The 144,179-nt window shown below is 36.4% G+C and overlaps 10 protein-coding genes and 1 pseudogene across 22 annotated transcripts in view; 5 read left to right on the forward strand and 6 right to left on the reverse strand.

Annotated features, from left to right (window-relative positions):
* The first annotated feature begins 10,202 nt into the window (after positions 1-10,202).
* Positions 10,203-12,259, forward strand: LOC119073745 (histone-lysine N-methyltransferase SMYD3). Its single transcript, XM_037179407.1, has 6 exons — positions 10,203-10,646; positions 10,730-10,971; positions 11,051-11,178; positions 11,249-11,425; positions 11,489-11,780; positions 11,854-12,259. The coding sequence occupies exons 1-6, from the start codon at positions 10,534-10,536 to the stop codon at positions 12,219-12,221; spliced, it is 1,320 nt and encodes a 439-aa protein (XP_037035302.1). The 5' UTR covers positions 10,203-10,533; the 3' UTR covers positions 12,222-12,259.
* A 370-nt stretch (positions 12,260-12,629) lies between these two features.
* Positions 12,630-14,771, reverse strand: LOC119073732 (spermine oxidase-like). 2 transcript variants are annotated; one of them, XM_037179380.1, is made up of 4 exons: positions 14,304-14,770; positions 13,665-14,247; positions 13,543-13,604; positions 12,630-13,479 (listed from the first exon to the last, which is right to left on the reverse strand). In XM_037179380.1, exons 1-4 carry the CDS (start codon positions 14,337-14,339, stop codon positions 12,676-12,678), a joined length of 1,485 nt encoding a protein of 494 aa, XP_037035275.1. In that variant the 5' UTR covers positions 14,340-14,770; the 3' UTR covers positions 12,630-12,675. The 2 variants fall into 2 exon arrangements, with proteins under 2 accessions (XP_037035275.1, XP_037035264.1); XM_037179369.1 differs by having other exon boundaries at positions 12,630-13,604; positions 14,304-14,771.
* A 1,825-nt stretch (positions 14,772-16,596) lies between these two features.
* Positions 16,597-18,573, reverse strand: LOC119073737 (spermine oxidase-like). The gene is made up of 4 exons (XM_037179395.1): positions 18,405-18,573; positions 17,757-18,348; positions 17,634-17,695; positions 16,597-17,566 (listed from the first exon to the last, which is right to left on the reverse strand). Exons 1-4 carry the CDS (start codon positions 18,438-18,440, stop codon positions 16,757-16,759), a joined length of 1,500 nt encoding a protein of 499 aa, XP_037035290.1. The 5' UTR covers positions 18,441-18,573; the 3' UTR covers positions 16,597-16,756.
* Positions 18,574-20,483: 1,910 nt separating this feature from the next.
* Positions 20,484-36,249, forward strand: LOC119073755 (bifunctional 3'-phosphoadenosine 5'-phosphosulfate synthase). 3 transcript variants are annotated; one of them, XM_037179417.1, is made up of 10 exons: positions 20,484-20,751; positions 32,911-33,155; positions 33,221-33,620; positions 33,680-33,847; positions 33,930-34,032; positions 34,093-34,229; positions 34,300-34,505; positions 34,572-34,840; positions 34,907-35,119; positions 35,941-36,124. In XM_037179417.1, the coding sequence occupies exons 1-10, from the start codon at positions 20,716-20,718 to the stop codon at positions 36,042-36,044; spliced, it is 1,881 nt and encodes a 626-aa protein (XP_037035312.1). In that variant the 5' UTR covers positions 20,484-20,715; the 3' UTR covers positions 36,045-36,124. The 3 variants fall into 3 exon arrangements, with proteins under 3 accessions (XP_037035312.1, XP_037035329.1, XP_037035322.1); XM_037179434.1 differs by lacking the exon at positions 20,484-20,751 and adding an exon at positions 29,005-29,248 and having other exon boundaries at positions 35,941-36,249; XM_037179427.1 differs by lacking the exon at positions 20,484-20,751 and adding an exon at positions 32,741-32,843.
* Positions 36,250-39,130: 2,881 nt separating this feature from the next.
* On the reverse strand, positions 39,131-40,887 carry LOC119073773 (NAD-dependent protein deacetylase Sirt6). Its single transcript, XM_037179444.1, has 5 exons — positions 40,705-40,887; positions 40,462-40,589; positions 40,105-40,397; positions 39,902-40,025; positions 39,131-39,836 (listed from the first exon to the last, which is right to left on the reverse strand). The coding sequence occupies exons 1-5, from the start codon at positions 40,768-40,770 to the stop codon at positions 39,401-39,403; spliced, it is 1,047 nt and encodes a 348-aa protein (XP_037035339.1). The 5' UTR covers positions 40,771-40,887; the 3' UTR covers positions 39,131-39,400.
* A 6,723-nt stretch (positions 40,888-47,610) lies between these two features.
* Positions 47,611-48,874, forward strand: LOC119073779 (zinc metalloproteinase nas-4-like). The gene is made up of 5 exons (XM_037179458.1): positions 47,611-47,979; positions 48,036-48,114; positions 48,172-48,294; positions 48,350-48,486; positions 48,735-48,874. The coding sequence occupies exons 1-5, from the start codon at positions 47,692-47,694 to the stop codon at positions 48,819-48,821; spliced, it is 714 nt and encodes a 237-aa protein (XP_037035353.1). The 5' UTR covers positions 47,611-47,691; the 3' UTR covers positions 48,822-48,874.
* Positions 48,875-71,117: 22,243 nt separating this feature from the next.
* Positions 71,118-81,465, forward strand: LOC119073785. 2 transcript variants are annotated; one of them, XM_037179473.1, is made up of 6 exons: positions 71,118-71,661; positions 73,324-73,477; positions 78,388-78,523; positions 78,579-78,657; positions 80,251-80,475; positions 80,544-81,465. In XM_037179473.1, the coding sequence occupies exons 1-6, from the start codon at positions 71,347-71,349 to the stop codon at positions 81,300-81,302; spliced, it is 1,668 nt and encodes a 555-aa protein (XP_037035368.1). In that variant the 5' UTR covers positions 71,118-71,346; the 3' UTR covers positions 81,303-81,465. The 2 variants fall into 2 exon arrangements, with proteins under 2 accessions (XP_037035368.1, XP_037035379.1); XM_037179484.1 differs by having other exon boundaries at positions 71,118-71,664; positions 73,327-73,477; positions 80,544-81,459.
* A 2,700-nt stretch (positions 81,466-84,165) lies between these two features.
* Positions 84,166-97,470, reverse strand: LOC119073786 (protein tramtrack, alpha isoform). Its single transcript, XM_037179500.1, has 4 exons — positions 95,675-97,470; positions 86,367-86,684; positions 85,572-86,305; positions 84,166-85,051 (listed from the first exon to the last, which is right to left on the reverse strand). Exons 1-4 carry the CDS (start codon positions 95,753-95,755, stop codon positions 84,691-84,693), a joined length of 1,494 nt encoding a protein of 497 aa, XP_037035395.1. The 5' UTR covers positions 95,756-97,470; the 3' UTR covers positions 84,166-84,690.
* Positions 89,071-90,585, forward strand: LOC119073787 (N-glycosylase/DNA lyase-like). Its single transcript, XM_037179515.1, is given in 5 exon segments — positions 89,071-89,910; positions 89,975-90,038; positions 90,041-90,117; positions 90,184-90,378; positions 90,441-90,585. Coding segments are annotated over 5 exon segments (570 nt in total). The 5' UTR covers positions 89,071-89,724; the 3' UTR covers positions 90,489-90,585.
* Positions 97,471-98,776: 1,306 nt separating the features above from the next.
* LOC119073794 lies at positions 98,777-100,100 on the reverse strand (annotated as a pseudogene).
* Positions 100,101-104,341: 4,241 nt separating this feature from the next.
* Positions 104,342-144,179, reverse strand: part of LOC119073799 (high affinity cGMP-specific 3',5'-cyclic phosphodiesterase 9A) — an 84,838-nt gene continuing 45,000 nt past the window's right edge. For all 9 annotated transcript variants that reach the window (XM_037179607.1, XM_037179571.1, XM_037179590.1 and 6 more), the window contains 8 exons: positions 112,879-113,618; positions 107,660-107,985; positions 107,447-107,598; positions 107,267-107,374; positions 106,683-106,809; positions 106,324-106,619; positions 106,015-106,261; positions 104,342-105,944 (listed from right to left, as the gene is read on the reverse strand). In XM_037179607.1, coding sequence (XP_037035502.1) covers positions 105,096-105,944; positions 106,015-106,261; positions 106,324-106,619; positions 106,683-106,809; positions 107,267-107,374; positions 107,447-107,598; positions 107,660-107,985; positions 112,879-113,164 — 2,391 coding nt within the window. In that variant the 5' untranslated portion in view covers positions 113,165-113,618 and the 3' untranslated portion in view covers positions 104,342-105,095. The remainder of the gene's footprint in view (positions 105,945-106,014; positions 106,262-106,323; positions 106,620-106,682; positions 106,810-107,266; positions 107,375-107,446; positions 107,599-107,659; positions 107,986-112,878; positions 113,619-144,179) is intronic.

Consider the following 144,179-nt stretch of genomic DNA (forward strand, 5'->3'; position numbering starts at 1 on the left):
ATTTATATTGAACGCACTCATTATTTCTGTCAAAAGAATATGAAAATGGGTGTGTTAGAATCCGTTTTTTAAATCGTTATTTCCTACGAGGTGACATTAGACCATACCTAGGTGGTTTATATTAATTGCACGCGTCACAAGTTTACCATTCGTATTTAGAAGACCAACGTTGTGGTACCACCGACTTCCATTACCTGTTCCAGGCTTGTAGTAACAAACATTTGCGACACCGGAAATCAATGAAAGTTTAGAACAGGTATGGTCGATCGGCGAATTCTTCGTAAACGCACTCATATTTTATGTCAAAATAATATGAAAATGAGTGCGTTTAAGTCCGAAAATCAATCAATTTTTATGTCCTCCGGGCGGACAATAGACCATACCTGGTTTACACTTTCATTGCCGGAAATGACATTCCGTGAGCTCAATTCGACTGAACAAGACGTTACGCCTGGTGGTTGACGACTGGTTAATATGTCCCAACTTGAACCATACAAATCAAGACCGTCTCCATAGTTGGAGTTATTGATGACAATGTCCAAATTTCCATTTCCACAATCTACATATAGTACATGACCGCACAATTCGGGCCTAAATTTCAGATTGTACAATTCATTTATATCGCCTAGCGCCACAGGATACCGAACATTGTATGCTACTTTCGGAAGAGCACACGCTCCAGGTTCATGGGCACCATGACGAGTCGTTCTGACTTGACCATAGCACGAAGATGCCATCACCACAACCAATAAAATGAACAACATTTCACTAAATCAAAACGAATGTTTCCTCGAACTCTACACAAATTTCACTGACAGCAAAACGGTTGTGAAACACATCTTTTATACAGTGCTATGATCTTTAAACGTTACCACCCGGGTCAGAGAAGTCAGATAAAGGAACTTGCAAAACGTATTTGCCTATTCACTCACTTTTCCATTAATCTCAACGGTTTTTCCGTTACTGTTGCTCCTGATTTTTCGTAAACATTTTCGTTGAGCGATATTTTTAGTCAACGGACCAAGCTCACAAAATCATACAACAACGTATAGCCTAAGTGACATAGATTCAAACTAACAGAGGTAACTATCCTCTTCCTTCGCACTCTAATTTCACGTAAAGTGAAAATAACTATCAGTTCAGTCATATAAGCCAAAACTCTTAACACTTAAATCAACGTTCTCTTATCAGTTTATTGGTGCTCTGCAAATTTTTTTGCAAATTTTAATTAATTCACCATGGAAACACCGAAATCGAAATATATTGAGAGAATCAGGTATCCATTGACTGAACTATGATGATCATCGATTACGTCATTGAATTATTTAAAAATGTTATTAGTCTGGTTTAGTCTTTGTCGCAAGATTGAGGTAACCGTGTGTATCGGTAAATTGTTCAAACTCAAGCGAATTTCGTGGATGAAAATGAAGCTTCACCAGATAGCCATCATAGCAATATTGGCACTATGTAACCGTGGAATCAACATACATGGATACAAAATTGAATCAGTTACCTGTGGCAGGCGTTTAGTGAAACATGAAGCACTGATTGTTGATGGATTAGCATCGCAACAAGGATTCTGGCCATGGAATGCAATCATTTATCATTTCGGAGATAATTTGAATAAGAACTTCAAATGCGGTGGTACTTTACTGAATTCGAATGCAATTTTAACGGCAGCACATTGTGTTTACGAAAGAAGTCAACCAATAATACCGTCCAGAGTGGTAATTGAATTGGGAACAAATAATTTGATAAATTCTGGACCATACAGACAAGATTTTCAAGTACAATTGTGACAAAGATTTAATTTGGAATGTAAATCTTAAAGAAAAATTGTTTTCCGATTCAATAGGCCTACCAAATAATTCCACATCCAAATTACAACATCTCCAGTTTAGGACACGACATCGCTATCATTTTACTTGGCACCCAGGTCACTTTCAGTGACTTCGTTCAACCAATCTGTTTATGGAACGCAAACAAAACCGATTTATCCGAAGTTGTAGACAAGTCAGGTACGGTAGTTGGTTTTGGAGTAATGAAAACCGATCAAATCTCGACCATTCTTCAACAAGCCGTTATGCCAGTGGTTAATGTTACGACCTGTCTCATGAGTGACAGGGATTTCTACGGGAAATTTCTCTCGGACTTTACATTTTGTGCCGGTTCTCGGAATGGTACGCTTCATAGTTCATACGAAAATATTTTTCTAACATTTTGAATATGTAGGAACAACTGCATGTAACGGGGATAGCGGCGGATCTTTAGTATTCGAAGATGAAGGCTTTTTCCGGATACGAGGAATCGTATCGTTAACGCAGGTCAGAACCGGAGAACTTCGCAAATTGTGTAAGGTGGACGAATACGTCATTTTCACTGATGTTGCAAAATATTTACCGTGGATTGATGAGAACGTACCTGAGCTGCCGCTACCACCTATGACATCAAAAGGTTAGAATCGTTGCAGACTTGAGAAAATGGCAGCCCGCCGTTGCTTATGACTTAAATTCTCCCTTGCAATTAATTTAAGTTAAATAATTTTAAGGTGACAATGCCGAAACAGATGGTCCAACAACCCCAACAGAGAACATAACACTTTACTTAAACAACCTGATACAAAATTTACATCCGAACACTGGAAATCGATTCGATTTACCGTTCATTAACGAGACGTATTGGCAGCATTTAACGCATATCGATGTCAGGTTGTTCAACTATGTCCTGGAGTCAATGGTTTTGTAGTGGTACATGGAACGCAACTGATGAAACATTCTTCATAGACTACGTGAAGCAGGCAAAACAATCCTTGGGCGAAACTTTGACAGACTTTAAGGAATACGAATCAATTTCTAACTTTAGGAAATTAGGGGAGGATTTACTTCCAGTAGTAACGTACGAAGAATTTATCCCACCAGGTTCGCAAAGGACGCAACAACCAGGTTCGCGACGGAAGCGAATGCTCAAGCTCGTAAACGGACAATTTATTGCACCGACGAAGACGGAGGAGACGGTATCAGGAGATTTCGATGTCGCTTTTCTTTCCTTTTTGCAGAAATGCTTTGAATTCATGAATCGCGACCATAGAGACATTGCGCATAGCTGCGATTTGGTTTTTTCCTTTAGACAAATTAGAAATTCAATATTTGATCTAAACGACGAGAAATTGATAGTTTTTCTGTCCGAATTCTCGTCCAATATTTTCACATTCGCAAGTTACCTGTCGCTAAATTTCCCGGACAGATCTTCCGTTTCATCGGGTAGTAGGGAATCCGTTTCTGCACAAATAAAGAGCGTATTCAACTACATGATCCAATCTATGAACGAAATTAAAATGAGCTTTTGCGACGCTTTCCCTGGTGTTACCTTTGATGCACTAAAATATGATATTAATCTTCTTTTGGTCCGCAACAAGTATAAAAACATTTACAAATAGTACTGATTCTGATTTTTGTCTATTAAAAAGTGAATTTTTGTTTTTGTATTCTCTGTCTTAATGAAATGATGCAAATAAAAACCTCAATTGAGCCATGATATCTGGAGATTTTCAAAATTATCCACGAACTTAATTCTATGATTGACATTTCAAGGCGACCCCAAAGAACATAAAAACATTAGATTGAAACAATTTCCAAAATACCTGTTGTCCGATATTTTGTTTATACATCCCAACACTAAAGACACATTTAATTCATGTCCCCATTGAATTAACACATTAAATCTTAAAATACCCAAAATACAATAATGTTCAAAACATTTTAGGGGGAGGTTACTGCGTCACAGCCTCCGCTACCGCTGCGGCTATGATATGCAACCACATAAGGATTCTCCTTACTCAGGCAATCGAATTCGACGTGTCACAAATGTAAGAGGGAACCTATGAGATTATCGTACTTCGTACGGGTCTAAAGAGATCACAAACATCCGATGATAAAGTCGAGAATACCCTGAAATTTTCCGAATATTAAGTGTCGTTGCATGTTAAGTACAGATACCACCAGGTATATACCGTGTCATGGTAAAATCTCAAATTTTAAAGCACCGAAAATATGCATTCGAAGTTATTGCGACACTTTTATTAAAAATCAAAATTTATAAAATTAAAATAAATTAGAAGTCAAAGCTGTAATAACCTACACTCCTTTCAAATAGACGATTAACATTTTGCAATAGAGTGTGGATTTGAGCACTATTTCTCAGTTCCTGTCACTGATTGACGCTGTCCCCAAGTCGGTCTCCTGTCACTTCATTAAAACAATATTTTCATAGAAAATTTGATAGAAAAATCAATTTATTAACAAATGGTTGCTTTTTTCAAATTTTGGAGCTCATAAGACCGACTCGCCGACAGTGCCATCGCTGTTTTTTGCGGTGGTGACGATAACAAATACCACACTCTATTAAATTTTATGTTTCTGCAGGATTCCCCTGACCGATCATAACTCATTATTGTCTTCATTTTCATTTATTGTCTCCGCACAGGAGGTTACGAATAAAACTACAAATTGCTACAAATAATTATTGATTTAACGAATATCGACGTCAGGTTGTTCAACTATGTCCTAACAACAATCTGGAGTCAATGGTTTTGTAGTGGTACATGGATAGCAACTGATGAAATTTACTTCATAGACTACGTGACTGAACGTCCACTCTTATTTCTACCCTAGACGCTATATTTTTGGTAGTCCGGGGCGCTAATAGCACCCTCGCTCGGTGGTATGTCGAACGTTGAAACCGTATTTCTCACTGTACAACAGAGGTTACTACACGATCCGGCAACAGACCAATTTGCCACTATCTAAGGTTAAGGATCGGAAAGTAGAAAAATAAAAAAATAAAAATGAATATTTATGTCTTCTCCAATAGATACTGGACAACGCGGATTAGATATTGAATGATTCTTAACTGTTTTTTGAACACCAACATATAAAACTCTCTAAAATTTTGCGTCAATAAACGCTACTTGTATGAAAATGGGTGAGTATCTAAGAGTTGTACTCGATCTGCACTGAGTATGCGGTGTGTGTACAACTCCACGTACTAAGCAAACATATGTGTTATTATACCTCTGCCTACGGATCAAACAATTTTAGTTACTGACTTACTTATGCTGTACATCCGGTTCTAAATGTATTTTGTACATTTTTAAACATTTTCATATTTTTAGTGACTAAAACGGAATTGATACGGAATTGATAATATTACTGTGATATAACTTACAATATTACGTTGGTTCGGAAAAAGAGTGTTTAAGATCAAAGTGCAAAATTTAGTCTTCTAACTTTGGAGTTGCTCTAGTCTCTAGTCTTATTTCGATCTTTTTTCTACTTTTAATCCGCAATAAACCTTAAATAAATCAATAAAATAAATAGTGCTGATCTGATCTTTAGAATGAATTCTTTGTCGATGAGAAAGCAAACTATTTTTTGTGTTCCTTATCTTTCCTTCTCTCACATAAATTTAAGATTTCAAAATTCTTTTGATATTGAATGAAAACAAAATAGTTTCGCGAATTTGGTTTACATTTAGTTGATTCAGAAAAAAACAAACAAAAAACTTGTCTTTGAATGTCGTCCGATTATTATAAATAATGAAAACCTATCAAGTAGCCGTGATTAAATCGATGATATTTACAATCGCTAAAACGAACTGGTGTGCATACGTTATTTTGCACACCAGTTCGGTTTAGCGATTGTAGTTCAGTCATATAAGCCAAAACTCTTAACACTTAAATCAACGTTCTCTTATCAGTTTATTGGTGCTCTGCAAATTTTTTTGCAAATTTTAATTAATTCACCATGGAAACACCGAAATCGAAATATATTGAGAGAATCAGGTATCCATTGACTGAACTATGATGATCATCGATTACGTCATTGAATTATTTAAAAATGTTATTAGTCTGGTTTAGTCTTTGTCGCAAGATTGAGGTAACCGTGTGTATCGGTAAATTGTTCAAACTCAAGTGAATTTCGTGGATGAAAATGAAGCTTCACCAGATAGCCATCATAGCAATATTGGCACTATGTAACCGTGGAATCAACATACATGGATACAAAATTGAATCAGTTACCTGTGGCAGGCGTTTAGTGAAACATGAAGCACTGATTGTTGATGGATTAGCATCGCAACAAGGATTCTGGCCATGGAATGCAATCATTTATCATTTCGGAGATAATTTGAATAAGAAATTCAAATGCGGTGGTACTTTACTGAATTCAAATGCAATTTTAACGGCAGCCCATTGTGTTTACGAAAGTAGTCAAACAATAATACCGTCCAGAGTGGTAATTGAATTGGGAACAAATAATTTGATAAATTCTGGACCATACAGACAAGATTTTCAAGTACAATTGTGACAAAGAATTAATTTGGAATGTAAATCTTAAAGAAAAATTGTTTTCCGATTCAATAGGCCTACCAAATAATTCCACATCCAAATTACAACATCTCCAGTTTAAGACACGACATCGCTATCATTTTACTTGGCACCCAGGTCACTTTCAGTGATTTCGTTCAACCAATCTGTTTATGGAACGCAAACAAAACCGATTTATCCGAAGTTGTAGACAAGTCAGGTACGGTAGTTGGTTTTGGAGTAACGAAAACCGATCAAATCTCGACCATTCTTCAACAAGCCGTTATGCCAGTGGTTAATGTTACGACCTGTCTCATGAGTGACAGGGATTTCTACGGGAAATTTCTCTCGGACTTTACATTTTGTGCCGGGTCTCGGAATGGTACGCTTCATAGTTCATACGAAAATATTTTTCATACATTTTGAATATGTAGGAACAACTGCATGTAACGGGGATAGCGGCGGATCTTTAGTATTCGAAGATGAAGGCTTTTTCCGGATACGAGGAATCGTATCGTTAACGCAGGTCAGAACCGGAGAACATCGCGAATTGTGTAAGGTGGACGAATACGTCGTTTTCACTGATGTTGCAAAATATTTACCGTGGATTGATGAGAACGTACCTGAGCTGCCGCTACCACCTATGACATCAAAAGGTTGTAATCGTCGCATACTTGAGAAAATGGCAGCCCGCCGTTGCTTATGACATAAATTCTCCCTTACAATTAATTTAAGTTAAATAATTTTAAGGTGACAATGCCGAAACAGATGGCCCAACAACCCCAACAGAGAACATAACACTTTACTTTAACAACCTGATACAAAATTTACATCCGAACACTGGAAATCGATTCGATTTACCGTTCATTAACGAGACGTATTGGCAGCATTTAACGCATATCGATGTCAGGTTGTTCAACTATGTCCTAGCAACAATCTGGAGTCAATGGTTTTGTAGTGGTACATGGAACGCAACTGATGAAACATTCTTCATAGACTACGTGAAGCAGGCAAAACAATCCTTGGACGAAACTTTGACAGACTTTAAGGAATACGAATTCATTTCGAACTTTAGGAATTTAAGTGAGGATTTACTTCCAAAAGCAACGTACCAAGAATTCCCGCCAGGCTCGGGAGAGAAGCGAATGGTCATAAACGGACAATTTGTTGTACCGATGGCGACGGTATCAGGAGATTTCGATGTCGCGTTTTTTTCCTTTTTGCAGAAATGCTTTGATTTCATGAATCTTGGTCATAGAGACATTGCCCATAGCTGCGATTTGGTTTTTTCCTTTAGACAAATTAGAAATTCAATATTTGATCTAAACGACGAGAAATTGATAGTTTTTCTGTCCGAATTCTCATCCAATGTTTTCACATTCGCAAGTTACCTGTCGCTAAATTTCCCGGACAGATCTTCCGTTTCATCGGGTAGTAGGGAATCCGTTTCTGCACAAATAAAGAGCGTATTCAACTACATGATCCAATCTATGAACGAAATTAAAATGAGCTTTTGCGACGCTTTCCCTGGTGTTACCTTTGATGCACTAAAATATGATATTAATCTTCTTTTGGTCCGCAACAAGTATAAAAACATTTACAAATAGTACTGATTCTGATTTTTGTCTATGAAAAAGTGAATTTTTGTTTTTGTATTCTCTGTCTTAATGAAATGATGCAAATAAAAACTTCAATTGAATTCCATGTAATTTTCTTAAACGAAATTGGGAGAAGCAGAAGTTGACATTAGTTGTGAATTCTTCCATAAAACATAGTGAGGACCTGTACGAGTAAAGTTAGTTGTTCATATAATTTTTTTTGCTGATTTGGCATCTCTAGGTAACCACAAAAGAATTTAGAAAATTAAAATACAGAAAAATAAAACACAAAAAGTTTTACTGTATTCATTTCGTCAATCTGATACCATCGATATTGAAATATTTTGGAAAAATCAGTAGAAATATTATTCTGTAACTATATGAGCTTAATGAAATCTATTCGGTTGTTCCTTATTTGACCAAATTGACCAAAAACCATGGTTGTCGATAGTTTTTGACGAGATCTTTTCCACAAACCCTAATTTGAACAGTTTGAATCAATTTCTGCATTGGAAAAATAGCCCAAAATTAAGTTTTTTCTCGAATTTTTCACAGCTTTGGCAAAAAAAATCTTTAAAAACGAAACAATTCGATAGATTTTGATGATACCTTTCCAACAAACCCGGTTTTATAAATATTGGACGAGTTTTACATTATAAATATCTAAGAGTAATTATACCTAGAGAGGAAATTTCGAACAAAATTACGTATAATATGTGGTCCCAACATGAAATACGAAATGTTTATTGGTATGTGTGTCTGCCCTCTTATTTAAGAGGCCAAATTGAACTATCAAACGCGAAAAAACTTCAGCGTATACATGTATTGGTGTAAAATTATACGAAATGTGTATCTTATACAAACTGATGTTGGGACCACATTTCGTCGTACATATTTCCTCACTAGGTATAATTACTCTAAGATAAATATAGTAAAAGTAGCGCTAAATTTAGCACTTTAGCAATTTCGTAAATGTCTTACTGTCATAACCAAGGCTGTATACTTTGGGGAGGTCACGCAGATACAGATACGCGGGTTACACACCACAGTTAATGATAAAATGGCCGATTTCATACAAAAATTCACCTACTCTGATGATTTTCGTCGTCTTGATGATGTGGTGAATTTTTTTACATGTAAAATCATCAGTAGTGGTGTGTTCCCGCGTATCTAATAAAATGGCGGTCTGCGTGACCTCTGCGTGACCTCCTCAAAGTATACAGCCTTGGTCATAACTTCTTTCAGAACCTTGAATTTTTGGTTATGGTTCTATGGATGGCACTTTGACATTTCACGTAACCTTAGAATTTCTCTTTCTCGAGAGTTACGTTTCCCAAGAAAGACATATAGCTGTATCTAGTAGGCGCGGTCGAATGCTACTACTACCGCTACTAGCAAATTTTTTGTTTTTAATATTTCGCCACCCGAAGTTATTCCAGACTCCAGCCTCCAGACCATTTATCATTTTCATTATGCGGTACTCATCAACGTAACTCCATTTAATTTTTCGTCAAGTAGTTCTTAACCTCAATTAATTGACGTTTACTGGTTTTTATATGCTACCTGCGTTGAAAACTGTACTTTTCATATTTCAAGCACAACTTTCAACGTATTCAGCGTGTAATATATATTACACCCTTGTCATGAAGAAGTGGAGGCTTGCCGAGACTTATAGTGACAAGTGTGTATACTCTATTTTATTACTTAAGCGAAATCGAGACATCAACATAGAACTGAAGTGTAATTTTTGAATTATGGGTCTGTTCCAAGGCCATACAAATTGTCAAATTTCATCCATAGACAACATAACCTAAACAATTTCTCATGAAAAATGAGCTGCCGAAATTAGCGCGAAGCAGCTTCAATACGTAAAATTTTTTGAAAGATGTCACTAAAAGTATACGGCGTCTCAAATTTTTTGCAAAAAACAAGGGTTATGTCGTCTGTGGATGAAATCGTCGTGGTTCGGGTTGTCAAAGTTCGCATTTACAGTTATTTGGAACAAACCTATTCTTCTAGTTCTTTTCATCTTTTATTCCTGTTTCAAATACTATTACATGAAAATCGTTCGTTCGATTCATTCGATATGTCTGACAGCTGGGATCGTGTCTGACGTTTACAAGGTCATGAAAATGATGCAGTCTGAAAATGGTTCACGCTCCGCAGAATCGACCACCCCTAATATCTACCTCGACATTTTCTTCTGAATCACCCTATGAAATTTTTCATCTTGACATTTTGTTTTTTTGTTTTTCGTGTTTCTTTGGTTTCCTCCAACATTTACGACGTAAACAAAAACAATCGTTTCACCGCAACTTATTTTCTTTATTCTAATTTTATATAGTTTGCAGACTTGTACTGCACATCACTCAGCGATGTAAATAACAAATTCTTTTCACTTTTCGTTGAGAGTCTATAAATAAATGTCAAAAGTTATTTCGGTGGTGGTTGTAAATATAGGTTTGCAGTGTGTGAAATATCGGTGTTATGATCGGTGATATAACTTTGATTGATCTTTTGCCGTGAAATTGTTTGTTGATATCAAACAGTAATTAACAAAAAAAAAGTGAAACGATGGACAAAACAGCTCCTATTCGAAAAGGGACGTGTATTTTAACAGAAAAACCATTTGTGTTCGCTCTCAAATCAAGATATCGACAAGAGCGGTGCGATTTCTGTTTTGCCGAGTGAGTGATTTATTTATCTAATTTATAACTGCGTACTAATCCAGATACGAAACATAAAATTTTCTGAAATCGATTTTTTTCAGAGGCAAAGTACTTAAGTGTTCTAACTGTTCCTACGTCTACTACTGCAATCGACTTTGCCAGCAAGAAGCCTGGCCCGTTCACAAAACAGAATGTTCTCATTTGCGTACAATTGCACCTCGAACACTGCCGGATGCGGCACGAATCTTATCGCGTATAATTCTTAAGCTGAATAATGGGGGCGAATACGAGAAGGGCTATTACACGGGCAAGTGCTACAGAAGATTCTCAGATCTTATGACACGTAAGTGAAATATCTTGTCGAATGAATGTACAGAGTTGGTATGATGGGACCAGTGAACGAATTTCCAATGAAATTTTAGATTTCGACGAACTAAAGCTTGATGAAAAGCGATTGGAGCACATCGAGTGTCTCACATCTGTTTTAACTCAACTGCTAGGACAGAAATTGCTTCCGTCTCCGACTGAATTGATTCACATTTATGGAAAAGTACGTACATATCATGCTCCCATGAATGTCGTCGCAAATCTGTTGCAAAAACCAAATCTTTTCTCTGCAGATGCTGGTCAATGCTTTTAACATTTTAGACCAAGAAATGAACTCGATTGGTACCGGCATTTACCTGGGCGTTTCGATAACCGACCACAATTGCACACCGAATGCGGTTGCCACATTTGATGGGACAACGATTTTCATTCGACTTATCGAAGACATTCCACGCTTGGATTGGTCGAAAGTAATTAAAATGCCCCGTATGTCCCGTGCGAATTCGATGTATTGAGCGCAATTTTACTTTCAGATCTTCATATCCTATGTGGACATGCTCAGTACTCCCGACGATCGTCGCACGGAGTTACAGAAAAATTATTTTTTCCTTTGTGATTGTATGCGGTGCCTCGATCCGATTGAGGCGACTGAATCGAATGCAGCTGCTTGTCCTAACAGTAAATGCAACGAATATTTGGATCTGCGTCGTTTGATCGATGCCTGTCCAAAATGTAATTTACCAATAACGAACGAGTATGCTGAACGGTTCCACGAAGTGGTCGAATTTACAAAAATGCATCTGGATAAGATGAAGGACATAGCATGTAAGTCAGTCCTGATATGGGCGTTCAATTTGACAAAAATTTATTCTGACAAATCCGTTCCACACCACACCAGATTTGGATATTTGTAAAGTACTGCTGAAACAGCAGCACAACGTGTTACATCCGTTTAATGTGTGGCACTTGAAGACACTGGAAAGTGCGTTCGAAAGTGCAATTAATGTTGGTAAATGGGACGAAGCAATTGAATACGGTAACGAACTTCTGCCGGGATTCACAAAATATTCCGGCAAACTGAATCCGTTGGTGGGATTGATCCACATGAAGATGGGCAAGATTTTGTTGCATCGAGATCAGCGGAAAGAGGCTCTGCATAATTTGAACAAAGCTAGTGACATCATCAAAATAAGTCATGGGAAAGAGCATCCTTTATATCAGCAACACCTTATTCCGCTGTTAATTGACGCAGCAAGCAGTCAGTAGTGAACCATTGCATTGCATATACGAAAGTTTAGTTGAAAAAATGTTTTTTTTTTTGAACAAACTTGATTTTTGTGGAAGGAAAGTTTGGGCTCGATGGACACTCGACACCGTTGTGAATTTAAAGTTGGTTAGCAACACTTGGAGCACATAATAGCAGGAACTATTTTTGGAAAACCGTTTTAATTCTACAGGGCTTGTGGGTTCTTGTAATAACAAAATGCAATTCGGGTCGGGGTCGCATCGGGTTTCAATGTCATCGGGCTTTGGGCTATCAGGTTTTGGGTTATCGAATTTCAAAAAATTTATTCAGACTGGGTTCTGGGTTCGGGTCGGGTTTCGAAAATCCTCGACCCGCTCAACTCTATACGACGATTGGAACAGGTACATGACATGATAGCTCAGTAATTCTGCGAAATATTTCTACTTTTATTGCATATTACAATTGCCGTGCAAGCTACGGAATCGATTTGTAATAATCAGATATTTCGTTAGCAGCTCGCCAACCCGACATAACTGCACCATGTACGTAGCCCGAATGGTCTTTTTCAGTTGCTTCACCAGCAATCAATACGACTGGTTTGTTGGACGAACTGTAGAGCGTCTCGGCTAAATCTGTACCTAAAGCGACATTATGTGCTTGCGTGTCCATCGATCCGAACGAATATGTACCGAAGAAATATTTGTTCGACTGCCAACGATTTCGACGCATGTTTATCGGACGCGGTATGGGTCGACCTAGAAACTTCTGCAACAACCACACAGAATCATCGATCAACTGCTCGTCACTAATTGTTTCAAATTGTCTAATGTGCTTTCCGGCTAATAGTCCACCTAATAAATTCGGTTGCGCGTCTTCTTTGATTACGCCAAATATATCGGTCACCCATTCTCTTTCCGTTCCGATGAGTTTGTCTTTGTCCTCTTGCTTCCATAAAAATGTGTAAGTTGTCCAATTGCCATCGTCCTTCGGCCAAAATGGTTCTTGGAATTCTAAGAAGAACTTTCCCAACGTACCGTATCCGGTGTGCTCTATGGCATTGATTTTCTTCTCGGGTAACTGTGGAGTAAAAAGTGTGCGATGATGCTTCTTGAGGAATCCCAGCGATACTGTGACAATCACGTGATCAGCTCGATACTCTGAACCGTCCGCACAATCAACGACCACTTCATTTGAAGTCCAATTGATATTCGTCACTTCTTTGTTAAATTGGATTTTTTCGTCTACAGGCAATGTCTTGGATGGATCTGGTCGTTTTTTCTGAGAATGAAGCAAAAAAAAATGCTCAGAACTCGGTTGCTTGAATGGAATGACTAACATTACCATTAAGAAGTCAAAAACAATTTTGGAACCATGTTCCTTCCATGTTAGTTGTTGATTCCCGCCTAAGAAATTATTTTTTTTAGTAAAAAATCCTAACTTTAGTCTTGCTCATCTATTATCACCTGCTCCGTTCTCATCCCCACTAAGTAGAGACGAGATATCAAACCAGCTTTCCGAAGAATACAGTGAATTCATCTGTCTTTGACTTAAATCCTTAATCTGCTCTACTAGCTCCTCATCAATATCTCCCAATTCCTTAACCCGATTCGGAAAATTGATGTCGAAAAATTCACCAAGCGATCCGTTGAACTTGGCCATGTTTTCGTAATCGCTTGTAATTGTTTCCGACAAATCCATCAGTTTGACATATTTGCTCAGATCAACTAGTTGTCCATCCGAAGTGTAGGCATGAGTCGTGTTGCTACCAATGCCAATATCACCAAACTCAAAATGATCCTTCACCAATTCGTAGACAACATTACCCTGTTCGCCTTGACACCATTGTGCACCTAGATCGACGAAACCTTTACCGAATGGAATGCTGTGCACTCTTCCACCGATACGATCTAGGGCCTCCAGTACAACAACGTTGTTGTAACCATTTTCAAGCAGCTTGGCTGCGGCAGAAATTCCCGAAGCACCAGCACCAACTATAATAAATTTGGTCGACTTATCGTCGCCGACAACTAGATAGCTGTTTAATATCTGAAAGGAAATTGATTTCTTACACAAATTTGCCTACGAATTTATTCGGAACTCACAGCAAACAGCAGAGTGATCGTAATTAACGGACACATTTCGGTGAACTGATTCAAATTTGAATTTATTTTTGATAATAGGAGGTTTCTGTTGGCAAAACGAAGAACGGTAAGGTGAAAGATCAATGCAGATTAAAAATATTTAAAATCGCTAATAAAACTGTGTGGATGATGTAATAGTTAGAGGTTGAGTAACAGATTTAGCGCAACCAAAAAAAAAGATCTCTCAAAACAAACTGAAAATTTTCCCAATTAGTTAGGCTAGATCGCTTTTAGTTAGCCGACAACAAATCATTTAATTTTGAGTACAAAAAATTGATTGCCCGACTTCGTCTCTCGAACAGGTATGGCAGACTATTTCAATAAATTCATCTATTCATCAGAAGGTCAACAACAAGCCTTGACATTGACCGTGTAATTAGCGACATGGTGTGCGCGTATATACATGATGTTTTCAACACAATGACGAAAACTAAAACTTTCGTTGGTATTTTTGAGAAAAAATTTAATGCAACTCGATGATAATTGATTTTGATATGCAGAGCTGGGTGCGAATAGCATTCACAATAATTGTGAGGCTATTCACACTTTTGTGTGAGTGGCATTTAAAATAATAGTCAGACTATTTGCAACCGGGTGCAAATACCCAATTCGTTGTTTTAATTCAAAGAAGAGCTTGATGAGGTACGGTAATAAGATTCCGACAAAACCATTTTAAATAAAATTCCTCCGATCACAGTTGTTGGTGCAACGAACTTTGCATCGGCGATGCAGATACTGAATGGCCAAACGACAAACGTGAAATTTGCAATCAAATACTGTTCTATTGGAACAAAAATTCTGCTGAATGATATTGAAGACTACAACAAACTTAAATCTCAGTTGAAATCAGCAAATGTGGAATTCTTTTCTCACGACTTGAGAATGGAAAAATATGACAAATTCGTCCTGTCTGGCATCGCTAAATTGGATACAGATGAAATCGCTGAATCACTCAAGACCTACCAGCTTGAAGTGGTGGATATCAGAGAGATCACACTGAAAAACAAACGTTTTGATGATGAAGGTGTCTACATCGTCTCATTTGCACATGGCAGCGTAAAACTGCCGAGCTTGAACAAAACGAGAATCAATTACACCATTCCGAAGTGGCGAATATACCAAGCATCTAAAAATAAAGTGACCCAGTGCAGACGTTGCCAGCTTTATGGACACGGAATGCAAAACTGTAATCTAAAACCGAAATGCTTAAACTGCGGGCTTGACCATTACCCAAATCAGTGCAACAGCCCAGTACAAAAATGCGCCAACTGCAAAGGGGATCATCTAGCAACTGACCTCAACTGCCCCAAACGTCAAGAGTTTTTGGAAATGAGAAAAAGATTGGCCTCCTCCAACAAGAAACCATCAACAAATAAGCCACCACCCGAGCAAAGAAAAGCCAACAGTAATTTCCAAAAGCCTATGAGATTCTACACAACGCAATCCCAACCAACATCTTCAAGTACCGACAAGCCGTACACAACAACTTGGTCCAGTTTGTTCAAACAGAACACAGCCCCAACCGTCCAACCATCTCCCAGCAACGACAAATTCAAGCCGGAAGAAATTGGTCCAATCATGTCAGAGCTACTAGCCGGTCTAAGGCACTGCCAAAATAAAGAGCAACAATTAATCGTTATGTTCGAAATTGCCACCTTTTTTCTTACTGAAATTTCTCGAGGTACACAAAATGTACATGGTCGGGTGGTGTATCATTTTAAAGGTAATTTTATGTGCTTTTGAGCCAAATAGAGACTGATGTGGTTTGGATGCATCTATGATGAAATATGGACACTTAAATATTTCAACTTCTTTTTCATCGCATATGTATCCAAACCACATAAAACTCTATTTGGCTCAAAAGCTCATAAAATTACCTTTCAAATGATACCCCACACGACCATGTACATTTTGTGTACCTCGAGAAATTTCAGTAAGAACAGTGTACGTCTTCGGTTAAAAACTTTATCTGCACATATTTCAGTGTGGATGAATTTTAAACCCAACAAGACCCTATTCGGCTCAATAGTACATGTGATTACCTTTCTAATGACACCCCACACGACCCTGTACGACTCGTGTAACTGGAGCAATTTTTGTAAGAAAATTGCAACTTTTCGGTTTTTGCACACCTTTGACCAGCCACACAAACTTCGAAGAATTTTTTTGAAAGTGGTTTTGGCTTCTAGGGTCGAAGTCCTTTCTAGGCACATATAAAAAATTCCAATAGAAAATGCGTCCGATTTCGGTAGGCTGTTTTTCAAAAGAATCCCTCTTTTTATTTCAACGTAATATTACCAGATCAGCAACATAACAATTAGAAATCTCAAACAAATCTCGAACAGGAGCTGGCGATAGTTCGAAAATTAGACAGATTACTTTTACTCTGATTGTATACCTTTAATAGACTATCATCAGTGTTGCTGAACGGATTTGTAATAATCTAAAATTTCGTTAGCAGCTCGCCAACCGGATGCGACTGCTCCATGGACATAGCCTGAATTAACTTCTTCGGTTGCTTCACCAGCAATCAACACAGCTGGTTTGTTGGACGAACTGTAGAGCGTCTCGGCCAAATCTTTACCAAAAGTTACATTATGTGTTTCCGTATCCATCGATGCATAGGAATATGTTCCGAAGAAATATTTGTTCGACAGCCAACGATTTCGGCGCATATTTATCGGACGCGGGATGGTTGGCCCCAGAAACGTCTGCATCAACCACACACAATCATCGATTAACTGTTCGTCGCTGATTTCTTCAAATTGTTTTATGTGCTTGCCAGCTATGAGTCCGCCTAATAGATTAGGCTGTGCATCTTCTCTGATCAAAGAATTTATTTCTGTCACCCATTCTCTTTCGGTGCCGATGAGTTTGTCTTTGTCCTCTTGCTTCCATAAAAATGTGTATGCCGACCAGTTGTCAAAGTCCGTAGGCCAGAATGGTTCTTGGAATTCCAAGAAGAACTTTCCCAACGTACCGTATCCGGTGTGCTCTGTGGCATTGATTTTCTTCTCGGGTAATTGTGGAGTGAAAAGTGTGCGATGATGCTTCTTAAGGAATCCCAGCGATACTGTGACAATCACGTGATCAGCTCGGTACTCTGAACCGTCCGCACAACCGACGACCACTTCATTTAAAGTCCAATTGATATTTGTCACTTCTTTGTTAAATTGGATTTTTTCGTCAATAGGTAAGGATTTGGATGGATCTGGCCGTTTTTTCTACAAAGATTAAAAAAAAAACAAATTGTTTGAGACTCTGCCTTCCAGCAAAAAGGTATGGCCTTACAGTTAAGAAGTCAAATGCAGTTATGTAGCCATGTTCCTTCCACGTAAGTTGTTGATTTCCCGCTGAAAAATTAAATTTTTTCAGAAAATCACCTCAACTTAGTCTGATGCTCGCGTCAATTACTTGCATCATCTTGAAATGCATTAAGTTGAGAAGAAAGATCGTACCAGCTATCGCTTGCATACAGTGAATTCACTCTTTTCTCAATCAAATCTACAATCTGATCTGACAGCTCCTGATCCACATCTTCGAATTCCTTATCCTGAATGCGGATGCGGTAATTGGTTTCGAAAAATTCACCAAGCGATCCATTGAATATTTTCATGTTTTCGAAATCAAATGCAATTGTTTCAGACAAATCAATTAGTTTGGCGAACTTTTTTTGTTCAACTAATTTTCCGTCCGAAACATAGCAATGCATATTGTCGTTCCTGATGGCATTATCACCAAATTCAAAATGTTCATTTACCAATTCATACACAACGTTTCCCTGTTGTCCTGAACACCATTGTGCACCTAAATCTATGAAACCTTTCCCGAATGGAATGCTGTGAACTCTTCCACCGATACGATCTAGCGCTTCTAGTATAACAACGTCATTGTAACCATTTTCAAGCAGTCTGGCAGCGGCAGAAATTCCCGAAGCACCAGCTCCAACTATAATAAATTTGGGAGACTTATCGCCCGCTTTTACGACTAATAGGCCGCTTGTAATCTAAAAATCGACTTCTTTAAACATGAATTTCCAAATATAATTCGTTCTAATCTTACAATAAACAGCAAAGTGATCGGAGTCAGCGAACACATTTCAATAAACCTAGACTAAGTCGATTGCGAAAGTGATTCGAATTTAAGTTGATTGCGGAATGTTATGTAAAATTTGCATTGCAAATATTTAGAAATTTAGGGTGAGAGGTCAACGCTGATTAAAAACATTCGTTCAAAAGTTTGTGTCAATAATGTGTAGTTTAGAAGCCACGACAGAGTAAAGTTAACCAGGCAGGAGCGCTTGTTTGACTAGGGACCTGAATAATCTAGTAGCCCTTGATATTTTGCGAATAAAATTTTTCAATTTATGTCAATGTTCATTTGAGTTCATTTTCATCCCATGTATTAGGTCCCTTATTTGACGTTTCGAAAATGAACCGCTCCTGCCTGGTTTATTTTACTCTGCCGTGTTAGAAGCTGATTTACAGTACTCGCTGTTAATATGAGAGCCTTAAATACAAGAAAAATTGTAAACTTTTTAGTCTACTGCTGAACCATCTGCAACAAATCTGGATATTCTTCAAATTTGCTTCATTACAAACAACTTGGTATCCATACGATCTATCACACACACGACTAAATCGGGGTTAGAACCAAGCGAATGTACATGCAAATTGACCGATTTCATCACTTCGCACCGAGGGGAACACTACTCCGGAAAGTCATGGTACATGGCCCAGAAAAGTAACTATATAAATACACGTAAAGTCAAGTTCATTGGCACCAGCTTCACTCTCAGCTTCATACAAAGTCATGGTACAACGTTTTTCAAAGTAGTTTTCCCATCGCTTCACAGAAAATGAAAAATCCTTCGATACTTTGTTAGTAGTTTACTCCCAGTATAGGGAAACCCGCACTAGCCCACGTGGTTTTTCATAGCTTAATACGTAAATTTCTATACATTTCTAGTACATTTACACTATTGTCAGCAATCTATATGTGAACTAACTTCACTGCTATGACATTTCATGGATATTTACCATATTTACCATAAAATTGAGGGCAAAGAATGAAGTACTAAAAAATTGTAGCGCCTCTACAGGCCAATCGACTTTTCCTATCATAGGAGAGAAGAACTTCTTTAAGTTTTTATTTTTAGTCATTATATTATCAAAGCAGAACATGGGGTCACCGTGCTTCGATCGGAGCTATGGCTTCTTTTGAAGATCCAATGAAGCCCCATATAAGAACAACTTTTAAGGATATTATGATAGAACAAATAAATTACAATTTTTTTCTGTTGTTTTTGGATACAGTATCGACATATTATACATTTCTTGTTTCTCGAACTTCTCTCATTTCTCCATAACGAGTATATGGAGAATGAGAGAAGTAAGCAAAATAAGAAATGTATAATATGTCGATATTTTTGAATGTTAAAAACTGTATTATAATGGTCGAGCAATATCATACCTTTACTGATATCAGTCAAAAGACCTTCAAAAGAAAATATGACGTCCCTGTACATACTTCGAAAATAATGGATATCATTCACGGTGAAGTATTCTTTGCCTGACCGTAAACATTTTATCAAGAAAAGATGTTATAAAGAAAGTTTTACCAAACAAAATTTGCATCAAAATGAACCTAGTCATGCACGTCCTAAGTGGCTGTAGTGAGCTCATCCAACTGCTCCAGCTTGAAACAGCGGATACGCTCACATATTTCTCCAGGCGATTCTTTATTAAAGTAGGGAGCAAACCAAAATAATTGTCTCGCGCAACTTTCACACACATCACTGTTCGACAAAAACAATGAGTTAGGAAAATCTTGCAAACTTTTTTGAATTTGCCGGCATCGCAGTACAATAGTGCCACCTAACTTTCAATAGATAATGTTGGAAGTAACGTTTACCGGAATTACTAAGCTAAAATATCGAATCAAAATGATTTTTCAAATGAAATTAATGAATTAAATTTCGTTCGATGCGTTCTCGTTTATACCCTCCTCATCATTTTAAGTGTTTAATCAAAACGTTGGATTCAATTTTAAAATAAGAAAAATAGATCAGAGATGGATTCCGCTCGATTTTCTGTTGGAGACGGATTCTCATACGCAATTTGTCAAATTATTTTTTTGTTGTTTTTGCGTTCGATTAGCGGATGGATATGTGACGTTGACAGTCGGTATTTGTGATTAAAATTTGCAATATGTTTTCGTGATAAGAGAGCCGAACAAATTTAATGTTATAAATTCGATTGTACGGGCGACATAGTGTTACGGTTGCGGGTCGGTGGATTACGTGTGATCAGCCATAAAACAATCGCATCTTAAGATTTATTTTCCAAAAAATTTGTGTTTTCATTGAGGAAAAATGGATGATCAACAGAGTTCTAAGAAGCAAAGAAAGGTGAGTCTGAACTTTACATTACTGCTTGTGGAAGTGTTATGGTATCGTAACATAATCGAGTAGTTAGAATAGGTGTCAATTGATAAGTGGAATAACATACACTGGTGGGTTATATAAAAATCGCTTGAATGAGGTAAATGACAAGATAAAATAAGTTTCGTTTTATTATTTAAAAGAAGTCTTTAACGTTAATAGCTACGCTTTCAGATCGTAATTTCTGTTAAGAAAGAATGAAAACGACATAAAATCATAATAAAGTGCATTCCCAAGAGATAAGTTGGGAAGGAGAGTAGAAATAAAGACACGACACTTCTCTATCTATGTTACAAAATTTACAAATAAGCCAGAACTGATATTTGATATTTTAAAGAGTTCTGTCCTTAGCATCTTTAAAAATCATGATGTTTCGCATATGTTATCTTACTTATGGAAACATTTCGATTATTCAGAAACTGATGGGATAAATTCGAAAACAACGTTCCCATTTGAATGCGACTAACTGAGACACAACTTTATCAGTTACAATTTTCTAGTAATCATTTTTTTAGTAATCTTTGAGGTTCACTAGTATGTAAAAATGTTAAAATATTTTGGGTATTTTAGTGTGTCTTCGTGTCTTGTGATAACACTATAACTTCAGTAATTCACGACGGATTTCAAAAAACAGCTAGTAATTTGTTGTTGACAACGACAACAAAAAATGAGCTTTATTTGCTGATGTCAAAACGACCTTGTTCGTTAAAAAAGCTTGTAGATTTAGAACCTAGTTAGAAGGGTTATAATACTGCAATACGCTTTACATTTATGGACTGGACTGGTTAACTGAAGATTATAAGCAAATCCTACCATTTGAGAGTCACTTCTCTCCATTGCCAAACAAAAACTGAAACCACTGCTTAGAAAAACAACTTATTGAAACATAAGACCCACTGACTACTGAATCTGAATCTAGTGGATCTGAAATATTTCCAAAATAATCTTTAAAATGCTTTAAAGTGAGCCCTGACTAAATTCATCAACAAGCGAGTTAAAAATTTCACCTGGAGAGGGTAGATTCGACAATAGCTGTAGTAGCCTGACACAATAAATAGGTCTGTTCCATCCAACCGACCGACAATCATCCACAGAAGCAAACATAACCACAACTAAAACAAATTATTTCGTTAAAACTTCAAGGTTAGGTTAGGCAAGGTTCTGAGAGAACATGTTAAGACACTTTCGAGTTGATCACGAAGGCGGTGGGATCAAAACTTTCCTGTAGCGCCAACTAGGTTTGGAAATTTTTATATGACGATTTCAAGTTACCATAAACAAATTTTGTTTTCAAGTTGACTTCTCAAACAATATACTCGTCTGAATTGTCAAGATTTGTGTTTCACCCACCTTCGTAAGTGTCTTAACCTGTTCTTTCAAAACATTGAGGTTAGGTTTTGTTGGCTAACGATTGACATTTTCATCTTCAAGGATGTTTGTAAGGCGAGTCACGTTAAGAAATGTCATTCCCGTTGAAAAATGCATATAAACAAAGGCTCTTACCAGGCAAAAGTACAAAAAAAATTATCTGTCAAAAACGGTCCCTAACATCCGCCGTTTTCAAAATACAGTGTTTAAGAAGAGCGATTTTTGACCACTTTGTTTAAACTGGTCTCGGTGTCACACGTCAAAATGAGAGAAATCACATACAAATTTAAACTGGGCTCAACTCTCAGTTTCTTTTTTCATTGATGAATATATGACAGCTGACCCCGAGACCAACTAAATTTAACTGGTTTTCGATCTCCTTAAACACTGTATTCGCCACACAAAATGTAAACAAACGGCGGCTATTAGGACAGATAAAAGATGTTGAACTTTTGCCTTTCATACAAATGAATGAATGAACGAAACTTAAGTGAGGTTACCTCTGAAAGTACCGTAATTTGAAGATGATCTATACAGCTTTACGACAATGTTACCCGCTGTCCCTGGGTAAATTTCAAAGATTTTCTTGTGCTTGAAGAATTCAAAGAAACTTCAAACATAATTAGCCTTACTGTCGAACAGCAGTGTTAACTAACATTACAATTACATTGAACTTATTGCTTTATTGAAAATCTGCTTTTCCTCGTTCATGCTCTTCTTTGTGGCTTTGCTCCATTAAAAAAACAACATTCCCATTGTTTGAACGATTGATGTATTTATAAAAGGCGAATATTACTTAAAGCGTTTTTTTAGTTGAAATTATTGAAATAGTTAAACAAACAGATATCTAGCCGTAATTTCAATAAACAGGTGAAAAATTTAAATAAATTCTACAGAGTCTTACTAGATATAACGAAAAACAAAGCAAAAAATCAGAAATTTCATAGGTTCTACGATTGGAAGAGCACAGATCTTTATTTAAGTAAAACAAATACTTAACTAGCCGCATAAATTGAACAGGTAAAATTGTTTACTGAATTCAACAGATTGTGTAATTTATTAAAGTTTTCAATTGACCGAAATTGATTTCTTCGCACAGAGAAACGAAAATCTGAACATTGCCCCGGTATTGTGTGTTGAGACGCTTTTATCGAATAACGTCGTCGTGTCATTGACACTGGTGAACAAGAAATGTAAATTGCTTAGTAGTACGCAATACACAGTTATTAATTATTATTTATTTTTTTGTTATAAAACTAGTTCTGTCAATTAGTCGGAGAGTGTGTGTACATACACTTTAGTGAAATCGTAAACATGGTGTCATTAGGTTCATTGACACAAAAGAATAATCTTAAATATACGTCAATCTAACGCTACCCAGGCGAGTACACTCTCGACAGTAAAGTACAAAAATTTCCAGAAATAAGAAATGATTGTGCTCACTACAGTAAATAAGTTATTCGTTTGTTTCCGTGCTGAATTTACCTGTGATCAATATTAAAGCTCAGAATGCTCCTTGGGTCTAAGCCTTTTATTAGGTCATACCTAGATACTTCCTTCTGTTATTAATGAAGACTGCACACTCACAAAGAAAGTGTTCTGCAGTTTCAATGTGATGACAGATCACAGCTAGGAACAAGTCGTTTTCCGACTATAGTTAGATAGATAGATAGATAGAATAAGTGGGTGGCTTTTACGCCTGCACCTAAGCCTCAGATGGGCCTGTTGTGCGTACCCACGGTCGTTTATATTCTTTTAGTCTTGTTTAGAAATTTGAGGATGTTTGATGGAGCGATACTCCATATCGAGGTGTACTTGGTTACGTATGAACCTAGATACTGTGATCGAGCCATAATGTATGCTGGGCATTCGCAAAGAAAGTGTTCTGTGCTTTCGATTTCACCACACTTTTCGCAGTGTGGATCGTCTGCCACCCCAATTGTGTGGAGATGTTTCTTTAGAGAATTGTGACCTGTAAGTATGCCGGCAAGTCTTCTGAGGTTATTCCGATCGAGTGACAGGCAGTATTTCGAATTTTTGTTGTTTATTCTGATCGATATTTTTGCCTGTCTGGCAAAGTCTAGGGTATTCCAATAATTATTGAATTCTTTGGTTTTACTGTTCAGAATGAGCCGATTAAGTGTTGAGAATGATAAGGCCATTGCTGGCTCAGGTCCTATGAAAGGTGTACTAGAAGCTAATCTTGCTAGTTCATCTGCTTTTTCGTTACCAGCGACATTCGTGTGCCCTGGAACCCAAATAAGTGACACTTGGTGTTTTCTAGATAGTTTTTCTAGAGTATCGCGACATTCAAGGACTATTCCGACTATAGTTAGATTTTTGTTAGATCCAGAATGGCCCATCATAGTTTAATATTAGCGGAAACGAATCATAAATTTGACCAGGCCATTCTTTAAATCAACTTGCACAAAGAAGCAGGTGATCATGTTGTTTACTAAATTTTTTTTCTTTTGACCAAAAATAGAGGTTATATCAAGGCTTCTGTGTGAAATTAATTAGTCTCAACGCAAACAACACATGCTATACGCAAAGAGTGTATTGTTTGTACTAAGGCTGTTTAGATGAAATTTTCCCAACATTACATATCTTAATAAGTAAAAGATGTGAAAAAATGTCGCCAAAAAATGTGTTGGTGCGAGTGCTTTGACTTCCATCCACTCCTACTCAGCTTCTCTCGATTCATTGACGACTGTTCGTCTCCACGTGGTTTTTGGTTCCTCTCTTACAGGTTCCCTGTGGATTCCAGTCTAGCGCAGTTCGTGCAATATTTCCAACAGGTCGCCTTATCGTATGGCCGATCCAATTACACTTTCGACGTTTGATCATTGGCTTCATTTCTTCGCATTTGGTGAGGTTCCACAACTCGGCGCTTGAAATTCTTTCAGGCCAGCGTATTCTCAGTATCCGTCTGAGGCATCGATTGATGACGAAGACTTGGATTTTGTTTTCGATTGACGATGTCATTTTCCAAGTTTCGCAACCGTACAGCAACACTGAGAGGCAATTCGATTTGAAAAACTTCAGTTTCAAGTTCCTAGTTAGTTGTGACGAGTTCCAAATGTTGTTGAGAGAAATGAATGCTTGGCGCGCTTTTCGTATTCGGCTTTGGAAGTCGGTATCAGCCATGACTAGATGATTGAACAAATTTAATATGGCGAATGTGAAGTTTGAATGTTTTCAAGTAAATTGATGTATTTTGTCTGTTTCAGTTGTCCTGTGCACAAAACGGTGTTTGTACCTCGACAGGATAGTGATTTTTTCTGTCTAGAACTAATTTTTTAACGCCTTCGCCTCTGTCTGGAATCAAATACGCTAAAAAATACTTTTAATCGCCCGTGGTACGAATAATATTTTCCATATTCGACTTTTCGGGTCATAGGTATGAAAAATACTTTTATGTACAGGGGTGAGATCGCCATTATTACAAACGTCACTTTTACGTCCTAGGGCGTAAATAATATTGGAAAATACATTTACACACTACGGTACATAACGGTTGTTTATGACATTGAGTGTCGTTATTACACTACACATCTAGAGCCTAATAAAGTACTTTGGACCGAGATTCATACAACGATTTATGTAACCGGACTTAAAGCGACACGTGAACTGATTAACTCATCCTTCTTGGATATCGTTAAAACAACTTGCAATTGACATTATAAAATTAAATGTAGAGAAAATACTACGTCCACATTTTCGTTGCACAATGACCTTAAAAAAAGCCACATGCCGCAGAAACATTATCATCTTACCGTTTCTTCTCCGATTAATTTTACGAAAGTAATATGCATAAGTAAACACTTCTTAATGCGAAAAAGTCAATATAACGAAGAAAGTTAAGGTCGGTTTTTGTTTATTTGATTGATGGCAGCAATTTTAATGCAATGCGTGTTGATTCTCTGATTTCTTTCCGCAAGTGTCTCAACGGCTTATTAATATTTATAATTACAAAAATCTTTTTTTCACAACTCTGCTCTGATAAGGAAAATACATTTTATTGCTTCCGTTGGATGTTATACCTTCCGATGTTACTTTTCACATTTAGTGCAATTAACTAGTTTCTCTTACTATTGTAACAAAAAGAATCTTCCAGTAGGGAAGATCTGGACAACACTAACGCACTTCAGTGTATCAAACAAATTTTGGCACTATTACAAAAACTTTTCATACAAAATAGTACTCCATTTGGCAGCTGTCACTCGAAGCACTTTTGATTGAAGTGCGTTGACCTCACACAAAAGCCCGAATACGTTTATGGCAATTCAATAGCTCCACACGGTTCCCCTCAACCGAAATAAAGTTTTATTTTTGGGTACCCAAAAAATGAGTCTTGATATGGATGAAGTGACCCCTAAGGACTATAAAACAGGTTTCCTTCACTCCAGGTCTGCTGATCTCCCCATAGTAAAATTTTCAAAATTCGTTTTTTGGAGGCATCTATGGTAGGTTTTCAATCTTTTTTAGCTTATATTAAGATCCCTGAGCTCAGAAACAGCTCAGTGAGTCCGTCAATGAATTTTATGGAAGAGACTTTTTTTTTCAAATAATTCATTCATAGCCGCAACACTAATTTTTTTAAATTTTGTCGATTCCGTTCTGTGACTCATAAATCGACTGCAAACGATTGACTAACATCTACAAACAAGTACGGAATGTGGCTTAAACTAATCTACAGATGTCTAAACTTAAATACAAAGAAAGAAAATTCGCCAAAAAAAATGTTTTGTGGTCGTTGCAGTATGTCAAACTTCGCCGATGCTGATTTTTCTTACTTTGCCATACTTTGCTATGGATGTCATGTTTGGCACCACAGAGTTAAAATCAAAGCAGTGAAAGATGAACTAGAGCACGTTCAACGGATGGCTCTATTGGGAATTACCGGAGCGATGAAGACTACTCCAACGAAAGCTTTAGAAGTGATGTTGTCTGTGTTACCAATAGATTTATTTATTGAACGTGAAGCGCTGACAACGTCCCTGAGACTGAAAAACGGAAACTGCTGGCATGAAGCAGCAACAGGTCATGCCAACATATTAAACGAAAAATCGGAAGCAATTCCAGAGCTAATGATGAGCACTGACCAATGTGCACCACAATATTTCTTTGATAAGAATTTCCAAGTTACTATCCCAAGTAGAGAAGAATGGGAAAGCAATGTCAGTCTATTTGATCCTAGTGACGTGACTGTTTTTACAGATGGATCTAAGACTGCCGTCGGAACTGGTGCTGGAATATTTTCTAATAATCCCTCCACACATAAATCCTGCTCCTTGGGCAGGTACTCATCAATAACTCAAGCCGAGACATACGGCATAATAGACGCTTGTGCTGATCTGTATGAGGCGCAGTATCAAGGTAGAAATGTGAACATATGCACAGACAGTCAAGCTTGTTTGAAAGCTTTACAGTCTCACTGCTTATCTTCTAAGCTCATGATAGAATGTGCACAGAGAGTGAAAAGAGTGGGATACTCTAACAATGTTAACCTTGTGTGGGTACCAGGACACCAGGGCGTGGATGGGAATGAAGAGGCAGACGCACTCGCTCGTAAGGGTAGTGCCATGCCACTTATAGGACCAGAACCGGCCTTCGGTTTACCATACAGAATACAAAGGACGATAATTAGAGAGACATACTCTAAAAATCATGAAAACAGATGGAAGAGCCTTCACAACTGTAGACAAACAAAGATTTTCATAAATGGACCGTCCATGAAAAGGACTAAGTATTTCCTAAATTGCTCTAAAACAGCTTTAAGGAAACTGATTGGTACAATCTCGGGACACTGCAAATTGCAAAAGCACATGCACACTATGGGTTTGGCGACATCGACGACCTGCAGGAAATGCGATGAAAAACCAGAAACTCCCGCACATCTGTTGATGGAATGTCCTACACTAGCGTGGCATCGACTCAAACATTTTGGAACAGCATTTCCGGACCAGGACCTAATAAGTAAACTTAGTATAGTTGTGATACATTCGTTTTCCAAAAAATTTATTGACGCGTTGATCGATAGTTAGAAAAAGAAAAAAATTTTTTATTGTTCAAATTTCAATTTAATATTCAGCGAAACTTGTTTTCTGCATAAAAATAATTTTGGTTATAAAAAGGGCCCACCCATGCGGCCTAATTATGTCTAAGTTGTATTATACAAACTGTAATATTACTTGGAACCAATAAACATAATCTAATCTAATCTATTATTATTTTAGCTTGTCTAATTACTCCACTCGCCTTCGGCTCTTTCCTCAAAACTATGCCATCTACTACTACTCATAGAAACAGTGGAAGCTAAGTCTGTAATTTTCTACTGTTTACGTTAGCTTTATTGCTGTAAATAACGATGAGGCTTTGTTCGCAGATACATAAGTTGTGTATGTATAGACATAGACATGCATCTCAAATGGCAACGATGTTCATTCCACTCCGATATACCTTGCATATACCCGAAATTCTCATACCAATTTCTGCCGTTAGTGTTAGGAGGCGCCGATGGAATGCTGTTACACTTATGTATACATACAAAAATAAATAGCAACATTCGCAAAGATCCATTCTAATCGCCATCAAAGAATGTATAATACAATGTCGATGTAGGTAATTTGTTTATTGGCAATTAATAACTATGTTAAGTGTGTATATCTACCGCTCTCAAGCACCGATATCAGATAAATATATGCGCAAATATTTACAGAGATCCGAGTATATAATGTACGTACACAAACTATCTCCGAACAACAAAAATGTACACTTTCCTTTCGAATATTAAAATTAATTTTTTTTTTACATTTCGATCAGTTCAACAGTCTAAATTTAACATTCAATCCGGCAAGAAAGAAAGTAATTGTGCTATCCGATCATTACAATTTATCGTTGCACCGCACCGTGTTTTAACAGTGGAACATAAATTAAATTTGTTCAGTTTTGTGACAAAAAAAACAAAATGCTGTGCAAAAAACGAAGAAAAGTTAATTCAAACAATAACGATTTGTTGTCGAATGAAAATTATAAATTCGTTGAACGGAATTATTGTTTAAATCACAAAAATTGTCTTGGAACGGATCCTGAGGTATTGTTGCAATTACCAATTTGAATGTAAATGTTCAACTGCTAAATGTTCACAGATTTTTTGTGGGTGACGAGTGATCAATTTATTGTAACTGATTCATGAACATTAACTCTAGGGTTGGATTAATAGGGTAGTGGGTTTGAGTAAAGAAACAGTAATTTTACGCGGTAGCGGTCTTTTCACAATTCAGATCTGACCGTTTTCCTCACTAGTGTTAAAAAATCGCTTGTCGTTTATTTCTTACGTCGTTTAGGAAAAATGTTGTTCCTTATTCTAAAAGGTTTTTTTTAGCGAATTAAGTTGCAGCATTAGCCTTCGGCTCGAGCTGGAAACTTCTCATTCATTAAAAAAAATATTTTAGGGTGCGTTAGGAAAATAACTAAATCAACATGGAACTAGTCTGTTTCCACTTTATCCTGCGTAAAAATTGTTAATTGTTTTTCAAGCATAATTTGTGGACAATGACTAACACTGCAGTCACACAACTCAAAAGTCAACAGAGCATGCAAGCGAATGAACTGATTTTGATTCGAATGTATTTTCACACGGATTTTAATATTCTTGTGTATGTTCATGGACAATCAATTGGGGACATCCACAAATGATGTCCACAATTCAGCTTTACCGAAATCCACAATTTACCGAAATCATGAATAATCCTGGTAACCACCAATAATAATAATCCACCCACCAATCGATTCAGAAGATGGAACGGGTTCGATAGTTCAAGTTTACTCTTTGTTTCGTAATTCGAAATCACTATAACTTCAATATTAACTACGGTTCGCGGCAGAAACGAGCCACTCAAATGAGTGTCAATTTTTAGATGCTAAGTTAGTGTGATAGTGGACATCTAATTTGAACCAAAAATTTGGCACAACTGGAATATGAATCCACTTCACCTTTATTGTGCTCCAACCAATATGTTAGATAGATCAATCAAAGGTGCCTAAGTAGAACATTGTAACAATGCATGCGACTAAGAATTTAAACAATTTAAGTAAGTAATATCGCCTATAGTTAGTAGTTCTCAGAAGTTACAAGCGTCCCTGAGATTCAGGGACTATTTTAGGGAAAACCTTTTTTCCGATTTTCCTCATTTTCCCTAATTTTCCTGATTTTCCCAATTTTTCCTTATTTTCCTGAATTTTTCCGATTTTCCTTATTTTTCCCGATTTTACGTTAATTCTAAATTACACTTCAAAACTCTCTTCCAGATTTAATGGGTAAATAAAATAAATGGTTTTGATAGTGGTGGACGATTTCCTGAAAGTATTTGTTGTCATCTCAAAGTGGATTGAAACCAACGAGTCCTTTTTTCTCTCCAATGAAGAAAATACCTTGTAGTGAATAGCGAACTAGACCTCCATCTCGATATTTCACGTTATCTAAATACTAATGTAAGTCTCTTAGACTTCTTCAAGTAATAATAAATAAAATTCTATCTGAAATCACATAATGAGTACTGATGAAACGATTTTGTTAGTAAAGAAAGACCAAGAACCTCGGTGCTTGATAAGCCGCGAAAATTAAACGTATGTCTGAGGTGCTCTGTCGCAAGGAGTACTGGGGAAAAGTCATTTTTTATATGAACTTTTTGTACAGTAGTGCGACCAAAGTAGTGCGTAAGAGATTACAACACAGAGTTAACGGTACGTACACACGTACTCTCACTCACAGATATTTATCAAAAAATTCATTGTTTGATTATCTTGTTTAATTCTGAGCACACAGAATTATAACTATATCAGGTGAATAGTTTATGACTTTCAAACAAAACATTTCATTTATGACGTGAACAATTTATGGGATTCAAACAAATATCTCATCGGTATAATATCGGAAGGCCTCAGCGTCTATTTAAGTCTCATTGAGTGAGAAGTCATGCCTTCTTGATGTGAGTTAAAGCACACAACACATTCAAAGGTACATACATAAATGCATCAGAATTTGGAGACATTTTGACGTCTGACATACGAATATTAATGCTAGGAACCCTGCTATGGTCTCACTATTGTTTTTTGATTGTTAACTACTTAAGATATTTTGTTACACTCATAACTTGAAGAAAATGTTACTGTTTCATCCACATCGTACCCTTGCGTTTAATGTAAATGTCCTTCGAGCAGGGCCGAACTGGTTGCCTGACAACCAATCGGTCGATTTTTGAAGCGGCAGTCAAAACAATTTTGTCGGCCCGAGCTGCTCATGGCCTGTCCGGGCTTGCAGTAGCATGCAACACACACTCTATACATCACGTTTCATTTTGACATTACCAAGCTCCGTAGTTTTCGAGACATGTACGTATACGAGCCCTTGAGCGAGCATTAGAGCATGTCGAGTATAAGCTACGTGATGAGGTATTTTATCGCAGAAGACAAACGTTGTAATATCAAGTAATATAATTTTGCTTAATATCTCTCTAGATGAAATGTGTTTACCAATACACACACCCCGCGCGATATAGTAATTTTCAACTCGTTCAGTCTGATACAGTAATCATAATTAATTAATTCCAGAAGATATCTATTCGTATTAGCATGCATTTGATTACCGTGCACTTGCAAATCATTTGCAAATGTCATCGAACTTGTGTTGGAAAATTCGATTGGCCTATATTCTATCATACAGTTGTAAATTGTTCTCTAAATCGACCGTAAACTAAGCGATGTATTCTTATCTATATTTATACTAACCATACAGAGATATTAATAGATAACATAAGAGAGAACATACGACAATGTTATGTCGTAGATGATAATTGATTGTGACTGACCTTAACAATTTCGATAAAAATGGAAAACTTTACTGTGAGGGATTGTTTGGGAAACGGTCCACCAAAATCGGACGCATTTTCCAGTGGACTTTTTTATAGGTACCTAGAAAGGTATGGGGCCACAGAAACCAAAACCACTTTCAAAAAAAAATCCTCGACGCTGTGTAGCTTATGTTGCACCGAGGAATTTTTTTGGAAGTAGTTTTGGGCCAAAACTTTTGGCTTCTAGGGAGCATACCTTTTTTGTCACATATCAAAAAGTCCACTGGAAAATGCATCCTATTTCTGTAGACTGTTTTTTCAAAAGAATCCCTCTATGTGATGGTTTACTTACATCGATTCCACTAATCGAATTGCTCAAAACAGTTTACATTCACAGTGTTTGGAGAAGTTAATTGAGGTAAAGAGATGTGACTTTGGTTTAGACTAACCACCAACATGACTAACGTTCTGATTATCCCGTTTTCAAAGTATCCGTAACCCAATGTCTTAGGATTCCATTTAAAACGAAAATGTTTGCCCTGCTTAATCCATACAAAAAAAAAATTGTCACACACTTAGCGGATGAGTAAACTTTTTATCTCAATTTTTGTACGGACTCCAAAACTATACGTGATTCATAAAATGTTGTAGATGGGTCAGTGACGCTTCACTGTTTTACAACGAGATAAGAATGTTCAATAAATAATCAACTTTATGATACTTTTGGGTCGATTAGTATTGTGTTAGCATTTCAACGCAACGGTTGTGCCAGCGTTCAGTTTATCATTTAAACATTTTCACGTGCACGTAAACATGAACTCAATTGACAGAAATTTCGTATGTCTGCCAGTTTAATGTTGTCGCAGTACCACAGAATATTTAGTGATGCTCTGTCTATTCGCAGTGTCTTCAAGTAGCTACAAATGTAACCGAACAGAAGCATCATATCACACGCGAAATTCGTGGTCAAAATTTAGGATTATGTCGTGGTTTTCGTGGTTGTACGGTATGGTTGACTGGGCTCAGTGGAGCTGGAAAAACGTCGATTGCATTTGCATTGGAGGCCTTCTTAGTGTCCCGAGGAATACCAGCCTATGGTCTAGACGGTGACAATATACGAACGGGTTTGAACAGAAATCTGGGATTTAGGTATGGCTCTCGTAGTCTTTTCCTTCCGTTGACTAGTTGAATAACGAAAAGCTTTTTGTTTGCAGTCAAGCCGATCGTGAAGAGAATATCCGTCGCGTGGCCGAAGTTGCAAAATTATTTGCAGACAGCGGCGTTGTAGCGATTTGTAGTTTCGTTTCACCGTTTGCCGACGACCGTGACATAGCCAGAAAGATCCATAAAGATTCCGATCTGCGATTCTACGAAGTGTATGTGAACACCCCGTTGTCGGTGTGTGAATCTCGTGACGTTAAGGGCCTGTACAAAAAAGCGAGAGAAGGCTCCATTCAAGGTTTCACTGGCGTGACACAGGCCTACGAAGCACCGGAAACGCCGGATTTAATCGTCACGACAGAAGGTGTGTCAATTGAAGTGTCTTGTAGCCAAGTTATCGATTTGTTGGAATCGGAAGAGATTATTCCGAAACAAATTCGAGACGATGAAGTGGTAAGGTGTTCATCTGAAATCGCTACCAGTGTCATGGCTAAATCGGTAATTTTAACCAGATTCCAGAACTTTTTGTGTCGCCGGCTCGGAAGTTGGCAGCTTTGAATGAGTCCAAGTCATTACCACATTTAGACATTACCACCGTTGAGATGCAATGGCTGCAGGTGTTGGCTGAAGGATGGTCCTATCCACTTAAGGGATTTATGAGGGAAAACGAATATTTACAAGTAAAGTGTTGATTGAGAACGTCCCACCAAGTGAAAATGTATTGACGCGACTTTTCGGTTTTCTTTTCTCTCATCCACTCAGACTTTACATTTCAATTGCATTTCGTACGATGACAAGACCAGTTTTAATCAGTCCGTTCCAATTGTGTTATCGTTGACGGGAGACGATAAAAAACGATTAGATGGTAAGTGGATTGGTGTGCGATTCCCCTAAAATTCTCGAAATTACATCAATTGTTTTACAGGCACCTCAGCCATCACACTAAAATATAATGGACAAGCCGTAGCTATTCTACGAAAGCCGGAATTCTATTATCAACGCAAGGAAGAGCGTTGCTCGCGACAATTTGGAACCAATAACGGCGATCATCCCTACGTCAAGGTACGGAAAGCTCAGACCAACGTGACGACTCCCTTATGCATTCTTCATATTTCTTGTTTTGCCCATTTAGATGATCCATGAATCCGGTGAATACTTGGCTGGCGGTGATTTAGAAGTTTTCGACAGAGTATTATGGAACGATGGACTGGACGAATATCGGCTCACACCCAACGAATTACGCGAAAAGTACAAACAATTAAATTGCGATGCCATTTTTGCCTTTCAGCTTCGCAATCCTATTCATAACGGTCATGCGCTACTCATGATGGATTGCAGGTAGAATTTTATGCTTTGCGCCTCCACTTCCGACTAACTCGTGATCTATTCTATCGTCCTTACCAGGAGACAGATACTTGAACGTGGTTTCAAAAATCCCGTTCTACTACTACATCCTCTTGGAGGTTGGACGAAGGACGACGATGTACCGCTGCCCGTTCGAATAGCACAACATCAAGCCGTATTAGATTCGGGTAAACTGAACCGTGAAAACACAATCCTGGCAATTTTCCCATCACCGATGATGTATGCCGGTCCCACGGAAGTGCAATGGCACGCCAAATCACGAATGAATGCCGGTGCATCGTTTTACATTGTCGGTCGTGATCCAGCTGGTTAGAAAACGGAACATTATAGTCACAATCCGATGTGTATCACTCAATCTTCGGTTGTCCTTTCAGGTATGAAACATCCCGACGAGAACATGTACCCCGATAAAGATTTATTTGACGCCACACATGGACAGCGTGTGTTGAAAATGGCGCCCGGATTGGATAAGTTGGAAATCATACCATTCCGTGTTGCTGCCTATGACAAGACCGTATCGGCAATGGCATTCTTTGATCCGAGTCGAAAGGCCGATTTCGAATTCATATCCGGATCGATGATGCGAGGTTAGTGATGACATAATTGCGATTGGATTGCGATATTGGAAAAATGTGTTTCCTTTACTAGGGAGGGAAAATGGACTTTTCGTCCCTAGGGACTCACGATGAGTAAAAGTACCTCGAGATAAAGCCCTCGGACACTTTCACTCATCTGGATACGAAAAATCAAATTCCTTCCCATATACAGTAATATACTATTTTTACACGCGTAATGATACAAGAGCACACCGATTATCACGCCGAAAGTTATTCGCAACAATCGTTTTCTGGGAGTACTTGCAAACAGTCCAAGACGCGAAACAGAGCTTTTTCTCGATAGCGACCTGCTTGGCGTTGATCTATAGTATGGATTCCATACGAATGCGGAGCCAGCCTCTTTCTCTTTGTTGTTTTCTTTTGTTTGTGTATTTGTATCATGATGCGCGTAAAATTTTGTATTTCACATGGAGCGAATCATTCAGTTTCAGTGTGCGTGACAACTTGCATAGCAAGAGAATTACTGTTACATGCTACATGCTTCGAAAACCGTACTTTTCATGTTTTAAGCACTACCTTCGACGCCATCAGTATGTCAAATCTATTACTTTACTCGGTATAAAAATGAATCGTCTCGTTTTCGTGTGTTTATTTATTGACCTCGGCTACGCGTTGGATCAAAAATCTCTACTTTTCATCCTTTTGTCCCTAGTGATGTGAAACGCTATTACTTACATACGTATAGGCGTTTGCCTTTAGTATAATTCTCTTTGTGTATGAATTCACCCTTATTCAAGTCTTTCATGTGTATTCGCTTCATGTGATCTAATTATCAATTTTTGTTTGTTTAGGATTAGCACGAGACGGAAAACTTCCGCCGGATGGTTTTATGGAACCAAAAGCATGGGCCATTTTGGCTGAATATTATCGCAATTTAAAGGATTCTAAATCTTAAGAATGGGCACAACTAATTACTTCCAACAAAGAAAAACCGTATAAATGCTACAGCGATCACTGTTTTTATTTTTTTATTATTATACAAAAAATGTTCTATATTTTTTCTGTTCTCTTTTTTAAAAGTTATTTATTTTCTGTTTATATTCTGTAATCGATGCATCGAGCGTATTATGTTTCAATAAATGTTCCAAGATTTTAATCAACACATCTCAGTTTGCATAATCGAACAGCGAGGGAAAAGGCCAGTGGACTTGATTTGCCATAGAAGAAGTAAGTTATGCAACATACAGTCCTTAAGAGTCAATTTGACAAAACTTCGAACAAGTTGTATGAAACAGAAATACAAGCAATCGGCGATTTTTGGAGGGTATGCAGTAATTGAATCAGTGGACTCTCCTGAGGCATTCGCAACAAAAAAAATCCTCGAAGTAATTATGTTTTCACGCCAGAAATCATGAAAAAATGGTCTGCACTAGGGTGACCAAAATAGTTTTTGTTGCTCTGCTGGTTTAAGTACAGTCTTTACACGCTTCATGATACGAAAACAGACGAAATCACGCGCCGAAAGTTATCGGAAACCATAGTTTATCTCCTGCAAGCTGATATTTCATTTCATTACGCGTTTCTGCATATAAACACAAACACATACATAACCACAGCTTATACGATTGGATAATTCACACATAACCCACCTAGGGTAAATTTACTTTCCATCTACATATTTGAAAAAAAAAAAAAAAATCGCCGAACGGCGGAAGCGAACACGGGACCAGCAGCATATCAACCAAACATGCTGACCACTACGCCAACAAGTCACATAACGCGATGCAATTGGTGTCGTTAGTGGTTCGTTAGTCACTTCTACATCGATCAAATAATCAGAGTAGTCGGAATGATGTGATTTGAACGAAATGTTGAGGTGGATAGTATATGTGTGTGAGTAAGTAAATAAAGGATTCTCTGAGGTACATGTCGCTGGCACCGCCACCATTTAGGGCTGTGTCGAGTTATGGCTCATTTTAAAGGGCTCGTTTAGGGCTGACGAATAAAACCGGTCCCGAGTTTAGGGCTGTCGATTTACGTGAGTTATACCGTTTTGAAGTTTTCAAGCATGTCATTTAAGTGTTTTGTCATAAACTGAATAGGTTTTTGACTTTCCACTCAATCTATGATTTGGGGCTAGTTTAGGGCTGACGATTGAAACCGGTCCCGAGTTTAGGGCTGCTCAAATACCATAGTTATTCAACTTTTTCTCGAAAAAACATGTCATATTGGCAGTTTTGGATGTTATTCATAGTGTTCCTAGTTGAAAGTATATATTAACGTTTGGGGCTAGTTTAGGGAATTGAAGCCAATCCTGAGTTTTGTGCTGCTATCCCGCCAATGATATTCAGCTTTCTCTAAACACAAACATGTCATATTAGCTCTTTCAACGATATTCAAAAAGCGTCTGACTAAAATTATAGTCTATCGTTTAGGGCTCATTTAGGGCTGATGATTGAAACCGGTCCAGAGTTTGGAGCCACTCAGTGACCAAAGTTATCCGATGATTAAGAAAAAAAGCATGTCATAATGGGCGTTTTGTTGATATACAATGTGTTTCTTAATTATATCATAGCTTCACGTTTAGGGCTCATTTAGGGCTGACAATTGAATCCGACCTCAAGTCTAGGGATGTTGAACGAGCAAAGTTATTCGAGTTATCACCCATCAACTGTTCCATTGTAAATTTTCAAGATATCTGATGATCAGATTTCAAGTCTATGACGTGAATCCATCGTTGTCTCTGAGGTATTTTTCAACATTATTTCAAGAGCAACTACGGTATTTATTTTATTTGAACAGTTTCTCCTCTCGAAAACTAAGACCAAAGGCAGTGCTATTCTCTAGTCTTAAGTGCATTTTAGCATTGTTAGAAAAATCATACTCAATAAGAGATTCAATAACTTTATCTGATTTGTAGCGATAAACAAGCCTCTACCCCTATCGCTTAATGCAACATTTTTATGGATCTTTTAATATGAGAGTATTACTTTCAGAGTAAACCACCTCTCTTAGTTTTTGATGGATTGCTAACCTAAATATATGACTGGTTCCAAATTTTAGGAATAAACTAGCTCAAAATTTTTGATCAGTTGAAAATTAAAAATATTCTTCAGATATGCTAGAGCCCTCACAGTCCCTCTATCCTTTATCTCTACGGCTAGATTAGAACACAATACTACCAAGTCGTAACTTATTAGATATGGAATAACTTCATCCGCTAAGCGACACAAATTCGTTCTGTAGTTCCAGAAATACTAGAACAATCATAACTTAGTTTATGTCAAAGTTTTAAGAGTCAGATTCTCCAGTACACTCCAAGTTGAATAAATTAGAAGAATAATTTATGTTAACAATAAATGTGCTGCCCAATTAAGTTAGGTTGCTTTACTACACAGCATATCGATCGATCAAAAGATATTATAATTACTGATAATATGTTGATGTTGAATTTAGAATTTTAGTTTGAAATTAATTATAAATGTGATTATGTATGTGGATTGTTGCACTTAAAATTTCTTCAATGTCATTGACTTTAATTTAGATTTGTTTAGCCTAAAATGGTCGAAAAATTTTAAAACGCTCTCGCCAAATGTTCCTCTTCTTCCTCTACTTACGAAAATATTAAAGTAATGGTCTAAAAGGTATCGGGTAATTTGGCACACGAAGCAAAAAAAATGACATTTCTAAAATCAATTTGACAATATACTAATTCACAGGACTCTCAATGATGGACGCTGCCGGCAAGTCTGTCACTTCACAGGAAATGGACAATGTGATCAAAAAAATTTTAGTAAATGATTTTGATTTGTTTTTTAAGTTTGGAGTTCTAAAGACAGATTCGTAGGCCGCGCCATCGTTAATATTTGCTGTAATGATGAGAACAATTTCCTCAATCTATAGATTAAAGTTAGCTCGCATTACGTAGGTGGAAGTACGGGCTTTCAGATATCAATGCATTGCGTATGTGCCAACTTGTAACAATGAAAAAAATCCTGGTGGCGACTCGTTTGACTCTATTCTTCTAATAAAAACCAGTTGTTTCATTCAGAGATTAGTTTTTCACGTTTATTTACTGTAAATTCATAGAATATTTCAAACTCTAAAATTATAGTTCCTTAACAGTGTGCAACCCCTATTTTCTCCCATCAAATAATGAAATTGCCAAACGTGAGACCCATTTACACACTCAATAATTTCTTTCTTCAGAATTTTCCACAATCAAACCAGTCAATCGCAACCGAAACTCGTTAAAAAGAAAGTCAAAGGAAAAAGTTTCGGTTTTCAGTTGCATAATGCCATCAGCCTATCTTACTCCTTCTGCCCCTTCTTCTGTTGCTCCTGTTCTAATTTCAATTTTTTCAGTTCTTCCTTTTTCATGTCCATCATGTCCCAGCTGTACGTGAACGCTTTTCGTTTCTTCGTGCCCTTCACCTTAGCACTGTAGACCTTTTCCAGTTCTTTGACCCGGTCTTGCTGAATTGTCCAGTCGACGTCGATATCCGCTTTTTTCGTCGGATCCTCGTCCACCGAATAGGCCGGAATCTCAACGCCCAAATGTTTCATGACATTTTCCATTACCACATCCACATAGGACGAAATAACTAGGTCGGCTTTCTTGTCATGTTTGGTGGGCTGCAAATTGCATATGACCAGTTTGCCACCGAATTTCTTATTCTTTAGGCAAAGGCTGCCACTCGGATTGATTTGTAACGTGGAACCGAGACAAATGTTCAGATCGGCCAAACTATTGGTCAATAATGTTCGGGTTGAGTGACCGAAGTTTCGGTGGAAAATTCATATTCAACTCACCAAGAATGATTATAGGCTAAGTCCATATCCTTGTCCGGCAGATCGTGTTCCCAATCCAAAATATTGTCTATCAAAGCACCGCCACGGCAAGCCCGTTGTTTCCCTCTACCTTTACATACACCACCTGAAATTGAGTTCGACAAACAAAGATTTTGATCAGTCTTCGACTGGTCGAGCAAAACGTTTTAATTTTTTTAAATTACCAGTCGGTTTCTGACCCACTGTCGGAGCGGGCGTTGATCTCACATACTGAGTTCGGCATTTGTTACAATTTTCCACGAAAATATTTCCATGCAATTCTGATAGATGCTCTCTACCTAGCCCCGATTTCAAGTGCAAGCCGTCAATGTTCTGGCTAATGATATACTTGACATGACCAGCATCGATCAATGCTTTCAATGCCATATGAGTCTTCGTGGGAATTGCGTCTTCGAAAGCAATATTAATAGAAGGCTTTTCGCCCTTCTCCTCAAGAGTCCACACGCCGTTCGGCCCTCTAATCGAAATTTCATGTTAACGAAGGCAATTCGCCAGAATTTCGATTTTGCTGAAAAACTTACCGAAAATCGGGAATACCAGCCGAAGTTGAAATGCCGGCTCCCGTGTGAATAACCACATGTTTGCTCGACTTTATCATATCGGCCAAAGTGGCACACTTTTCATTGACCACTTCTTCATCGTCAAATTTCTGTGATGGAAAAAAGGCATGAGCAAACAAAAGCAATAAATTACAGCAATAATTAATGGCCGGTCCGCCATTCGAAGTCTGACATTGCTAAACCATTATAGTGAAAATTATTTACCTCAGCGACACCGAGTACACCTTTGTTCAGATAAGGTGATAAGCCATCAGCATAATTACAGGACATGGTTGTGCCGAAATTCCAATCGGTTAAATTGGTGCAAACGTATACAAATTACTAACTATCGTTCCGACGAGATAAAATGCAGTCGAGCCAATAGTAAATAAAACAACACTAGCGACGAATATGCACTCGGTGTTAGAAAATGGAACTAAATTGACTGATAAAATGTGTCATCAATGATCAATGTGTCATAGCGACGATAATGCAGTGTCAATGGAAAGAGCGCTATTAAATTTAAAAAATAATAATTGCATTCCATGAATTGTTGGAATTAATTTCAACTAAGAACGTTTACTGAAATAAGAGTACGTCCATCAGTTGATTCATTTTGAACGCATTTACTCAGAAATAATTTATGCCAAAGTTCACTTACTGAACCTTGATTGCTTTCGCGATGACATAAGGCCATATATAGTGAAAGTAAATAAACACTGAAGGAAAACAAGCGGGACCCTACTTTGAGGTGAATTTTTGATGTATTTATTGTCCCAGAAAATTGGGTAATTTCCGTGATCCGCTGATCATTTGCATTATCTTTCATTGCATTCCTAATCATTCTTCATTCGACCGTTCGAGTGAACAGACGTATTTTTATTTTGCTCTTAATAAAAATATAAACAGTTCAAACAGAAATTAAAAAAAAATTAAATTCAGTAATGATTTCTTACTAATGAATGACTAATCAAGTCATCAACACTTCATTAATTACATATATTTCATTGTGATTCACGTGTAATATGAGTAAGAGTGACAACCTATTTAATTATGACTAACCAAGTCATTGACATTTCCTTGTACTACGTTGCATACTTGTGATTCAATTGTAATACGAGTAAAAGTGACAATTTAGTGAAAAAAGAAACATTTAAAATAAAAACAATCAATTATCTGTATAGAATAAAGAAATGATTCATATTAACTGCGCAATAAATAGTGTTCATATGCAACATAGTTTAGTGTCAATAACATTGTGAATCATAAATAATTAAATTAAAATGTTTGGCTCATCGCCAAAAAATGAACCCAGTGTTAAAATTAAGCAATCAGAATATGATCTGCTAATACAAAACAATAATTTAGCTCAAAAACTTTGTGCTGAAAATGACGAGCTAAAGAAAAAGATAGCTGAGCTAGAAAATTCACTACAAAAAGCTATAACGGATCATTTAAAATCTGGAGATGACGGAAAACAAATCGTCTATACCACAGATGAAAGTGATTTGGAAAAAGAAATTGATCCATTTAAAACTCAATCAGTTAAAAGAAGACGCAAAAACAACAACCAAAAAAATTCATCCACCAAAGAAAAATCACCGAAATTAACGGAATCAAACCAGAAAAATCCGCCATTGCCGCCACCTTTTAATGTAAGCAATGTAACCGATTTTAACAAATTCAGCAAAAAAATTTTGGAAATGGCTACAACAGCACAGTTCAAATCAGTCGCCAGCAATGACGTAAAAGTCACTCTGCAAAACGAAGAAGACTACAGGAAAGTCAAAAAATTCATTGAGAATCAAAGTTCCGAAGAAAGTGAATTCAAAGGTATTGAATATTATACATACCAGTTAAAAAGTGAAAAAAGCTTTCGTGCAGTCATTAGAGGATTACATCCATCGTGTGATGTAAAAGAAATAACAGATGATTTAATTGAGTTAGGCCACGAGCCTACTAAAATCACAAACATAGTTAAAAAAACCAAAGGCAAAGACGGAACTACAGAGGAAAAAAAATTTCCTCTATTCCTAATTGAATTGAAACAAAAAGAAAACAATAAAGAGATTTTTGCTGTTAAAAACATTCTACACTGTAAGATAACAGTAGAACCTCCCAAACAAATAAAATCCATCCCTCAGTGCATAAACTGCCAGCAACTAGGACATACAAAAAATTTTTGTACGAGAAATCCAGTTTGCGTCAAATGTGCCGGAAAACATGCTACAAGCGCCTGTACGAAGAGACCAAACGTAACTCCGAAATGTGCCCTTTGCCAAAATGAAGGACACACAGCAAATTATAAAGGTTGCCCAACATATCAGAAAAAAATCAAAAATCAAAACCAAACCAAGTCGGTAGTAAACCGGCTCAGTGAAAAAAACTTAGAAGTTACAACAAAATACAAGGAAGTCAAAAAAGGACTAACTTTCGCGCAAGTCACAAAAAATTTGGAAAATAAAGAAAATAAAATATCAAACAAAATTGAAAACTCTGAAACGAACGAGCCGTCAAACGCAGATATACTGTCATTGCTCACACAACTAAAAACCAATATTGACCTAAGTATTGGACTTTTGTCAAACCGATTGGCAAAGTTGGAAAACAAACCGACTGCCCAAAAAACTAAAGTCAACAAAAACAAAAAATGATAAGCAAGTTCCTGCGCATCATGAACTGGAACGCAAATGGGCTCAACGCTAGGGCTCAAGAGTTGGAAATTTTCCTACGAATAAACAACATAGATATTGCTTTTATATCTGAAACACATTTCACCGAAAAAAGTCACATAACAATAAAAGGTTTTGAAGTCCACTGGACAAATCATCCGAACGAAAGAGCCAGGGGAGGCTCAGCGATAATCATTAAAAAAAATATAAAATATCATACACAAAACAGCATACAGAAAGAGTTTATACAAGCGACTGTAATTACAATTCAGTTCAACAATCAAGATGTAAATATAGCTGCCGCATATTGCCCACCAAAATCTACTCCAATATATTCAGAATGGATGGAAATCTTCGGAATATTGGGCCAAAGGTTCATCATTGGAGGTGACTTCAACACGAAACACACAGCATGGGGAGCGAGGCTGATAACTCCGGTTAAAGGCAACGGTCTTCTAAACGCAATCAAAAAAGAAAACTGTAGTTACCACTCCGGCCGTAAGCCAACGTACTGGCCTACAGACCAGAAAAAGGTACCAGATCTATTGGATTTCTTCATTTCAAGAGGAATATCACACAACAACATGGAAGTAGTAAACATGGTGGACCTGACATCAGATCATACACCAGTGATTCTTAATCTCAATGCTACAGTCATACTAAAAAAGAAAAAAGAAAATCTAACTAACAAATGCACCGACTGGGAACTCTTCAGAAATTTAGTTGAAGAGTCAATCAACCTCAACGCTAGCCTGAAATCAAAACAGGAGCTTGATCTACAAACGGAAAATTTTATCAATCTTCTGCAAATTGCGGCAAGAACAGCAACTCCGGAACCAAAAGAAAAACTTATTCACGAAATCAATTATCCAGCCGAAATAAGAGAGCTTATCAAGGAAAGGAGAAAAGCGAGAAGACTTTGGCATAGGAGCAGAAACCAAAGTGACAAAAGAATCTTCAACAATATTAGTAACAGAGTTAATAAAGTTACAAAGCAGTATAGACAAGAAAGTTTTGAAAACTACCTAAGCAATTTAAGTTCGAGTAAAGATAGAGACTACTCTCTATGGAAAGCGACGAGACGATTCAAACGCCCATGCGTCCAAATCCCTCCCATAAAAGACTCCAGAGGTATTTGGTTACGAAAGGATACTGAAAAAACGGAATTCTTTGCAAAACATCTTGCAGAAGTCTTTCAACCTCACAATGACATACAATCAAATGTAGACACAACACCAACCTACCGACCTGACAAAAAGTTCAAAAAATTCACTCCATATGAAATTGCAACAGAAATAGATAAACTAAACAAGAAAAAGGCTCCAGGTATAGATGAATTAGCACCAGGAGTATTGAAAGAACTGCCAGCACATGCGGTGTACATGATTACATATCTGTTCAATGCATGCCTTAAATTCAAATATGTACCAAAAAGCTTCAAAATTGCGCAAGTAATTATGCTAAGAAAACCAGATAAACCGCCAGAAAAAGTAACCTCGTACAGGCCGATCTCACTGCTACCCACAATCTCAAAAATATTCGAGAAGTTGCTGATAAAACGACTAAAACCTTTGGTGAAAATCCCCGATTTTCAATTCGGTTTTAGAAACAACCATTCAACAATTGAACAAATTCATAGACTCACTACTAAAATTGAGAGTGCATTCGAAAAAAAGGAGTACTGCCCGGCAGCATTCCTGGATGTATCACAGGCATTTGATAAAGTGTGGCACGAAGGACTCACATATAAAATGAGTACACTCTTTCCAGGCAACTACTGTCAACTGCTTGAATCATACCTATCGGAGAGAACGTTCAGAGTAAAGGACGAAGAAACCTATTCAAACTTCTATCCAATACTAGCAGGAGTACCACAAGGAAGTGTATTGGCACCTTTCTTATACACTATATATACTGCTGACATACCTGTAACCACAAACTCTTTCATTGGAACCTTCGCAGACGACACAGCGATCATGGCAACAGATACATCGCAGTCGGAGGCAGTTAAACATTTACAAAATGCTTTGGATAAAATAAATCAGTGGACCATCGATTGGAAAATAAAACTCAATGAGTCAAAATCTAATCACGTCACTTTCGCATTGCGTCACATAAACAGCAATCTCCGCATTTACCTCAATGGGATTCCCATTCCGCAGGCAGAGTCAGCTAAATATCTAGGATTAAACCTGGACAACAAACTAAACTGGAAACATCATGTGAAGCAAAAAGCTGAGCAAATCAAACACAAAACGAGACAAATGTACTGGTTAGTCGGATACAACTCTAAACTTAACCTGTATTGTAAAAGATTGATTTACAAATCAATTTTCGCACCTATCTGGATGTACGGCTCTACTCTTTGGGGCTGTGCTAAAAAATCAAACACAGATATCATCCAAACAAGTCAAAACAACTTTCTTCGCATGATCACCAACGCATATCGTTACGTGACAAACAAAGAAATTCACAAAGATTTAAAAATACAATGGGTTGCCGATGTAATTCGGGAAAACGCCATCAAACACGAAAAAAGACTGCTTCACCACACCAACGTAGAAGCCATCTTATTACTAGATATAACAAATGAAATAAGGAGGCTGAAACGTGTTAAACCCCACGAACTGACATGAAGGATGAAAACAGCACACCGCATAGGGACTCGACCATTGGGTCGTAAAACCCACACAAGTCTTACTTTCTTCTAATTACGCAAGTAAAAGGAAGATAGTACAACTCAACCCTAGTAATAAATTAACAAATAGTTAAGATTGTACTATTCATACCAATAAAGGTGTTTTTGAAAAAAAAAAAAAAATTGCATTCCTAATGATCAAGCGATATGCTCATCTAGCATTGTCATGGCAGAGTAAAATAAACCAGGCAGGAGCGATTCATTTTTGAAACGTCAAACAAGGGACTAATACACTGCATGAAAATGAACTCAAATGAACACTGACATAAGTTGAAAAATTTAGTTCGCAAAACTATAAGGCTACTAGATAATTCAGGTCACAAGTCAAATCAAGCGCTCCTGCCAGTATTACTATACTCTGCTATGGTATTGTGAAAGCGAAGTGTTTAATGTAAGTCAAAATTCCAATTGCAAAAATTGTGCGTGTTTCGGTTTAACTTATGGATGAAAAAATAGAAATACAATGACAACAACAACGACTCGCTACACTTGCATTATACGGTGTCAACTAAACGGAGAAAGGTTCGAGGGCAACGTCAAACAATTACCAAAAATATCTGTCATTTTGACATTACCCTCAAACCCGAAATTATTTTTCAAACTTTTCTTAGTTACCAATAGAACTAGAGTCAATTTAACGTGACTACATTGAGTATGGTGAATTAAGAATTGGTAGTCGACTAACGGACTATATTGTTTATCGCCATGCTGAATGGCTTTTCTTTTGAGTTTTGCTCAAAACATTATCTCTTCCTTTTGGTTGACTATCAACTTAAATCGTGTCAGCCATTACTCATTAGGTTGCACTACTGCACTTCACTTGATATCAAATTTGTGCCAGTATTTGAGTGGTAAAATGCAAAGCGCGTACTACAGTACTATGCCATTAGTTGGAGTTCTTCACTGAATTTGGTGAAAGTTCTGAACTTCACACCATAATTACATTCATGCTAATGAGTAAACGTTCTAAAAGCTACATGCTTGTACATGTTTTTTATTTCTCTGGAGTCGAAAGTGGCTTATTACATTAGTATAGGGTAAACAAGAGAATTAGTTTTGTAGCTCTCAACATGTTGCATGCTACCTACTTCGAAGACCTTTACTTTTCCTGTTCCAAACACTAGTTTCGACGCTCTCAGAGTGAACAATGAACATCCATTACAAATTTCGGGATAAAAATGAGAATTTACGTTTTCGTGTGACTCTAAGACCGGACTTTTCCACACATGTCATGTAATAGTTATTTACATAATAAAGGATCCGAGATCCCGAAAACAAGACTTTTCATATTTATTCCGAGTCATGGAATGGATTTTGTTTATCTAGTGCTGAAATATCGCGACCTTGTCGGTCATTTCCGGCCCACTATAAACAAAACGTTGTTCCTAACTTATGCTAATGGACTTTTTTTTTAGCGAAACCTCTCATATTCGCCAAAAAAGCACTTTAGCATGCGTTAGGAAAAATACTATTCCAAGCATCTGAAACTTAAAGAATTAGTTGTAGAAGCTAGTTGGTAAACACAGTATACCCAACGGCAGTCACTGTGAAAGTATGCATCTATTGTCTTATCCGATCCTAAGAGGTATGAACGATTTCCTATCACCTAGTGTGACGTCGGGAAAAATATTTACTTTTATTTCAGAGCTCTAACTATAATGTGATAATGATATGCATTTCGATTAATAAACAATCACAATTTAGCAAATTTTATCAGGGCAATTTAACCAAGGCGTCAAACTATTATATAAAGCTATCAATTCACTTTATTAATTACTTTCAGTTTTAACGTCAAAAAGCTTACAGTTCGCCATTGTGTTTCCCGTGTGGCTTAGCGACAAAATGTTCAAATTTTTTCAATTAATTCTATGGCTGTATATCAGTACAGTTGGCTGTACCAGAAAATATTTCGAAACATTCGTTATAGAACCGCAACAATCAAGCCGAAATGCAATTAGTTTGGAACAGTTCAAGTGGCCTAATGGAATAGTTCACTACATATTCGATAGTAGCTATAATGAAAGCGATCGAAATTCCGTTCTTACTGCTATGGATCTCATTGTTCAAAAAACGTGTGTAAAATTCGTTGAAAAGACCCCTAACCAAGTCGAGCATATTCGATTTCTAAAGGTGAGCCGCTTCCCTTAAACTCTGAGTTGAAATAAAAAATTTGATTTACTTGCAAGTCACAAAATGGAGAATGTGGTTCGAATGTAGGCTATCGTCCAAATCAAGTAAAGCCGTTAGATGTTACCTTTAGTGCAGGCACGGTTTACATAACAATTTTGATCATTTCCATAACTAAATTTTCCTTAACCATAGACTGTCTTGGGTTACGTGGCGCTGTACAACATGAGCTACTACATGTTCTGGGATTATTTCATGAACAATGTCGACCTGACCGTGATGACTATGTGGAAATATTGTGGAGTCATATTGACCCCCGTGCGTGCAGACATGGACGATTTCTTTTTCGATTTTTTAAATATAAAATTTTCAGTTTTTCGTCGAAACTTTGAGAAGGGAGGCTATTCCATCCTTACAACGTTTGACCTACCATACGACTATGAGAGTTTGATGCATTATCCAGGAAATGCCTTTGCTAAGAGAGGGGAAAACGTTACCATAAGATCAAAGGTATACGCTTGAGAGGATTGTGTCATTAACGGATGTTCTGCTGTCTGAAGCATCGATGTCGATATTGACTTAATGACCAGTTATAAATCGAGACACTTTGGACTATTAATGTACTGACTGCTCACATCTTTAGTATTGAATATCGAGAACTTCTCGACAAGAAGGACAAATTATGTCGAAAGTGACTCAATTTATGATTGGTCAACGGTGATTTTTTGATTCAACACGATTTCATAATTTATTAACAGAAAGACCCTGCTCAAAGGCTTGGACAAAGTGTTGGTCCCACGTTTTATGATCTGGAAAAAATCCGACGAATGTATCATTGCAAATAGATATGGTTAACATTTGATGCAATGTACCTACCTTCAATCATTTTCTTTCGGTGTGGAACTTTGAGTTGAACGAAATAAACGTTAAGCAACTCACTAATTTTTGTCATTTTTATGAAAATGGTGAGGATCGATTAGGTTTGCCCACTTCTGACCTGGTTTATAAGAGTACACCATGAAGCACAGATGGACTTTGGTTCGAAGCAGGAAGTTTATTAAAAAAACAGATGTTCAGAAGTGTGTCAAAATAACCAGGACAGAAATGGGTAGACTACTACCGATCCTAATCAGTCCGTAAATGCCGTGGGAAGAGCGCTTGTAGCCCTTACGACTTCAATAGAATTTTCGCAATGTTGAAATAGTTTTCCAACACTTACGCTATCATAATTCTTTCAACTCTATTGAAAAGTGAGTGCTACACCCTTAGAGTAATTATACCTAGAGAGGAAATTTGTACGACGAAATGTGGTCCCAACATCAGTTTGTATAAGATAGACATTATAATTACTCTTAGGCTACACCAAACTAAATGTAACACTGCACTCAATCTCATACGGAAAGTAGGGTTCAGTAATTTCAGTGATCGAAGGTTTGTATTGGCATTATTGCATAAGCGCTACAGTTAGCTTAAGTGATCGAAGACGAACTCCAGCCAATAAGCCTCTAATGTTAATCTAATATGCCGCTGGGCGGAAGGCTCCAGATGATGTTGTGCGAAAGAATATTTACACCTAAGATTGTTAGTTCTATAGGCTGGACATTTACATAAGAAGTGTTCAACTGTTTATATGTCATCACAGTTTGCGCATCGATCACTATTTGTTGCTATACCCATATAGTGTTTAAGTGTTTGTTGAGGCAGCAGTATCCAGTGAAAATGGAAGTCATTCTTCTCCTACTTCTCCTGTTTCTCCTATTAAGTGAGGGTAAGAATCTGGAATTTTTAATGTTGAATTTATTACAATATTTAGACTGTCATGCGTGGAGCTCAAGTGGGTATTGAACTTCTCCCATTTCCACTTATTAATCATGCCGGCACGTTAGTAAGCGGGCGTGACGCAAGTCCACTACCAAAAAAGTTTTTTTTTTTTTTGGGACGGGGAAGCATATTTATAGCAACTTATTGACTTCTCCCCCTTGGCTCTAATGGCCAAACTAGAATAGATTTTCCTGAAATTTTGGTTATAGGCTAATAATGGCCCAAAAATAAGAATGGAATTTTCAAAAGTTGGAAAAAACCCATATTTTGGGAGCTGGAGCTCCCCAAAGTCTCCATACAAATGCCATTTAAAAGCCAATTTGAATGTGTGTGTGTGTGTGTGTGTGTGTGTGTGTGTGTGTGTGTGTGTGTGAGTTGTATGTTTTGTTGCATGATATGGATGGTAATGTGGTGAATGGTGTGTGTTGTTTTGGGATGTGTTTCTTGTTGGAAATTCCTGGGGTCATTAAATATAAACTTACACTAGGTTGGTTCCTAAATTTTGGGATGACAGATGATTCCTCTGGCACTTCCCAACTTCCATCGGTTTTTTTCGATGGATTTGGGTTATTTTGGACATGAGTGATGTGTTCCAAGGTTGGTTCCTAAATTTTGGGATGACAGATGACTCCTCTGGCACTTCCTAACTTCCATAGGTTTTTTCGATGTATTTGGGTTATTTTCGATATAAGTGAGGTGTTCCAAGATTGATTTCTATATTTTAATATTCAGACTGATTTCTCTAGAATTTTTTAATTTCCATAAGGTTTCTTGATGTTGACAAAATGACATACTTTGTGGCGCATTTTTTTTGGTAAAATTTTCTTTCTGTAACTTTTTGGGTCACTTTTCTGTTGATAAAACTTTTGCGTACAGGCGCAGAATGCGTCACCCTCAGCGATATCTGTAATTTTGTAAGTAAGATAGAGGACTTGCGTCACATTTACCCTTTAAGGGTTTTTTGACTGATGTTAAATGCTGCAAAATCACTAAACTTGTAATAATTTGAGTAATATGTGAACTAGGGGGACAACAATTCGATTAAGATTACTGCGTAGCGTAAAGAACGATAAATTGTAGTCGTTTAAATTTGATTCTTTTGCGATATCGACATCAAAAAGATTGAGCAATTTATTGACCATGCGTTGTTTTAGCATTAGAGGTAACACATTGTCATAGAAATAATAATTTTCTTAAACCAATTTTTAAGACTCGATTCGAATGTGATTAATGGTTCCGTTTTAATGAGAAATTGATCTTGTTTTAGATCAACGTCACCAGATTTAATTTACGAGAGGAAAAAAACTTATCCATTTATCTAATTACATCTGAATAGCAATTTACCTTTTTTTTTCAACCGCACACAATATATCGAATAACCTAAATACCGTCCGTCGAACAATATTGGCAATTTATTTTTTATATGGCCAATTTTTCACATTAAATACTTTTTGGCGCAAAATTGCATGAGTTGTACGTAATGTACCATTATTATACCTACATTTTATTAAATTCAATTATTTTTTCACTCACCAAAAAAAAAAACGACAGACATAATATCGCCAAGTCCGTTTATTTATGGTATTTTTTTTCTTAATTAATACGTCCACTGTGCAAAAATAACAACGGTGACGAACGCGTGGTGCGACGGATCTAAGATGTGAGACCATATTGGAATTTTTTAATGATTTGGATTTTTTTTGTATTTAATTTCAAGGACCTCCGTGAATTTTATGTGTTAAATGTTTGTAATGTCTATGTGCAAGAAATGTGTAAATCTGTCGGTTTAGATATGTTTGAGAATTTTCAATATGTTTCACTTATAATTACTTCTTGCTCTTTTCCATATACGGAGTTTTTGTTTATTAATAACATTTTCCGCAACAATTCAAACAATAATTAGTTTGACTTATAGTTACAAAGCTTGTTAAAGCTTCGCAAAAAGCTAAACTCAATATTCAATATTTGATATTACGATCCGGAGGAGACACAACGTCTTCTGTTTCCACGTTTTATCAGCAACCTCCAAAACAATTTAGATCATATCAATGAAGTATTAAGATGAATCGACACATCGCTTCGAGTAAAAATAATAAATATTCGTGGTGGTGTAACCTACTACGAGAAAACGCAATAGTTCACTAAAATTGGAACAAATTCTGAGTTTTCTCACAGAAGGCTTCATCACCACAAACATTTATCTGGCAAAAATTAATCCACGCCATTAGTCGTATAAATTTATACGTCAGATAGAGCTTTTTTCTCCTTTGCTACGATCTGTCAGTTTTTCTATTTTGCGATTTTGTAAGGAAATGAAAACTAAAATTGAGATATCTTTGCTGTTTTAAGTGGTTTTCCATATTTTTTTGGATCAAAATGTTTTAAAATGTGTTTGGAATCGATTGGCATTAACAGATTGTGTGAAAATATTTTTTTTCTATTTTATTATTTTATTAATACGCCATTAGTCGTATTTTATACGTCAGATAGAGCTTTTTTCTCCTTTGTTACGATCTGTCAGTTTTTCTATTTTGCGATTTAGTATGGAAATGAAAACTAAAATTGAGATATCTTTGCTGTTTTAAGTGGTTTTTCAATTTTTTTTGGACCAAAATGTTTTAAAATGTGTTTGGAATCGATTGGCAAAAATATGGAAAAATATAGTTTCTCCTGCAAATCTTCAGAGTATTGAATTCTGAACAAAAGTCTCCTTGGTGGTTACTTTGTAGAAAATACAGGGTGATTCGGAAATACTGCCGAAATAAAAAAAATGGATAAATTTGAGTTTTGGCAATGTTAAAATACAGAGAATAAAAATGAATTGATCTTGGAAAAATTGAAACTACTATATTTCGCAACTTATTAACCAAATAAAAATGAAGTTTTTTCAAGAAATCTTTGTAGTATGAAATTTTGAACGAAACTTTCCTTTTTTCGTCAAAGTCTCCCCTACTAACAGTTTGAAAATCGTCTACCAATACCTCATCTGCGTAATATTTTTCTAGACCGAAACAAGCATCCATGTCCGTGTTCAGATATTGTCCACGTCCGATCAATTCCAAATCAATACTGTGGCAGAAGTCAGAATCCAAATTCATAAATTGTTCCGGGTGTCGAGCGCTCAACGAAATTGTCAGTGAAGCATAAGGACTCAGTACAAAATTTCCATTTTTTATTTTCATTTTGTAGAAAATATAGGGTGGTCTTCAGGTACTGCCGAGGATAAAATCGTAGAAAATTGTGTTTTTCCTGGCTTATTTAAACTTCCTAAATGCCAAAATACAACATCAAAAAGATATGGTTTCTTGGTAGAACTGTTGAAGTATTAAATTCTGTACAAGAAATCCTTTTTGGTAATGTTGTAGGGTGTAAATTTTTCAAATACGAAAATATCCGATCAGTCAAAAAACCCTTAAAGGGTAAATGTGACAGAAGTCCTTTATCTTACTTACAAAATAACTGTTATCTCTGTGGGTGACGCATTGTGCGCCGTACGCAAAGTTTTATCACCAAAAAATTGACCCAAAGTCCCCAGTCGCCTAGATAGCGAAACTTGTGCTTGTGCGGTTGGTTCGATTCCCCGCCTGTACCAAATTTTTCTTTTCACATTCTGATTTATTCTAAATGTTTCGGTTTTCTTACGTTTCAATTCTTTCAGTACATTTTTTAACCATTTTCCTAACAATAATTTCCTCAACATCTGCCACTTGAGACGTAAATTTTTTTTGTAAAATTTTCTTTCACTGGGGACTGACTTCTTGGGGGTTATTGGAGCAAAGGAGAAGAAGTCAAAAAGTTGCTGTAAATATGCTCCGCCGTCCCAAAAAAATTTTTAAAAACTTTTTTGGCAGTGGACCTGCCGCACGCCCGCTTACTAACGTGCGGGCATGATATTTGAAAATTTTGTGTCACATTTTCCCTTTCAATACCAAAATACTAAAAAGAAAAATGTAGTTTATTCGGAAGAAGGAAACTGTTTCGTTTCCGAAAGCTCGGATTATTGACGTATGAGGGAGAGCATCGAGGCTCGTAACTAACTAGCCTGTTTACCCTAATCAGTTTGCAAAACAAATTTTCGAAGTGACAAAAACAAGTTGCGCAGATAGTATATTTACCTGTGCAAAAGAAACATTGTCGTAATGATGATGAACATTACGATAAAAATAACGATGAATGCACCGAATTATTCGGTTGAAGGAAGCGATTATAAGTTCATAAATTTTCTCTATTTTTTCAAATAATTTGTAATTGCAATATAATAAGTTAAGAATTCAGTTTAGTACGATCTCTGCATTCAGTTGAAAGACTATACGATGAATAGTTACGTGGTCCGAATTATTTCTATTTTATTGGCAATTTGTTTAGGACATTTTGTGTCTAATACAAATTATAACATCCCGTCGGTAATTTTCCTTTATTGCAACCTACTGATTTTTGAGTCAGTGAAATTTAGACATACTTTACTCATTTTCGGAGTACTGGTCACATTGGATTTTCTGCGAAGTGACTCTAAAGAGACTTTTGTGCGGAATTCAATACTCTGACGAATTGACGATAAGACTTTATTTTAATTTTTTCTACTTCTACTACGTGCTCCATGCGAAAGTTCCCCATTAGATTTTGTCATCTGCTAAAATGATCAATTTCATGTCGAGTATTCGGTTCATTTTCATCCTTTCATTTCTTATGTCGAAATCAACTTCCGCATGGAGCAGGTAGTAGACCAGAATACATTGGATGCTGTTTCATACTTCCTTACTTTGGAAACAACTTTCTGATACTCGTAAACTCAATCGTTTGTTTGTAAGCAAGTTACTTCGCCAACCTTTATTCAACAAGTGTAGTCGTCTTCGGCTCAGATGCAAGATATACAAACTCTACATAGTGTAGACTACACTTGTCGAAAAGACAGTTACTATTCGTTCTGATATCTCAAATATGTGGAAAAACATGATTTTCAAGATTCGGATGCCTATAGGCCGAGATAACCGTAAAATCTAGCTTATCACCGAACCACAGGAGCACTTGAAAGCGTGTATTGTATTCTACACACTGTGTGTAAAAAGTTTTGTGAAGTCTTTATTTTACAAAGGAGTGGCGAATATGAGTTTTCAGGCGTCTATTTAACACTTTCTTAGCGTACCTGAAGTGTTTTGAATTACTGTTAAGTACTAACAAATAATGCCCAAAGTCACCAGTTGGCAAGCAAAAGAGTCCATTTGAACTCGTCTTCTTTAGAAATGCGCCAATTTATTATTAGGAAAAATGTCTACGACATTTACTGAAAAAAATCTATTTACAGGACGTTACACTGCGTATGGAAAAGATGTTATGTACATGCGGGCGATCTTGCACAATTTCCAGCTGCCAAGTCAAACCCATATCGAGGAATGCTACACTCATCCAATTGATTGGAACCCTAAAGAAAGTATTGACGGACATAAAATTTAGAATTAAATTGCATTATCAATTTAGTAACAACGAATACAGACCAATGCTGGTCGACAACGAGGTCGACTATTGCGCTGTTCAAAGAGGCGTTCGCTCGTCGCCAATGTACGATTATGTTCTACGTTTGCTTGGCAAACACACAAATCTGATGCGAGGAAAATGTCCATTTCCGTCTGGTGAATACTACGTAAAAAATTTTACGTTTTCAGCTGCTCAGTTACCGCATGTCATTCCTAGTGGTCGATATTTTGCACTTATTTCCACACATGTACAATTTAACGAATTTCTGTACAACGTTTCAATGTATTTTCAAGTTTCTAATTATGGTACGCACTATTGGAATATTGGTTAAATTGGCTTTTTAATTTAACGACGTGTCAGAGCTTCCTTTACTCGTCAATACTCGTTTTCCGTTTCGATACAGCCCTTGAAAACCTGTCTCACTGAAGCCCTCAATGCCAGTGAATCATAAAATCTCACATCCATAGCACTCCTCCTAGCATTTTATTTAGATTTTGTTAGGAGTTTTTAGGATTGTATGTTTTAACTCATACCACGAAAACTTCATCTTCGGATGGAACAGAAGGAAGAGGTGCTACAGCTACACTGACAATTTTATACCATGTAATTAGTTATCGCCCGAAACCACTTACAGTGGGGTTGTGACACAAGTCCTGTTATCCACTTACAAAAGAACTGATATCGGTGGGGTGACGCTTACAGCTTCGACTCGCAAAAAGAAAAGCTAAAATTTTACCGAAACAATTCTAGAAAAAATTACACTGACATACCCTGAAAATTTCAGCCAAAAAGTGACAAAGGTTGGTAAAATTCTCGAACTCGTATGGACGCCCAGATTACGAATAAAATAAGTGGGGAGTAGTAGGAGCAAAGGGGGAAAAGTCAAAAAAGTCCTGCGAATTTTTTTTTCAGATTTTTTAGTGTTAACGAACTTGCGTCACGGCCTTTCACTAACGTAGGGCCATGATAGTTATCATCATAAAAAGTATTTTCGGCATTTGAAACATCGAGTTTTGGTGCAATAATAGAGATTATAATGGCGTTTAATCTAGTTTTGCTGTTGTCGGGCACCCACAGCACCGACAGCTAATTTAGTGACTATAGGATTCAATTCTAAAATGTTATTGGCATGATATGTTACAAAACTTGATCAAAAAATGTTAATCTCCTATCACTATTATGCCGAAGGTACGCTCAGAATAAAATAAAAAAATCTGACTTTTAGGAACCATGGAAATCCTGGCCTATAATTTAACTCCAGGCAGCTGGGCAGCATTCGAAAGGCACTGACTTCAGCTTTCTAAAGAGCCCTCATTCGATCAATTCTGTTACGCATTGGAGGTGTGATGACACCCCAAAGTTTATGGATTTTCCATGTCACGTTTTAGAAAAATCCCTATGTCGACGCCATTTTGTTTTTCTAAAAAAAGTTTTCTACGAAATGTTCTTACTTGATTCAAAAGTATATAAACACTGAAGGTACCGCAGACCCTCAGGAAGTATAAACTTTTCTGTATTGAGTATTGAAGTGCAACCTAACAAAGTGATTTTTACTCGATTTTACTTGTGTCCAACGCTATGAAAATTATATTCACCCGAAAGTAGGGATCAGCGTGTTTTTGCGGATCTGCGGTACCTTCAGTGTTGATATACTTTGACTTGATTAGGCTTGCAAGAAAAAAAGTAATTTCGAAAAATATCAGGATATATTCGACTTTTAATTTTTTCATATAAACAGCTTTTACGGCCGGATAAACGATTTTCCATTTTCCAGAAGAGTTCTACAGTTTTTCATGCCCAACCACATGACATAAAGAAAAATTTCCAAAAACTCAAAGGCGAGTTTTATCTGGCACAAGCCACTTAAAACACGACCTGCGTTAAAACTGTATAATCAATGGATAGTAAAACGACAAAATGATCTCTGCGTACTAGTTACACTTATTAAGTGCGGAATCTCTTTTAAAGATTAATAGTTTCAGAGAAAAAAAATAATTTCAAAGCTTAGAAAATGGTGTAGGCCACAAAGTCTTTCATAGTGCTCCCGGAAACTACAGTTAATTTTTTTGAGCTTCTTTTGCATACGGAACTAATACAGTGTTGTCAATGAACTATCAGAGTAAATCTTATTCGTGAGTTTATTAATTAACCGTCATTTTTGTGTGGACTGAGTAGTCGAGTGGCAATGCGAACATGTGAAATGGCGATTAGTTGTGTTAAAAATTGTCTAAAAATGAATTTATCCATTTTGATGGAAATATAAATATTCCGCACACATTATCGTTAAAAACATGACGGGGAAAAGACACGGAAGCAACGTGATATTGTGTAGTGTGCAGACAGTTTCTGTGATCTGTTGGTAGCCTTTTCACACAAGACATGAAATTTAAAAATAAAAAACGAAATTAATTTTCATAAGCTTCAATGAGCTCTGTCGTGTACATTTACGGTACATGTACGGTGGTACATACAATAAAATATAATTTACGATTTGAAATTGTGATTATCTAATATAACTAAATGAAACCTGTGTTCACATATCGTACTGGTTGCATACTCATATCATGGGTCGGAATTTTTTTTCTCGTGTGTACAAGAAACAAATGCGTTGTTTCACGTTCCATTTTTTTCGCATGTTCCGTAAATTAGTTTTTCTTAACAGTTTCTGGTCTCAGTGAATATTACGTTACCATCAACTTTCTTTCGATAATTGACCACATTAATCGGTGATTATTGATGAGCATTGAACATCTAAGACGTAATATATTTCTATCACTGCATTGATTGCATCTGATTTATATTCGTTTTGTTGTGCCAAACGTATATGCAAAAACATTATGCACTTGTCAACAACAATGGAAAAAAATATATTTACATTTCTTGGCAGCGATGCCAGATGGGTTGGTTTCTTTCATTCAAATGAAAGTGATTTTAAATACATTTGATAGAACCACAACATGTTATGGTTGTTGATTTTGTGTGATTTTCATCTTGTTTATTCGGTTTAATAACTCAGGTGCGAAATAGTAATTTATGCCACTCAGCATAAAATGCAAAATTTGCTAACTTTAGATGCATCTGTGGCTTAAAACGTTGTATGCAACTCGATGCAAAGTACTTTATAGGGCCTAGGGCCTCGTGTCATAATTACACATATAGAGCTTCGTAAAGTACTTTGCAACTCGATTAAATAAATAACTATTATGCCACCAATTTATGCCAATTTATGATGTTGAACAAGAGGTTCAGGGCATAGCATCCCCCAGCAAGTAGATTTCCTAAAAGCCTCTGTGATTGGTGCGCTTGATCTTAACTCTAGCTTAACTCTTGCAAGATGAAGACCAGCAGCTATGGGATACGTACCAAGGAATTTGCACACAAAGCTCTTTCGACCTTATGTGTCATGATCCTGGAAGGAAGTGCATCTCAAGCTCACTATATCAGAAAAAAACGGAAAAGTTGGAAAATTGTGGGCATTTACGAACTGCTGCAAGCTTGAGGATACCCACATGGTCTATTGATGCTACATGTTGTTGTGGTTTAGCACCTGAGACCGATGAGCACATCCTTATGGATCTTCTTTTTACACAGTTTTAGATTTTGTACCCAAAGAAAGACACCTTAACGACTTCCTGCCGAAAACTGGAAGATTCCAGTGACAGAAGAAGGAGTAAATGTCGGGGCTAGACCCGATGGTAAAAAAAACATTACAATCGAAGTTGTGTTTCAGCTAAAGGTCGTAAGTTTTGTGGTTCCCACGTTAACCTTGTAGCAGGCGGTGCTTTGAGCAGGCGTAAAAAATATCGATCTCATTTGTATTACTCCAATAAGTATAGGCCGTTCCATTAGTCTAAGTTCGTTCGAATGCTACAGTTCGTAAAAGGGTGAAGTTCCTATTTTCTCAGCCAAAGCCTTTTTGTACGACCAGTGGTGCCAATTGACTTTAACCTGTCACAGACGGCAAGCATATAAACAGTCGTACTATTCAGACTATTACTTCATTTGATCGAAGATTTTCAAAGATTGATTTCAGAAATTTTTTACCTCATTCGTGTTGAGCATGCCTTTTGCTGTCTGGCCCTTTGGGCTAAGCCAAAGTCTCTGTTAAGAGCATGCAAGAATTTAGAAAAGTTCCAAGAAATTTCGTCACCAACTGATAAACATATTTCTGGACCAAGGTCCAGATTAAATCACAGAAAATAAATGAATAACTTGGAGTTATTGACATTCGACGTTGAACGAAAGGAGCCTGAGGAACGAAAGGTATTTTTTGTTGCAAGTCGAAATTTAATATTAATATTAATTGTCGACGTTACGTACTCATTTTTTTTTTCTACTCTATTGAGTAATAACATGCCCAGTCCATGTCAATAAATTAAGTGATTAAAAAAAACTAACCGAGAAACATTTCACTTTGCTTACACTCTCATTTCATTTTCATTTTTTATTTTATTTTTGCACTGAAACTGAACGTGATCATGAAAACAAAATGATGAATTCCTAGGAAATCACCTGTAATTATAGGCTATTTGGTTGAACAAAGATCGCACAACTTAATGTTTGAAAGAGCAATTTATTAACCAATTGCTTTATATAAATCAGATGAATGTGATCTACAGCATGACCCGAAATACCATGCACCTCACTTATACCAAGAGCATCTGGAGGGTGGACAGAAACTTTTCTGACAAAACTTTCGGCAAAACATAAAAATATATTTATCAGCAGCAGGGCAAGCCCGTTTACACTGGCTGTCACACAAAACAACGTTATATCTGCATGCATAGGTTCTACTTCTCTATATTTATATTTCCTTTGATGTATCTGGAAGGTATCCTGTTCGATCCTACTGAGTGAGTTCGTCCTTATACCAATTGTGTTAGGAAGATGTTTGGTTCGAAAAAAGCTGAGTGCACCATTGTTTGTACAATGAATTAGCAAGGTGTTTTGCTGACCTTGAACAAAGGCTATTTCTTTAGAATGTGCGAATAGCTAGGAAAAGTATCAAAAAGTGCTAATAGTCGTCTTTTTGGCTATTAGCACATTATGCCAACAATCTCTTAATTAATTAATTAATTAATCTTATTATTAATTTTGCGTTGATTGGTATCTACTGTAATATGTACTTTAAAAGGCTTACAGGCCCTACTCATATTATGACATAAATAAACTAAACTAAGCTAAACTCTTGTTGGCTATTTGCACAATGCGCCAATAGTCTCTACTTGGCTATTCGTAGAAAGCGCCAATAGCATCCGCCTACACTGATAAAAAAAATTCGTCAACATACATCCAGTATGTATGAAATGGCTGGCAGACAGCTTCATTTCTGCCTTACTTCGGATATGTATATTCCAACGTCTGGCAAGTATATCGTACATGTTCGATGTACAAACATACGAGTGACACGGATAGTCACGAGCAGTACGTATGACTATACGTCGGACATGTACGATATACATGTCAGACGTTGGATATACATGTCAGACGTTGGATATACATGTCAGACGTTGGATATACATGTCAGACGTTGGATATACATGTCAGACGTTGGATATACATGTCAGACGTTGGATATACATGTCAGACGTTGGATATACATGTCAGACGTTGGATATACATGTCAGACGTTGAAATATACATATCCGAAGTAAGGCAGAAATGAAGGTGTCTGCCATCCATTTCATACATACTGGACGTAAATTTTTTATCAGTGTAATAATAATCTGTCTTAACAACCTATGAAGGGTTGGGGCTAGATCATCACTATAACTAGTTTAGAAGCTTCGTAAGGTTCGTACGCTTTGTGATTCTTTCCTTATATTTTACTGTACCAGCGACAAACCTAGAAGAGATTCAGGTTACTATCGCCTAATTACCCATATTGCACGACTGAGGCAAAACAAATTTACGTTTAACCTCCAGGTCTTGACCATTTATCAATCACCGCTTTTAAGTTTGGAGCACCCTCTCTCTCTCTCTATCTAAGATCTCACACAGTATATATCCGCTTAAATCAAATCCATTTTCTATCGTCAATGCAAATGTAAATATTCCGTGGAAAGGTTGAAGATCATTGGCCATATTGTTTGAAATTCTTTTTTTTTATAGTTTTAACGCAAACTGATTTCTTAATCAAAATTGAGCATTAATGTGAGCGTAATAAATAAATTAGTGTGAATAAACCTTGACCATGGCCATTAAGTTGGGAGTGTTTATTAGAGAAAGAAGCGTAAAAATGTATTTTTCGAATATTGTGATTAGCTGGAAAATGTGTAAATGATTGATGAGATTGTAATTGGGCAATGGTTGTGGTCTTTTTTTCATAACGCATTTAAACGAAATGGGATTGTCTTTGAAAAACAATTAGAAAAATTTCCTTAGTTTTGACTTTCGCTCAAAATGCATGGATGTATTCTATACAACAAAGCTGCAGCCTGCAGTTCTGTTGCATTTTAGCTGCATTATTGGCTCTGTCAAAATTAACCGGATTGTGTTGTATTACATACCCGACCCATCTAATATTTGTAAAAGTCGATTACAACAATTGATACATATTTACAGATCGATTCAAATTAACGATTTGAATTTTCATTTCATTTTCATCGCAACAATTGTAACACTTTCTTCGATCGAAAAGAAATTAACTTCGGTAAAGAGTTAAAGTGTAAGTATAATGTGTATACATGCACCGTATTGTGTACAGCGTTAAGCGGTTACAAACAAGCCAATCTATCTCTATATACACAGAGACCATACACAAAAACTAATTACGACCGTATTTTATTTAATCTTGATTGTTACACATCTTATTTCGAATTGCCGTTGAATTTGTGGTTTTTGTGACGGTGACTCGCGGTTATATAATGAATGAAATGTGAATGGGAATTTTGGTGTACGATTTTTATTTTGCATAATTATTTATTGGATGTAGGTATGATAAGTGGATTTTTACGTATTACAATGCTTTATGTATGTACTATGTACAGCGGTAGGTATACAAGGTATTAGTTATGGATAAAGTTGTGATTGGGACACGTAATCGAATGTCGAGCAATTTTTTTGGTTTTTGTTTTTGCTCTGATATAATTTTTATTTTAATTTAAATTTGTTTATTCGAAGCAACGGCAGCTGGTGTGTTCTACTACTCATGCTATTTACAAAAACAAAATTCTTTTTCCTTTCGTTTGCATACTGAGTTTTTTCTTGCAGAATTTTTTCTTTAAAGTTGAGGGTTAAGTTTCGTAAGACTGCGTTTGGCCTGGTTTAATGAGTTTTGCAATACACCATCGCTTCAAAATTTATTGTTCTTTTACAAGATGTTTTCTCAAATTCTTTTTTCTAAGTTTAGTTAAAAATAGTTTCAACGAAAAGAAAATTGAGGTCCGGATCCCCTGACTTTTGCACTTTGTCACGTGATTACGGTAAGTTTCTAAGTGACATACATTTTTTACCTGTCGACTTCGAAAAGACGTACACAGGTAGAATGTATTCCTTAAAAATCTTATATTCTCCAGCAGAGCACATTTTCGCTCTTCGTTACCCTCGCTAATTTTGACAAGCTAATAAATAGTGGAATTTATTCTTCAGATTTTCAGTGAACAAATAGCAAGTACTTGAGCGATGACAAGACCATTCGCAAATACGAGTAACGCCGTAGCACTGCCCCTTGCATCAACATAGAAAATATTCGGAGGCCATTCCGACCTTTGTCCCATTGCTAAGTGTTGTAATACATTGGATGCTGCGGAAGTAATTCTTTACGTGAAGATACAAGCCAAACTCACAAGTGTGATTTTTAGTCCTAGCCATTGTGTTAGAAAAAACGGCTGTTCGTGAAAAATGTACTGAAAAAGTCGAATTTCCAAAAAGAAAATTTATTCCACAACTTTTCATTCTTAATCGTGCGTGATAACTGAAAAGCTCTTAAAAACGTAAAGCAAGCGGATTGAAGGGACCTGAAGTAAAGAGTTTGCATATCCGAACTGTTAGAGTCAATTTTTCATTGAATTCTCAATTAAATGTTTTTGAGTCATGTAGGCGGCTAAATTTTTTTTTGTGAATCTAATTTATTCTGAATAAATATCTCGATCAGTACAGTCGCTTTATTAGAATCAATCCACTGCCAATAGGTTATGGGAATCCATCACATGTAAATAGTCAGACAGAACTATTTAGTCAGACAGAATCATTTTGGTCAAGCAGAATCAAATTGGTCAGATAGAACTATTTGGTCGGACAGAACTATTTACATCAACAATTTTATGTGGTCAGTCAGAACTACAATCATTTACGGATACAGTCAGATATCCACACAAGGGATCAGTTAGAATCTCTGGAAATTAACACAGAAATTTACCGAAATTCAAACGTCGTAAGTGCTCGGTTAGAAGTACTCATTTGTCGAAGTATGGATACAAGCAAGATATCTATTGAAAAACTAAACGGCTCAAATTATCAACTATGGAAATACAAAATCGAATGGTATTGATCAAGGACCAAGTGTGGGATGTAGTGAACGAAAACATATCCGCAAACCCGACTGCAGCTTGGAGGCGAAAAGACGATAAGGCAAGGGCAATAATTGGTTTGCAAGTCGAAGACATCGAATTTATTCATATCAAAAAGGCGAAAACATCGAACGAATCATGGACAATTTTGAAAAGTCGACATGAAAAGCCAACGCTGACAAACAAAATTTCGCTCTTGAAAAGAATTTGCGGTCTGAAAATGAACGAAGACGATGATTTAGAGGAACATGTAAACAAGATGAATGATCTGGTTGAACAACTGGCATGTTTAGGTCAAGAATTGGCAGAAAATTTAATCGTGGCTATGATTCTACGTAGTCTGCCAGATTCATACGACTCACTCATAACCGCACTTGAAACTAGACCGGAAGAAGAGCTCACAATTACTTACGTTGTCGGAAAGTTGAACGATGAATACAAAAGGAAAACGGAATCGAAATCGAGCCATCTCAAGTATTCCGAATCTGAAAGTTCAATTCTAAAAATTTCGAATGCCGGACGTCAAGCTCAGAGAACTTGCAGCTATTGTCAGAAGTCTGGTCATCTGAAAATAAACTGTTTTGCGTACAAGATTTCTGTGGAGGATTAAACATACATTTAATGATTTATTTCCGAGAAGGCTGTGAAAAATATCTTAAAATTACCCTTCATGTAATGAATTTTACTTTTGGGGCAGATGTACACGCTAAAACACACAATACATGCAAGTGTACACGCATACACATACATGCTTCAAAATTTTAGCCTTTTTGACGTCTGAGTAATGCTAGGAGCAGTGCTATGACTACCGTGAAAGTGAATAATAGTACATTACTGCTATAAGGCTGAATATAAGAGACATGTACGTATACGAGCAAGTTTTACCTCGCAATTTTGTAAGAAAAATAATTGACCATTTCGGCATCGATTCCAGCTAGAAAATCTCATCTGATTGCTAAGAGCGAATCCATTTGCAAAATCTCTCTTTTGCAAATTCGTAAAATTTCCAAACAGTTGATTTTTGCAATCATCGCTTAATTATATGACTCTGTGGTACTTCTATCCAGAATAATCATTTCTTCCGTAATTTTGTGATAATTTATGGAAGTAAATAAATATTGCTTGTACTTGCACACCGTATAGATGCTCAACGAAAGCAATTATTTATTACAAAAGTTATTTCTTTACAAAAATATTCTTTTGTAAATGATGTTGAACAATACAACAGCAGCATTTTCTTGAATGAAAACAGCTCGATTTTCTATTTTTTACACAAAGCAGAACCGATGAATACAACACAGAATTTCGGTTGTATTTGTATACTTTTCACGCAATTTGATTTTCTATACTAATTCATAACAAAGAAAAAAAAAATGAAAATAAAGAATTTCCATAATGAACACAGGTAAAGTAAATAGAAGAATTATTACGAATTTAATTGAACAACAATCCAACCAATTACCCAATTTCATTTAACATTTTATTATGTTCAGTTGCGCGGAAATGTTAGTGACTTTGTCTTCCATAAAAATTAAAATGTTTAATGTTTAATTCACGAATTCTCAACCAAATGATATACTGCCTGCCACTCGTTTCATAAAATCGGTCTCGTCAATTTCGTAAATTTTATGGCAAAAGTTTTGGGAAATTTTTACGACTAATTTTATTTTAGAGAATGATTGAAATTTATTTATGTTTCTGTGAAGATCCGTTATTGCTCACTATGCCCTTGTGCATCATTTTCGCAATTCGAAATATGAGATTTTTGTTTTCGTTTTTAATGCAGATCTATAATAGAGATACACTGAGCTGAGATATATGTACAGGTTTATTGCATGCGTAACTCGTATCCATAAAGGTATCAATTTCCCTGACGTATTAAATGTAATTCCAATCAAATGTCGCTAAACATAAAACTGTTACAATGGAGTAATTTGACCCCGATTGCGTCAATATAAAATTTATTTCAAATTACGAAATATCAAAGCTACCATCCAATCCAATCTGACTATATAATTTTTGATGAATTTGTGACATAAATTGTTCACACGTGGGTAAGTCTTGGACTCAAATTGAATCTGTTTGGGATTAAAAGTAAAACCGAATCTATTTCATCAGCCTAATGGTAATTTATTTTTCAAAACTCAGTCATTTTCTCCCCTCTGCTGAAACTTGTGTTTAACTCTGGAGAAAATTTAGAAATTGCACAACACCCTAGAAATGCAATTTTCAACTTTTCTTCCCTCGTTGAACAAACAACTATCGTATAAGCACAGCACTGAGCCAACCACTATCAATACGTTCTTTTTCATTACTGCGTCGTCGAGGGGACCTCTTGAAAATTCGGTTATCGTATTTGGTTCAGTGCTATGGTATAAAATACGAAGGAAAATAATCTGACTTCCTTAGGCTCACGATGTGTATCATAACACGAGACTGCAGGTACTTAGCCCTAAGTGTCATAAATAATCATTGTTTACCAAGGGACGAAATAGCAAAGTCCAATGAGAATGAAGATATTTGAACGTTACGTTTTTTTATGTGTATGGGTGACAGTTCAATTATCAGTACAGAGTGAGAGGAAGTTTCATGCTATTTTCTCAACACCTTGCATCGACCAAAAGGTTAATTTTTATGAAACCTAGACCACGAACACGATTCGAGGTCTGTAATCACTTAACAATGAGTTAAATACTCTCGAGGCGAAGCCGAGGAATACTCTCGAGGCGAAGCCGAGGAATACTCTCGAGGCGAAGCCGAATTTGGTAAACATACAAGAAACCCTTCTTATGATTGACAAGCAATATATTTGTCTTAAAGACTTCAGATAATTTTTTGCCGCCATGTAGAATCAAGGAGTAGAAAGAGACAGCTGTAAATAATATATGAAATGTATCAATAGAAGGCTACAAAACCGGGGCAGGGAGAACGGGGCACAAATGGACCTGAAAAATCTACTACACCTATTTTTTTCAGCTGATGTCTACTTCATTGTTAGGATACGATCTAAAGTTCTTGTATCATATACTCGCATATACAGAGAACAATGAGATAAACACAAAGTAAACAAACATTACATTGTAAAGCAGCTGATAAGAAGTAGTTATTCATACAGCCGAGTGATATATGCTTTTTAGGCACTAGATGCGCCTATGGTCTCGGCGCATAGCTATATATCATCTTCAAGGTCATTTGAAATGCCATTCGCATTAAGCAATGCCAACCACGTTGAAAAACTTTCATGTAAGGACACCACTTTGTAATAACCAAGTTTCTGAATGAATGAACGAAAAATTTAACGAAATTTAAGTGAGGTTACGTCAGAAAGCACCGTAACTTGAAGAGGATCTATTGCTAGATGTGCATACTGAATTTTTAAAAGCAGAATTAGTGTAGCAAACTGTTTAAAATGTTCAAGACTAAATGACTTTTCAGTCAAAGTATTTTCGTTACTTTACTGTTTTGCACGTGTAAAAATCCCACTTTTGAATCTAAGCTGTACTTCTTGTTTTCTCTGATTTCTCTCATTTGCCCATTGAAATAGCGTACGAAATTAGACAATTTAGAGAGAAACGACGAGGAACAACAGTAACAAATTAGTAAATGGAATTGTTTATATGGGCAAAGCAGTGAAACAGTATACAAATAATTTTTGAAAACAAATTTAATCTCTCGAAAGTCCAACATGTTAATCCGACACTTCTCTCTGTGAATTTATTTCTAATAAAAATTGTAATCGTTAAAAACGGTCTAAATAATAAAAATTGAATCCGTCATAAAGTCGTTGGTCTAGTTCTTAATCTGACTTTTATGCAAATTAAATTATTAGTATTGAAATCGGCATATGATTATAACATTAAGTACACAATGAAACTTGTTCAAAATTTATTAAAAATATCAAAATTGCAAAACTCCAATAAGTGTTAAATGTATAAATACCAACGCCGACATGAATTCCATACGCAAAAAAAATCAAACTTTACATTTTTAATATCAACAATTCAATCAGCTTAGATTTTATAATAAGCATTTCAATGTACACTTCAAATGTACGGTGCGGTACAAGTTATTGGTTCTACATTTAATTGCAAATATTTCGCACATGTATTTACCTGTCCAAGTGTCTTAAGTTGTTATTAGTACATAACACATAAATTGTATGTACCGTCGTCGGTGTGAATAGGTATCTAACTCACTCACTTCACTGCAAAAATAGATATTGACCTTAAAAGATTTTTATTCAATTTTTTTTCCTCCTATAACATGTTACGTACATATATATTTTGCTGCTTGCTTTTTTTCTTCTATATTTGAAAAGTAAAAGACTTTTTGGACTTAACATTAAATCAATTATAAAGGAGAATTTTTCATGATCTTGACATTAGTTAGATTGATTCATCACGTTACATTATGTTGCGATTAAACTTAATTGTTGCTTACGTGCCTAATTACTTTCGCACACAATGGAGGTATTATTGTTGCTGATGTTGTTGTTTCGGATTTTAAAGAAATCGAATTTGGGAGTGTGATCTTGGATGGTTGCAACAAAGGTCAGCCTTAATTGTTTCGACTGAAGAAGTAGGTTCTCTTATAGCGTTACCTGATTGATCCCCTCAACTGTCTAACTCTGTCCGCAATTTCCACAAGATATATGAGTCGGAACAGTTTTTAAGATAGTCAGCAATAAATGCGATTTTAATTGAATCGCTGAATTGAGCTAAACAGTAGAAAGTGATTGCGCAATTCAGATCTATGATTTATATGAAAATATCGTTTGGTTTGGTGCATGACGTATAGTTATTTGTTTAAGAAAATAGGAAATTCCAACAAGAGTTGGCCTAGGTGGAAATTACTATTTTTTTCCGAGTCCAAAACATCAATTCGTTATTAACATTTTTCTCACTTTGGTTAGAAAATTTCTATTTTGTTAGTTTGCGAGTTAAATCAGCCTTTTTGACACCTGATATACGAGAGTGTTAATGCTTGGAACTCTATAGCAAATATTATTTATATATCTGTCCACTGTATAGTCCGCTTTAAGGCAGAGCAAGCGAACTTTCAGACGCTCGATATATATCCCACTATATCTCTGTGTGGAAGGACTAACATTATGCATCAGCTCGGAGAGGGAGTTTGGTTTTATCTTTGCATCGACACATAAAAAATGATATGTACCTAATGTCTAAATGTTAATTTTGACGAGTTAAATCATGATCCGCATCTTCGACTTAGGATCACAATCACCAACTTGCCAAATAAACCTTTAGACACAGGTGCATAATATTTATTATATAACTAGAAATGTGAAGTGGGATATTCGTTCTTGATGTCGTAATCTCGGTTCTCCTCATCGTCTCGAACCATTTACGCCACCTCGAACCGACATCTCACTTTACAGTTGCAGCTGTATCAAACACTATTATTTGTATTGGCACTGAATTAATAGATATCGGTGAATCGGGTGTACGTATGGGACTAAGTAAATGAAAAATCTAGTACTTCAAGATGTACAATTTGTTGCGAAGGCAAGATTAAGATGCTTTATAATTTGGTGACAATGAAGGATGAAGTCACTAGGGATAAAAAGTTCAAAAGTCGAGGTTATGTGCGTTTTCTGTTGGTCCGAGGCGAAGTCGAGCTTTACCACCGAGATATAAAACAAGAAATCCATTTTAACAATTCCGTTACATTTATTTAAAATCTATGACACATCTGTAGGAATTTTTCTCAACTAAGTAAGGAAAAGTAAAAATTGTTGCTCAATTGTTGATTACAAATTCAGTCTGAGCTGCTGGCTGATCTTCCAGCATAAGGTTAGTAAAATGAATGCTAATCAGGTATAGAATTTACCAAATTATGCGAAATTATATTTCTATTTCAAAGTAGGAAGTGACTATTTGGACCTGTGTGCGAATAGCCAATATACGCTTGTACGCACACGCCTCGAATAGTAAATAGACACACTATCGACACGTGAGTGCGAATAGCAACACAAAATATGTGATCAATCACCCTGTTTTATGTGTTGATAACCTTCAAAATTTCTGTTGTTTATCTAGGGTCGAAATATCACGAAGTCTTCGTTGTTCTTAACTTATGCTAAGAGGCTTTTTTAGCAAACTCGATTCCAGAACTCGCCTCGTGCTCATGCTGGAAACCTCTCGTTCGCTAAGAAAACCTCTTAGCATGCGTTAGGAAATAGTTATTTATCTACCAAGGTAGGTATGAAGGTATTTTTTCGCACTAGATGTCGATTGTCGACCCGAGGCGTTGAATGAAATCGAGTAGTCCATGCTTAGTATATACGCTTCAACAATACGTTTGGTATAATTGTGTGACTATATAGCCGAATGGCTATAGTCGCTGCTTTGTGTTCAAAAACCTTTTGGTGTCGGGGGTTCGATTTCTGGTCAATGCAAGATTTTTATTTATAAAAATTTAGCCTTTGCTGAAGGTAATTGGTTCTTTACCGTGCGAAAAAAAAGTTGATATCGCACTGTGTCCAGGAATACAGTGAAATAAATACCTTCAAAACGACATTAAATGGATGCATGGAAAGGTGATGATTATGGACCGGAACTGCGAAAAATACTATTTTGCATCTCAGAACAAAAGCTCGTCCAAAAGCTAACCTGTTTGAACCAAAGCCTATTTTGGGGAAAACTTTTTACTAAAGTTTCCGACATTTTATCGACAATTTCTATATTTTTTGGGAAATTTAATGAAAATATGGGAAAATTAACGAAAATATGAGAAAACTATCCAAAAATAATGCACTGTTCTCTATAGTCTCTGTTTATCAAAAGAAAAAGCTTTTTCATAAATGGTACTAGATATACTCACAAAAGTTGTTTCTTTCAATCAAAAATTCAAATTCGCAACGAGACAAACTGCATATTAATAATTCGTCCACTGTCCTTTACACCGAACTAAGCTTTAAAGCTGAACGATATGGAGCCAAACATCTTACCAAAAAAAAACATCCCAACAACCAGTTCCCACAATATATCGATTTGAATGTTATAAGCACAAACGATTAATGGTCCAAATGCAATGAGTAATAAATATATTGTAAATACACTCAAATTGACGATTAAATGTACTTTCATTTTCATTACACCAATTCGTAGACTCGTTCACAGACGCACAGACAGACATTGACTATAATGTATAGTATAGTATACCTTACCTCCGTTTTTTTTTTAATATACAAAAAAAAGTTGTTTGCTTATGCTCAGTATGATGCCTGCTGTACGAATAAAATGTTTTGTTTTGTTGGTATATTTTACATACACCTGAGCCAAAGTCTTAATTTCCTACATTAAAAGTGAATTTCTTTAGCAGCATTTGCGAACAGTTCTCAGTTGTGATCAAGATTTCGAGAATAACGGACGCGCGTGTGCTCAAATTATCGGTAGCGGCTCTCGGAATATAATTCTTTTTTTTCGTTTAATTCAATTAAAAATAATTCAGAAGTTATGGTGTTAATGAATTATTAATTTATGAACTGAATCAGTGCCAATAAAAAATTAATAGACGAACGACCAAGTCAAATTAACCAGAAAAAATGCTAAAATTTACACTTTCAATAATTGTATTAGCAAGTGGTGTGCTAAGTTGGAAACCAATTGTTTCACCGTCATCCTTCAGTATATCACAACATCATCCAGCGCTGGGACAGTCGCATAATACTCTTTCGGACGGCGCTGATACCAGCGCAGAGAGTACGGTTACTTATCATGGAAATTCATTTTTGAATCATCACGCACCTGGTCATGCATTGATAGGCAGTGATGAAGATACTGAAGCTAGAGTTGTACATAGTGGAGGTGCAGGCTATCACTATGGACCGAAATATTTGTCTGGATTGTTACCGTCAACTGTAAGTGGTTTTCATTTGTTGTATGAGTTGTCGTCACCTTATTGTGGGAACTGTACTTATATTTCTGAATTGATTCCGTCTGGTCAGGTAACTGCTTGCCAGTCATTGATAGTTATCGCGTTTCCCAAATTTTTCGTTAAACATGTCCGACAAACAAAAAATTTAATTTGTATCTCAAGAAAGGAGCTTATTTCAGCTCGTAGAGCTATACTGAGTGGATTTTCCTTGTTGAGCTTTTAGGATTATCTTGAAATTTTTTTACAATTTCTTTGAATTTTGAGGATTTTCTAAGGATTATTCAAGTGATTTCTTTCGAGTCGAATCCTTAACCACACAAATGTGTTTGATAGTTCGTTTTTTCAATTTATTTAAATTTCATTTATTTTCAAACAATTTCTTAAATGCACTGCGTAGCTCCGGAATGCGTTACAATTCTAAGGAGCTACAACAGCTTTAGCTTGAAAAGCTTTTTAGGAGCTTTCAATTCCAACGGAAAATGTTAATCCGTGTTCAGAGGTTATACCGATTTATACTCGGGTTATACGCACGCAGAAAAGAGAATTGTGGAAAATGCGCGAAAAATGTTTTGTGATCGAAAGTTCAAATGGTGTCTTGTTCGAAAAAGGCTTGGTGTGAGGTGCATTTTCTGTGGATATTTCTTTAATTTATTTCCGTTAGAATCTATTACTCATCTACATCTTTAATAAAATGCTCCAGACAGAGTTATCGGTCACACAAACGAATAGAGGGAAGGGATTGTAAGATCCAACAAGTTAAAAATCGAATTCATTTCATAATTCACCCGCTACACAACATGAGGGCAATTTCGCATATGAAATGAAATGGATTAAGAAAGTCGGATGTTATAATTCCTTGACTGTTGTTTCGCTGAAAGGGAACCTTCCGATACAAAAATATTCCATTTTTTTTACCATTTTTTAAGGAACAAAATTTTCCCAATATTGTGCTAGGTATGGATTGACCGTAAATGAATACTTAAATACAGAAGGGGACGTGCTACATTATTGATTTATAAGAAAAATGAAATTTCGTTCACTTATATATCCGAATAGGATGACGAGATGTTTTTGTTTTGTTTTAAACTATAAAAAAAAAACTTCTATTGATATCGCCGGCCGTTTTCATAAAGTTATACTCGAGAGGTGGCATGGTGGCGCTATCGATCAAAGGAAACTACAAAAATATAATGGCAAACCAAACATGTTCAAATAATGACAGCGCCATATTGAAACCTCTCGAGTGTAACTCAATGGACTACTTGAAGAAGAAAAATCTTATATCTTAAAATTCGCTAATGCAACATGTCTCTTTCTGCATTTAACTACTCAATCTTCAAACTAAAGACTTTGATATTTTTAACAAAATTTAAAGCTTCAGTTGAGCTTCCGTCTTATTTTATCTGTACGGACGCTGCCGTTACTTCCACGAAATTCCAATGTAATATAAAATAAATTCACAAACAAAGCGGATTGAATAATACAACTCAAGTACGATTTCCTCCGAAATGTATATGGTGTTTTCGATTTCCTACAATGACAATGCGTATCCTTGACAATCACTGAAGACTAAATTTTTTAATCAGATAAATTTATCCGATAAATTCCTACCCACTCCATAGAAATAATCGTTTTCTATCTTTAGGCCGAACAACATTGCAGTGTGGATAAATTTGCAGTAGAACACGAGGGAACAGTGCAATACGAGCAATCCTTACCCAAAATGGATCAATTTACCATATGTACCTGGATGAGGTTTACCAATCACAGTGGTGACCATGTTCTGTTCACATATTCAGGTATTATCAATTAAAAAGCTGCTGATGCTGAAGTTTTGCAAAACGTTGTGAGGGAAATTATCTTATTTCCGCCAATTAATTTTGATATACATCTACATTGGTCAGTCAGTTAGGTGGAAGTCTTGCTGACGGTGGATGTGTTGTCTTTTTATGTTTTTCATTACGGTTGATGAAACCGTTCAACCATTTTCAACGTTTGATTTTTAGTAAAAAATAGGGTGTGTCGATTTCAATTTTTTTCCTAAGTGATTTCGTATTCGGTATTCACTTATAAAATTTTTGAAAACCGGACCTCGGCGAAACCTAACCAAAACGACGTCGCAAAATTGTTTTGAAGGTTGTATGTCGTAATGGTTCATCTACATTTGGTAAAGCTTTTTTTTTGTTGGACCTATAATGTCTTGTCAAACTTGAAATTTAAAAAAAAAAATAAAGCGGTGCAAGCTTAATTGACATAAACAGAAACTATTTTTGTGAAAACGATTTTCTTTATTTTTCAGAATTTTCCTAAATTTTCTGAATATTCCTAATTTTTTCCGAATTTTTCCGAATTTTCCCAAATTTTCCCAAAATTTTTAAGAATTTTTCCTAATTTTCCCAAATTTTCCCAAAATTTTTAAGAATTTTTCCTAATTTTCCTAAATTTTTCCTAATTTTCCTAAATTTTTCCTAATTTTCCTAAATTTTTCCGAATTTTCATAAATTTTTCCGAATTTTCCTATAATGTATTTAATTTTCCTAAAACTTACCTATGTTTCCTAAATTTTTCCGAATTTGCCTAATTTTTCTAGGGAAAATTTAGAAAAATGTGGAAGACCTAAAGAAAATACAGAAACAATTTTCCCAAATATAGTCCTTCCTTCTAAAAATAACTTTAACATTCGATGGTGACTCGCGGTAAATCGGAATCCGAAATCACTAAAGAAAAATCAACACACCCTATTGCGCAAATGATTTTCGTTACCAAAATTGAACATTAATTTGTCTATAATGTTCAAGGAATTGGAGCTGCACTCTTTCAAAATTATTATTTTTTTACACTAATTAATTAACAAAGTTCCGAAATGTGCATTGGAAAACTAATCATTATAGAATATGTAGCGCAAATTCACGGTCTTATGTTCGCAATCCATACCATCAATTTATCGTTTCACTTTCGCGTTTCGCTTTTATGCAGACCTAAAATTCATTTATAACTCAAAACCCCTTTGTTTATACATCCAATGTACAGAGTGCACTATGAGCATAAGACTTAAATGGTAGTTATTAAGCCATTAACCATATTCGGTGTCTTATTAAATCGTCAAAAACATTCAGTAAATAAATGTGATGCAAGTCTATGAGTCTTTATAAATACTATTTTGATAAGAATGATATTTCACTGTCCATGCAATGAATAATGTCGTCTTGCAATACAGTTTTTTTCCGTTCTACATCAATTATTAACTCACGATAGATTTATGCAACTTGACTGAATGGAACGGACTATAAGCAAACATGTTTTGATGTATATTGAATCAAAGAATTGAGAGGTACATAAATATGAGGTACAGATACATATTGTTTTCGGTGTAATAAATCAGTTTTTGAAAGCCTGTTTTACAATCGCCAGTAGCGTAGCATTTCAATTATCAGAATTGTTCCACGACATAAGATAATATTCGGGCCGTTCAAATAGTGCCAAAAAAGACGAATTTTGGAACCGCTCACCTTCAGGCAAAAATACATGAAAAATTAAAAATATTATGGGGAGCGGGCTTTTGATTGACTTTCTCCCCACATGATAGCTTGTGCACTATTTTATAATGACCTCTTCAATTGGCGCTGTGGTTCGAATGCAACAGTTACCCTTTCACAGACGACAATAATATCAACATTTTTACTAATCTATTACTTCATTTGAACTAAATATTTTCAAGAGATCGATTTCAAATCTTTTACTTCACTTATTTGAACATACCAGTCGTCGTGATCCTAGGAAATTTTTGTCAACTAAAATAAACATGAGGGGCGTAAAGGACGTTCGCAAATTCACTGTTCCCAGACAGAGTTATAACTAGAAATTATGTTCGGTCATACATCTGAAACCTCAAAAATTCATATTTATGGAGATACTAAAGATTTAGGGTTTGCCATACAGAATTGCACTGAATTGCAAACGTCCTCTGATGGCACATGTCTCTCGTGTCGGACTCATAAGACAACTGAGGCGGCACTTTCAGCTTCGATGCACAAAAACATAATGTCTCATGAAATATAATGGTTGAAAGTGTTAAAAAGTGCGTAAAATTTGGACTAAAAATTTGCTGCTGTTTGAACAATGAGTCGCACAGTTGGTTAAGCATTTTAGTTGACTTGTGTGAACGTTATTGCGTCACTAGAAACTCGTTAACTTAACACTGCAGAAAAGGTGTACAATAAAGACACCTGTGATGTGAATTTACCTCCTACGTTCATTGAGAGTCACATAATCCAATTCTGGTCTAATAGTAGTACATCGAGTATACATTTACGAAACATAATCCCATGTTGCTTAAATCTCGTTTCCAATCCAATTTTCTGTGCAAAATGTCTGTAGCTAGCAAAAAAAAGAACTAAAGATGTTTGTTCATTGCATAACACCACTGGACTTAGTTTAACGAAAAACGAAAAGGCAGTAAAACGAGAATAATAAAAAAATATAACAAACAAAAAGCAAATAAACGAAAAAAAAAAAACTGGAATTTAATTTGGACCATTTATGTCGAGAAAGTAGTTTATTAAAATGACAAATTATAATTTCGGCGAAATGGAATTGCTGTCGATTAAGAGACAGTTCAGTTACGTGATTTAAACTCTGTGTCAAAATGAAATAATTAACGGACCAAGAAAATTTGTGTTAATTTGGTCCACCAAATTTTATTTACGTAACACAAATTCCATCTGAATTTATATCTTGATGCCAGTACAAGAAAATGTGCATTGTGCATGACGACAGTAATTCAAATTGAAAATGTTTCCATTCCAAAAAGAATGTTCATTGCTTCAACTGAAGTAACAGTTTAAAATTCCTTCTTCTTACTCCAATTTTTGTTAATAAATAAAACGGTCAGTGAAAGGTTGGTACGCACGATAATAAAATGTTTGCACTCTTTTTAAACGAATGTCTGAGCACCTTGAATCATTTTCGATTAATTAATAATTAAGATGGGTTACACCTTATTCACGGTGTTATTGAATAAAGTCTGATTGATGGTGGGATGTAACTCAAATATTTGTTTTTGATAAATTGTTAATCGATGACCTTTAATCATAAAACCAAAGTACATAAAACCTCTGAAGGTGGTTGCAAATCTGCAAAAAGACACAGGACCCGACTTTAAGGTACAGTTATGGTGAATGTTTTGTATATGCACGTACGTACAGCACGTTGTAATAGTTTTTCGTTCACATGTTCACAAAGTGAAAATGAAGTTGGAAATTTCATTTGTGCCCAGAGCATAGCGAGGGCCTTAAGTCACCTGAGAAAATGAAAATTCCTTCTTTTTTCCTGAGGTCAACACAACGTTTTTCACAACAAGGGCTACCGAAGTTACAGCTGAGTTGAGAAAATTTGGCTCCCGAAACTTTCGGGATCCGCTGAAGGCTTTGCATTAGCTTCTTTGCATTAATCAACCAAGAATTCGAAGGCATATTGTTCCGGTTAAAATGTCTTCTCTTCGTGACAACATTCAAACAGTAGGATATACCTTAAGTTGAATATCATTTAAATACTTTTCTTACGACATACAGGACCAAACTGGCCAAGGCATACCTAAGGGTCCTTTTGGCTTTTTCTATTTGTTGGGCTTTTTACAAATTCGTTCTACTTACCCAGCCAGTCCGGCTCTGATTTCACTTACTGTGTTTGTGTTATTTATCATGACTTGCAGACAGCCTTTTTGTAAAAGATTGTGTTTTCATACCCCAGGGTCAGTGTGCGGATCAAGATCCACAATGAAAGTCGTTGATAGGACCTCTTCATGTGTTCTCACGTCAGTCGTGGCATTTTAATTTTCAAAAAATGTTTATTCGACCCCTCGTAGACATGAAATGTTATTAGTGGTTTTTGAAGAGGGCAGCACCACGAGTAAGAATAACATAACAAGAAAATATTTCGATGAGAAAATTTTTAATTTTATCGATTTTCCTTCTTTTTTTGGACCTCTGGGAGGCTTTGAAAACTGTTGACTTGTTTGATCACAAAAATATTGTTACTGTTTAGCCTGCGAGGTCTAAGCTTTACAGCGATACCAATCATGACCAATTTATGACTACCAACTATGACTACCTCTTATGAATTCACGAGAGGTCGAATACAATTTTTTTGAAGCTCACCGTGATGTATGTTAACGGAATAACGACGGAAAGTTGCACAAGCAGTTTCCATATGGGCAAAAAGGCAATTGCACCTGGTGCACAGAAAAATTTAACACTTGAGTCTACAAAAAAAATGTTTTTTGAGTCACCTATAAAATTTACATTTGGTGCACAACGTTTACTGTTGGCGCTCATTTGAGAATTTGAAAAAAGCTTCTGACGTGACGGTACCTTTTACCATACATTTGTTTGATTTTGAGCAGATTTTGAGAGCAATATTTGTCACAACTCCTAATTTATTCAGCAAAACAATAGTTTGACCACAGTCAACCCAATGAAAGTGTAAAACTGGTTTGGTCTATTGTCCGCCCGGAGGACATAAAAATTGGATTTTCGTACTTAAACGCACTCATTTCCATATTATTTTGACATAAAATGTGAGTGCGTTTAAGACGAATTCGCCGATCGACCATACCTGTTCTAGACTTTCATTGAGTCAACCGCTATTGTATTACCATTGAACATTAAGAAAATTCTTTTAACAATTTCATTCGAAAAAATTTCAATTTCAGTCGATCATGAACCGAGAGAAATCCAATTTTGGATAGCTAATTCGAAAGGTGCCAGTTTCTTCTCGTTAGCAGTCCATGGCCAAAGTTTATTCAGACTGAACTATCCCGTTCGGATGAGAAAGTGGCACCACGCATGGTATTGAATTACTATTATTTAGTCAATTGGTTGTTTAATAAAAATTATCTTCAAGCGCATCATGGAACGGTAAAACTGGAGAATGGCAATTGTGGGTCAAGGCAGAACGTGTCGGCAGAGGTTTCCACAATCGAGTGAGTGTTAATAGATTTCTTATTTAGTTTAAATAGAGTCGTAGTTACGTCCTATAATAAACATTGTGCTATAGCCCTACTCCCTACAACGCCCTTCACGATTTTGTAAGAGAATTTCACACGTTTAATCTCTCAAAATATTGCATCTCTTTTGCATTAAGTTTTTCATGCATTATAGGGTAGAGTTGATCGATTTGACCTGTTGTGAATATCTAATGGAAAAAGGAACATATTGTCAATCCCATCAACGCTAAATTGTTCGTGTGTTTTCAGTCTAACCATTTTCGAATTTGTTCAAATTCAAACTAACTATAAAAGTGAGAGGAAGTGAACATTTCAAAAATCTCTAATTGATAGATATCAACGAATCTAGCCCACTTTAGAAGATTTGCACATCGGCAAATTTACTTTTAATTCAACTGAAAACTCGATCAAATTATATGTCATCACTGAGACGAAAGACATATAATTTTTGAGTTTCGGTCGACTAAAACGCTAATATTTATTTGCGCAATTTCTTCTCTTATTTCCTATCTGGCGCTACATTTTCCATTCAATTTCTATGTCATAATTATTAGGCGTCTCACTTCAATTACATCAATATCTTTGCATTGTTTAGATGACACCGAATGCATACAATCTTATGCAACTTGAAAATTGTAATAGGTTGATTGACTGCAAAGCATTACTTTCCAAGCTCTTACTTTTTAGTTGCTCTTTCTTTCACATAATATTTAAGTAATTAACCTGTTCTTACATTATCGCATCATGCATCATGATGCAGTTTATCGTCGATAGAAATGAACACAGATATCGTACACCAATCAAAGTATTAAAAAAAATGAGATCACAAAAATTGATATTTATACTGGAAGTGATGCATATGATATGTTAGCTGTGCTCCAATAATTTTCTTTGTTATGACCTATTATGCAACACATTTCATGTTGATAGTAGGTATACACTTTCAACCATAATAACATTATTGTATACATGGTGTTCTGATGTATGGCCTATATGTGCGCATAATGTGTCTGATGCCATCGTAACTCCATTTCCTTTTATATGAAATGTAATAGAGAACAGTCGTGAACTGTGATAGGATTGTACAGCTCGGTGAAAGTATATTTCCCTAATCCAACTATGAAAATGCCGAAACAGTGACTGTTTTCCCAGAATGTTACAGTAGACCGCGAGGTGATGATGCATCTTGCTTTTGGCTAAGAATTCTGTAGCACCAGTCTTCGGGTATGTATCAGTACTTCAGTAGTCAGACGTCTATTGTTCTTTCATTGTAAAACTTGTTTTTATGAATGAAAGGACAAAAGTGGTTCGACTACTGGTACGTATCCGGAAACTGGTGCCATCACCCTATTATATGTACCAACCTAGTGCCTAAAATTGAGGATTTTATCATTAAATTTCACCGAAAAATTGACTTAATTTGGTGAACTAGTGAACTAGGCCCTGAACCATTCAGTAATATAAATGGTGCGAACAATGACAACGACGAAATCAAGGCCGAAGTAGCTATATATAGCTATGAATTGGTTTTCCCATCACCGACCGCTTTCAATGTTTTTTCTTCCACAGATTGTCGGAGAGACTATTAAACCTAACGGAATACTGTTCTCCGGAGGTCCATCCATCACCGGGCCAGTAGCTGATGATCTTCACATGGAAATAACAATGCTGCAGATTTATAAGGTGGCATTAAGTGCTGGCAAAGCTCACCGTGACCACAAACATCACCACGTTCATCACTTTGATCATGAAGGACCTGCAACAAGTACAACTACTCTACCACCACCAACAGTGGTAATTAGACGCATAGCCATTTTCACGTCTGTTCTTGGGTAAAATTATTTCTTTCTTTGCATACCCAGCATCCCAATTTGCAAGCGATGAATCCACTACTGGCTAACGGTCAAATTACAACTAGACTTCGAATCAATTTGGCTGGTGCTCAACCACCAAACACAGTTCCTGTTCAGGGTGTTCCATCGCAAATTTTCGGCGGAGCTGTACCAGCAGCCCAACATGCCACCATTGGAACACAGTTCGTCAGTGGACAATTTAGTCCAGCTGCACGGTACACAACGCAACAATTGCTTGGATCACAATACCAGACCGCACCGGCACAACAGAGCATAGTTTTCCCAAGTTCCGCTGCATCAGCTCCAACATCGTATGCACAGATTAGTGACCCGAGTGACGATCAGTATCTCGACACTGATGTCTCGCATGGGCTGTTCAAACGTAGCAGTGAAAGTGACAAAATTGTAAAGAAACGCGAAACGGCGTCCAATAAAAAACTCGATAAAAGGGCGTTGGTTACACTCACCGACGGATCGGTCATTGACGATCGCGTTATCGCATCGAATCCGTTCGATTTTGATGGACTTGCACAATTCGGCGCACCGGCATTCCAAGAACATTTAAACAAAATGATGGACATCGAAGATGAGATAAAGGAACACGATCGAGAACCGGCCGAGGGAGAAGTACAAGCCGTTTTGGATTTGTGTTCGGCGTGTGACGTAGAGCCGTTCGAGGGGGCTATAGTATTGTCATGGAAAGATGTTAAAGTAACAACAGAGCATGCACTTAGTGCGAAAAGTTTGGGTGGTTGCGGACAGTTTTAGTGTGTCGGCGACAGCGGTTAATCTTAAGTACGTTTAGTAATTTATATTTTAAACACCGAGGGCATTTGATGCTCGTTGTGTAAGCATTGTCGCCATAGAGATGTTTGTCAGAATGGAGAATTGTTGAAAATATTTTTTTGTATTAAAAATGCATTACAAAGAACGACGGTATTTCATTTAGGTACTCTGAACAGTGCATGTTTTCGACCACCACCCATTAGCATTGGAAAAACCAGCATCAAGGAATTATTTAAAAAATTGGCTTCTTTCTTTCCTCTGGAAAATGCGTCAGTCAATTCTCTCAACCAGATGCAGTTTACATTTCGACATAACATTGCTAATCTCGGAAGGAGACCACCACTTGTCTCTATTTAATACCCGAAGTGAACTGCAGTTGCTTTTTTCTCTAAATTATAGCTCGAGATAATAGCTACATTTCTCTCGTACTCACGTACACTCCCGGGTCACTCGATTTTTTTCTTCCAAAAGCTCAAACGGAATTCGATTGCATTGTTTATGGGTTTATCAAGCATTTTAAACAAAATGAATTCTGAGAGCCTCAGCGGAAAATTATATGAATTCAAGCAAATTAGGCAGCAGAATGAGTCGTGAGCGGAGCGAGTGAAATTTATTTTTACCCCATGTTGACCATGTTCTATCATCATTGTGTCGTAAAGAAGTACCTATTTCCGATCAAAGTGCACCGCAGGTGAATTCTTTGAGTTCTATTAAGTACAGAATGATGTTGTCTAAAGCTTACAAGTTGTTTAGGATGTCTTCACAAATACATAGCTAGGACAGTTGTTTTGCTACGAATATTTACAACATTAGGGTCGAAAGTGTTACCATTATCAATGTATCGATAATAACTATCATTCCTTAGACCTCATTTAGGGAATAAATCTCTCATCTCAACAATAACAAAACATTTTTTTTTTATTATTTTTAAACAATCCATCGAAGGAATCAAAAAATTTTACATAATAAATAATAATTAACGCAGCCGTGATCGAAAACAAAAACGAGTCTTTTATATACTTAACTAAAAATCTAAATAAAATGATCAAAAATTCATCTTTTTTACAAAATAGAATTAAAACTAACAATTGACGTGTAAACACCAATTTAGGGAGAAGATTTCACAAATGGATTTAATGAAGAAAAAAATTTATTAAAACCACAAATTCCCAATCGTAATCAACTGATGCCTGCCCCATGCGAAAGTTGACCATTACATATCATATTACCTCATGCGAAAATGATCCATTACATGAAGAATATTTTCGGTTAATTTTACGTGAATTCTATGTGATAATCAACATTCGCATGAGCCAATACATTGAATGCTGCTACGTAATTCATTAATTCGGAAATAGCTTTATGATACTCCCAAACTCACCGGAGCAACTTGCTTCGGTAAATGTTTTTCGACAATTGTAGTTTTCTCTACTCTACTCTACTTTTGTCGAAAAATCGTCACTAAAGCTTGTTTCTCAAAAGCACTTTTTCACTTGTGAGTTCGTTTTCAACTCTAAATTGGTACCTCATGTAATGAATCATTTTTCCAGCACCCAATTATCTACATGTAACATGTGAACTGCTGGTTAATTTATTTGCATTCATTCGGAGAGTTCAACAACGAGTATAACATAAACTACATTAAAATACATTTGCGACGTCACTTTTGTGTTTTGGAGCAACTTCTTTTGAATACTGTTACGGAGATGTAAACCTCGCCTTCGGCTTGGGTATTCAAACACTCCACTTGTCAAACTAACAGTTATCAAAGCTTGTTGCTCAAAACCACACCTGTGATTTCAATTCGTATTACAAAATTGATTCTTCATGCACTTCCGCTGCGTCCGGAGTGTAAACTGTTTCAGAAATCTGCTCGCTAAATATGGTGTAATCAGCAACTATAGAGTACCTTTCAAGAATTTTACAATTCGATGAAACTAACGTCAGCTACATAGCGTCGCGAGTAAACAATACATAAATTTGAGATAGGTCACTCTCGTGTTGCTATGTGTAAACTGTCAACTTTAACATAATAACAACATTCTCCGGACATGTACCAGTAGTCCGACATCCATTGATCTTTCATTCATTACAAAGTTTATCAATAAAAAACAATGGGTGTTCGATTACTAGTAAATGTCCAGAGACTGGTGCTGCCATCCATGGTCAGCTACGCACAAAATGTTAGTGTCGTTGAAACGTTGATTGTTAACGGAACGGAGAGAACGGCCCCAGCATTCGGCGTAGCCTCCTAATCTTCAACCTTGGTTAATTACCATCCCATAAAATACGAAAACATTTTCACCAATCAAAACTTTTGGGTAAGTTTCGTAAGTTCACAGAAAGTAATTTCACTATATTTTGTGTAAGTTTGGGGATTCTACCTGTGCTACGTTGGACTCCCAAATTTTCTGATTATTAATTCAAATCTTTTGGGTCTTTGCACAATAATCATTTACAATAAATGGACGGTCGAACTAATTTATTATCAAGTTTAAGATTTAAAAGACCCATCTGGCTGAAGCTTTTCCAGCTGAAATAAGTTTTTGATGTAGGAACAGTGATTTACATGACTAGGGATAAAAAGTTGAAAATTAGAGTTTTTGTGTGAATTTTGTTGATCCGACGCGAAGCCGAGGTCAATAAACACACAAAAACTCGACATTTCATTTTTATACCGAGTTATGTAATGGACTTTATCTGTCTAGAACGATAATCTCGAGCTTATCCCTCTAGGAAGTTTTTGTTTATCTCGATATATCTGTTCTCGACAGATAAAATATGATATGCACCTATTGCCAGACTGTTATTTTGACGTGTAGGCATTATGACCCACGCCTTCGGCTAGGGCAATGATGTTCCACACGTCAAAATACCAATCTTGGCAACAGGTGCATAATATATATTACATGCTTTTCCCTGGGGTTATAATAAGCCCGTTTCGGCCCTAGAGAAAACAAAAGTATGTAAAATTGACTGCCTTATTTATGGCCGCTCACACTTTTATAAATTGTCTTTTCTAACACAAAATTGCCGCAACAATTTCTAAGTCAATCGCGTAAATCGTTTTGTTTATTTAAAAATTAAGTTTTCAAAATCACATTCCCGACTCTGTATAACGTGTCTATAACAAAACAAAAAAAAAAAGAATTCTGGGCTTGTGCAATCATTAAACTAGGTGGTGTGTGGTGCGTGTGTGTATAAATATGAAACTAGATTTTATATGTACGAAATATACAAAAAAGAAAAACGAATGAAAACATTTTGACTAAACGAGAAAATATTTTTTTATATAATTGTCTATCACAGCTAGGGAGGTTGTGTATAACTTGTCATCATCATCGCAAAGAGAAAATATAAATTAAATTTCTTAATTATTACATGGACCATTATCGGTGGTTGTTTGTAGATTTGTTGCCGGTAATGTCGACTCAACCGGCGGCTTTACACTAGACATATGGTAGTTGGTGGGTTCGCAGTAGCTCGGACTAGACAATTGCTGTTGAAGTGTCATATTTTGTGGAAGGTGCATCTGTGAGGTGGATGGATAATTTGATTCTTGTTTGACGGGCGGCTGGGCTGGTTGTTGGCTCCCTTGTGGTGCAATTTTCATGCGTTTCCGTCTCGATTCCGATTCGCACGGACTAGGCGCACCGGGATGACGGTACGAAATGTGCTTTCGTAACGCATCTTTGCTACGAGATACATGTGAACAGACGCTACACGCATATCTGGTAAAAGAATTGAAAAATTATTTAAAAAAATTTAGCACAAAAATCTAGCAGCGTAAGCAATGCCAAACAGCCTGGTGCTGCAGTAGATTTACAAATGCATTCACACCAGTCGATTCTTTGAGAGCTCAGCTTGACGAATTTTTCAATGATCGTCAAGTTTGATGAGCTTTCGTCAAAGGCTGACGAAGTTTATCTAATAATTAATCTGTGGCATGCGGCATGTTTTAGTTCTGGAGCTCGTTCAGAAACTCTTCGTTAAGTTTCACTGGTGAGGATATTCTTCTTTCATATAATGTCAAAATCTTCACTTCGGGTAACGAATTTTTAGTTCCTGAACGACTTCCTGGGGCTGTCTATAAAACACGCTCAGATTAAGCTGGAGGGAAAGTTCGGAAAAACCGGACAATGTTAAAAGTTATAGGAAAAACATGGACGTAGAGAAGGGAAATCAAAAACTACCAAAAAAGTACGCGCGTCATTTATGGATATACTGTTTTGTTCAAAGCATACAACTCACCTAACATTTTGATGAGTCTCCAAATGTACTCGCAAATTGTATTGATTGCTCAGCTGCTTGTGGCATATAAAACAAGTCGCATACAGCTTCGAGTTCGACGTTTTCGGCGGCATTCCAACTGAAGAAATTGTTTTATCTAACTCCGAAATCAGTCCTTCGTTCGGCATATACTGCGGCGTCGGTTCCTGATTATCAAATTCTGTCATTTTCTGCATATTATTGTCATCGGCCATAAAATGAGCCAAGCTCGAATACGGTGACGATTTGAGCAACATTGCTGATGTTGGAGAATGGGGTATTCCTGACACCTTGGTAACATCCATGCAATTTCGATTTGACGAACCGCTTCGCAGTTGCTCGGCTATTTGATCGATTTTTTTCATTTCCGTCGTTTTTGTCTTTTTAGTCTCAACACTTTTCCGATTTCCATTCTCTTCCATGTAGTCGCTGCCCTTTTCCATTTGGTTCATGCGACATTGATTCTGGTAACGGGCAAAAATCTCAGCTCCACGTGATATGGCTGATTGGGAAAAGTTCAGTGGATTAGCCATTAGACTGGGACAGAATTGAAATGTTTTAGCGAATAGGTTCTCGAGCGGTGAGATCAATTTCGATGGCATGGGCGTTGGGGTTGATGTTGGAGTTGGTGTCGGTGTGGGTGTAGGTGATGGCGTTTCCGGTTCCTTTGGCACGGGTGATGATAAATCGCGTTTCGGTGACATTTTAGTGACATTCTGAAAGTAAAACAGGAAACTAGTAAATCGCGGCTGGATTCTGTTAATTACAAGGGAATACTCCGTGAAAATCTGCTAATCCTTTGATGCCCAATGTTTCCGCTAGAGATAATAGTGACGAAATTTCCCCTTCGAATACGTTCACTTCGCCCGAATACATAAACGTTAGTAGTGCCACCATCGCTCCAAACGATGCTCCAGGTAGTACGATCACAGGATGAAATGGTGGATCCAAGGTCCGAAACAAATCAGAAAAGAATGTACTGCACGCACTTAACACGACACGATGAGCTCGTACTGTTCGTCCCTCAGCTGAAAGCGTCACATCAGTTAGGTGAGATTGGTCGAGCAGCAACGGTAACGATGACAGCAAGCTTGTCTAGTAAAGAAGATATGAAATATGCATATTACATTGTCTTATCACGTCTTATCACATCTTTTATTTTGACGAGTGGATCGGGCTATAACGTTCCCACTCATCAAAATAAAATTTGGAACAACAGACGTAATCTACTGTGAAAACGGCGAGAAGACATCAGGGGAAAGGAGTTTCTTGAGCGACTAGCAGTTTCTCAAACAGATTCGAACTGTTCTTCTAAAATCACCTACTCTCGTTGACTTCTTAATGTAGTTGCATCCGGTCTCCGCTAAGCGGTTGTCCTACAAGTATTAAGTTAAAATGTGAAAAGATTGACTTTTCTCCCGGTAAGTCCTGATAGACTGATTTTCGGAACGATTAGGATCCTTTTTGGAGATAAGGCGATGTAATATAAGGATGCAGCGTTAGTACTTCCTTCCATGAGGGAATTTGTGCGTCATGCTTGTTCCGATGGAACTTGCTGGGCTCGGCTAGCTGTGACTCCGGGGAGCCCGATCAGACAATGACGCACATAGCAAACGAATGCCCTAATAGAAGATTCATTGGGGGAATTGAAGGGTTACACCACCTCGACGAAGGATCTGTAGAGTGGCTTATGGACCTGAATGTGACGATTTGATTTTCAATGATTTTTGATTTTAACGTTTGCAATTTGTTCTTTTGTATTGAGATTGATGTATATACGCCACACGATAAATAAAAAACCACGCACCGTGCATGGAAATAATGCGGTATCCTGGTATCCTAGATACCGGGAAGTCGTCGGGGCGAAAAATTGGATACCGGAAAATTTAGCCTTCACCGAAGGCGATTTTCTTTTTTTTACTGTAAAAATTAGACCTCACTGGGAAATCTCTATCAGCAGGAAGAATTCAGAACTAACCGGAAAATAGCTGTCACCGGGAGATCGGAAATAGCTTAGCTATCACTGGGAAGAACTCACCGTGAAATTTTATCAGCGGGAAGAACTTATCGAGAAGTTTCTACAGACGGGTGAAGAACTTATTGGGAAATTTCTGTTAGCGGGAAGTCTATCAGCGAGAATTTTTTTTCTTGTCAGTGTTCAGCTAGCGGGAAGTCTCTATCATCAGGAAGTACTCATCGGGAAGTTTTTATTAGCGAAAAGAACTTATCGATAAGTTTCTACCAACGGAAAGAACTCACTGGGAAATTTCTAACGGTGAATTCTATCAGCGGGAATTTTTATTTTTTTAGTGGACAATGTTAAGTCTCTATCAACGGGAAGTACTCCTCGGGAATTTTTTATCAACGGGAAGAGCTTATCAAGATGTTCTTGTCACTATCAGCAGGAAGTTTGTATAAGCGGGAAGACGCTGATAGAAACTTCCCGTTGAGTTCTTCCCGCTGATAAAGTGATGAAAACTTCCAGGTGAATCCTTCACGCAAAAGTTCTTCAGGAAGGCTCTTCCATCGGCAGGTCTCCACCATCGGGAAGTCTCTGCCATTGGAAAGTCTCTATCGGTGGGAAGAAGTTACTTGTATGTACTTATGGGGAAGTTATGATATTATTATTATTATGGTGACTCATACTTCCCGAACCCGATGAATTATTCTCTTCAACGAACTAAACTTTTGATGAGTTACTACTTCTGGTGAAACAGTTCCTAATAGGATGCATAGACCCAAGAATTTAAAAACTTCACCTGCGGCGCTTTTGCTCAAATTAAAGTTTCATTTAGAATTTTGAGTACGTACAGTATCAAAGCATCATCAAAAGTCAATCTTCAAAAAATTTCGTTCGCTCGGCTCGCGAATTTCTATTCTTATAATTAAGTAAATTAAGGCAGAATTTCCGAAAGATTGTTATACCCAACATATCTGGCATATTAGAACAGAAGATAATTTTCCAATGAGTTTATATCTGTTTTATCAAAGGATGGGCTCGTGGAGTTAGCATCTTTGCAAACATTCTCATCTACAAATTAATGAGTGAAAATTCATGCAGATGAAAGTCACGACAAGGATATAGCATTGTAAAAACTAATGTTAGAATTAAAATCTGCACAAAAAGGCTAGAAAGAGCTTGGCAAATAATATTCGCGCCACCAGGAAGTCAATTGCGAATCACCGGGAAATTTTTGTCACAATTTTCGGATACCGGGAAGTTTTGACTTGGTTACCGGGAAGAAAACATTATTTACATGCACGCCACGCACTCATTTCTGAAATTACGAAGATTAAAAAAAAAGTATGAGTTCGGCGCGAAATCACTCGATACTGTCTGCTGGAGGTTGGATCGATATTAATGCAAAGTCTTATTATTTAAAAAAAAATGATCAAAAAGGTAGTCAAAACCTCTTTGAAGTGATTTTGAAGATGCATGCGTAGCGTTTAACGTTTCTATTTACGTATCTTTTACGTTCACAACAACTTATGGCTTGTCAGACCATTTAACTTGAAAGACCCAGACCACCCGCTTGTCCATACTTTTGAGTTGGTATTTACACAAACGCCGGTAAAATTGGTCTTAGCGAATTATAAGGCAAATGACGAATGCTGCCATCTAACAGAAGTTTCGAAAATCATTTCGCATTCAGACTATCACCATCTCGACAAAAGACTTTGACAAAACAAAAACAAAATTTCTTTTGTAAAAGCCGAAATATTCGTCTGCTGCTAACAGTTCAGTTGTTATTATGACGGTTCATTGGATATATCGAAACGAAATAGAAACGCGCGCGTGAAAGTTCTCCGGAAATGTTTGTTCGATTGACAATTTCAACAGAATTCAGATCAGTTATCCGTAAAATAAAACTCTGCTCTCAACACGCACACCGAACCAGTAATCTCGCAGTTGGATCGCTAAGTCATGGCTATAATTGGATTGGTGCACTTCAACTGTACCTTTATTCTTCCCAATAGCAAAGCGACTACACGTCCAAAACACTATTACTGACAACACGACTCGCACCAATAATTCACTGTGTTATCAGCTAGCGAACAGGCAACAAGTAGAACAACATCAAACACACGACAAAGAGAATGACTGAAAAATCGAAATTGAATCAAGATTTGCAAGATGAACGCCAGAGAATCCCGTTTAATGTGGAAGCGTTCACGAATTGGTACTACGGCGGTGAAGCGAATGTCAAGGATATTCTCGCTGGTGGAGAAATTGTGCTCGATGTACGGACCGGAGATTTACCAGTTCGAAGGTGTGACGTACCACTCGTTTCCCAATGCACAGAGATTGTCGAGCCCAGAGGTGAGGCAGTCAGTCGATTATACTGAGTGTGTCTGTTCTAACGATGCCTTTCTATCGATTGCAGGTAGAGGGACAACTTCGATCCGCGTCGTCCGGTTATCGAGCAAAGTTCATACAGAAATCGGCGATTGATTCCACCAGCTACAGGAATTCGACTACAAAGCAGCTCATCAAGAACTGACGAAACTAACAGGAATCGGACCCAAGGTACAGTCGAGCTGGCTCAACCTTTTCGTTTCCATTTCCGTTGTTCAAATGAACTCCGTCTCATAGGTTGCCGACTGCATTTGCCTGATGTCGTTGAATCATCTGGAAGCGATTCCTGTCGACACTCATGTCTATTAAATTGCCAAATTGCATTACCTTCCCTGATTGAAGGCTGCGAAAAGTATCACGGCCAAAGTGTACAACGAAATTGGCGAAAAATTTCGCGAAGTGTATGGAGACCTAGCAGGATGGGCACAGACGGTAAGATTTGGTGGTTTTGAATTTAATGCTCGGTCTTGTTGTCAACGATGAGTGGATTTTAGGTACTCTTCTGTTCGGACTTGGTGAATTTTAAGGAAAACAGTGGCTAAGAAGCGACGTAAGAAGTCGTAAGGCTGGCTGCTTGTTTGCATTGTTAGGTGTAAAAATGTTCTTTGTCTTCGTGTTTTAGCAATAAATCGTTTTTTCGACTGCACTTTTATTCGACTAATGTTCTTGACGAAAAATGAAAGTCTGAACTAACAAAATGAGCACGGTCTCTGAGCACTGAACAAGAAGTTCTCTGCATCACGGATCATTTTCATTCGTATCCGGCGGCAGTGCTGAATGTTTGGATTGATTTTGGCATTGTGTATAGGATTTTGTTCAGAGCTGGCGAGCTTAGTTCGTACGATGAATTTGAGTCTGTTAAAAATGCCACGTTAGACACATTTCCTGCGAAGGTCGCCGAAAAGCTGCGGACAGGGAATGATTCGTTCGGAATAAATAAAGATATGTCACGAGCTCCCACTGCATGAGCAGGTAGTCTTAAAGTTATTTCGATTTTCCATTGAAACTAATAGAATCGCTGCACCAATCGGATCTATTACTTCATTTGATTTAAGTATTTTCAAGAGATTCATTTCAAATATGATACAGAGCTTGATGCTTATTCCCGACAGATGATGGACGCACAGCTCACAGTCTTCTTAGTCCAGGCCCTTGTGTTACCAAAAATAGCTTCGTTCACCAAAAATGTAATGAAAAAGTAGATTTTCGAAAGAAAAAAAAAATTGTTCCACAACTCAACATTTCCGCGACATTTCTTTCTATTATCGGCCTCAATTCGCATCCTTAAGACCTCAATTGGTGGGTGCTGGCTAGATATTGGAAAATCTTTCCAGAATTTTTTTTTTGACGAAAAACGTTACATAAAGGTAGTTAAAGCAACTTTGAATTAATTTTGAAGTTTGTGTTTAGGTTTGTGAGACCGCGCAGTAGCTTGAAGGTAATGGGCCACCTTACTTTTCTACACCTTACCATCGTTTGCTACTTTGCTAAGAATATTTGCCACTCGGTTACTAGATTCACATAGAACGAGATTCCTACTCTGAGGGATACTTTTGAAAAACAGTCGACCGAAATCGGACGCATTTTCCAGTGGATTTCTTTATGTGTGCCTTGATAAATATTGGTTCCCCAGAAGCCAAAACCACTTTAAAAAAATTTCTTCGAAGCTTGTGTGGCTAGTCGACCGAAAACCGAAAGCTCACACTTTTCTCCAGTTACACGAGCAGTAGAGGGTCGTGTGGGTTGTCATTTGAAAGGCAATTTTATGTTGTTTCCGAACAAGTAGAGTCTTTGGCTGTGGAAGCAGCTACGATGAAATATGAGAAGTTGAAATGTTTAAGTGATCATATTTCATCGTAGATGCTTCCACGGCCACATAAGACTCTACTTGTAAAGAAAAAAACATAAAATTACCTTTCAAATGACAATCCACACGACCCTATACGTATCGTGTACCTCGTGAAATTTCTGTGAGAAAAGTGTAAGTTTTCGGTTTTTAATCACCTCCGACCAGCCACACAAGCTTCGAAGATTTTTTTTTTTAAAGCGGTTGTGGTTTCTAGGGACGAATACCGTTTTGGGTACATGCAAAAAGTTCCACTGTAAGATGCATCTGATGTCGGTCGGCTGTTTTTTAAAAGAATCCACTATTTCGTGCCCATACATTTTTCAGTTGTGATGTGGATTCAAGGAGTTTGGGGAGTTTTCAGAGAAAGTGAGAAAATTATAAATGGATTCGAACTCGATCTAGATCTAGAGTGTCAATGGAAACTTTAATATTTTTTGTATAGCAGCTTCCTCGCAAACCACTCTGGATCGAGTTCACGCACCATTTCTGAAATTACGAAGATTTAAAAAAAGAAGAAAGATCTCGGCGCTAGATTCCTCGATACCGTCTGGTGGAGGTTGTTGGGTAGATACTAATGCAAAGCCTTGTTTAAAAAAATGATCAAAAAGGTAGTCAAAGCTTCTTTGAAGGTAGATTGATTAATGTTACGTTCACGTTCAGGTTTTACGTTCACAACAACTTATGGCTTGTCAGACCATTTAACTTCAAAGACACAGACCACCCGCTTGCCAATACTTTTGAGTCGGTATTTACACAAACGCCGGTAAAATTGGTCTTAGCGAATTATAAGGACAATGATGAATGCTGCCATCTAACAGAAGTTTCGGAAATCATTTCGCATTCAGACTATCCCCATATCGACAAAAGACTTTGACAAAACAAACAAAAAATTTCTTTTGTAAAAGCCGAAATATTCGTCTGCTGCTAACAGTTCAGTTGTTGTTATGACGGTTCATTGGGCGATATATCGAAACAAAATAGAAACGCGCACGTGAAAGTTCTCCGGAAATTTTTGTTCGATTGCCAATTTCAACAGATTTCGGATCAGTTATCCGTAAAAGTCAACTCTGCTCTGAACACGCACAAGAACCAGTACTCTCGAAATTGGATCGCGAAGTCATGGCTATAATTGGTGATAATTCAATTGTACCTTTATTCATCCCAATAGCAAAGTGCGAAGGCAAAGCGACTATTCGTCCAAAACAAAAAACAAATTTTATTATCAACAGATAAGATACAGAATGCTTCAGATGCTTCAAGATTTGCAAGATGAACGGCAGAAAATCCAGTTTAATGTGGAAGCGTTCACGAATTGGTACTACGGCGCTGAAGCGAATGTCAAGGACAAAAGATATCTGGGTAAGCGTTACGCAAAAGACTGAAAACTGAAAGTAGGTACCACCACTGAAGGTAATGCAAATCCGCTAGAAAACACGAAACACCAAGTTTCGGGTGCAGCGCTAGTTAATTTCACTTTGTAGCACTTAGGTTTTGGACAGAATTTTCGCACAGTGTTCAAAAACACTGGTCCAACGTCGACACTGTCATTATTCGACCACATTCCACGGAAATCGTTAGCGCTACACCGAATGAAATATGGCGCTGCACTCAAACTCACCTGAAACTTGGGCTTCTTGTTTTTTGTGATCTACTGAACATTTGCGTTAACCTTTAGTGCTCATACACTATACGGTCTGATGTGAGAATGATCTTCGTCGAATGATAACAGTTCGATTCCGACGATGTAGAAAAACTGATCATCAACGATCCGGAACTGAAATTGGACATTGACATGAGCTACATGAGTCACAAGGAAAAATTTGAGGAGGCTGTTCGACGGGCGACGATTGCATTGAAGCTGTTCAAGAAGTTGCCCCATGCGAAAGTTGACCATTGCATCGTCGTTTGCATATAACATTTTTACGTGAATTACTTTGTGATGTTCAACATTCGCATGGGTCAGTAAAGATAACAGAATAATTCGGAAACAACTGATACTCGCAAAATAAAAAGTGTTGATTTGGGCAACTTGCTTCGGTAACTGCTTTCTGACAAGTGAATGTATCGCCTTCGGCTCGAAAAGAGAGTTACCGAACCTACTTGCTTTCATCACAAAATAGTAACCTCATGTAATGAATAACTTTCACAGCATTCAATGTAACATACGATTAAAGAAATCTACTCATTCCCAGGTGGCATGATGATAATAAAAATAAAAAGAATCGTAGGACATGGTGACATGGCCAAGACATTTTTGAAATACATATTAATTTTTCATCATCTGGCCAGAAATGTGACATTTTAAAGAATGTAAATACAGTCACTAAGTGTTACGGTTCCTTGGCGAAAATAATTTGCTACATGCCCCACGCCAAAGTTGGTTCATTTTTTCCTGTGTGTTAATCGAACCTTACCACTTAAATGTCAATTTTTGGCCTACACATTCTTAAAATCGATTTTTAACCGTGATGACACATTTTTGTCCAAATGGAAAAAAATGTAGATCATGTTGTCTTCACGGCTAAAAATCGATTTTAAGAATGTGTAGGCCAAAAGATGACATTTAAGTTGTAAAGTTGCATGAGGCAATACTATAGCAAACCAAAATACATTAGATGCTCCCACATACTTCATTACATGCGGTAATAATTTTGTGATAAAAGTAAACTCACGAGTGTGTTGTTGCGAAACAAGATTGGGTAACTGTTTTTCGATCAATGTCGCCTTTGGCAAAACTGTTACCCTATGTAATGAATTACTTTCGCTGCATCCAATGTAATCTACTATTCTTATTCCGTCCAAATTGGGCGCTTACACAAATATTAGAATTTGGAAATATCGCTATAAGTGACTGAAGATAAAGGCAAATTTACCGTTTTTAATTACAAATTTTAATCGAAACCAGAATGATCAAATGGAGACATATAAGTTTATGAAGTGAGGGAGAACATTTTAAATTGTTTTTCGTTGGGTTGCCCGATGGTACTTGCTGTAGGCTCATTTGCTTACACTTTATGAGTAAACAAAATAAGCCGATTGACTCGATGTCCATCTCGAATCAAAGAAAAATGGTGAGACTTACGGACTTCCAGTGCCGATTTTAAACAACATTTTACGCAGTTTGCTCTCAACTGCAGCATTCTGCCACATATACAAACTAAAGTGAAAATATATGGAGATAGGTAGGTAAGAGATAAAACGCAAGGATTGCATTGCTATGGAGACATGTTCTGATTCGGAACAATTTGCTTGATCAAAGAAAGAGTTGAAAAATAAATGCCTTTGACAACACAAATAAAATGTCTTTGAGAAACATTTTCCAGGAAAATGTTGGAATAGTAAATACCAGATGTTATATTTACAGAATATATTCCAGGATATAGGTGGAAAAACGTCTTAAAAATGCCTTTCTTAACATTTTGTCTCGTTAATACTCGTTAATTGGAGTTTGTATAAATGGTAGACTTAAATGGATCCAATTTATAAACGTCCCAACTAGTACAGGACCGACACGATTAAATCAAAATTATGCAGTTGGGTATTGTGAATGAAACATGAAGACACTTTTAAATACCAACTATACGAAGATATAGGATGAAAAACTAAACTAATTTTTGAGGAATTTCGACCTTGATACAGTTACTAACACGACAATATGGACCTTGTTACAACTAGACGGTTAGTCGACAAATTTTCTGTTCACATGATTTGTGTGTGTGACATAACCCAGTGAACTGCGCTATGAAAATAGCGGTTAGGATTTCGTTAAAACGCTAAAATCGTAAATAAAATGGACAATAAAATGAACAGTGACCTTGAACCTGATTTCGAAAGGAGAAGACGAAGAGAAGCAAAAAAAAAGAACGGAAAATCATTTACCTGATGATTGTGCCACCTTAAGCAAAATTGTTGCGTTGAATGGGGCGTTGAAGAATTTTCATTCGTATCCATTTTCACCATAGATAGACCACTGTTAAATTAATCCGTCTCGAATTCACAAAATCACGTCTATGCTAAATGAGCACAGTATACACAGCACAATCCAAATTACGTTTCGTAATAATCAAGATTTGATATTTGATTTGATTTTTCTTTCGGTTTAAATGTAATTCCGAAATTCCTTAATCACTCAAAATATTTATGTAGCACAAGCAGCACATTAATTTGAAAATTTTACGTTAAAAGAACAAATTTCAAAAAAAAAAAAATTCAACCTTTTCAATGGTGCAGGCCGTTACTTTTTTCATGTAGAACAAACCGTCACACTGTACTTTATTTTTATTATTGCAATTGAAAACAAGGTGAACAAATCCAAGAATTTTCAGTGCCCAGAATAATATTATTTAAACAATCCCGTCTGTATGTACACATATTTTCCAAACGTTCGTTCGTTCGCCATACAATCTCAGCCAAAATATAATCAGCCACATACAATTGCACTGTTATTATAAGTGAGTGAAGCACATTAAACGATAGAACGAAAGAAGAAGAAGAAGTTTTTTTTTGTATTCAAAATACTATTCAAACTATGCACTTTATAGATGGGACACACCACTTGTTACACTATTATTTTAAAATCAAATAATACGCACGTTTGTAGTTTATAATTAGCCGATGTATAAATAACATTTTAAATTACAACAAAAAAAACCGAAATTCACACATTGCATTTTTGACGATGCACTTTTGAATTGAATTCACCACACTGCAATAATAATGTGAATATAGCAGCGCTTACAGCGATGTATAATCTATATTAGATGCACTTAGGTACAAGGAAATATTTTGTGCATTTTATCAATCAGTCACTGATTCAAAATTTAATTATTTTTTTTAGTTCAATTGATGCAACGTAATTTTCTCAATTTTTAAAAAGGTGTCTTTGTCGCAACAATAAAACCGTGTTCAGTCTACAATGATTATTTTTTTTAAATAAGTTACAAATTTTCACAAAGTTTTCTTTCCTCGTGTCTAACTGGTGACTAATAAGAACTGAGTTAAGAAATTTTTTTTAAAAAACACCGATCGTCCATAGAAGCAAAGAAAAAAAAATGCCGCGCGCGTTCTATTCTGTCTTATTATAATACGTATTTATGATCGCACATCACCCGAAAACAAAAAAACAACAGACAGTAAAATTACACACAAAAAAAATTATCTTTTCTTTCGTTTACGAAATGAAAAATCCAGGCCGGTACGTTTTATTTTTAGTAACTCTGGCCTGGAGAATTAGGAATTGGCAATCGTCAACCGTGTATGATATTTATCCCATGATTTTTTGTGTTGTTGTTGTTGTTACGGCTATATTTCGACGACTATATGGCGATGTACCTCTATTTCTGACCTGGAGCTGACGATTCCTCTGAATGATATAAATAAACACAGTTTTTACAACATCCACATTCATTTTCATATTCCGCACTCTCTTCGCGTACTATAACAAAACAACAAGAAGAAAAAAAAAGAAAATGTTTAACAGAAAACAAATTCGTTGGTACACAATATATGTATAGAGAAAACGGATTGAGATGAGATGAGGCACTACTGGTGATATATGTGTCTTTTTTGATAATGTCTATTCTCTGTTGCGTTTAAGAATATATTGGCCACACTATAAAGCTGATAGAGGTAATACACACAATACATGCAAATCATGCCACTATTATTAAAAATAGTCTTGTGTTGCCGCTAATGTTGAATTGCTTGGTTCGACTTACACTGAAATAAGTTGTTATCCTGATTACTGAATTTGTATGAAAGAATCTTGTAGATATATGTGCCTGACTGTGGTATAACGAACCTGGTATATTAATGAAATGGTAAAGTAGTAACACGGACGGATATACACCTTTTAGAAACGGCAGTGGATGAAGGAATTGGTTTTAGTTTCTACCGTATGTACATCGGGGGATTATGATTATTATCGCAGAAAAAGGCCAGAGCCGTATCTCCGCAACCGAAAATTGAAATAACACAGAATAATACGTGATGCATATTCATATACGGGCGATGCGAATTTTTCTTCAATTCATTTCATAGCTCGCAATTTCAATTCAGATTTCAGGCTTGGGGCGCTAATATCTAAGCTAAATAGTATTTTACATAACTAGTGATGAAAAGCAGAGTTTTCGTGTGAATTTTGTTAATTTTAAAGTATGCCAAATTGAAGCCACAGTCTCTACGAGTAGTTATCATATACACTTAACAAATTTGTTTTAACACAGTCGGCAGAACTGCTCTCTGCGACCAAAAAGTCGGTTGTCAGAGGTGCACATGGGAGCTGCAAACTTAATTTTTTTTTTTTTTGGTGATCAGTGGACCATTTTGCATCGAGCCTACCCGCAGGCCTTAAAAATATAAAAAAAAGACTGCAAAACGCTACACCCTATTACATAGTGAGTGCTCAACATAACTTGTTAATCCATCCCTTCTCAGGAGAGGTATTACGACAGCAGTTCTCTTTTCTCTATGCAATCAAAACTCTACCGATAGAGAACGATTCACTATCTCATTAAAAGATGTCGCTGCAATAAAACCAATGTCATCAGAAAAATAATTAATTTTTAGCTCGACGGATTTTAGTCAAATAAAATGCCATCGTTTATCACATGATCTCAGGGCTCCGGAACAGTAATAAGTTTTTCAATCGGCACTATATCGGCCTGGGGATAAGGGTCTGAAAAAACGTTTGCTGCCTTTTCACCACATCCTTTTTTAAGACTCTTATCGCCAAGCCGATTTCGAACCGATTTAAAAAATAATTGCTGTTCCAGAGTCCTGAGGTCATATGCTACACGATGGCTTTTTATTTGACTAAAATCCGTCGAGTAAAAAATTAATTATTTTTCTGATGACATTGGCTTTGTTGCAGCGACATCTTTCAATCAGATAGTAAATCGTTCTCTATCGGTAGAGTTTTGATTGAATAGAGAAAAGAGAACTGATGTCGTAATCCCTCTCCAGGAACTATTTTACTGAAAACTTTTTAAAATATTGAACATGCTGTAGGCTGAATTCAAAATCTGAAAAAAAGCTTTCTCGTTTCAAATCGTACAAATCAATTTTACTGCAAAAGCAAACCCGAGTAAATGTCTCCAGAGTAAGTGGGTACAATTTGCCAATCACCAGCTGTTGCGGTTGCTTCAAATATTCACCAAATATTACGATGCATTTTTTCGTTGACTGCGGCTGAATGCACCAGTCCGAGTCGAATAAGCAGTGGGAGAGGCGATTGCTCGATAGCATAATCTCGTTGCCAAAGTACGTGATCATAAATAGATCGGATATGAAGTAGAAGAAGACAAGGAAATAGATAAGCCGTTCCAATGAATCGTCACCGATATTCTATAAAAGATTGAACAAATAAAAGCGTTTGCGAGTATATCGTGAGTTCCATACGCACAAATGCCAGACAATAAACTGAATTACAGATGCATAGGCCACTAGTTCCGAACTGAATGAAAAATATGTTTGAAAAAAAGGACTCCACATCATTCGTCAATCTAGGAAATAAAATTGATAAACCAGATAACCGACTATTACAATGCAACATAGTTACACACTTCCTTGAATGTAGATAAGTGCCAATTGACGACTTGAGATCTTCAGAAAAATGATTGTGCATCTGCTTTTCCGGCACCTTTTCATTTACATTTTTGTTCACTCGTCCCAAATTCTTCAACTCACTTCCCAGCGCTTCATATCTCAAAGAACAACTCAAAAGTAGATACCAACACATGACTGTAAATATCAGAGCGACGACTGACAGATAAGTTCCAATTAACATAAAAATGATTGTGATCCAGAATGCAATTTCTTTGTTCCTGTAATCCAAGGGAAATGCAATTTCAATAAATATTGTTTTCTGACTTCCAATTAACGGTAAGCCTAGAGTTGATAAGAAGGCAGCAAAAGCTGAAGCACTTATAAAGACAAACACAAATTTGACGAATCCTCGAAGTTTGTCGGTGGAACACTTGTAGTCGTCACCATTTCGAATCGAAAAGACACAAACTCGATGCAATAAATCTAGAATTTGGTTCTGTTTCCAAATTAAAAGCCAAAGTTTTACTGTCACGACCCCAGCTCCCACTGATACGTCTGCTAAGAATATAGATTGGTACTTCATATCGTTTTCGATTGCTCCAAAAGCTAATGACAACACGAAAAGTGCGTGCTGAATGGAATAAAACAATTTTATTCGCATCTCCTTGGCTGAAGGTTTATCTCCGCGATGCCAAACGCCAATCAGATAGAGGCAAGGTATTATCAGAGCAAAAAATTTGTGAATTTGAATGGAATGCATTCTTAAGACGTGTTAAACGTTTGGAAATAAAAGCAACACTAAACCGACGTGGCAAAAATCCAGTGCATTGAATCGATAAATAAATGGAATCGATTTACTGTCCTTTAAAATTCTAATTACAAGACTCGCATGTCTACTGTCAAGTCATTGCATTTCGTAATATTGTCCTGATACACTCTCTCTAATTTAGTATATAATTTACCTCAACAGTTAATATTTCATGCTTTATAGGGAAATCGTATGATGTGCAGAAATTTTCATGTTGTACCGCAAGTTTATTTAAGAAAAATATCGGGCCGAGCGTCGTTAGCTATGATTCCATCTAGGAACCGCGCAGTCGAACTTTTTCGACTCTTTTCGAAAGTTAAGTGAGGCTACGTCTGAAAGTACTGTATCTTGAAAATAGCTATTATCGACGACACGTTTCTCGTGTGTAAATAAAAAGTCCAATCTTTCAAATTTTTGTTCTCCTATTATTTATTAGTTTTATTTGTAACGATAGTGATTGTCGGTTTTATACAATAATTTTTATTTTTATTTCTTTAAATGTTCTTCGATAAAGAATACACAATCAGAATTAATTTTCAATCAAACAACTTATTTTTTGTTACTTTACATTAAAATCTGTTTATGGTTGTAAATTGTAATTTAAACTTATGTTACACTTAATGATACAATTTGACTCAAATGTTTTTTTCATAAGTTTTCTTTCATCCTAATTTATGTTGCGATGTTTTCGCTCTGATATTTAATTTAGATGCAAATAAGTTAAAGTCGAATAATGAACCAATAACGCTGAACAGTTTGTAGTGGGTGGGCATTGTATGTTCAATTTGTCGGTGGCTCAAATTATTATTTTTTCTTTGAAATCATCATGTTGTGATAATTTTGCGATGATATGACTAGTAAAACGAATTCATTTAGAAATGTTAAAAGTGATATCTAACTTGGTATTACGTTTTCTTCATGATGGAGAACCAAATACAAATGCCATTAGTTTGATATACTACACTTTCAACATCATTTACTGCAAATATACATGCTACATGCGTCAAAAATCGTAGTTTTCATGTTTTAAGCACATCTTTCAACTCCTTCAGCATGTAATAACAATTGTGCACCTGTGTCGAAATGTTCATTTTGACGAGTGTGATAAGCCAAAGGTGCGGATCATAATCCAACTCGTCAAAAGGAACATTTGGACATAGGTGCATATCAGTTTTTATGTGTCGATGCAAAGATAAACCCAAATGCCCTCTACGAGCTGATGCATAATGTTATTCTTATCACACAGAGACATATAAAATCCATTACATAACCAGGGATAAAAAGATAAAAAGTCTAGTTTTCGTGTGATCAACCAAATTCATACGAAAACTCTACTTTTTATCTTTATTCCTGTTACGTAAATGACCATTGAATTTCTGAAATAGTTATTTATACAGCCGAGTAATAATTGTTTTTTTTTAGCACTAGATGTGTAGATTGTCACTCGAGGTCGTAGGCCGAGTGTGACAATACACTAAAAAAGCATTTATCATCGAGTTGTATACAACTTTTTTCGCAATGGAAAGTCCTACTTTTTGTGACTTGTTGCGAAAACTATTTTTAATTCCTCTTCAATCAGTCACTTAGTAGTTCCTCGAAGTTACATGACAAATTTATTACAATGTTCACAAGTAACGGATTTAGCACCGAAAGCCTCAGGGCTTAATAGTTGATATTAATATTAGATCTACGATGTGATTCAGAGAACTGGTGCTAGCAACTAAAGCTACAAATGGTGACCAAAAAGTAACATCATTCGTAATTCACAGTTTTATGAATTTTATCAAAATAAAATAACAGTTTCAATTCTTTTAGCTGTGAATTTGTGCTTCTATCTATGAATCAGGATAAAACTTTGCTAATCTATTATTTTATATTATATGTCCTCTTATTCAATAATCAACAATTATCGATAATCGATAATTTTGTCTATCGTGATCAAGTAAATATCGATAGTCGATAATCATTGATATTTTGATAAAATTATCAAAATATCGATATTTTGTTAGAAGCGAAAAATTCACGATAATTTACCAATATATAGATTGTGGATTTGAGCACTACTTCACAGACAATATGCTGACTCGTATCAAAACAAACCATTGCACTTTTTCGTTTTTGAAGATTCATAAAAACAACAGCCACAAGAATACAATTATTAGGAGTATCGGCACCCAAAATGCTGGTTTCCTCTTAGAAGTAGCATTTTCATAGAAAAGCGACATCTCGCCAACTCTCGAGTGTAACTCTATGGCGTAGTCCAAAATGTAGAATAGTGTTTGTAGAATACAAAGAAATAAAGTGTGAATTTGACACAGAGAGTTGAGAGTTTGTTTGCTAGAGAGAGTATTGGTTCGGCACAAGCTTGTTTCATATTAAAAATTTACTGTGACGATTTGATATTTCATCAAAACAAAATTCATTGAATCAGTGAAAACTGAGTAAAAAATACTATTTTAATGTTGCAAACTTTAGACCTCATGTGGAATTTGGGTGGAAATTTGCGCAAATCACATATTTCAGGAATTTCAGTGGAAAATCTTTTCGGTGTTACGTTTTTTACGGTCATTTTGGCTGAGTCTATCGCCAGTATTGGCCCGGTTTCTGTTCTGACTTTACGTTCCGATTGTCTTACTGCTCGTACTAAACAGTGTCGTTGCTAGTGTAACCACACAACGGAGGTAAAAGAACAAACTCTTTTCGACGAGAATAAGCGATCGTTCTGTACTCTGTAACTGAAAAATTCTGTTTTTCAAATGTTTTTTTACTATACAGATTTTTTTAACGAGCTAGCCAGCCGATGGCGACTAAATATTTTACAGATACTATTGCAATTAGACAGTGTGATAATTAAAGAATCAAAAAGTTATGGGTCCAGAAAAAAGATCATGTCTTCTTTAGATGTCAAAAAAAAAATTACTCACAAAGCCCCCCAGGAAATGAGTCATTACTTCATTTACATTAGCGTTAAAACTTGAAACTCAATTCCCGGTAGCTTATTCACTAAATAACTTACGTAATTGTTTAAAAGTTTGTATTTTGCCTTGTGTGGTTGCATCCCTCTTCTTTGGCTCGAGCTGCCAATCTCTCTTGAGCAATATATTTCAAGTATCGTCTTCAATCAATTTTTTATGGTCGACGAATCTACAACAACACATTTTCGACAAACATTTTCCAAATTCAATGTGGAATGTTGCAAAGAAAAATGTAAATGTTGAGTGATTTCTTCTGTTTATGATGTTGTGGTTTCGTCTCATTATGTTTCTCAGGTGCAGAAAACGTAGTTTGTCATTCATGATGAAAGTGGAATTTTTCAATTGATGGTAAATGGATGTGAAGACAGAAATTTTTTCTGGATCCTTAACTTTTCAGTTCTTTACCCATCGCACTCATTTCATCGATAATAAAAGTGCGTGCAATAGTGTCCGGTGAAAATTTTGACAGGTGGTTATGAGCAATGAATCCTTTGCAAATTTGTAGCCTACATTTAGGCGAAAAAATATTAGTTTTTTGATGATTTCTCTGAACCAAGATCTTTTCTTTTGAAAAACTAAAACCATTACTGCTCGATTTCCACTTACCAAATAAGTAATAAGTGTGAGAGACGAAATTGAATTTTTTCAGTTTTTGCTTTGTTTACTTGACAGCTTGCTCACTCACGGCTCTCTCGGTCGGAATACTTTTTGTTGAGTGGAAAGCATACTTAAATCATTCAGAAATGTGTTACATTTAAAGGAAAAATTAGTTTGTGGGCGATAACTTAACCCATTTGGAGAAACCTGAGAAGATTACATAAACTTATACGAAGGTTTAGGTTTCTCCTAGTGGGTCATCACATACAAACCAATTTTTCCTTTAAAAGTAACACATTTTTCCGTGCTTTAATGATTTTACTTTTTCAAAAAAAGATGTTGGTTCAGATAAATCATCAAAAAACGAATATTTTTCCGCCTAAATGTAGGCTACGAATTTGCAAAGGGATCATTGCACTTAAGCTAAACGAATAATTACACAACGATCTCTACAACATGTGCACAACTTTGGAATATCGAAATTTTACCGAACATAAACTGGCACACCAATTAGCACAGCCCAGCGCGGCTACGAATAAAACGAAATTCATTTCTATCTAGGAAACGTGTGGTTGGCTTATTTATTTATTTAGAATAAACGTTACTGACTATAAGTGTTTCTTTAACGTTTTTAATGTTTTTTTTTTTCAAAACTTTTTATCAATTCTCTATCTAGTCTACACATAAATATTCAATTCATTTCTTATACGATTTAATCTAATGTCCTACAACTCTTTTTCGTTAATAATTTTCTTTCCATTTTTTTTGTGTGATTTGATGTCATTTCTTTGTTTGTTTTATTTTTAACGATTAAAGTTATAAAAAATAATTTATTTTTTTGTTGTTTTTAGAGGCAGTAGGTTTATCTGGTAGGAAGGTTACGAATATAATTTTGTTTAAATTGTTTAAGAAAATAGGAAATATTATTTTGTCGAAAAATTTTTGTGTATAAGTTTTTGTTCACCGATTGATTTAGCCTAATATTTAATAAGAGACGTAAAAGGGCACATTTGCAACCTGTGACAGAACATCTATCAATTTGATTAATCATAAATTTACTCAATTCATTTTTCCACTCTTTTGTTTTGTTTTGTTTACGTAAATATCCTAGTCTACCTATACTTGTTCCACTATCCTACTTACAAATTATCAAATTGGTCAATCAACAAACACACGTGCACTAATAATATTAATATTGGAACCCTTCCACCCGGTGCGCTCGCGTGTATTACACATTTTCCGGTTCCGGGAATTTATTCTCACAACATTTGCACATCAACGCACTCAGACGGTGACTGAAACAGCCCATCCAAAGCACCGAACCGGATGCCGTGTCCAATCCACTTGCCGTTGAAGTGAGATCATCACTTTTCTGTCAAATATAATTACCGTCATCGTCGTCGGCACGGCAACTGTCCGCCTCCGGTTTGGCCGGACTCATCGTTTTGTTGCTATTACTTTCAGTCAATCGATTGTTACCGTCACAGCTACCGGCACTGCTGGTGCTGCATCGGCCCATCGGTACGTCTAAGCTAAATGCACGATTTCGTGGAATACTTTGCTTATTGGTTACGGTCAACGAATGTCGATTGGTCAGATTGACACAGTACTGGCCTTTCACCGTGTCGGCATTGTTATTTTTCAGTGCAATTAAATTGGTCGGCAGTGGTGTGACACGTTTCGGATCTTTTTCGAAGCTAAAACTAAATCGACTAAAGCTAAACTGACGCAGTCTCGACATAAATGTTTTCGATTCATTGTAACAACGATTCGGCTGTACACTCGTCGATGTCGGTGCAACGCCTTGGTTGGGGCTTACGCAACATGGGCTTTGGTTCATATTCTGTAGATCTTCGATCGGCCGTTTCGTCGAATCTGGTGTAGGTTTCTCGGAACAATTGTCCATGCGATTGGTGTAGATCACTTCATTGTCCAGGCTGCGATGTTGACGATTGTATGCCATTGAATTTTCATCGGATCCCTGCTGTATTCCATCCGATAGCCGGCGACTGTTGTATTGATCCAAACTAACAGCTTTGCTGACACCGAAGTACGTTCGGTGATAATTGTGTATGTTGCCATGAGAACCGCGGGATCTGTGGCCCAATTCACTGATCATTGATGGCCTCTTCTCGCGACTTCCTTTCCGAGAGTTTGGTTGAGAGTATTTGTTACTGGCATTACCTTCCGTGTTCACTTTAAACTTAGATGTTTTCTCAGCCACCTGAAATCGAAAGAAAGACCAAAAATCAATTCCTTGATTCGAAATCGTTATTTAGTCAAATTTTACGTACTTCCACCTCCGTTGCTTCTTCCGAGTCACCACTTTCACTGCCTTCGGGTAGGTCATGCAGTTCAGCTGAAACGCAAAGCTGTTCATCGACTGATGTACGGGATACCGATTTTTGCGACGGCAAGCTTCGTCGCGAACGAACGCTTATACCAGATTGAGATCTGGGTAGTTGAGGAGAGCCTTGCTCTGAAGACACATAGTCCTCAATCAACGATTTTCGCGTTTTCACTTGGGCATCGTTGAGTTTTCTGTAACGGTTCACACAATTTCAATTTAGACTATCTTTCCAATTGCAGTTGTCATTTCATACTTATAGTGATCTAGAGCGAACTTTGCCGGATTGATGATAAGATCGACAACTTCTGGTAATAGTTGTCCCAATGCTTCGAACAGTGGCAATAGAACCAGTCCAATGAATCTTACTTGGCTTCCCGGCTTACTAACTTTGTCCGGATCCATGAATGGCGTCACTGGGAGTCCTTCCGATTTTTCAGCAGCACTCTGGGCGAAAAACTCTTGCAACAGGCGTTCCAACCAAGGTTCTGCAATGTCCAATGGTCGGGCCTCGTTTGATATGTCGGCCACTTTTATGAGTACCATACAGAGCTGCAAGAACACGAACATGATTTTGTCAGATGCACATCAAAGTACTCCGAAAAATATACCAACCAAATTGACGTGCGATTGATTGGAATAATCAAAATTTGGGCTAATTTCTTGGAATTGTGACAGTATTTCGTTATGTCTGGCCATGTCAGTGGCCAAAATGCACCGAATGATGCCCTCACGAATTTCCCTAAAAAGATAGGAAAGGACAGGCGATTAATGAGATCGGTGCGGCACGTTTTCTTAGGTCTATTGCAATTTTAGTTGTGATTCTAAGGATGCTAGTCAAGTCGTTTGAATTCTGATTGGCTTCCTAAGCCTTGAAATTGAAACTTCTCCTAAATGGATACTCGATCAGATCTCTTTGCCCCGAAGAGTAAATAGTCTCCAATAATTCCACGTGCGTTGTACTTGCATTTGATAAAACAACTAATCTTTAGGCCAATTTGTAGACGAAAAAGTCATCTTGTCATCTTTCGTTAAAAAAAGCGTCAAAGAACAAAGAAAGTTTTGGACAAGATACGTTTCGATGCTTAATGTGTTTTGAGCTTAATCCATCTTGTTTTCAGATCAGACTTAGATCATTTTCGCAACGAGATCATTGCTTAAACTTTACATACTACCAAAGAACTGATGGTTTTACTTACTTAAACTTCTCCTTGCTAAAATTCTTAAAAATATTACAGTCAGGATTTTCCAGCAGTCGAAAAGCAATTGAACAATGATGATTTTCTAGCGGCGATATGTCATTGTACCTGCGAACGAAAAAACATGAAAATTTTGCGTGATTGCCCCTATAGCCTCTATTGGATGTATAGAATCGTTACCTCAGTGCCAATTCGGTTCGAGCGTTTATCTGATAAATATTGTTGTATCCAGGATGGTCGAGATCATGGCATATGCATGACACCAAGAGAATTAAAATTTCTAGATCACCCAACCGTGAGGCTAAGTTCGTATGCCAGGAAATAGTGTACATCTGTTGAAATCATAAACCAACAAATAATTTATGGTTCATTGACTCGGGATGCCACACATACCATTTGGGCAACACAGAAACTGTGCCGAAAATTGTGGAACGGTACCGAGTTGTAGTGTTTGTAAACTTCATACAGCCATTCCCGCAGCGTTGACATCGGTATGTTGAACTTTTGCACCAATTTCGTTTCGGTAAACATTGCCTGCATCAAATTCAGAACGTCTTCGTCTTCCCATACGTACGAATCAAAGTCGGGCAAACGCAGAGCGGTCAGCACTTCGTCGGATAGTGTTTGGTCACAGATTTCGAGAAAACGTTTCTTCACTTCCGTATGGTTTGGCAGACTAGTTTTACGATGGGGAGGACCGACTGGACGATTCGTCAAACCTGTTGAAGTGGTAGAAACATTGAATGTTAGTGATTTATGTCGCATAACACTAGATTGGCTCTATGGTAACTGTCTTATAATACCACGTCCGGACTGGCCGCTTCATGATACTAGTGCAAGAATGGGATTTCGGGTGGTGAGAGTTTTTTTTATTTTATTGTGAATGAAGCGCTTTAAAAAAAATATATTTTGCATTCAACGTCCGAATGGCTTTTTCAAGCCAGTCCGACTCTGTATAATATCGAAATCGATTACAGCGACTGCTGATAATTGAAAGATCGGATCCAGTAAATATATTTGTGCCGACACGTTTTGAAGTGACCTACGAAACCGATGGTGATTAAGTGAAATATTACAGAGCATTGAACCGGTAAATAAAAGAACCCACGTTATTTGGACAGCCCATTTATCAAAACGAAAGAAATAATTTCAATGTAAGAAGATGAGCCAAAAATTATTCAAAGCTCGTTCGTCGCTGATACTATACACGGTGGGTATATAATAACGCTCCGCGTGTACGTAGCGATTTTCGGAAACCCATAACCATCATTTAATCACAATATTTGTTCATTCGTTCATTTCCCATGTAAGCGTTATACCTCATTTTCTTTCCGCAAGTCTACCCATCGATGTGTTCGGTGCGAAACCACAAGATTATGATGTACTGCATACGGGGAAAATAACGTTCGATCCCCTTGGTGTTCATTAAGTGACACGTTTTATCGTCATCTCGTGAATACTAAATTATTTATGTAATACACGACATGACGAATTCAAAGCCAACATAATAATGCACGGCCACGCCAACGAACCGGCTTTATTGAGAGGAGGGAATAAGACAATTTGGAAATATCAATGCGATATTGATTGAGCGACTTCAAAGAGTTATACCAAAAATTAATTAATTGAGAAATTAATATTTCATCGTAAGCTCATCTATAAAGTGTAACGAAAGACGCTTTTGGAGGTATTTTCGGTGGGTTGTAATACCAGGAAAAAGTAATTAGATTTTTCCGGAGGAAAATGATACGTATACATTTTCGCTTGACGTCCTAATCTTCACCATAATTTCGTAAATTTCGTTACGGCGATGGTATGCTAGACTTACGCGTACAGAATTCGTAAAACCATTTTTATCGATGAAGCGAATTTCGGTAGTAAGAGAAACAGAAATGGTGATGCGATTAATTTTCCGTTCTGCTTAATTTATTACAACAGAGTGACGGCGGGAGGTGACTTAGTGAAAAGGGTTTCTACACGTTTCAGCTGTTAGCCAAATAATGGTTATCTGTGTTCTGGTTTTTTGGGTGATCGTGTACACGGACAAAATTCTTTAAACTTAGTTAATGAAAAGTCATTATTGGTCAGTTGAAAGACGTACCGAAGGGTAAATAACTGTTGGGATTATGTTGGCATTGAATGGGAAGTGACTGTCCCTCGAAGTTGTAACATAAATGACGACTCGTTGGAAGGGTTGTGGTCGTATACCCTTGTCAAGCAAGAATGACCAAAACTAATAAACTTTCTGATACATCAGAACATATCCACGACCTGCGAATGAACAATGAACTCATATGGCATGAAATGACGTTATTTCTATACGACTCCGTTCAACACATAGAGTTACACTCTATGGTTCAACATTATTTCGTTCCCCTTCTGTTATCAGCAGCAACGATAGAAGTATGCGAAGACCTACGGTGAATCTGAACTTTATATACCAAAATGAATGTTAAAACATATGAAATATCAAACTCGAGACTTTAACCAACAGAAGTAAAAGATTTTAATGTTATATCACGAAGCACTTGTCGTTTTAAATGGGTTAAGTGAAGCAAGACCAATTTTTAGTGGGATCGTACTAGCAATGTCATATTTTTTTGATCCCTAACAGGGACATCACATATCGTAGACAGAATGCAATTGATTTTTTTTAAGAGGGTCTGGCTTGCCTGACATATCAACATGTGTCGAAGATAAACAAATGTTTTATATCATTCCAAATATAGACTTGATCAGGGTCCTTTGGAAACAGGAACTTGTGGGACTCGTAATAAAACAATTTTCTATGAGAATGAATATGTAATATTAAACACACTTCTACATCCATCGATTGGCAATGAATTGAATAATCGTAAATCTAACCGAGCCAAATGTAGTGAGTGTGGCGAATAAACTTTCGGCAGTGATGCCAGCGTAATTATTACCTGAACAACAAAATTTCCCATAAAGAACCGTGCCCTCATAAGGGACTCGAGGTGACGTTGGCAACTGGCCTTAAATAGTATAATGACAGGATGTTACTATCCCATTTACTGGTTAAAACACAGAAACAGAAAATGTGTCGAATTTCAAAGTTCCGTGCGTGTACAATCAGAGAAAATTAAAAATCGGCGCAACAATAATTATAATTCACAATTATCCAATGATCTCATGGCTCCCTGCGAATGATTCATTACATGAATTAATGATGCATTCTATGGCTTAATCACAAATCCTTGATTACCTCATGTAATGAATTATTTTCGGAGCCTCTAATGTAAATTCTAAATTCTAACATAGAGGGTTCCAGTTCGCTATAACAAAATCGTCGTTCGCCCGCATCCTCAACTGTTCGAAAACTGTTGCTAACTATTCGAAATGGAAAACAGTTTGTTGTCTTGTGAACATTTTATAATCAGCCAATATTTCATTAAAATCTATAAAAAAGTTAGGAATTTGCGAAATCGCCCATTTCCATAAGAACTAACGTAGAAAATGTCAGTTAAATTCTACAGTGTATTCAAAAGGAGAAGCGTAAAGAGAGTCGTCTTAATCGTAGCAAATGTGATGGAATGCACGTGGAACGAATAAAACGACGGAAACAACACCTTTTCATGGGTCATACATAAATGACGTCCACCTTTTTTCAGTGCTCATTCATCAATATCGAGAGTGAAATACTGGCAGCACTGAATAGTGTGTCCGCTAAGGCAAAAGATTGCGCAAATTGAGGTAAAATTGATTTTATGATTTTATTATGATCTGTATGGAATGCTGATTCCAAAATCATCAGGGGCAACTCCGGCAGCTCACTTGTTCCGCCGGGAGTGGCCGTTATGTCACCTTGGCTTCACTGAATTTTTATGCCAATTTCCAAACAGATATCGATGTGGAATAAGCGGTAAAATATTCTTAAATGTTCAATGTTTTTTTAGAATAATTTTCTTGTTGACAAAAATATCCAAAATGGCCGAAAAAAATGGCGGAAGCTAGAGGTTAATTTTTTTTCTGATTAGAGCCTTGAAATCCGATCGAAATACTAAAAAATCCCGAAAACTTTCTTTAGGAAGTTTGTAGCCAATTCAAAATTCTTTACTTTACGCTTTAAAAAATTTAAATCGGTCAAAAACTTCAAGAGATATGCCGCCTAGAGTGCACTTTTTCATAGGGTATTTCATAGGGTATGTCAAAAATAATTTGTCAATTTTTTTGGTTATTTCGTTTCTAAATGACATGTAATGGTAATATAAGTAAGTCCTGCACATTTTTTTATTTTCGAAAAATGTTTAGGTACCCAGAATACGAAAAAACCGAAATATCTCGGCACCCTTTGAACCACCCTGCAGCGCACTCCATTTATTTTACTGTCAAAAATTTAATTTTATCTGGAACTGTAATTCATCACCTTTGCAACGATACTCCACACGACATATTTGAACAAGAATTGAATTTTTGGCTGAACCCCAGTAGTAATCCTTGCGGAAGACACAATTACTGTTCAAAAATGTGAAGTTTTGTATTGTTTTGAAAAAAGTGGATAAGGCTGAATGATCACAGGGCCCTCAACTGTACTGTACATAAAGTCAAGGGAGTAACCACTCTTTTGTGATTAACATAGTTAATCGGTTAATCAGTTAATAATCACCATGATTTTTGTGATTAACCACCATATTTCACTATTAATTGTAGTTTTGCGACGATTCACCCAGTTAAATGCTGGTTAATCACTGATTCGTCATCATGTTAATCACTGGTTAATCATGTTATTCACATCAAAAAAGAGTGGTTTCCCCCTCGTATATAGTCAGTGTAACCTTAAAGTGCAACCCTACCATCTGTATCAATCCACAAATAATTCACAATTGTCCAACGATCTCATTTCCATAATATACAATACCCAACAAAAGAGTTGCAATTTCAATTTTGAATGCTTTTAATGTCCCAAAACTCCCAAAAATTTTCATCCCACTTAACACTGTTTGAATAAAGTTGTCCACCCATTCCCGTAAAACCCACAGAAATTACCCAAGGCAACCGTAATTAGAGTGACATGAAATTAGCAATCAATAACTACTTAATTGGACGCAAAAATCGTTAAAATGCCCACATCTCCTCCACCCTCCGCCATTAAAACCATTTCCCTTTTCATAATAATTAAAACGATTGCACGACGACCGTATAGAACTGAATATAATTCAATTTTAATTCTATATATACGGAAAATGGCGGCACATAAACCTATATTATATTCAAATTCTTTGACACCTGCTATACCTACATCAATATTAATTTATTCCAGACTTTCATATAGTTCAGAGTTTTAGACATTTCAATTAGATAAATGAATAATCATGACTTTCTTCACATAAACACATAAATATACAATAAACGGATGTTTGTTTACGGTTTGCACAATATTTATATACCTTGAGGTAATGTTCATCTCAGGAAACAGATTTGGCAATTAAAATATCTGAGATTGAACGCCCAGTGTCAAGATAACAAAAATATGAAGCAGTGTCTACTGACGAAGATTTCATTTCCATTGTTCATTATGACACCAACCGTCAATCCCAGCAAAATATCAAAATGTTCGCTATGTCTAAGTCAAAACAGTGTCTTCAACTTACACAGCCAGTTCATCTTCTCCGTATATTCAATTTTCCGCTGCAGTTCCTTTATTGTTGATATTAGAAATTCTGGTTTCGCTTCCGCCAAGTCACACATTGAAAGTTTCACATCCGGCACCGCATGCATCGTCTGTTCACCACAACATTTAACTTTATTTAGTATGCGGTCTGGTTTTCCATTACTGGTCACAATCGGCTCAGTTGACAATTCACATTTCTTGGCGCTGGAATTTTCATCGTTCCTCGCATACGAAGTGCTAACTTCCGATTTTCCACTGTTACTCATATTTTATGTTAGATAATGTTTATAACAAAATATTGTCCCGTACGTAGATGCTCACAGATGCTGTGTTTGATTGGCATAATCCTAATTGAATTTTCCTTTTTCTGTTTTTTTTTTTGTCTCGTCGACCTGCAGTTTATTCGCAATGTGGTTCCCGTACGATCGTTTTTTTTTCTCTCGTAAAAACCTTTTATTTTATATAATCTGAATGGGATATGTTTCGGATTTGAACGTCATTTGTGTATTTGCATAGCTCGTTTCAATGTGTTCTCATATGATTGGTCGGTACACCAATCATTTTCAAAAGTGATGGAATATCATATAGCTTAGTATTCTATATAGTTGTTGGTCGCTTTGCAAATTATTTAATTAAAGGAAACAATGACGATGCTAGTAGATTCTATTTACGTTCCGGTAAATTGTTTGAATTGCAGTTGAGGATATCTGAATTAATCATCTGAAACAGAAAGGAAATAAATTTTTAATTAATTGCAAACATATTTGACTGAACAGATAGAGAAAATATAAAAAAAAGTAAATTCTCAACACCAGTTAAGTGGAACATTTAATGTATGGCATATAAATACCATGCTTTTACAATTCATTATTAATGTACAGTAACAGTTCACAAACATCCTTTGTCAAGTTACTAAATGATAATATTTAGTGTACGGTTTTTCGATAAAACTTAAAAGACAATATAAGTTTTCAGCGAAGTACAATTTATCACTGGCTGGAGTGGGAAAAGTTATTTTCACAGAGACGTAAAATGAATAATGTAAATTCAAATGTACCAGTGGTGGAGCTTTCATTGTTCATGTAAAATACGATTTAAATTGGTATTGTGACATTACGGGCCGCACTACGGGCAACAACTGACGCAAAAACATCGTATTTGTATATTTGCTTTTAAAGAGCTTTCGAAAGCTTTAAGCTTCTGTTGCATTACACTGAAATACTCCAATTTTCCAATGGAAAATGTTTCAAGCCTTCGAAAGCTATCCAAAGCGCTCATAATTTGTGATACGTTATTTGGCTTAACACAGCAGACAAGTAATGTGCGTTTAAAACATCATTTCGTTGCAAGAATCACGCAAAACTTACTTTGATGTCGAACTATTTCAAAATGATTTTTTATAATACCCTAGGGCGAACCAATTACATATTAGATGTACGGATCCTTAGGGATTGTACTTTGCACCAAGCTCAGGTTTTGTAATAAGTATAAACTACGAGGTATGGTCTGATGTCACCGTGGAGGACACACCGATTTTAAAGACGTATTCAAACGCACTCATTTTCATACTATTTTGACATGAATAATGATATTCATTCATTCATTGAGGCTTTGCCCTTTCGGGTATTATGAACTCGAAGATGAGCATCTCATATCTTTAGATGGCAAGCGCCTTAACGAAATCGGAAAGCTTCCCTGGAAGAGGTCTACCAATACTCTAATTTAATCTAAATGACGATCCACTAACACATTTCTCTGCGTCAACCGTCGACTTCGAAATGTCAAAAAATCTTGTTCGATACAGTAAGTGCGGGTGTCAATGTTACGAAATTTGAAAAATGACTTTTTGGTACCTCTTCAAAAAATCTTTGTTTACATTTTTGAACTAGCAATTGACGAACCCATTATTTCGACGCCACTGCCAGTAGCTTTAAATTTCCTTTAGTATGTTCTGGCAATGACACTTGCTAGATGGAAAAGTTATTGTTTGTGTTGCCGGTAAAATATTCGCATCTCAAGTTGGGAAATTGAAAACATTGCTGTAATTGCTTAAAGTTATTCGTTGAATTTTATACTTGAGAGTATTTGTTGAAAGGAGTGAAATATAAATGATTACAGTTACAGTATGGACTCCGAACTGTGGAAGTATAATTTTCGTACAAAAAACGTGTACTCGTACCTATAGTTTTAAGGTACCATGTGAAAAAATAATCCCTCTATACTAGTACCGGCGACAGGCTGTTTTAATAGTAGTTTTCATTGAAGGAGGGAGGCAGGCAGCGGGTTTTCATGAAGAATCAATGTGGATATATCAGCAAAAAGCATTAGAAACTATTTGTTCGACGAGGTAGGGTTAGAAAAACTCTTCAATTGAAAACTTACAGCGTTCATGGAATGAACGCTTTCCGTGGAAACTCAACATACATGTAATGATAACTTTCCGGATGATCCAGCGCAATAATGCGTACTAGCTTGTGGATTTCTTATTTTTACGATTGTGGAGTTCTCAGCTTGAGTCGAAGGTTGAAGTCTCCAACTGGACAACCACATTAACTTAAATAACAACCGCATTAGCCCAAATAACAACCTCCAAGCCAGTACGTAGTACAATTTACTCGAGAAAACCACCGAAAACAAATTTTAACGCTACTGTCATTGACGTATATCTATAGAGTGACAGATGTGAAAACGGTTTCTGCCACTGAGTTAATATAACAGCATCTTGCGATGCGTTGTATTCAATAGGTTTCTTCCAAGGTCGTTCAAAATATAGAGGCCAACACAATCTCGCTTTGAATTTTCAATGAACTTTGTTTAAGTTGTGGTTATGTTTGCTTCTGTAAATGACGGTCGGTTGTTTTCGGCCTGTCAAAAATTCGTTTCTGAAACCTATAAAAACCACATCACATCCAGGCCATGAAATCAGTGGCTAGAAAATGATCAAACTCTACAAAGTAAGTCATACTCATACATGTGCAAGTCTAGTGAATTATAAATGAAATGAAAATGAGAATTTGCAATGATGTGACAGATTCTGTTGCTATGATTTTGTAATAACTAATTGACACAGCGTAAGTTAACTGTAAATTCAAATTAAAAAAATTCAAAGTTTGAAGTTTAAATACGAACTGTCGGATTCTTTATTTGGTATTCACAATGTAACAGTTTTAGCACAAATTGTGAAGATGATCGAAGAAGCACTATCGGAGTATTTTTGTAAACACAATTGTCGATACAACTTCTAATCATTTTCCTACCAACTTTCAACAAACCAATGTCTGTGAAGGCAATTGTGGTAAATATTTGAGAAACTATTCTGTTCCCACGAACTCAGTAAATCATACTTTACGAACGGCCCACTCAAAATTAACGACCAAATAATACACTTGTATTACACTGCTCCATAAATGTTCCCGTTTTTAATTGGGAAATTATATTCGAGGGATTTTTCCCAGTCCACTAGTATAATTTTCCTTTTACAAATATTTTAAATCACTTTACCATTGTAAGGTCGGAATTGGTACCAATTTGACGAAAATATTGGTAAAATGAATTATTTTTGACGCTCAACCCAACTAAAAACTAATAACGCTCGAATATTACCATCCGTTTTTAATATTGACAACTTTGAAACGTTCTCTTCAGCCGAATTTTCGATCAATTTACGTTTGATTTGATGAGTTTAGAATACATACACTCTTCAAGCGACAAAGGTATATAAACAAATTTCGAACAGAAATTACAATTATTTTCGTGAAATAACGAGTTCCATGGCATTAAAGCCGATAACCAGGTGAATGTTTTTGAATATCTAATTAATAGTAAAAACGAACAGCAATTATTTTGATACCGAATTCGAATTACGCAGAAAACTTGTTTTTTAATCGCATTTTTCAATTGAAATTTACTATAAATTAACTGTGAAACTCAAGAAAAAGGTCACCCGAAATATTGGATTCGATTACGTAGGTACAAAACTACAAATCTACAAAACTATACTTCTATGTTTAACAGCAAGCAGATAATAAAATGTCCGGGTAGAGCAATTTCATACTCATAAACACGAGGAAGTGCAAGTTCGATGTAATTTCCTAAAATCTCCATTCTTAGTAGATTGTATCTCTGTTTTGTCACTAAATTTAACATAGTAATAGGAATACGGAGCAAAGTGAAAATTGGAATCTTACACATTTCGTGTCTTTATTCCGCTTCCTCACTCAACAACGGTGTAAATCAGGCTTTCGTTTTGCAACGAACTAATGTATTTAAATGGAAATTTAATTGACAATGTCGAATTAACCTTCAGACTATTAATTACAGTAATAAGCTACTTTAACACAACACGCGTTATCGTAATTTACGAGGAGCTTCAAAGTTATTACTTTCGGTAAAATATTTAAAAAATAAATAAATAATTCAATCAATAATGGATCAGTCACTAAAAAACAGAGACGGGAAGTAGCGAGAGAATAAATTCGATTGTTGTCAATTTTGTAGGTCGCATGAACTTCGCAATACCAAAAATTTTATTATTTCCAATTGAAATTGTCTACCTGTTGATGTAGCGTTGATGGTATTCTATTATAGTGCTCATTCGCCGACCGATATAAATGTCATAACTACTACAGTGAAGTTGGTTTCCATTCAAAAGGTTCTAGAAAACTACAAATTTTGTTATCTGCAGCCACGACAGCCAGTTATATTTGGTAACTGGCAAGTGTGTCCTTAATTAACAAAATACACGTTAATCATTTTGAAGTACAAGATTTTGTATTTGTACAGTCTATAATTCGTTAAGCATCGCTAAACAAAAAAGTACAAGACTTTATCGTTGCTCAACCCACTGTTTATAAAATGTATTTTGAAAAAAATTCTGAACAAAATTTGAACAATGAAAATTAAATTGCTTTAAAACGATGTAATGTATCGAATTTAGTATTATTTGTAATCAACCGCACAGCTTTCCATTGCACTGGTGCTGAACACTCGGTAGTGAACACTATAAAACTTAAATCTCTAATTATGTTACTTCAGTTTCAACTTGACAGATCAACCTGTTCGTAAAATTATTCTTGAACACGTTTACTGCTTCAGCACCGATACATCCAACGAAAAGCTAGTGCGGTCGACCACAATTCATGCTAAATTCGATCTATGTCTGCATCTCTAAACATCAACTGAGTTAATATAGTATGACCTGAATTTGACCTGTTCTGAGCGTTAATTGAAAAGTTGTGGTACATTCTCTTCAACATACGGAACACTAATTATAACATGCAGAGGAACATACAGGAACTCAGAACTTTGTCTTATGTGTATGAAGATAATTACGAAACGTTGTAATTTAATACACGAGATGCGTTCAAGCTTCTACATGAAAATTTTAGCTAACAAACTCTCGGAATGAAATCCCGCAAACATCCTGCACGCATACAACAACGTTAATGCCTTGACTTACATTTAAATTAAATTTTTCACTGCAGGCAGTTTCATCCATATTTTTAATGGTTGAATGTAGCAGGCACGGAGCAACAAAATATAATCACTTTATCCCTACTGCAGGCAATAATTTTCCCTAGTAACTTGGTAATATGTTTCTGAATGGCTTAAGTGAAAATGGTGGAAAGTGTGAAATGTACACCACAGTTTGTGTTTTGCATTTTCCAGAAAGTTGTTTTACAAAAAAAAAGAAGATTCCACCCAACTCCACTGAAGCCAGGGCTTATTATTCTGAATTTTTTGAAGAACTTTTAATAATTTTAAGATTTTTTGAAATAAATTTTTAAGTTTTAAGAATTTTAAGAATCAAATTTTGTAATTTTGTAAATTTAAAAATTTCCAGCAGTTTTTAAGAATTTTTAAAGATTTTAAGAATAAACTTTCCGAAGAATAGGCCCTGCTGAGCATTTGCAGTTAAAACTTTCCGTTTTGTCTAAGGCAGTATCAGTTTGATAACTTTTGTCTTGCGATACGTATAACTCCTAACCGAATCATGAATCTAATCTAAAACCACTTTAGAAATTTTTAATGAAAATTGTTTCCTTTCGTGTGAAATAAAATGCTTTCAATTGAATCACAAAGTACAACATTATTCTTCGTTGTGTTAAACACATTACACCTCATACCATACACACATTTTCCCTTATCATAATACACAAAACTTTTAAAAGTTTAAAGTATTAAATTATGAAGAACATGAGCTTTGAACTCAATTTCAACAATATTGGCGTTATATTAGGTGTTATATACCTAAAACGAAAATCTTGGCAAAACTTTTACCATTCGATGCGTGATAAGCAAAGACTTAGACACATTGTATCTGAAAGCATAACACGCCGATCCAATATGTATAATATAAAATAGGCATTAAACCAGAGCATAGAAGAAGAAGTAAAAAAACTTTTATTTTCGAACAAATTGACTATTTACAATGTTCCCTTTTTCATATTATTATACATATTAAATAACCACAAACCGAGTAGTTTATGATGCTGTTTAATTTCACCGTTCCTTACATTCATTATTCCATTGAGTATACATTTTATTGTCGTTAAGTGCTACACAAAAATGTGCGAAAAATTTGGTGGGAAATTTTTGCGATGGTATTTCAGCTTTTCAACTTCTTGTTCGGTTGCTCAATTGTTATTATATGGTATAAATACAGCTTCATATATATAACCACCCATCCCCCTCCTCATCACATATAAATATAGCTTGAAGCACACAGAAATATAATATTATTATGGGAAAAATTCACCAAATTGTTCCATTCTTAGAATATATTTTTTCCCCTCTCATCCCATGTATTATATGTTTTTGTGCTAAAGTTATAAATAAAATTTATCTTCAACAATGTCATGCATGGTATCTAACATTCCAACGGTGTTGGATGTATATAAATATAGATTTCGAAACGTCCTATATGATATAAATTGATCGGCAAAATAAAAGAAGAGCATCAACGGTGAAACATCAAAAACTTCTTCAAACAGTTTTGAAAATCATTTTCAAACGTGCAAAAGTTTTCGAAATCAATTTCATCGAAGAGTGAAAAGAACTTTTTTTTTCCTCCCTATTCTGTTCATTTCCACCTGATTGTTTCATTTTGTTTTTCTGCAACAAAGCCATGTAGCCATACAATGTGTACATTATGCCGTTGTATACGGACCAGAAACAGTAGAATCGACTGAATGGACATCCATTAGATTCGAGTGTAAAATGTTTGTAGATACGTTATATAACAATATATCATATCTGTAACTGGCCCGGATTGGATGTGAGTGCGGTTTTTTTGGTTAAATCAAATTTGAAATATTATTTTTTTTATGAACCGCGATAGTTTTGAGGATGACCAAATTGTTTTGGTAACATTACAACACCTTGTAGTTGTTTTGTTCGCATTGTATACAATGAGCCCGACATTACAATACATTCGAGGATTGATTCTGTAATATTTTTTGAGTTAGTACTGGCTGGAGTCCAAGGATATTCGCGGTACGAAATTCGAAAATGTGTGGATTGAAATAGCGAAACTAATCTGGCATTGAAAGATGAGGTTTATAACATCCTATTTGCTACTCTTGCGTCCACATATAAATTAATTGTCGACACTCATACTGAAAAGTATATCAAACGAATTCCCTCTGACCTCAGATGAGTGCCTATGTAAGGGTATTAAATTCCTGACAATTCCAAAAAAAAATCCAATTCCGGTCTCTGTCGAGATCTGATACATCTCGCAATGAATGGACTTTTTTACCTGTCGTCTCGGTCTCTGTTCAATCTCGTAAAAAATTACTAAAAAAAGGATTAAAAGTGGTAAAAAAATTACGAAATTTTTGAGAATTTAATTCTGCCTCCGATACCTGCAATGACAAGAGTTGAAAATCTCACCTGTAGCTAATTATTTGTCTACAGGTAACTTACATAATCTGGCGCAGTTGTATTTATTGTATATATTGCGACAGTGTGTACTCCCAAGATGTCGTTTAATCTTACACTACGGCTCCTTGGCATATAATATTCTTGTGTCTTCATATCCTACTCCGGAGCCAATGTTGAATATTTGAAAACAATTTTACAGTCACCAACATTCTAAATCTAACCAGGGCAGGTTAAACATATCAAAAGTCAGTTGCTTGCTTACTAGTTTTCCTTCTCATGTGGCAAGGAGTCCTTGCCAAGGAGAGCCGTACGAAATTAACGTGCCTTTACGTTAAACACGTGGAAATGTCAAAGTTAAAAAAGGAGAAGGAAAGTTCTTAGATTAGCCGGTTTTAGAATGTTAGTGACTGTATCTTATGTTCATCCAAAAATATTTGTTTTATCCAAAGTAAAGCTTTTTCGTGCCAGATAAAATCTGGAACTGTTTACTAAATAAAGCCAATACACACAAATTGAAACAATTCCTCGAAAATATTGACATTATTATGACGAACCACAAAGGGCAATTTCCTTTCACTTTTATGAGAAATGGACGGACAAATCTAAGTCTTGATTTGTGTGAAAAATAAATAAACTTATCACACAGCACCACTTGACAGCTCTCTATCTCTCTCTCTCTCTCACGGAGTACTTTTTGTTGAGTGGAAACCATACTTAACTCACTGACTAACAGTAGTGAATTAGGTACGTAAATGGGAATTTCGTAATTTCGTGATACACGTTTTTAATCGTACTTTCGGAAATGGGTGCTCAAGAAACATCCATACATATTTCAATACAGGTATCACGAAATTACGTAAATACGAAATGCCCAATTACGTACGCTATTCACCATTGCGACTCAAGGACCTAAACTTAAAATGTTACAAATGTAAAAGACAACCCAGTATAGTAATACCCCCAATGTAAAGTTCCTAAAAGCAATCTCAGATCTCTCTGACATTATTGCCCAACACGCCTCCAGTTCGGGCCTTAGCTAACACAACAAAAACGAACAAATTCATTGCCACATAGTTGTTGAATCTGTTATTTCCAGTTTTCCTTCTTTATCCTGACAAAGGATGAAAATCGTTTATCGTCCAGTTTTATTTTTTGTTAGATTTACCCGATTCGTTCCACATGAATCATTATTGTGTATCTCTTCCTATATTTTCCGAAACTTGAGTGAAACTGCTGCTGAGTTTCATTTTTAATTTAGCCGTATCCGATTGTGTTATGGGCCAGGGACACATTGACACACACACATATATTCGTTGCAGGGGGTATGTTACGTACGTATATACTGGGAATGTAAATATGAAGTGGAAGAATTTATTTTGAAGAAAAGATGATGTGAGAAATTGCGTTATTGTCCGGAAAATTGTAAAACGGCAAAATTTGTCGTTGTCTTGTTATTGTTATGCAAAACGTATACAATTCGTTTTGTTGGTTCGTTGAATGTTAGTTCTGTTTGCACAGAGACTGTATAGGGTTTTATTTTCTTCTTTGCATTGTTATGTACCAAAGTATGACAAAGTGTATATTATTGCGTGTGGACAATTATTTTTCAATCCGCGTCAATTCATAGGAGAATTTTCCATTTTCTTTTTTTTATATTTTTATGTTGGAGGAAAGCAAAAAAATTGTTTTTCTTAAATATATTATGCTGTGAATAAATGAGTTTTGTTATACTTTTGGATTACATTTCCGAGTGGGGGGATTGTCTTTTTTTTCTTGCCGTAAAAGATGGTTATAAAGCCGGTATAACCAGCACTGTATAATAAACTAAAGTTTCAACAATTTCGTTTCCCCGCACACACAAAAAAAGGAAAAATTAAAATGTTGAAGGATATTTTCCGTATAAAATAATGATAAAATATTCAATGACTTGGGCAATATTTGCATATCAATTTATTGTTGTGAAGAGAATACTTAAATTTTATTCGGAAAATATGCATAGCGATTTTCATTTTAAATATTTCGCATTAAATTTCAAATTACTTCTGAAAATTTGATGTCTTTTTAACGGAGTCAAGAGGCTGAGCTGTTCCAGGTTTTACAATTGAAAAGAAAATAATCGAACAAAAGGCTACATATCCATTTTGAAGAATATTTCCATCATTTTCAATATGTTTTCCGAGCAGAACATACTTTCGAATTCATCCAACCGTTTCAGATTTGAAAAATGAGCACACCGTCTCAGAAACATATTACCTGATAAAAGTTTGCAAAATGTGCACATCGTTACACATATATTCGACCAGTCGAAAAAAGGATTGTTCTGAAAAGGATCGATTTCCCTCTGATTTTAGCTTCTTTAAATTGGAATGATATACTGTAGATATCATTATCATAAGTCTATCGAAATATTTTCTTTTCAATTTTATTTTTCTACTTGTTGCACAATGGACGTTTTGAAGCAGTCTCCAGCTATTTTTATAAGATTTTCCTTTGATGCATTCTGTTGATTTCCAGGAAAAGTCATTGAAGTGTTGCATTTTTTTTTCTATCTCTAATCAATAACACAAAACATCACATCGTTTGATCAAAACAATTTTTTTTTATGTCCTCCCTATTACCGACGGTAAACAGTATATCAATAAAAAATAAACTGAAAATTCATTGAATGAATCAACATTGAAAGAAACATGAGTCCACTTTTTGTGATGCCATTTCTCGAAGCTTAAACACACAGCTTAGTAAGGCTTAGTGAAATTCAAAGGCTGATATAGCAATTCGTTGAGTATTACGGTAAAGATGAATGGCTACGAAATTTATCAAACATATTTGAAAAAAGAAAAGTCTGTCGTTTTTAGAAAATTGTGCACAGCGGAACAGCCACTTATTCCGTCTATTGAGAGCCCGAAATAAAATGGACGCGGAAACACATCGGATTATAAGAGTTGGTTTTCGGAGGGAAGAATCTTTAAATGAAAGTAAAGTTGAAAATATTCTATTAATCCTGCCAAATGCGACATAGTACCGACACAGGCAGGAGAGTTTTTTTTAATAGACAAATCAGGGAACAGTTGACTTTGTGGGATGAAACAGAATGAAATTCAAATGAGAGCCACAACAAATTCGATTTACATCAAGGTTGTATCTAGTGATGAATATCATCGCCGTGATGATGATGGTGTGGATTTTTGAATATGAAAAATCATCAAACTTGGTGCCTGCCGATCTTACTGAAAGAAATTGTCATTTGTAAACATTTAAGCTCATTCTGACTTCCCAAAATCTGGGTATACTGTGGGGTAGTGCTGAGATGACGTCAATTTTGACCCATTTTGCCTGACGTATTTATGGTACTTGTGAAACTTAAGCAAAAACAATGTAGCATCATCAATGATGACCATTGATGTACGAATAACTATAGTTAATTGTACACTGCAATCGTTTTGCTTATAACATTTTGATGTTTAAAAAAAAAAAACAATAGCCACAGGCCTCGGTCCTTTGATGTCAATTAAAGCAACACAAGAGCACTTCCGCTCTGTAATAATAAAAGTCAATGAGGCTTCCACTTGTTGCTGCTATGAAATTCATAATAAAAAATAAATTTTCTTTTTTGTTGAATTGAAAATTATTTGGATAGGCGCTGTGTGGTGGCGTAGATTATGCTTTCATTTCATAACTCGGTAAATCGTTAATACTCACGCATGCCCATGTAATAGAAGTAATTTAAGATTTTTATGGAATTATAATCATCAACAGCTATTCCATTCATTCCACATGCGATGTCGACGTTATCATTTATCATACATTTACAATACATGCTTAATACGTGGTTTAATGGTGTAATAAATTTGGTGAAAATCGCGATGCATAACGGTCGAAATTATATTTCCATAACTGTTCTTACAACGAAGAAGCTTTCGTTGTGAAAAGTAGCAAGGATGAAAATTTTCTAAATTTAGGGGACTGATTACCTGGAAGCAGCTACCTGCTACAGGTGAAATTTTCAATTCGTTCTTGTCAGAGTCAAACTTGCGAAAGCTACGCAATTTGGTCGATTGATACATTTCAATCATCAAAATTGCGTAGCTTTCGCAAATTTGAATTTTCACAACAATCGGTTTGATCGGCACGTAGTATATACAGATCCTATTTTGTTAGATGAAAAATGCATTCTGTAGTTCGTCGTTGCTGCTATTAGTTGCAATTATATCTTTGAATTTCGGGCCAACCATGGAGGATATTTTTCCTGTTTCAGTGAGTTCATTGCATTGTGAAAGTTTGTTTATTAAATCAAAGCTACAAAAATTTTATTATTTTCATTTCAAAGAAAAACTTTTTTCTCTTTGAACGCATGGACTGTAGAACGTATGATGTTGATGGTAGTAATGCTTCAGCTGCCAAATGTCGAGTCAAACACATAGATCGAAACAACTTAAAAGGACTAATATTAATAAATCTAACGGAACCAGTTACAGAGATGTGGCTGCACGGTATTGTTTACTACAAATACAACACGTACATGAAAATCACAACTGAATTGCGGGACGATATACGTGGTTGGTACGGAAACTGATAATCAAGTTCGCTTCATTTGGTGTTGGCAAAAAAACAGCGAGATGGATTTGGCAATATTTAGTTGGAAGGACAAATTACGTACAAATTGAGACAGAAAAGTCTAGAATCTTCGAGTCACCATCTGGAGTGCCACCGGGAAGTTCACTTGGTCCACTGGCCTTCACCGTATTCATCGATGACATTGTCAATGTCGTTAAACATGTGAAAACACAACGATTCAAGAAAATTACAATGAGACATTGACAACGTAAGAAAATGGTGCGACGAAAATCGGTTGTATTTCAATCCAGAGAAATGTTACGTATTCAGCATATATCGGGACAATGCTTCATTCATCGAAACAGAATATACAATGGGTGATCATGTTCTTGAGAGAAAAGAGGAAATTAGCGACCTTGGATATTGGATGAACAGATGGTTTCATCCAGGACTTCACATCGAGCAACTAGAAAATGTCGTCATTGTTGGTTGCATCAAACATTATTCCAATGGTAATTTCACGAAGGAGACGCAACAAATTCTGTACAAGGCTTACGTTAGATCCAGATTGGAGTTTGCATCAACAATATGGAATTCATCATCGGACGTATACAAGGACGACATCGAATCTTTACAAAAACAGTTACTGGATAGTCGACGGAAACAAGTTGGTCTGCATAGTTTAGAATTGAGGAGGAAAGTCGCTGATTCGATGATGGCGTGTGATATTTTCAAAGGTGATGTTGTGGACAGTTTGATTTCGTCGAAGTTTGTTCGCAATGACAGTGAGTATGACTTCCGCAGTTCGACCTTAAAATTGTTGAAGGAACCGCGGTACAACTCTAACTATTTGTACGAACAGCCCGTGTCGCGATTAGTTAGGCTCGTTAATGAATTTAAAAATGCCGTGCAAAGCAGTGGTAGTAGAGTTGTGTTTAGAAGGAAAATTATGGAAGAACTTAAAATGACTGACTAACGAAGACGAAGACGAAGAAGAAGAAAACGTCAACATCGTATTATTGCTCCGTCGTTTTTTATGTTTTAATTATCGAATTGTACAATAATTGTAACGAAATATAGTGAAAAGCTCAAGTGTGACACTCAGTCTACACGGATCAGTCGAAGTACAGAAATTAAAACCAAACTGCATGGAATAATCAAGGATATAAGATTACTGGGTGAAACATAACCTGAAAGGAATTGGTCGCACAACATATCAATGAACGGATCGAGGATTTCCATAGGTAGACGATACGACGGTAAGTCCACTTGACACTAAGTCACCTGTGTCAGTGGTCTGTTCCGGGATAGCGCCCTAGATTAAGTCGCTATTTGCCTCCGCCACAGACGTGTGTGACAGTTCAAGCACCGACACCCTCACCCAGTTGGAGAAGTACGACAGAGAACAGGCTGTTTACCTTAATCCGTCTGTGTTCAAATAAGTGAATGAAGGCGAACTCCGTGCCCTGGTGAAAGTATTGTATGTGCACCCAAGGCTTCGGATATAGGTCACGGAGTGATTTGAACATTTCGGATTAAATTTCTGTTCGAAGCGTGGTGATGGATATAGATACAAACGAATCAGAGAGGTATGACAAACTGAATGTATGTCCGCTTTGCTTCAGAGATTTCACAACCATATCCGGCTTAAAGCAACATTGGACCAAGAGTCATACAGACGATGACATAAAAGAGGCTATTGAAAACAAATCCCAATCAGACAACCAATTGGCACCAAGCTCTACACCTGCCGGCGATGTGTACGGCAATCGACTTCAGTTAATAAGATACAATGAATCTGCCGGTAAATCATTTCATCAATTCAACATAGTCGAGAATGATGGAATGGGAGATTGTCTATTTTCGTCGGTGCTGCACTTCCTGAGAAGTACATCTAATAACAGCAGCATCGTCCCCAAATGTGTGCTTGAGCTTCGTCGCTTGACGGTAAATTACATCATGTCGCTTAGCAGCGACGGCGAACAGTTGAACTTCGATAGATTCAGAGACAGCATCATCATTAATCTCAGGACGCTGCAGAATTCGCCAATGACAAAATGAAAAACTGTTCCGACGAAGACATCCAGACAATATATTACAATTACATGTCTACGCCTGGGATATATGAAACAGCAGCCGAGCTATGTGGTATGGCTGAAATATTTGGTTTCAGTTTCATCGTATTACGACAGACCGGCACAACCGAATTCGAATGCTATGATTATGGTACCGGGCACACAAATATCCCCAAACGCCTTCACCTGCTTTTCACTGGTGATCCGGGAAAAGGACATTTCCGCAGATTAACGGCCATCGATGATTCATCAAGTGTGCATATTCCACTAGGCAAATACAAACTTGTTAGCAGCCATACTTCGTCAAGAATGATTTCGATTATGCCGATATCAGAATTTACGGAGCCAGCTGAGGATGAGTACACCGAACAGTCTGACAGATCCTCTCAGTCGATGAACACCACAACTCTTGATGAGCTGTTAGTTCTTTTGGCTCGATACAAGAGACACATCAAGGTCATCAAGCGGATACCGCGCTCTGCCAGAATCTCAGCGGCTTTGAAGTTAGCCAGCTATATAAACGATTGTGTGACACGGCCGGACGATAATTCAAACTGGCAAAAATTACTCACTTTCTCGTACACCGCCTAGAAAGTCCCCTCTCGAACCAAGAAACTTACGCTCACAACATTAGTGAAAAGGAACATTGAGAAAGGTGAGCTGGTTTTCCCAGTTTTGAACAAAAAACACACACCCATCTCTCTATCGAAACGGATTGAGCACAAAATATCAGACGGAGATGTGAAAGGAGCCGTGAAATTACTTTCTTCCACCACTGGAAGAATACACTCTTCCGGAGCCCCCAGATAAAAGCACAGAAACGCTAATGGTAACTGAGAAACAAGTATTTAAGATGATTGGTAAATTTCCTAATGGATCATCGGCTGGAATTGACGGCATTCTCCCACAGCATTTAAAAGACTTGACGTCACCAATCACCGGAGAAGCCGGCCTTATGCTATTGGGAGCCATTACAAAATTAATCAATTTCTTGCTTTCGGGGAAAATGAAGTCAGAAGTGTGTGCAATCATGTACGGAGCGTCACTTTGTGCATTGAATAAAAAAGAAGGCGGGATTAGACCGATTGCAGTGGGCAATACGTTTCGGCGTCTCACATCTAAATTATGTTGTTCAGCTGCTCGACCCGAATCAGCCGACAAATTTGCCCCACGTCAACTCGGGTTTGACGACGAGAACGTTCATAAAAAAACACAGGCACAGCAACGCAGTCGTGCTCAAAGTTGATTTTCGTAACGCATTCAATGAGGTTCAACGAGCCAAATTCCTACATGAGATCAGGGCTAACCATCCGACAATTTACCCATTTCTCTGGCAATGCTACTCATCATCGTCATTTTTATTTTATGGCGACAAAATCATCCTGTCCCAAAATGGTGCACAGCAAGGCGACCCGTGTGGGCCGTTACTGTTTTGTCTGGCGATTCAGTCAGTGGTGGAAGCCCTAGTATCGGAATTTGTGGTATTTTACCTAGATGATGGAACGATTGCTGGTAACCCAGACACAGTGCGACAAGATTTCGAACTGGTTGTAGCAAAGTGTAGTAAAATTGGTCTCCACATCAACCCCACGAAATGCGAGTTGTTTTTCTGCTCACAACCCAATTCTGAGGTGGTGCAAAGATTCGATCAAATTTCGCCTGGAATAATAATAGTAAATGAATTAACCCTGCTGGGAGCGCCGATCACTATGTCGGCATTCGAAACAATTTTCAAGAAAAAGTTTATGGAATTGCGCCTGTTTTTCAACCGTCTAACCGACCTAGACAACTATCACATCGCGTATTACATTCTTCGCAATTGTTTGTCTATACCAAAATTGGTTTTCCTGCTACGGACTACACCATCGTGGCATGTGCAAGGAATCTTAAACGAAATTGATGACGACATACGAACAACAATCGAATCGTTAACGAACACCCAATTGAACACAGACACATGGATGGCTGCATCGTTGCCGATCAGTTGCGGAGGACTAGGTATAAGGCGAGTACAGGACATTGCTTTGCCAGCATTTCTGTCTTCAGTAAACAGTTCATTTCCATTGATGAGTAATATGTTATCACCCACGCTCGACATAATGGAAATTGCAGATTACGAAGATGGTTTAGCTGCTTGGAATTGTGAGAATCCGGATACAGAATCACCAATGTCAACTAAGTCCCAGACAGATTGGAGTTTAATAAATGTCCAACGTATATTAAAAACCATTCCCGTCGACAATGACGGAGACACAGCGAGAAGACCTGTGATTTCCGAGCCGGAATCGGGCGCCTGGTTACACGCGTTACCTTCAAAGACAATTGGCACGCTACTGGACAACAATGTGTTCCGGATATGTGTCGGGCTAAGACTTGGAACTGACATTTGCAAACCTCATAATTGCGTCTGTGGTGCACCAGTGGATAGGAAAGGTCGACACGGGCTTCACTGCTTAAAAAGCGCCGGCCGTTGGCCAAGACATGCGGAATTAAATCAAATCATCAAAAGAGCGCTCGCTTCAGCGGATACTCCAGCATCTCTAGAGCCGCCTGGGTTAATTCGAACTGATGGTAGAAGGGTAGATGGCATGAGCTTGGTTCCGTGGAAAAAGGGAAAAACACTGATCTGGGATGCATCATGTACCGACACTTTTCAACCCAGCCTGCTAAAGAACACAGCAAGAGTGGTTAGAAAAGCAGCAATGAACATGGTCAGAATCAAGGAGCACACCTATGCGCCGTTGCTGGATCAAAATTACCATTTCGTTCCGTTTGTCGTCGAGACAATGGGTCCCTGGTGCAATGAAGCAAAAACATTTTTGGACGAACTTGCTAAGATTATAACTTTGAAGACACACGAACCCAGAACCAAGTCTTTTATTCTGCAACGGATTAGTATTGCGATCCAGAAAGGGAATGCAGCCTCAGTCATGGGGGCGTTCATGGAGTCTGAGAAAATGGAGGAGATCTTTTATTTGTGATTTAGTTTAGAGATTTGAATTTTAAAATGGAATTTTGAATTTAATTTTTTATGTGCTAAAATGTGATATATGTACCAATGCTGATAAATAAAAGTAATTCACTGACTAACTGTGATGCTAAATGTGATGTAGTTGTTTAGTAAGTTTGAGAGTGTTTTACAGATTGACGTTAGTATGTAAGTTGTAAAATTTTGTAATTTAAGAATGTAAATTTATTCAGCCAGTTTTTGGCGGTGAAATAAAAATCTATCTATCTATCTATCATAATTGAACTCTGACACATTATTTTCGTTACTAATGATGATAGGATGACTTCTAGCCTCGTTCTGGACTGATACAGGGTGGAACATAATCATATATGAAAATAATTTTCTTGCTAGAGTAGGGTAAGCTAGCAACACTCTTAGCAAAGATCACGATACGTCGAAATTATATGGAAATATGAGATGACGACTGGTGACGCCATCTACAGTGTATCGGAAGTGCCAATAATATTTTTTATCGTTCCGGAGTGAGTATGTCATACATTAAACGGTTCTGTATATAAGCTTTATATGATACATTAATCTATCGTCGACCGCGACCCGTCCCTAGGGAGTTTTGTTTTACTCTTCATTTAAATGAAAGAAACTCGGAAAAAAATCCTGACCCCAACGAGAACCGAATTCGGAAACTTTGCGTGAAAGCAAGCAGTGCAGTGCTAACCATTCGACCACTGAGTCTTCGAACATACACGAATTACTAAATTGCTAGTTGAATTCTCGCGGCTAATGTGATTCAATTCGAAAAATACATAACGTGGACCCATGGCGTAGTGTGTGTGTGTAGTTGTAGTTGTTATGTGAACCCTTTCTCTTGTATTTTGTTTACGATGAAAATAATTAAATTTCGACTAAACGGATTTCAATCAAACAAAATGCCAGTGTGTAGCGCGTGATCTCAGGACTTCTGTAACGTTATTAGTTTTTCAATCGGATTAATATCTGCCGAGATACAAACCTTTGAAAACTCGATGTGATCAACATGTACAACGTAAGAACACGTTTTGTTGAGTCATCCATCGAAACAGATATCGTTTCGATTGAAAATGAAGTTAGTTTGAAGGGATTCTGCAAGTCTACGTGAATATTTGATTTAAAAAAAAAATAATAAAAAAAAACAAAAATTTGACGAGGAACGAACCCAAGACCATTGCATAAAAGTGACGCGCTCTAACCGATTCGGCTACTGAGACTTCGAATGAAGTGGATTTGTTTACACGTTTTGTTTTGCACAATGTGTGCGTGCATGTGTGTATCAGTATATTTTCCAGTTTTCGTTTATATATGACATACTCACTCCGGAACGATAAAATTATATATGCTTGTAGACATATACTCTCACGTTACTATCTTGTACATAATGCACACACACTCGCTCACTGCGTTCGCTCGTTGGTGCATTATGTACACGATAGTAACGTTTGAGTTATATGTCCACAAGCATAATAATTATTGTAAAAAGAAGGTAATGTAACCCATCGAAAATTATGTGTACAAATGTAGTCATTATAAATTCATCAAGTGGACAATTTTGGTGTAATCATTAGTAATAGCGAATACATTAACGAAAATAAAAACTATAACATCAAGCGAATTAATGACCGATGACATTTAAAAAATAACAACAAATTCCGCATCAAAATTGACTCTTCTTCGTTCGTCGAACTAAAAAAAAAAAAACTTTTTTTCGGAGTCTTGGTTATTGGTTTGATCGGCACGTAGTATATACCAATACAGATCCTATTTTTTGATATGAAAACTGCATTCTGTAGTTCGTCGTTGCTGCTATTAGTTGCAATTATATCTTTGAATTTCGGGCCAACCATGGAGGATATTTTTCCTGTTTCAGTGAGTTCATTGCATTGTGAAAGTTTGTTTATTAAATCAAAGCTACAAAAATTTTATTATTTTCATTTCAAAGAAAAACTTTTTTCTCTTTGAACGCATGGACTGTAGAACGTATGATGTTGATGGTAGTAAAGCTTCAGCTGCCAAATGTCGAGTCAAACACATAGATCGAAACAACTTAAAAGGACTAATATTAATAAATCTAACGGAACCAGTTACAGAGATGTGGCTCCACGGAATCGTTTACTACAAATACAACACGTACATGAAAATCGCAACTGAATTGCGGGACGATATATGTGGCTGGTTAGATGGCAAACATAAATCTTTCTTCTTGGATTACTTAAAACCACAATTGCAAAAATACTCAAATGTTAACCATTCGTGTCCCTATTCGGGATTTTTATACGGAAAAGTAGATAATATTTCCGAACAAAAATTTGCATTTCCACAAATAATGCCAGCTGGGAGATATCGGTTCGACTTCAATGTGAAGGAAGGTGGCCACCGAGCTCTTTTATTTGGTGGTTCCATTTATTTCGCCATTTCGGATCATCGCGTTGAGATTGTCTGAAATTGGCACTTACTTTCCTTCAGATTGAGTATGCCTTTCTATATATTCAGCACAGAGCACAAAATACCAATACGCTGACACCGTAATAATAGTCTATCAATACCACCCAGTTTCTCAAACAAGTACCAAATATCCTAAAATTACGTAACATTTAAGAACGTACTCAAATTATGTGACATTAGTCCAATGAAAGTTGTTTTGTTTTATAAAATAGTATTTTTTGTTATAAGTGATGAACAGCGGAATTTTTCGGTACACGTCGTAAGCTTGTAAGCGTTTTTCTGCTAATCATGAATGTTGCTCTTCGATCATAACGAGAATATTAAGTTAAATTTGACAGAAGGAAACAAAAATTGTTACCTTGCAATATTGAAAACCAGCGCTATCTATTGGCAAAGTTGGTAAAAGGGTGGTAAATTTCGGTAAACGTCAATAAATTTTGGTCAATTTAGGTAAATTTCAGCAAATTCGGTAAATTAATTTACCATAACAGGCCCCCCAATTATGCTGAAGGAATAGGTTATTTTCCAATTTGGTCACGTTCAACATTTTTTGTTTGAAATAAAGCAAGTTTCCGAAACTTCGTCACATTTTCTGATTTGTACTACGTTCACAAAATAAATCGTAAAACTTTTTCATTTCTATTGATTTATTCTGTGAAGTTTCATCCACAGAACATTTAGATATTACAACGCGTATTAACAATTCATTCATCGGCCTTCCCGTATATTACTTCACTTGTGACCTCTTTTGAAAATAATAATGGAAAATTGTTTGCCAATTTAAATGTTTTTAAATAATCTGCTGCGATGACAACGGCGGAATAAGCTTCTTTTCCCGCTTTGTGTAAATTCATATTTTAAACATTAATCGTGGCCCGATTATCGTGCTATCAATTGTAAATGAAAAAAAATATTATTCCCTCGATCATTTGATTGATGGATTGATTCTCGAAAATTGTTTCAGCCTGCCACTTAACAGCGAATAAAAAGTAACAAAAGGACTAGATGAAATTACCAAATCACCTCCAAAATCATGATAATAAATTTCTCAAATTTTTCCATTTTCTCTGTAACATTTATCATTACCGGTTTCAGATATTCTTTTACAATCAACCTTCAAATTTGAAAAAAGAAATATTATTTGATATCTACCATCTACACCCTAGGCACCCTCGACACACCGGGCAGCGCAAGTATACATTTCACCAATAAAAAGAATTTATATTTCTTCGTTGCCTCCTTAACCCTTGAAATATGCATAATAAATAAATATACGAATTTCTCATCATTTTTTACCTTGTTTTTATTTAGTGCCGGTGTGGTAATGGTAATTTTGGACGAGAGGAAAAAAAACACACTAACTCACAAGCATATCAACCGATATAAAACAGCAGAAGAGGATTCAATAGGATTCAATTTGACGACAATAAGACTAGCACCTACTAGAGCCTCTATGTATATATTGATTTTTCATTTCATCAGAAGGTTTTCTTTCATTTTATATATTTTTTTGAACAACCTAAACCTAATAATGTGAAGGAAAAAAATAAAAACCAAGGCGAAAAGTTTGAACGACCCTTTACTGTCTAAACCCTCTTGAAATAAATATAAAAAAAAATTGATGATGGTAAAGTTTGAAATAATATGAAAAACATAAGAAGATGACTTTATCTGTATCTCTTTGTGGCTGTTCTTCTAATAGCAAAGAAAATATACTTTATATGGTGATAGATGTAAAATAGCTGTATGGTGGGCTTGTGTATCGACATAGAAATAATAAAAAAAGAAACAAAAAAAAATTGGGTGGGTAGAGAGAGAGTCAGAGTGATTTATTTGTTTAGAATATCTTTTAAAAGGCTGAGGTAACCGTTCTATTGAAATAGGGTTTTAATTGATCTTTGTTTTGCCTGGTAATAAATTGATAGATCGAAGAGGGATTTGTCTATATATATGTTTGATATATATTTTATGGCTTTGCCATGTTGTGTGTACACGGCATGTGTATTTTGGAGCATTTGAACAGTCGAATTTTGCATTTCATATATATGTATAGGTACACCGAAACAACATCCATAACCAAACAAAAAAGATAAACGATAAAGTCCTTGATTCCAAGATGTCACATTTCAGTTTTGGAAAATTTGACTTTGAAGTTTTGTTTGATAAGCCGGGATCAAATGAAATTGGAAAACGAAAGGAAAACATTTTCGCTTTGCATAACCATCTTCATATTTATTCATCAAATTTTAGAATTTATTTTTGTGTAAATTTGAAAATGAAAATACCATAACGAAAAACGACAACTTAAGCATGTCGAATTAATTCTGGTGAAGCTTCAGCTTTTCTAATTAAACTTTCGGCATCGTTTTTCTTTTAAAATTGGAACACAGTAACAGTACTCTGTTGTGTGACAAATAGGACGAGAATTTGTATTTTTATCTTTGCATGATTTTAAAGCCTTGAAGGCCGGTTTTCAGTCAGAGTTCTGATGACTATGACGATGACGTAGCATGGAACGTGATCTAAACACAATATAAAGCTGTGAAAGTTACGGAAGTAATTGACAAATAATAAGCGATGGTTGTTTGGTGTTTTTGTGTTTGGCATTTTTAATATGGGGAGGGTGTGCCAATGGTTTAGTCCTTGGATCAACCTGCTCCCATGATGGTTCCTACTTTTTGAAATTCGATACGATTTCTCTAGCATTTCTCACCATCCCTCAGTGTTTTCGACGGATTCAGGATTTACTCGACATAACAAGCCTGATCCAACCTGATGGTTCCCAGACTTTAGGATTCGAGCTCATTTCTCTAGCATTTCTTAACTTTCATCGGCGTTTTTGAAGAATTTGGGTTATTGACATAAGCAACCTGCTTCCGTGATGGCTAGTAGATTTTGGGATTCGAGGTTTCTAGCTTTTCTCAACTTCGATCAGATTTTTCCAGGAATTCGGGTTGATTTCAAAATTCCAACCTGTTCCCATGGTGGTTCTTAGCTTTTATGTTAATACGACAAAAAGACAAAATCTGGATGTCCTCAGGTTCTTACCAATTCAAACGATTAGCATTAGCAATACCTTTGTGTTTAGTTTCATTGGAAATAACATCAGCGCCAACTTTTCACCTCTGAAGTATAATTTTACACCCGCACTGAGAAAAACGATAGCAAAATAAAAAATCAGTTAAAAAACCTTAAAGGGTGACGTGACGCAAGTCCTTATGCCTATACTTACAAAATAACTGATTCCAGCGTTGGAGTGACACATTTTATGTATGAACTCGACAATTTAAAAAAAAAGTAAATTTTCACCACAAAAATTGTGTTACAAGCGGCAGATGTTGAGGAAATCTCACCACTTTCCAGAAAATAAGGAAAAGAGCGGAGTCATCTGCCGTCTGTGACGCAAAGTAAAGGAGTAAACTTTTTTTTTGTTTAAATTTGTTTAAATTGTTTAAGTGCATCACTCTCAGCGATATAAGTCAGTTTGTAAGAAGAGGCATCAGGACTTGCGTCACGGTTAACCTTTAGAGTTTTTTTTTTACTGATTTTTTATTATGCTATGAAAGAGAAGTCTTCACCGGGTGTAAAATTATACTTCAGAGGTGAAACGTTGGCGCTGATGTTATTGCCAATGAAACTAAACACAAAGGTATTGCAATTCATTTCAATTGGTATGGACCGGAGGATATACAGAGTTTGTCTTTTTGTCGCGTCGAACGAACTCATTCTTGCATATTCAGCATCAAGTTAACCGAACAAGTGAGACCTATGATTTGTTTTGTTGAAATTTCAGGATTTGTTTAAAGTTGATGCTCAAAAGAGTCAAACCTTTAAAATGTCTGGCGGGTTTTTACATTATTCGGGTTGGATTTCAGTTTAAATAATCTGACAGACCCGAAAACATTACAATTTAACTGAACGAGTTTCTGTATGCTCGATTTGTCGTCTTTCTTTCCTCACTCATGGATGATAGTGAAATAGACGAAGATTATTTACTGTCTTGTACGTATTGGCCAGACCTTATCTGTACTTTCGTTGGTCATTCCAACCTTGGTCCTCTTCTACGTCAATGAAGGAGTGACTAGAAATTTTTTCTACCTCTATGATCATTCAAGGGTTCTTCCAGAACCATGTTTCTACATCTATCCATGTTGGTTCAGAACTTGACGAAAATAGGGCTCAGAAAAAATGTCAGAACCGAAAAGGCTGGCTTCACGTTGCCAGAAGGTTTTCATTGAGAAGCAACATCTATTGGTGCGACGTATAGCGAGAGAAATATCGACATCAAAAAGTACAAATTGTACAAATTTGTGACGTGCGTAGCGGAAAAAATCACACATAAAAAACGATGACATCTGTTGAGCACTAAAATCGCCAATAAAAATGAAAAATTATTGAATTTGTCACACTATAATCAAAACCATCGACGCCAATGCAAATTAGTTTGATGAAAAAGTCTGTATTTATTTAACGAAAATATATATCTGTGAATTTGAACGAATAAATTTTCATATATTTTCCTACGGAACGAAGATATATCAAGAATATGGATGGACGCAAAAATATTATGTTTGGCCTCACTTCACACACAATGTATCAATAAATTTATGAGTGAAATAACAATAATGTGCATGGACGAATGTTTATATGATAACATTTATAGCACATACCGAGAGTATTGGAAGTATTTTTGGTGAATGAAAAATCAATTATTTTTTTCTACAAATCGTTCGCTCTAAATTTGAATAATTTATGGCTTTGTAAATGCATTCGATGATTGAACTGGTCATAATATTACGTGTGCCATATTTTTCTATTCATTGGTGGATTATATTAATAGAGCTGCTAGAGTTTTCAATAGGCAAATCTGTCAGCGCATTCTAAGAATGCGTTCTTTATCATGTCCGCTAGCGTAGGTTGGCTTACGAATTCATTTTCGATTAAATGGTCATTTGGTATTCCATTTCTTGGATAATTTTCAACCCAGCTAAACTCTCAGACAATAGAGAAGTCAAACCATTCAATGTATGTCCCAGGTTTCTAAAACGAAACGACGAAACCCCTACACACATTATCATATTGTAATTCAAATTTTGATGTGAATTGGACATGAATTCGATTTTCATTCGATGGAAATGTAAAATAAATGCAAAATAGTGCGCAAAATTTAACATATTTTGTTCATGTTAGGGTGTGTTGCATATATATTTGCTGATATCAACTGGTTTTCGTATCGGAAAATGACTTATATTGTCTTCAATACTGGTGCGAATAATAATGAGAATTTCCCAACTCTCTAGATAGTAACGACGAAATTATTTACGGTCGCTGTGAAATGATACAGAAAGAAAATTTTTATGTTTTTCACGAACCGCAGCATTATTTGTTCCATGTCGTTTTCATTGTTTCCACATGGAACGAATAAAGCCAATGAAAAACGTAAATACTTAAAATGGGTTCAATGTAATTGTGAATACGGGTAGACCCGACGGGGAATCAAATATACGACCTCACATTCACGAAACACATTTTCTATATCAATACAATCACAATTCACCAGGTCGTGTTTAAATTGTGTATCGATATTAGAGACGTTTCGTTACAATAGCGTTCGTCTGATGAATGACTGTCGTTATGACTATGGTTTGAGTGGTTTGAAATCATTACCGACTTCAACATTTGAAGCGAACTGCTCGAATATATTGCATACTAGTGGAGTGCCCGCGGCTTCGCTGGGATTATTGGGATTTCAAAATATTTAAATATTTTTCTTTCAAAAATATTTTCGCGCGTCAAATTATTCATTCGTTTTCCTACTAACCTCCACGACTCCACGACAAAAACGAAAAAAAAAAAATCAAATGAAAGAAAATCACGCGTTCCACCTAACCGTAAGACTTTCCACCTGGCTTCTATAGTGCGACAAACCAGCAAACTTCATATTATAGACGAATACTACTGCGTTAAGCCCAAACAACGTATCACATTTGTAGTATGTTACGTCAATGTTTGTAAATATTTGTTTAGGCAAGTGTGAGGTTTGCGGAAGGAGCCGAAGGCGAGTGGAGTAATCACACGTGCCTAAACAAACATTTACAAGCAGTGATGTTAAGTGCACTTTACCGTGCATAAGCATGTAATGCTTTATTTATTCTTGTTTATAGACCAATTAACAGACCGAGGCCCAATAATGAATCAGTCTTTGAAAGGTTTCGTAAGCGTTGAGCTTCTGCTGGTATTTATTGGAAAAGTGAAAGATTTCCGTGGGAAACAAAAGAAGCTCAAAGCTCTTCAAAATCAAAATCATAAACACAAATGCGATACGTTATTTTGGCTTATAATGCTAGAATAATTATGTGCAAAAGGGGAGATGTTATATTAGTGAATTATAAGAAAAATGAAATTCGTTTTTCTTTGAAACTATTCCAACTTCTACTGTCAGACTCTTCGAAACGAAGCTAGACGAATGAATTATTATGAATAAATAATATCGGATGGGACCGTTGCTAGGCGTAAATACTATTAATTCTAATCAACAAAGAGTTCAATTCCATTTTTTGTTTCTTGAATCAAACGATTTTTGATATTGAAATCTCATCGGGTCAGACTAGAAACACAAAAAAATTTCTTCGTGCATATCGCTCAAAAATCTAAACTCAAGTAGTCAAGGAAAACTTGTGAAAGGTACTCAAGCTCAAGTTATTGTTGTTTTTAAAGACACTCGACTTTTATAAAGGTCAAAGGTCGAATTTGTTGTTTAACTTCAGCACTAATTTATTTTCTTTGATGTAAAACAGTCTTTTTTGCACATCGTTTTGCTTAAATAAATCAACGTACACATCTCAAATGGCTTTCTGTTTCTGATATTTAATAATACGAAACGTGCAAATGTAAAATAAACAAAATGTAAATTTCAGAACTTCACACATCATTCATCGGTCGTAAGTATCATTCATCGGTCGTAAGTGGTGCGCTTTTAAATTTGTTCCACAATGCACTGGAGAGTGATTACGGCTCCAATACTCTTTCCTCAACTCTACCGATAGAGTATGATTCACTATTTCACTGAAAGATTTCGCTGCAACAAAGCCAATGACAACAGAAAAATAATTAATTTTTTACTCGACGGATTTTAGTCAAATAAAATCCCATCGTATAGCTCATGACCTCAGGACTCTGGAACAGTAATTAGTTTTTAAATCGTCCCTATATCTGCTTCGCAAACTATTGGTAGAATTGATGCCGTGCTCTCTCCCCAGGCAATGATTTACAATACCATCATACACATCCGAATGTTAATTAAATGCTGATATTTAATGTGGAATAAATAGAATGGAAGTCGTACAACAGCCACGACAGATATTATTCGACAACCTGTAGTTGAATTTAAATCCATTTTGTAAAAATGCGAGATATAATGCCAATAATCAAGAGAAATTTTTATTATTAAAATTCTTAGAACCTTTCAATACAATATTTTCGCAATATCTCTTCATCTTCTTATCAATTTTATTGAAAATTCAACGAAAATTTCTCTAATATTTATTGGATTCTGAGGTTGCTTTGTATACAATGTTCAAACGTGAAACGTGAATTGTATAATAGTGCTTCAGAGTTAGCATATTGTCTGTATACACATTTATCTGGCAAGCATTATTCTATTCGGATACAATTTTTATAAGTGGAAATGTCAATCTTTCAAAACTTAAAATAAGAAAATTTCTAAATGAAAATGGAAAAGTCAAGAATCCATAGAAACAAATCAACAAATTAATTAAAACTTGTGTGTCTGTAATCCAAAAGTTTCTGACAAGTTTTACCTTTCAATAATCTTTCGTTTCAAAGTTTAACCATTTGTAGATGGAACGAGACTGTAGGTGTGTGATCGTCTATACGAAACAATGAGAGTTGCCTTGTTTTTGTATAGTGCCTGTGAATCTGTTTGAGGTTAGTGCACAGATCGTGTGCAAAATTATAGCAAAATGTATGACCTCAAGCGGTACTATTGCTACCCTGGAGCTTTAATTTGAAATAGAATTAATATTTCTGATTGATTTATGAAAACTTGTTGATTAAATTGTTTATCGGATAATTAACATATAGACAAACAAAGGTATGATCTACTGTATGAGCGAATTTATTTTTTGCATTAAAACGCGAAACGCACTTTACTCCGTTTATTCGCCGTTCACGCTCTATTGTTGTGTAGCGTACAATGTGAGTGAACGGAGTAAAGTTGCAGATTAAGCTTTAAACACGAAAAGCATTACAGGTGTCACAGAAAAGGTAAATTTACGCCACAATTACGTTACAGTAAAAAGTACAGTAAGGAAGCAAATTGACAAAAGAATACCTTGTCGCGAGGGGGGACTCACTCCAGTAAATCACAGTAAATCACGGTAAATCAACAAAGTCAAAAATGTCGTTTGTATTAAATATGCATCAGCTTGGGTCAATTTGCATCAAGTTGGGCTAGTATATGAATTTAATTTTGTAAATTACCGGGCAAGATGCTTATATAAATGATATAAAGTGCCATTAAAAATGTTATTGTGATTTTCTGTGATTTAATTTGATTTACTGACTCCGAAGTGAGTCCCCCCTCGCCTTGTCGTATAAAGCCATTAGAGAAAATGCTTTCGGTCGATTGTTACTAATTAAAGCTCGAATCACATTCAGCAGCACTCTGCTTTCATTCCATTTGTGTGACAGCTGTCAAAGAAAAAAAAAGGAAAAATTGAACACGTTTATGTAAACGGACGGCCTGTGTTTTTAAACGGGGCGTTAAACGGCGTAAGTACGCGGAATCACACTAACACTGTTTGAAAGACAGTTCAACCGTTTAGGGCGCGTACAGAAATTCAATTTTTTCGTCGCCCAGTGAACGCGCCGAGTTAATAAAAGTGAATTTTGACAACTGCCGTTGGGATATAAACAAAATTTAATTAATTGTTTTTCACTATTTAAACACAATGTCATCACTCAAAAGTACATTTCGTACCTAGGACTAAAAGACTTTTTAAGCGTGTGAGAAGTTTCCGGACAGAGTCGAAGGCGAGGTCCGGAATCGAATACGCTAAAAATACTTTTAGTCCGTGGTACGAATAGTATTTTTCATATTGAACGGTCGCACTTTTCGGTTCCTAGGTATGAAAATAATTATTTTTCATCAATACGAAAATCGAAAACTTTTTTACATCAGAAATGCCACCAAGTATCGCTGACAAGTTAATTCTTCACAGACAAAATCGGCCGTGGAGAATTTAACCTCACAGTTAACTTTGATAGTATTAACTGAGCGACAAAAGGTAACGTGAGGGAATGAAATAGAATTTTTGTACGAGCTCTTACATGACAACTAAACAAAAGCATATTGAATGAAAATACGTTTTTGAGAGAGAACTGTCAAGTAAACGAAGGCAAAATTGAATAGTCGTAAATTTTTCCTATGTTTATTTGACAGCTATCACGCAAACGATGACAAAACGGAGGGTGTCCGATTCCAGCTTTAAACCTAATCCGCACTTCACTCCATTTACCCATTGTTTACTCTACCACAATAGACAACAAAATTAAGTATCAAGCAAAAGAGGAAGACCTTGGCGTGACAGTAGACGGAAAAATAAAAATGAGTTTGAAACGAGTTGACCTGAAGTCGACGAGGAACTTCGAGAGGTTGGAATGTAATGTATAAAGTTAAAGGAAAGGAACTGAAGGTTACAAATGTACAGTTGAACTCGGATCCAGCTGTCAAAATGAGCTCTCATTGACCCCTTAATCAGTGGACTGACGATAGAATTCTTACTAATTTTCTGCGACCTTATACCTCAGAGCTCCAGTAAAATTAATTTAACAAATCGATCTAAAATACCATTACCGGATACAGAAATCGGTGACATTAATGGCATGTAATAGACCGAACAAACATCACCAGCAATATAATGTAATAAAAAGTTTCATTTCCCTAAACCGATTCCATCATATCGTCATGATATTCAACACTGACATAGCTCAATGCCTCTGCTCATATTTCGGTTTTCAATTTCAAAAAGGTTATACATTCCATAATTGAATAAGATCCTTCGAAAATCGTATGTACGACGAAATTCAATTAAGGCAAAAAAAAAATCTGCACAGAAACGGAAAGATTCTACTTATATGTGTATCGGTTGAAGTTGAAGCAATATTTTTACTTTGCTCTTTTTTTTCAGTTAAAATAAAATATTAAAATGTATTCCGTTGTATGCTGCTCTATGTAGGCATTACTTTCCAGTTACTTTATGTGCAAGTCTAGTATTATCATGGTATTCTGTATGGGGGATATTACATGTTTGTTTGTCGTACCAAATGTTAAAATATGTAGATATGACGCAAAACAGTAAGCACAAAAACACGATGAATAATTTATGTGTACGTTTCCATTCGATAAATAGAGGTTGTCCATAAATGACGTGGACGTTCCTGCTGAAAGGAACAAACTTTCATCTATCGAGTCCATTATCATCATTGTCAATTTTCATTCGATTTCATTCGATAAACTGAAAAGTTGTTAATTGTTTTATGGCAGCTGACCATCACTTTCAACATGGTAAATTGTCACTGTTAATGCCATGCATATCGAGTAAATGGTTTTTATTGGGTCAATCTATAACTTTCATCATTTTGGAATAGTGACGAGCTCACAGAGTGGTAATTAAAAGCAGGAACTTGTAAGTATTGAGGTTTCCTTGTGATTGTTGCTGGTAGTGATGACTTTCTACCTTTGTAGTCAAAATTGATGGGGTGCCTTGGAGGACATAAGGTTTAGAGTAAATAATGTTTTTTTTTTGAGAGCCTTTCACTGACAATAGCAAGTTCAATCTTGACGTGACTCTTGAAACTCGCCTCGAAGTATGCAAATACTTTCTGAGGAAAGTTAGGCGCCTAATTGTTATCTCGCCTAAATGTAGGCTAGATATATGTATTCAAATTCATCGTATTTGGATTAGGTCATACGAGTCATTCAGGGTACATTATTGCAACCACCTTGTAACTACCGAATTATGAATTTTAAGTGAACTTCGGGACGTTGCTAAAAACTTCATGAGGAATTGATCAAACCCGGATCGTTTTGGTGGAATGCTAGTACATAACCACTGAGCCATTCCGTCCAATTGCCAGTGCCGCTTTTAGCTTTTGGGCGCCATCGGGCAATTGGAAAAATATGCGCCAATTTAGTAAAGCTAAATTTTTTTTAAGGACCTCGGGCGCCATTTTCTTCTGCTCCACTTCGGGCGCCACGGGCATTTGCCCATTTGGCCCATATAAAAAAAGGCGGCACTG

This window comes from Bradysia coprophila, chromosome II (genome assembly GCF_014529535.1).
Source record: "Bradysia coprophila strain Holo2 chromosome II, BU_Bcop_v1, whole genome shotgun sequence".
NCBI classification, from domain to species: domain Eukaryota; kingdom Metazoa; phylum Arthropoda; class Insecta; order Diptera; family Sciaridae; genus Bradysia; species Bradysia coprophila.

Bases quoted from the DNA above. Each gene is read 5' to 3' on its own strand.
- LOC119073745 (XM_037179407.1), top strand. From the start codon at position 10,534: ATGGACAAAACAGCTCCTATTCGAAAAGGGACGTGTATTTTAACAGAA. The intron at 10,972-11,050 runs GTAAGTGAAATA...ATGAAATTTTAG, and splicing joins ATTCTCAGATCTTATGACAC to ATTTCGACGAACTAAAGCTT. The intron at 11,426-11,488 runs GTAATTAAAATG...TTTTACTTTCAG, and splicing joins CACGCTTGGATTGGTCGAAA to ATCTTCATATCCTATGTGGA.
- LOC119073732 (XM_037179369.1), bottom strand. From the start codon at position 14,339: ATGTGTCCGTTAATTACGATCACTCTGCTGTTTGCT. The intron at 14,248-14,303 runs GTGAGTTCCGAA...ATTTCCTTTCAG, and splicing joins CGATCACTCTGCTGTTTGCT to ATATTAAACAGCTATCTAGT. The intron at 13,605-13,664 runs GTGATAATAGAT...ATAATTTCTTAG, and splicing joins TGGGGATGAGAACGGAGCAG to GCGGGAATCAACAACTAACA.
- LOC119073737 (XM_037179395.1), bottom strand. From the start codon at position 18,440: ATGTGTTCGCTGACTCCGATCACTTTGCTGTTTATT. The intron at 18,349-18,404 runs GTAAGATTAGAA...GTCGATTTTTAG, and splicing joins CGATCACTTTGCTGTTTATT to ATTACAAGCGGCCTATTAGT. The intron at 17,567-17,633 runs GTAAGGCCATAC...TAATCTTTGTAG, and splicing joins CTGCATTTGACTTCTTAACT to AAAAAACGGCCAGATCCATC.
- LOC119073755 (XM_037179434.1), top strand. From the start codon at position 29,123: ATGCTGTGCAAAAAACGAAGAAAAGTTAATTCAAACAATAACGATTTG. The intron at 33,156-33,220 runs GTATGGCTCTCG...TTTTGTTTGCAG, and splicing joins AACAGAAATCTGGGATTTAG to TCAAGCCGATCGTGAAGAGA. The intron at 34,230-34,299 runs GTACGGAAAGCT...TTGCCCATTTAG, and splicing joins GCGATCATCCCTACGTCAAG to ATGATCCATGAATCCGGTGA.
- LOC119073773 (XM_037179444.1), bottom strand. From the start codon at position 40,770: ATGTCCTGTAATTATGCTGATGGCTTATCACCTTATCTGAACAAAGGT. The intron at 40,590-40,704 runs GTAAATAATTTT...TTTCCATCACAG, and splicing joins GTGTACTCGGTGTCGCTGAG to AAATTTGACGATGAAGAAGT. The intron at 39,837-39,901 runs GTGAGTTGAATA...ATTGACCAATAG, and splicing joins TTAGCCTATAATCATTCTTG to TTTGGCCGATCTGAACATTT.
- LOC119073779 (XM_037179458.1), top strand. From the start codon at position 47,692: ATGTTCAAATTTTTTCAATTAATTCTATGGCTGTATATCAGTACAGTT. The intron at 47,980-48,035 runs GTGAGCCGCTTC...TTTACTTGCAAG, and splicing joins AGCATATTCGATTTCTAAAG to TCACAAAATGGAGAATGTGG. The intron at 48,115-48,171 runs GCACGGTTTACA...CCTTAACCATAG, and splicing joins AGATGTTACCTTTAGTGCAG to ACTGTCTTGGGTTACGTGGC.
- LOC119073785 (XM_037179473.1), top strand. From the start codon at position 71,347: ATGCTAAAATTTACACTTTCAATAATTGTATTAGCAAGTGGTGTGCTA. The intron at 78,524-78,578 runs GTATTGAATTAC...ATTATCTTCAAG, and splicing joins AGAAAGTGGCACCACGCATG to CGCATCATGGAACGGTAAAA. The intron at 80,476-80,543 runs GTAATTAGACGC...TTGCATACCCAG, and splicing joins CTCTACCACCACCAACAGTG to CATCCCAATTTGCAAGCGAT.
- LOC119073786 (XM_037179500.1), bottom strand. From the start codon at position 95,755: ATGGTGAAAATGGATACGAATGAAAATTCTTCAACGCCCCATTCAACG. The intron at 86,685-95,674 runs GTAAATGATTTT...CTTCTTTACTAG, and splicing joins TAAGGTGGCACAATCATCAG to ACAAGCTTGCTGTCATCGTT. The intron at 85,052-85,571 runs GTGAGTTGTATG...TTCTTTTACCAG, and splicing joins GAGACTCATCAAAATGTTAG to ATATGCGTGTAGCGTCTGTT.